The 143,079-nt window shown below is 40.4% G+C and overlaps 4 protein-coding genes across 6 annotated transcripts; 2 read left to right on the top strand and 2 right to left on the bottom strand.

The window, feature by feature from the left end:
- Positions 1–12,771: 12,771 nt before the first annotated feature.
- Positions 12,772–36,950, top strand: sema4d (semaphorin 4D). Of its 2 annotated transcripts, none has more exons than XM_022762871.1 (19): positions 12,772–12,824; positions 24,146–24,279; positions 25,769–25,914; positions 26,035–26,097; positions 26,235–26,333; positions 26,463–26,556; positions 26,730–26,846; positions 27,613–27,764; positions 28,248–28,423; positions 28,588–28,744; positions 28,891–29,113; positions 29,736–29,848; positions 30,162–30,334; positions 30,523–30,569; positions 30,770–31,147; positions 32,940–33,182; positions 34,361–34,573; positions 34,807–34,898; positions 36,077–36,950. In XM_022762871.1, the coding sequence occupies exons 2-19, from the start codon at positions 24,183–24,185 to the stop codon at positions 36,104–36,106; spliced, it is 2,613 nt and encodes an 870-aa protein (XP_022618592.1). In that variant the 5' UTR covers positions 12,772–12,824; positions 24,146–24,182; the 3' UTR covers positions 36,107–36,950. The 2 variants fall into 2 exon arrangements, with proteins under 2 accessions (XP_022618592.1, XP_022618594.1); XM_022762873.1 differs by having other exon boundaries at positions 30,770–31,141.
- An 8,401-nt stretch (positions 36,951–45,351) lies between these two features.
- On the top strand, positions 45,352–62,466 carry shc3 (SHC adaptor protein 3). 2 transcript variants are annotated; one of them, XM_022762829.1, is made up of 12 exons: positions 45,352–47,785; positions 51,061–51,131; positions 53,625–53,688; positions 55,062–55,181; positions 55,956–56,009; positions 56,656–56,707; positions 56,799–56,928; positions 57,020–57,173; positions 57,842–57,935; positions 58,043–58,234; positions 59,722–60,047; positions 60,183–62,466. In XM_022762829.1, the coding sequence occupies exons 1-12, from the start codon at positions 47,138–47,140 to the stop codon at positions 60,309–60,311; spliced, it is 2,034 nt and encodes a 677-aa protein (XP_022618550.1). In that variant the 5' UTR covers positions 45,352–47,137; the 3' UTR covers positions 60,312–62,466. The 2 variants fall into 2 exon arrangements, with proteins under 2 accessions (XP_022618550.1, XP_022618552.1); XM_022762831.1 differs by lacking the exon at positions 55,956–56,009.
- A 100-nt stretch (positions 62,467–62,566) lies between these two features.
- Positions 62,567–66,757, bottom strand: LOC111234684 (sphingosine 1-phosphate receptor 3-like). The gene is made up of 2 exons (XM_022762832.1): positions 66,618–66,757; positions 62,567–66,187 (listed from the first exon to the last, which is right to left on the bottom strand). Exon 2 carries the CDS (start codon positions 66,094–66,096, stop codon positions 64,951–64,953), a length of 1,146 nt encoding a protein of 381 aa, XP_022618553.1. The 5' UTR covers positions 66,097–66,187; positions 66,618–66,757; the 3' UTR covers positions 62,567–64,950.
- Positions 66,758–82,595: 15,838 nt separating this feature from the next.
- Positions 82,596–86,189, bottom strand: zbtb7c (zinc finger and BTB domain containing 7C). The gene is made up of 3 exons (XM_022762869.1): positions 85,458–86,189; positions 84,699–85,372; positions 82,596–84,204 (listed from the first exon to the last, which is right to left on the bottom strand). Exons 1-3 carry the CDS (start codon positions 86,187–86,189, stop codon positions 83,583–83,585), a joined length of 2,028 nt encoding a protein of 675 aa, XP_022618590.1. The 3' UTR covers positions 82,596–83,582.
- Between the last annotated feature and the right edge of the window lie 56,890 nt (positions 86,190–143,079).

The raw sequence follows: 143,079 nt of genomic DNA on the forward strand, positions 1-143,079 counted from the left end.
ATTTGGATGCCTTTTTGGGTTTCAGACCAAGCTCTGGCTGTTTGTCAGATTTCTCTCTTGTAAAAGCATTGGAATTGGTTCTCACTGGAGTGTGTCCAGTGTTGCATATAGGGAGCTTGCATTAAGCACACATACTGCATTTATGTGTTTCTCCTCAGATCTAAATGCAATTATTCGACCACCTCAAAGGAGACACCTGCCCCCCTCCTTTTAAGAGATGTCACGTTTCTTCACATGCTTACAGTGAGTAACTGTCAGGTAATTGAATAAACTCTTAATGGATTTGAGGGGGACCATTCACGAGCCATCAGAGGCTTTCTTCCAGTCCCCTCTGCTGAGTTTGGTCGTCAGCCAGCTCCTCTGGTACAAAAGGCTGGAATACCTGCAAATGGTCTGGGCAGTAGCACTCCACCTCCTGCTGTGGAGGTCACTGTAAAAGGTGCCATGTCTTTGACACAGACACACACGGCCCCTTATTGTTCCCTTCTGCTCATTAGCAATCTAATTATCAGTATTCTCCTGGCGGTCGAGTCAGCAAACTATACTCTTTCTTGAATTTCAAATCATGTGCACTGCATACTAAAGACATGGAAGAGTATCGACCTCTCATACAAGCCCATTAGATGTCATGCTTTTAGGAAATAATGCCGGTTGGAGTTTGATGTGTGACTTGCAGCTACATCATTGTTATGGTCCTGCAGGAGTTAAAGGGTAGAGGTCAGGGGCCAGTCTTTGGTGCTCTGATGTTGAGGTGGGCTGCACTGGCTCTATGAAACAGACATCTGGGACAACACCCCCACCTTCTTTTGAAACGCACAAACCTCCCCTGCCACACCCTAGTACCCCAACACCCTCAGGCTGGAATAATTTCCTATTGGAAAAACAGAGTAGCATCTGGCTCTGTATGAGCAGCAGAGAGTGGCATGTGTAGGCACTTTGTGTGTCTGTCTGTCTGTGTGTGTCTGTGTGTGTGTGTGTGTGTGTGTGTGTGTGTGTGTGTGTGTGTGTGTGTGTGTGCTTGTGTGTTACTGGGCATGCATAATGCATCGCTGCATTCCAGAGATGTCTCAGCAAAACTGTCTCATGATTGAATGGTGGTTCTACATCAGCTGATGCAAAGGTAAACAGTGGATGTGAAGCTTGGTTTCCTGTTTTTCTTCATTTTACAATGTAAGGTAACAATAAAAGTGAAGAATAGTCCACGCCCTGGTTTGTTGTTCATTGACTAAAACTAGTTATCGTATCAGCAAGCTCAGCACAGCAGTCGTTTATTTGTTTGAAATGCATAAATGAAAACTGAGTTCAGGAGTTTTTATTGTCATTTGCACAGTGAAACAGGGAATTACACTGTACAATGAACTGTGCATGAAATCCATGAAGATTCCCAAGATGCTGCACCCACAGCTACGGTATGAGTGATTATTGCTGAGAGTGCAGGAAGCTTACTGATGCGTTGCTGCAGCGCTATTGACAGCTAACTTGATGTTTTGAAAAGGTTCCCAGCGTTGTGTGTTGCTGAGAGCAGGGAGCTGGAAGGGAATGGGAGTGGGGAGAGCTAGTCTACATACAGTACATTCTGTGACCGTGGAGGATATTACTGTGTGACACAGCTGAACAGAGAAGGTGTTCTCTGTCCTTATCCATCTTTCATCTGTTGTGAAGCGGTTCAGCAGTTGCAAAGTCAGTAACATTTGTTTAGAGGTGATGTGGAAGATGTTGCATGACCGAAAAGTAACTTGAAGTCAGCAGATTTTAATCAGTTGTCCTTTTATCAGATTGTTGTCACTCATTTGATTTGTTTAGTGTGTCTATAGTGAGAAAGAAGTCCCAACATCAACGATCCATTGCCTGAGGATGCAAACTGTCCTTTACAGTTAGCATTTGTGTGTGTGTGTGTGTGTGTGTGTGTGTGTGTGTGTGTGTGTGTGTGTGTGTGTGTGGGTGTGTGCAGTTTAAATCACCTAGGGCTAAATCCATTGCTGAGAGAGAGCAGCAGCTGGACCTGCAGTCCCCTTTCATTCCTTAAAGAAGAGACAGAGAGAGAAAAAACATCCCCACAACAATAGACACACTCCCACAGACACACATACACACTACCCTAACCTCAACCCCCTCCCCCCTTCTTTCCTCCCCTCACCCGCCACCCCGAATTCCCCCTCCCCCTCCTCAGCAATTGTGTGCATTGACGCTTTCCAGAGGCGCGATCCTGTCGCTGTCGCTCTCCACTGGCGAGCAGCTCTTGACTGCTGTGACAGGGGAGAGAGGCAATCCTGGCCATTAGGTTATACACTCAGATGGAGGCAGACTCCGCTACTGACATGAGTTAAAGTGGAACAGCCCTTTTAATGCAAGCACTGTCTCTCCACCCTTTCCAGCCTCTTGTGCTCTCTCTCTTTTTTTTTTTTTTTCCCCACTGTTTATCGTGCAAGATAGAGAGAGGCAGACCGAAGGAGAGAGAGTGAGAGGAGCATGAGCAGGGAGCAGGGAGGGAGGAGGTGACAGTCTGCTGGACGATCACATTCTATTTTTTTTCTTTCTTTCCTCATCTGTCATGCAAACCACTGGTGACTTTCCCAGTAATGACAGTGTGACTGAGCCAGGTTGGAAGATGCTCTCCTACAGCGTTCTTCTCTCTCTCTCTCTCAGCCTGCAGGATCTTCCCACTCAGATTATGGTAAGATTCACATCGCAATCATCTTGTGCGGACACCCACAAGTGTGTTGACTGCTGTGATCTCACAATGTCAACACCTTTTTTCTTCTGCTATAGGAATCAGATATGTTAGTTTTTTTTGCTTACCCTGTACAGTGGAGAGAGTCTACAGTATAGTGCATGCTATTTTTACCCAAATCTCATCTGGTAGGTAAATAATTCAGTGTGGTGTAGGGCAGGTTGTCATGATGCAGTGAGTGGGACTCTGCTGTGCCGTATTTGAGGAAATACCCACACACTTCATATAGATTAGCTGCTTTTTGCTTCATCTTGGCTGTGTTTGAGTTTGAGAAGAGGATAGAGCAGTGTTTTCATTCTTTTCTTTTCACCAGTGTCTGCTGTTTTGTTTACAGCAAGATGTGGACAGAGTATGTATATCGTGGCAGGAGTTCATAAATCTCCTTTGAGAGGGGAGGGAGTGGCTTTACCCTCCCAGCGTGGACATTTCAGATTTTCCTTTACCATGCCACTGGTTGCTCCTCTTAACTGGACATCGAGACGCTTGGAGAGAGATGCTGGGTTTAATTGTTTGTGAGTGCTTGGTGCAGGTAGATCAAAGCTAGCTAACGTGTTTTCAAGTGCTATCGTATCACTTTAAAATGAAGCGTTCTTGCTCTGGGTAGGTTCCTATCGCCGCTGTGCATCGGTAGAAACCACACTATCTGGCAGTGTGACTTTTTTATGCACATGCACATGCACTTGCAGCACAGTTGCACAGTTCTTTGTTGTTCAGTGCATCCAGGGTTGTGTTGAGTATTGAACCAGGCAATGCATCATTGTTTGCGCATTGAGGAGAAGGCAGGAGTCTAATTTTGGGTTTTGGTTTAGGAACTCCTCACGTTGCAGGAAAACACCACACACATCAACACCACAGTGAGCTTGGGATGTTTTTCATATGAAGCTCTCATACTGGGGTTGGATTTGCACATTGTACAAAAGTAAAGCTTTTGCATATTTCAACAATTTAGTAATGTAAGGAAATGTCATTTTGTAATGGAGTTATTGTGCTTCTGGAGAGAAAGGCTGCGACATTTCAACCCTGAAATTCTGGCATGGTCTCTTTTATTTAACTCGACAAAGAATTCTAAAAATTAAGCTATGGAAGAGACATTCATCACCCCACTAATTCAGATTTGTCCCTCAAATGCATTCAATCAAGGTCACCCCTCGCTCCCTCATTTGTTAAAATATCTCTTAAAGTAACTGCGATGTTGGAGTCTGTCCTCTGTCTAAAATATTTCCTATAAACAGCCGTGTAGAGACCAGAGGAAATGGAGCTAAATTGATTGCCAGAGGTTACTTGGGTGTATACAGCGCAATGCCTGCTTCTACACTGAGGACAGACACATGGACAAAAGTTCATTGAGCTCTTAAGAGGCAGGAAAATGAAAGAGACAGACTGACAGGTAAGCAAATGCACTGGAGCAACAGCAAAGAAGAATGGTGGGACTCAAAGTTCAGATTCAGGGAAATGTAGTCTGGAAAAGGTCAAAGGAAAGCAGGGAAGAGGACGCACATGCACCCGTTTAGCCATGGTCCCTACACAGACAGACTGCCGGTGGCTGGCTGGCTGGCTGGCTGGCTCCAAGGCTGGTGGCTGTCTGTCTGGCTTTTGGGCTGATAGACTGGGTGGGGTTGAGACCTTACTCACTCCTCTGTCTCCCTCCAGTTGTAGCCCTATCAGCTGACAGTAAAAAAAACCAATAAGTCCTTTGTTTAATGAGTGTTGGATTATTAACTGAAAACGGTGTGTTTTTGAGATGAAACAAAGGATTTAAAAGCTGCTTCAGGTCTATTATTTATTCTAGACTGTCTGTGAATTGGTATCTAACCTTTTATCTGCTTAGGGAACCTAAAATCCAACTCTGGCAGGTCACAATCTGTGTTAACACATAACAGGGTATAATCTGTGAATTTAATGTGCTTCTGTCGTAATCTTTTATAGGTAGATAAGCTGAAGAGCTAATGCCAGGTTTTGGAAATTGCTCATCAGCCAGCAGGGCACAGGATGTGTCTTGTCTCATCGCCTCATTAAAATTTCAAAATCAGAAGGCTGGCAGTAAACATCTGCTGATTTATGTGCATTCAATAATATGCGCCATTAACAGAGGTGTGTTTTATGGATTTCTTTAAATGTAATGGCATTTGCTGCACTTGATCATTCAGATTTTTATGATGTTTTTATTAGTCATGATTGATGGTAATCAGCTGCACTGATTGCCAAAATTGCTCCTCAGTCACACAATGCATTCTTCATCTGTGACTGGATTCATATTGTCTGCTCACTACCCAGAGGATTTCTTGGTGCACTCTATTTATGCTAGCTAGCTGGCTGGTTGGCTGCCTAGGTAACTATGGTAACAGTATCCCCCAGAAAGTTGAAGAGACCAGGCCTTACTAGGCTAATTGTGAGCAAGTGAAGCATGTCTGCAAAGTTAGACGTTCTCCCAGGCTGGACCGTGGCCTGTTCAGTGGAAATTTTTTTTTGTCCTCATTGTCTTGTACAAACAGGAGCTGTCACAATAGTAGTGATTTGCTCAGACCTTTGCGTTTATTAGTATTTGTTTGAACTACTTGATTTACATACATGTAGCACAAAATAATGGACACAATTCATGGTAAAAATGACTCACAAGACACACCAATTATTAACCGGTATTTTTTGACCTGCTGTTTAAACTGTGACTACACAATGATTAGTTGGTTAATTGATTCGTCGCTGGACAGAAAAACCAAACTTTTCCTGGTTCCTGCTTGTCAAATGTGAAGATTTGTTGTTTTTCTTCCTAATAGTAAACTGACTATCTTTGGGTTTTAGGTTGTCAGTTAAATTAAACATTCATTATAAATTATCATTTTGGGCTGTGAGAGATATTTTTCACTATTTCCTGGCTTTGTTTCAGACAAAACAATGAATCGAGAATGAAAATAGCTGTCAGTTTCAGACAAAAATGATTTTACCATAAAGGTAAAGTAATTTACCATGAGGTGTTAATATTATCTGCCGACTATAGGTGTGAATAAATGATTAATTGTTCTGAACTAACATTGCTTTTTCCCCTTTCTTGTAGACCGCTGTTGTGACGTTGTGACGTCTCCTTCAACCATTTCCAACTGTGAGAAGAAAAGTGAAAAGAAGTTTTAATGTATCAATATTCGCTAGCCGACGCCATGACGGACAAGTAAGTGGTTTATCTTCCTCAAGAGTGTGTTTGTGTGCATTTGTGTAAAGAGCCTACTGTACTCTGGCCTTTTGTTTCAGTGTGAAGTAAGAACATGATGTTGTCTCTTGTGATTACACTTCTCTCGCACTGTGCAAGATTGTCTCCTGGAAGTGTTTGTGTGAGTGCGCTTCAGTACAGAGTTGGAGGAGAATTGGGGTGGGGCGGGGGTGGGGGGTTGATAGTACAGAGAGAAGTGTGTTGTGGTGGGGGGTTGGTATAAAGACAGTCTGTTGTGCCCCTGAAGACCTATGACATTTGCATCAGGGCTAATTTGCATTCTTGTTCACTGTGCTGGTATGTTGCTGCTGCTGCTGTTAGTCGGTCTTTATTTCCCTGACAAAACACAGTCATTTATAGGGGTTTGCGCCTTTGCCACATTACCTCCTCTTTGCTCCTTCTCTGTATTCTCCAGCTTTTTCTTCTTTTTTTTTTTTTTTTTTTTTTTTTTTTTTGTGGTTCCTTCTTCATCTTCTCCCTTCCCCCTTTTCATTTCGGACCAGTTCTCTGCCTATGCTATCCCTATCTTTTCTCTTTTTGTCCCTTTTGTAGACTTTGTCTTTGTCTCTTAGTCCCGTATTTGTTGGATTTGATCTATAGAGGATGGAGAATTTGGGTGCAGTAAGCAAAATAATCTGCTGTCAGCGTTCATAATAAGCGGAATAAGTGGTGCAGGCCAGTCAGCTGAAAGGGATAGGAGTGAACACGGAGAAGGCCAAACAAGGCCAGGCCTTTTATGTGCTTGAGTTACAGAAAATGAAAGAGGAAATTAAAAAAAGAGTAACAAAACCAGTGAAACAGGTTGTTTTCAGAATTCTTTGATGTGATTCATAAATTTTAGTAATAATGAACACTTGCGCAGGAATCATTAAATAGGCAAAGGAGATTTATATGTATAAAGTAAAGTTTCCAGGATAGTGGTGGTGGATGAAATGAGGTTGATGTGATTCAGTGTTTGTATGCACTCATCACTTACTGCTAATGCACCTGTTGACCCTTTCAGAGAGATGAGGAGAGGTCTGATGAGTCATTCAGGCCTTCTATGAAACAGCCCCCCCTGGCTAACACCAACAGACTACATAATGTCAGCAAAAAATATTGTGCATCAAGTTGCTCAGTAGAGCTGGATAAGGCTGTATTTTCCCAGAGGGGACTTTCTCTTGCAAATTAGAAGGTTCCACCACTTTAGGATGCATTGCAATTTTTGCAGAGCCAGACATTCAGGCGTGGAAGTTTTTAAGTGTTTTGGATGCAACATAAAAGTCAAACAAGAAAAAGATGTTCTTGGAAACAAGACACAGCAGTATTTTTATTTTTTATTTTTTAATAAGGCTCAGCTGGAGCAAATCAAAGTGAAGTGAAGTAAAGGTTGGGAGTTTCTAAGTAAGTGATGATGTTGTTGACAAGCTGTCCCACTGGATGAAAGGTATCCAAGCAACCTGAAAGGGGCGAAAGGGAGGGGGTGGTGGTGGTGGTGGTAGCTTATTGTGCGCTAGATGCTAGTCCGTGTTGTAGGATGATTGTTCGTGGGGGAAGAATGATAAATGTTATGCCAAAAGGAAGTGAGGGGAAAAGTTGGAGGACGTGCCCCCGACAGTGATGGCGAACAAAGCCTCCCTCAACATGGGACTACTTAAGATTCATACAAAGGCAGAAGAAGAAGGCTACTTATTTTCTCTCTGACACACACACACATACACACACACACACACACACACACACTAATGCCTCCTGTTTTTTTTCCAGTTCGATCACGAGCAAACATTTACACATAGCAGGATATCAGTGGACATTCCTGTAGATGTGTGCATTCCAGTTGGTATTCCCAGATACAAGCTGGCCTGCAGCTACATCCACAGCAAGTGGGGTATTTGGCATTTGCATGGTTTCTGACATTTTCCAGCAAAGTGTATGTGACCCCGAAGTGCACAATATTCACGCAGTTGTTTGGTAAAAGAGTTTTGCGTCTGTGTTTTCACTGCAGATGTTGCTGTTGATGCCAGGGCTGATCATCCATCTGCAAATGTGCCTTTGCATCTTCAAAAATGAACATGTTTAAACTGCAGGATTTTAAGTTCAGCCCCTCTATTGTACCAGGATGCTCTGGGATGAGGAAAGTTTCTAAAGCCAGATTTGCTCTGTAGTGCTTGTAGACAGGGGTTCTTTCTGTTGAAATTCAAGCCTGCATAATCCTCTTCAACACACTGCTTTGTGTATGTGTGTGTGTATGTGCGTGCATGTTCGCGAGTAAAAGTACAGTCCATGCACCCTCCATCCAGGATTTGAATGAGCAGGAATTTCACCTAGTTGTTCTGTATTTATTCTTTGAAAGAGATTTACACCAGCCTTCACTGTATTGCATCATATACGAGTGGGACAGAAAGACAGTGTCCCAAATCCACAGAGAGAATGTAGGTTATGTGGAAAATATGTCTTTGAAAACACTTTGCTAACTGTAATCTCTGGGTTGTGAATTGAACCTCGAACTGGATGCCTCCATTCTTTGAGGAAGAACACAAAAAAACAAGATGGAAAAATGTGTTGTTCCATTCCATACGCCCTCAAACCATACTATCGTATTTCTTTATGCAACGGTTTCCTTCTTGTTTTCCATAAGGAGAATCCTCCTCCTACTCACTTCTCCTTGTTCTTGTGCTTTGTCCTCCCTCTTTCTTCTCTTCAACCACTGTATGAATTTGCACGCTTGAATATCCTCCCTCATACTGAAGCCTGTTTTCTCTCTCTTCCTCTGTACCTCTCGTTTTCCCTCCCTCCCCCACCTATGGTGGTGCACACTGACAGCCCTGTCAGAGGCTTGGGATGTTTACAGATGGACAGTAAGGATGACTGCACTGATGAGAATGTGTGTGTACGGTGGTGGGATGGAGAGGGGTGGTGGGCTCTTACTGGAATGACCACACTATCATAGAGATGAATGGCCTTCCCCAGTCTGTGTGTCTTTGTGCTTTTCTGTATCCGTATCAGTCAAGGTCCCGTGTTTGGGTGTATCCATGTTGGTCTCATGGGAGCGAAAACCACCAACTGAAGCTGGTTAAGAGCTGTCTGTCACTTATCCAAAACTGCAGCACCCGCAGTTAGAAATCTGCTAAACACCCAAATGTTTGGTCCGTAAGGTTCATATGGCAATTTGACTGTATGTTTGTAGATGAATTATTGTGTTTTTTAAATTTCCCACCACCCTTTTCAATATATCAAGGAGCAGATTTAAAATGGTCCTTGCTTTTAACTGCATCGCCATGCAAAAAAATCATTGATTTTTAGGGATCTTGCTAGAGATGGCGGTGTGGGTCAGTCCACCACGTTGGTCCAGACTAAAAAATCTCAACCACTATCGGATGGATTGACGTGACTGTCAATTTCGTACAAACATTCATGGTCAGAGGATGAGGAGGATGAATTCAACTGCTAACATTTAACCTTTTCCTGTTTTGAGTGAAATGTTTTGACAACTGATGGATAGATAGACACGAAATTTGATACAGATGTTCATGGTGCCCAGAGCATGAATCCTAATGACACTGGTGGTCTCCTGACATTTATTTTGGCGCCACTAACAGGTCAGTATTTCCACATTTATCCAATGAAATAACATCTGCCAAATGCATTGACACAGGATTTTGCAGAGACCTTTATGGTTCTCCGAAGATGACATTTGTGGCTTTGAGGGAAACATCTCAACAACTGTTGGCCATAAAATTTGTTACAGTTATTGATTGCTTGACTTTTCATATAGTACCACCATCAGGTCAAAATTATAATTGAACCGGGGATACTGCAGTTGATGGTCTGAGGCTTAGGACCTCATCCACGAGGGGCATCCACAGGACTAAACGTTAAGGAAAATAAAAGTGCTGACAACATAATTGGCTGGAACAATTTGTGCTGAGAGAAAATAGTCCCACTGGCTTGTTGTCAACTTAAACTTTTACAGTGCTCTTTTCTGTTAACGGTGACAAGAGGGGATAGTAAAATTTCCTCTTAAAGTTTGTGTTGCGATGGACGATTCAGCTGGAGACTTTTTAACACATTATTTCAGGGGCCATATTAAGGAATTTGTTCAAAATACCTGAATAAAATGCAGCAGTGTTGTGTTGCGTAGGGTATTGGTGCGAGAGATGGAGTTGTGATGGTCAGACGATACTGACGAGAGCTCAAGCTGGGTCCTTTTTGTCATCTTGGAGAAAATCAGGTGTCACAGTGGAGTGAACTCAATAGCCCATCCTGTCAGTATGTTTACCATAGGCTGAGCTTCTGAAGTAGGGCCATTAATAAATTTGTTCTGGCTTGAAGAGTCTTCAAAAGACCAGCTTTGCCTGGTCCTCATTCAAGTCCACTCATCAATTTAAAAAAAAACCCAGACCCGTGACATCTCCACTTCCTCTCTGCCCCCTCTCCAGACCGCTGTGTCACCAAGGGCGTGGTTTAGGGCACGGCTGGCCTCGCACCCAGGCTCGACACCCACTAAGGACATCCTGAATTAAGACATGTGAAGGCGTGGTGTCACTGGTGTCATTGGGATTCGTGGGTGCTCTGTATCAGCTGTCACAGGGTTTTGTGGGAGTAGAGGGAAGCCAAATCAAAGTGCTTCCTAAGGATGTCGAGGGGGATGCCCCCTTTGGCCTCCAGCTCATCAATCTTATGCAACTGTCATCTTCTCCCAGTGCTCTATTGATGCTGTCAAGAGGAGGGTGAGAGACAGACTCGCTCGTTGTGAATTTGTGCTTACTTGCATACATGTTTGTTACTTTTGTTTGTGTGTCACTGAGAGAAAAAGTGACGAGAATGTGGAAAGTCTGGAGGAAGGAGAAACACAGGTATATTGAAGGACTTTACTGTCTATAAGTGGCTACACACTGCAACTATCAAACATGACTCTAGTCTTGACCTCTGTGATTAACCAGCCTCTGGCCCCCGGGAATCAGGTAACTGATAGTAACCATGAAACTGGTCTGCTAATTTACAGTCAGCTAAAATCTATACTTGATGACAGAAATGTAAAGGATTTCAGGACAGTGTGGTCATCAGTATAATGAAGGAAAGACGGTTTTATACAGTTAATGTTCATGCACATCCACAGCTTTTCAGCTTTTTTTTACGTGATCAGTTGTTAAGTGAACTACCCATGTTCATAGTCTGGTGTGCATCATCTCTGCTTAACATAATCTGATTATTCTTTTATACAGTAGAGCAGGGGGCCTGCATTACAGTAGCTTACCCCACCAAGCAAATGCTAATGAATCTGCATATTTGGGTTGATTTGGGTGACCTGAATTCAGTTGTCTGGAAGATTTGTCTCCTTAATTGTTCTGGGACAGTATTTGTTGCATTGCCAGCAGCATCCGTTCTGAAAGCCTTAGTTTGTTATGGTGGGAATTTAATGACTTATTTTATTGTTTAAAGATAAATTGAAGTTTTTTTTTTTTTTTTAAGGATGTAGTGATAATTAGGCATTGATTCTTTGTCAAACAATACAAGTGGAAACTGACCATGAGTTCCTATCATGGCAAAGTAAATATGTAAGCCCACATTTTGCACTCAAACAGAGTTGGATTGTAGTGGACTGTGGGAATAAAGCGTGTGCACTTCTGCAGGGAGAATGTATTCAGCCTTGTTGTAAGGGTTTTCATTTTGCTCAGGGAAGCAGTCTAAGGGAACAGACTGGAAAGTGTTGTGAATGGAGGCCCAACCATCTGTCACAATGGCAATAAGAAGATTTCTACTTTCCCTCCCTGTGACTTATAAAATCTTGTTTTCATGCACCAGAAAGAAAAGCAAAAGAGTTTTCCAGCTTACTGTTCTGTTACTGCTCCGATGCAGATTATGTCCTAATGTCTTTGTTCTCTTCCTTGTTTCATTAATGATGCACATTGATGCATGTCTAGTGCTGACACTGTACAAAATTATAAAGCTCCTGAAAACAAATTTTCTCAATCCACTTCTGTTTGTGAGCAGTGTGGTTTCTACATTTTCTTTTCTGTTTTAACTGAGAGGTCTTCTTTTCCATACTTGGACTTAGCTTGTTGCTTATTTACTCTTATGCTACTTAGCAAGTTTTCAGGGGCTTTAAAGACATATTGTGATTGACGAGAAGTGGTTTCACCCCTCCTGCAATGTAAAATAAAAACCAGTGGAATATTAAACAATTAAGCTTTTAACCTCATAGTGTTTCAGCTAATGCATAATTCAACATGTCTCTGCATTCCACTATCAAATTGATAAACCTATAAATTGTGCAACCTGTTCCCAGAATAGTGGTTTAAGGCTTGACCATGCCTGACCTCTCATGGGATTAGACCGAACGGAGCAGACATAATTCAACAGTGTTGAAGGGAGAGTGCTTTGACCTTGTTTATATTTGGTCGATGCACAGACGTGGCTACCCACAACCTTACAGTTGTGCTCACAGGCTGGAAAATGCCACAGTGAACAGTGAGTCATCAGTAGTCGACAGAGAACTAGAGGAAAAGAACCACAGCTTCCTCTGATGGCATTTACACAAGATAATGTTTGTCATTCATTTGTCCTTGGCTATAAAAAGTTAGCGCACATCATATCACCGGCTTAGTGGTCAGTAGACATGCAAGTCACTTATGTGTGTATGTGTGTTGTAAATTGTTCTATTGTGCTGTATGTGTTTGCATTGATTCATCATTATGTCTGTCTTACCATGGTCTAGACAACTAACCACACATACTCAGCATACACACACACAAATACACACACACACAAACTGCTTCCTCCCTCTTGTAGGCACACACACATGCTACATAACTGTCTTGTCTGATCTTTCTGTCTTCTCCCCCCTCCCTAGCTTGAGGATTTTATAATTCTCTCCGGAAGAAGAGCGTCGCATCTTGTAAGGAGCCACAGGTCAGAAACTCTACTCCTCTCCCTCCCCCCCTTTTTTTTTCTGTGCGGACCGACACTGAGCTGCTCTCAGGTCTGCATGCTTCAGCACGAATGCCGCATGCTTCTCCAACACTCCCTGTAACAACCCCGGGGCTTTACTGCTTTTTTTTTTTTATTACCCCTTGCATGACCACACCTGGGCAACCCAAGTTTGATTTGATTCCGCTTGGCTTTGGTGCTTTTGGAGTTTTTTCGCAGCGATACCTTCCTCTTTACCAATCATCATTTTGTTATTTGCCTCCTTTCTTCTTTAAGTTGTGATTTGCTTGTTTTATATCTGCGTTGCCTTAGTTATTTTGAAATGATTTTTTTTAGTGACATTGTGTTTGTGCACATGCAGCTGCCTGCTTCCAATGGCCTCTTTGACAGCCAACTTTGTTCTGTAGCTTTGCTCTGCAGTTGACTGTTTGCTAAACCCCTCCCTTGAACAGTGATTGTCCAGTCCTAGCTCAGCAACCGTAACTAGGCACAGCAGCTCTGTCAAGCTTTGAATTTCTCCAAATATCACTCTAGTAAAAGCAATGCTTTTTATCCCCTTTCTAAACCCTTAACAATAGAGCAAGAGTGTAAGAAATGGATTAAGCGGTGTGTTTGTCTGCTTTAATATAAGCTTCAAACTTTAGAATGTCTGGCTTAATGAGCTTCCTACCTACAGTAGTAATGTCACTTCAAAAGCCAAGGAGCACATCATTAGCTAACTGTCATTATGTGGGATTACAGTTTATGTTACAGAAACCTCTGTACAGGACCAACATATTCACTGTGCTGATGCTCCTATATCCAAGTTAGCATCACGGGCCATAACTCATCACCCCAGATAGAATTACGCTTCCCAAACTTACTGGTTAGTCCCCTTCATAAACGACTTTGCATAAAGCATAAAACTAAGCAGAAATCTAACCTCCATGTTGCTATCCAAGTGGTAAGTCTCATTATTTTAGAACAAAATGACATGTACTTTTTATTTATAATACTGTACTACACTACAGTACAAGAACGCTTTTTCTTTTTCTTTTTTTAATTTTAGTATTTATTTATTCTTTATTTACTTCTACATGGCTCATCAGTGTCCTTCAGCTATTTCAGAGTCTTCAACATTGACTTTGTGCCTGAGAATTGCAGGTTTAGTCTTTTAGTATGATTGTGTATGTAGCCATAAAGTCCATATTTAAAACCCTTGTACATGTTTCTTGTACAAGCGATTAGTCGATTAATCAATTAGTTGATCAACAGAAAACTAATTGGCCGCTACTTTGAACTGGTTAATAATCATTAACCAGAACCAAATGTAAAGGTTTGAGTCTATATCTTGAGTAGAACAAGCTATATGAAAACATCAGCTCAGGCTGTTAGAAATTCTAACAGGCTTTTTATCAACCAAACAATTAACTGTTTAATTGAGAAAATAATCAGCAGATTCATTGATAAAGGAAATAATAGTTGCAATCCTAAATGGAATAGGTAGCAACAGTCGACCAACACAATCACCTGTCATCTGCAGAAATAGGAAGCCTGCTTGTGCTTACATCTGCGTGAAACAGAGGAACCATTGTTTCAAGAATACAATTCTAGTGATAAATGTACCACTGTTATTCCAAATAGCACATATGCCGTGCTTGAATGGAGAACGTGACAGATGCAGCAACATTAACTATGGGTGGGAGTCAGCGCTAAGCAAAGGGTCAATTGATGCAAACACCTGTTTTCCAGGGATCAGTACTTTCTTAAGTGCTGCCCATTCATTTTTTCTTCCAGTACTCTGAGATGGATTCATATTTTTTCTTCTATATTTTGCTTATTCAGGTGTTTCAATTTTGAGTGACCTAATTTTTTTTAAATGCCTTCAATTATTTTCATTAGCATGAGGATGGAAGGGTGCCCAAAATCAGCCGGGCCGATCACGAGAAATCTGTGTGCTGTGTGCTGAAACTTTAAGGCTTGGCTTTGTGTTGTTTTTCCCTGTGTGTGCTGAGAAGGGAACGGTGAAATCAGTGTTTTATCTCCTGGTATGCCAAGTTCAGGAGGACACACTGTTAGTGTTGTGGCAGCCTGTGGGTGATGGGGTGAGCTTTCACACAACTCTCCAAAGGAGGTTTTTGTCTCTGTCGGCCAAAATTACCACCATGAAATCAGTGCCTGCTGAAGACTGCGCTGGGAGAAAAGCACAGGAGAAAGGAGTCCTCCTTAAAGGCAGAAAGGAGAGGAGAAAATATAGCAGGGTTTTAGTGATGTTTACAGCCCCTTCAAATGTCCCCTGACTGGTGGGAAAGATGGTTTGTTTTGTTTCTTTATTCTTTGACCGCTGCTTGAAATCTTGAATCTGTAAAATAAGTCAAAACGAGGGGGATCACATAGATATTTTTTATTCCATTTCAGTTGACCTAGAGATTTATTCCACTCTGGGAGCTGAAGTCACCTGCCCTTGGCTATTGCTGTTTAAACAACTACCACCAATGCGACAACCATTCACCAACTCAGGACCGCAAGGCCTTCAGCTGGGGACCACAAGACCTTCAACTGGGCTTTCGCAGCTTCCCAAAATAGTCCCACATTATACGCCCCAAGGCCTGGCTGGCATCACAGCAGCCTCAAGGAAACTACATCAAGTGAAAGCTTTATGACTTCACTGTGACTGGTGGCTTCCTTGTGACCTCAGGCTATTAAGATTACCAGTATTCACCCCATGATAAAGGACAGAATTTCAATGGTTCACAGGATTTTTCTGCCATATTTGAAGACCATTATCACTGGTGCATCATCCTCACAGCAGCTCAGATTTGGAAGTTTAGTAAGTTTAGTTCTCCCACCAGAAAATACCTTTTTTAAAAATGAAGCCCTTTTTTATTGTTTTTTGCCATTGCAGATGTCAATAGTAAAAACTCCTCGACTTTTTTTTCTTCCTTTTAATTAAAGGAACAGTGCATGGTGATTATGTTTTTCATGTTAGACTACAGAGACACACTCGGCACTTGGATGGGGAACACCACACAGCAGCCCGTGTTCCTCTAGTTAGCTTACTTCACTTGCTTGTATGTTTATAGGCAAGTTTTTCAAATCTTCCAGTACCATGTGACTCAGCGAAAGGGCGTGTTGTTTTTAAAAAGCTTGCCATCGACAGACTAAATATACCCTTTACTGGACCTGACCCCTCATTTGCCTTTGCTGTGGCCACTTTAGGTCGACATGCTAGCTCAGCAGGGGCCCTACAACTAGTAATTATATAGGAGGGTTTCCATTTTACATCCCCTGTATAGTGTTGCCTTCACACAAGCTCTTTTCCTCAATTTAGACATTTGGCTTGTCATTGGTGGTTTACCTACGTTTTAATTCTACCTACTTCTCAATATAACCTGAAATGCTGTAGTTTCTGCCTCCAGCCTCTTGTTCATCAGAAATTTGCACCATGTGAACCATGTCATCATTCAGCCTTAAATGTGCATGTGAATGTAGCAGATCGTGATGCTAATCCTCGATCTGGCCTTTTTTTAAAAGTTGAACTCTTCCTCCCATCTGTCATCCAGTGAGCTCACCGTGGATAATGTATGATGACTGCTGCATCATCTGTTGCAGTTTTTAGATGATTTTCTCCATATGACCAATAGTCAGCTGTGCGGCGGAGGTCATCCAGCTGTTCTCTGGGTTTCATATGACTTTGTTAACATGATGTGGCTTTGAAACGGTGGCTTTGCACTTCACAACTGAAGGCTGATGATCTATCTCCAGTGAATTCCAGATGGTTTGGACTAGAGCTGCAGATTCAACTGTAGTGTGTTATTTTATCCAGACTATTCAGGAAGTTCAGCAAATCAGACAGATCTCGAAAGTAAGGGGAACTAACCGATTTTACACATCAAAGTGTGTTTGCTGGTCTTGGGGAGCACTACTGCATATGTGAAAAACTTTGCATAAAGTTTTTCTGGCTCTGGAGGAATATAGCCTCAAGTGATATCAGCTGAGTCAGTGTTGGTTTGGGCTGAGGACCACAACTTTGAAGTGTTTTATAAAGAGTTAGAGAGTAGAAAAAAGTAAGCTTGCCCGCCCTCTCTATCCCGCTCCTCATCTCTGCTTGAGGCACGAGGCTACATTAGGTGCTATTAGCATAATGCACCCTTATCTCAGACCAAACTTTTTATGGTTGAGGTTCATCGTGGATAATGTAGGCACAAGGAAAAAGAGTGCATGGAATAAAAAAGACGATATCTCTGGCTCTAGTGCTGCATCATTTTTTCCGACTGCACCATAAATCGGTGGAGTACTCTGACTACTCTGAATTGCTGCCTGTGAGTCTCACAAAAACTAGAGACAGACTATAGCCTTGATCATCAGATCAGATGGAAGTGTAATAGTCAGCTGGAGTTGTAATGCCAGTAGCTTAGCCAATACTGAGACCATAAAGCCTTGGCTGTCTATACTCGAAATGTCAAAAATGGTTCATCAGCCTGTGGGGAAACACAACCCAAAACTCTGATGCAGCTGGCAGTATTTTAAGATGGGCCCTTGGTTCCTCTCTGGCCTTATAAGAGGGATTTGATGCCCACAGTTGGCATTATCATGCACACATGTGAGCGTGCTAGAGTCTCTGCCACATCTATAGCCAAACTCCATTAATCTGTAAATGACATTGGAGTAGACATCTGTCCCCATCAGTGTGTCATTTTCTGTGGTCTCAGTATTTTGTTTCAAGTGAAGACTCTCTCGCTCACTCACTTTCTCACACAGGCCTGGCTCCAAATAACCCATAATACCCCTGGAGAATGTAAGAGCGAGCTCTGAAGTACTTTGGGTCCTGATAACGCTGAAGCGCTCCTTTTTCCTAATGCGAAACGAACCTATTGATGTGTATTCTGTGTGTGTGCTTGATGACAAAGCATAGTCTAATCATTGGCCTAATTTTCATGGATGTAAATATGCATTATACTTAAATTTGTTGTGGGGGATATTTGAGGCCTTTTCTATCTAATTAACACAGACTATTTTCTCAATGTATTGATTAATTGCTTTGTTAATAGGTTGTGGGAATATGGCAACTAAAAAGACCGTGATAGATTCCCTATGCCAATAGTGACATTTTAAGATGTCTTGTTTTTGTTTTATAAGTATGATACTCAAAGATGTTCAATTTATCATCACAGAAGACTCAAGAAAACTAGAATATAGTGACATTTGAGAAGCTGGAATCAGTGATTTTGGCTATTCTTGCTATAAAATGGCTTAAAGCATGAATCGGTTATCAAAATAGTCGTCAATAATTTTTGGTTATTTGATTAATCGACTGATCTTTTCATCTCTTACAAAACACGTCCCAACCCTATTTTTGGGCACAAGCCTGAAAATAATTTAAAAAACTAAAAGGTTATTGTTCGTCAATGCTTTTGATTACAATCATAACCCTGGTCTCCCTGGAAAGGCAACTTTTTAAATTTACAACGAAAACCTTACAATTAGTATATGAGATACTGGACCAAGGTTAAAGAGGCACAAACATGGTAGAACTGCATGTTTGTTTTTTTGTTTTATTTGTTTTTTTTTGTCTTTTTTTTTTTTTTTTTTTTTTGCTATTTTTGGCATAAAAAGTGAATATAAGGCCTGCAGTAGAACCTTTTTACACTTTGGAGCCACACCTACGAGTCTGTAAACTATGTTTGAATCCCCATATAACTGTTTCAGGTTGTCTGAAGCTCGAGTCAGTTTCTTTTGCTTTCAATCAGCCACTTGACTCAGTTATGACATGTCTACTAGAACAGCATAAGTAAAGCAGCCTTATTATCATGGATATGCTGGTGCCATGTTGTCACCCTCCCAACAGCTGGGTGGGTACTGTCCAGATGGTCCTGGTGATTAAGTCAGCAGCCATACAACTAAGAAAACATGGTGTATATCGTACAGTGCTTGGCACAGGCTGTTACTCTTGGGGACATATCAGCACCCTTCAAGTAGTTACACAAAAGAACAGTTAGAGCTTCACTGGAGGAGTGAATGGTGACTTGACAACAGCAGAGGTTAGCTTCACTCAGAAGATGAACAGCTTAGAGCAAAGTTTTTGTGCAGCACAGGGTGGAAATATCATATTGAACTGCCAAAAGAGACATTCTTTCCACAAAATGAACTACTTAAAGCACATTTCCCATTACACTGTTTGTTTGTGCGTGGTTAGGCCCGTCGGTATTCTATAGCGAGAGACGAAGTGGAAAAAGCTTGGCTCTTGGCGTCCTGCAGAAAAAAGGAAGAAGAGCATCTCTGTGCACTGATGCTGATGATGAGTGAGTACATGGAAAAGAGAGCCAGTGAGGGGAAAAAAGAAGTGTGGGTTTGGAGATGTTGGCAGGCAGTGAATGTCCAAGTCCCTCACATCAACCTCCACCACACTCGCTGTATCCTCGCTGGGCTCTCAGCTCACAGGATGCGACGCTCCTTGTCTGAACTCTTCTGCATCGGAAAAGAAGTGACGAGTGGTGAAGTTGTTCCTGTGTGACAAGTCATCCTAGCGTTTCATTGGGGAATGAAACTCTCATTTTGGGTCTGTAGCCTCTAAATTTAGCGTTGGATGTTTTCTCTGTAGGGTTTTGATTATGGTCCTACAGATGTATTGTACACCTGTTGGCCTCTTATTATTTTGTGTTTTACAAGAGCTCTGATCTGCCTATTTTCCATTAAAACTGACCATATAATTTACAGAAATTATTAGGGAAGGCTTAATTGGAAGAGTGTAGTTGTTGCAGGTTGTCTCAGTAAATAAGCCGTCATTGTGGTCATGCTTGATTAGCTAACAGTGTGGGCTAAAGGGAAACACAATAATCATCAGGTATATAGCTGCAACTCCCCGACCCAGAGGTTAAATCTTATCATTCAGTGATTTATTATGATGATCGGTTCATTCAGAGTGAAATGGTTGGCAAATCCCTGATGACTTATTTGTGTTGCACAAAGACTTAAAGGCACTTTGCAGAAAGCGCTCCTTACACATCCAGAGTTCTAGTGCACAGATAGGCAGAGCTCCAGTTTCCCCCTTCTCTGTCCTCTGTCCTCAGTGGGCCGCCAGCCAATATCTGTGCCCAGTTAACAGCGCAGTGCTGGGAACCCCAAGGCCCCAAGCAGGTGTCAACCTCCCTGCCCAGCCAAAGGAGCTGAGAGGGGAACACAAAGGGCTCAAAGAGACCTGCCAGCATGGTAACCGTCTTAAATATCCCAGGCCCAGTATGGCCACTCCTCTAAATCTCTCAGCAGCATAGGGTAGCTGCCAGTAAGCTCTTTCTGCTACTGTAACACTGACTCTCAAAGGGGTTTGAAGCTTTTTTTTTTTTTAAGCTTTGCCCTAAATGGGGTTCAGAGTGGTGAGATTGATAGAGGGCATCAGGAGTGCACAGATAGAGGGATGAGCCTCATTTAAAGCTTTTATTTATACAGTGTGCCACCAGAGGATTTTTTTTTTTTTTTTTCAAAGGACAAAAAACAGAGAGAAATTTTGTCTGCCCAGGCAGTTTTCATCATGGATTCAGTATTGTTATCTCATCCATTCACGCTGTGTGGACGTCAGCCCCCTTTCTTTCTCTCTGCTTGTATTTAACAATCACAATTTATGCTACCATCGTTATTAGACAGTTTATGGATCATCTTTACAGGATGCTTCCAGATCCAGATCTCTTGGGCTTGTGTGATCTTTGAAAACACTGGTTTGGCTCAGGGCTTTCCTCACGGCTAAGCTGTCCTGGCATTTCCATTGGCAAGACTGTAAAAGAACTGGATGAGAGGGAGAAGTGATGCTCTCTCCTCTCTCCTTCGCTCTCTGTCCTCTCTCTCTCTCTCTCTCTCTCTCCCTCCCTCTCTGTTCATTGTAGACTACTCTGCAGTGATGATGTGATGGGGGGAGGAGTGGAGTGGAGTGGAGGCTCCCCTCATCTTCAGTAAACAATAGGTCCTTGTGTATTTGACCCCCTCTGTAGCAGAGTGGAGTCCATGGTTAGGGCTGAAGCCGGGATGGAATTCCATCTTTGCCTGATTCAGTTCGTGGAAACCGTCACCCACCCTACCCCCCCTCAACAAAAAACAAAACAACAACAAAAAAAAAAAAAAGACAACAATCCCAGTATAAGGAGGGTCATGCTACTGGGGCTATTTGTTCTCATTTACAACCAAATCAATAATCAATTATCGTTCTCCCCCTTTTTCTCTAGCTGTGGGGGTCCTCATTCATTATCTATACATGCTGTGCCACACGAGACATCTCCCCCTCAGCCGGGTAATTGATTGCTAACCTATATTTGAGTGGAATAAGCCACAATGGTGCTACTAGGTCATTAAAAAGTGGCTGACAATGATTTATCTGTTCTGTGACCTTATCATTTGTTCTTTAAGGTTGGTTAAAATGAGGACAAATGACTAAAACAGCTAAAACACTTTCCCTTGTGCAGACGGTATCGTGTAGGTCATTTTTATTCACTAGGTTTTTCCCTTCAGCTACTTGATTGTAACAGATTTATTTTCAGTAGCTTGGATGCTAATTAACTCCACGTTATTCGGACATGACGAGAAAGCGTTTTGGTTTCTGTGAGTGAAAAGTTTTATCTCGATCCTCATCTTACAAGACATCCGATAACCTTTTATCCCCTTCTTTGTGTGTCCGGCCCACCCATTTTGCGGAGGTGTGCTGCGGGTACTTCCAGCTTCTTATGAAAACCAGAATAACCTGTTTGGTGCCAGCTCACTTTACTCTCCCAGCAAAGTGAAGCAAGTCACCTGACCAGTCAAACCCACCTCCCATCTGCTTGTTACTATTTCATTGGCCTGCGGGCAGCAAATGTTTCCACCAGCAATCTACAGTCACAAACTAATGTTGTACAAGCCATGTTCATTGGTGTGACACATGAGTAAAGGCAGGGTACCCGGCTGGTGTACCACGCTGTTCCTTTCACATGATTGGATCAAGAGAAAGGAAGTCCATGAGCCTTACAATTGAATTATGTCAGTTAATCACTTTCTGACTTAATGCCATTTCATTGTTAATAATATTTACAGAGTAAAGAAGGTAATCAGTCCTCTGTTTATGTCAGAATGAATTTAGTTGACAATCATGGAAATTGACCTCAAGATTATTTTACATGTGCCCTTCATTGCCGTAAATTTAGCAAACATGGCATGTATTACAAGCAGGATTGAGAACAGATTTAGAGATTTATTTTAATATTTTACTTAAGCCTTAAAGCTTGTGCTTTCCCCCCCAGCTTTCCTGTTGACCTAAAACTGCTGACTTTAAACATGGTTTGTTTCGACCGTTAAAATATTAACCATTTTAGATAAAAATGGGTCCTAACAAAATGACTGAAAGCACCAAAATGCCATTAGTGTTAGTAAGTGAATCTATATTTGAGGCGCATTCCTCCCAAAAGTAGCATTTCAAGATAAAACCATATACTTGTCCTAAATTTTTATGTTATGAATTTGATATTGGTTTCTATTTTATAACATATCATTATTGTTTTGAGGCCATTAGTAACCAAGACTAGCATTTATTTTCTCCCTTCTCGGCATTTGGGAGTAATTAGTTTGATTTTACCAGTGTAATGAATGTGCAGTGACGTGCACTTTAAAGCTAAGTGCTAAAGAAAAATGCCTGGCTTTAAACATGACTTCTTAAGGTTTTATCGAATATGACAACATAAGCCTCCATAGGTGGGTCTGGATAAGTTGAATGCTCACACAGATGACACAGGACACCCTAATGGAGTCCTTATCAGGCACACACTGAGGTGAATGCACCGGGAGAGAACTGTTAAAAGGCAGGCGGATCACAGTGCTCTACAAATTGGCAAATGGAAAACAACACCTGCACCTGATAAGGGCTTATAGATACCAGATATGCTGTCATCATCCTGATCGTCACCGTCAGCATCAGCGTCATTGTCATCATCATCAGCCGAGGCAAACGGATACGCCATTCGCTGTTTCTTAACAATGGTGCTATGCAGAATAACAAGTTTTTAATAAAAGGGGGATTTTCCTAAGCCTCAGGTGTTAAATTGTTACATAACACAGTAAACTGAGGTGTCATGCAGTGGTCATAACACACATGTCAGAGTTTCACGACAGCTGTGTGTGTGTGTGTTTTTTTTTGGGGGGGGGGGGTTGATACAAACTAGAGTGAGTGGTTATCCGCTGCTCTAAGTCATGCAAGTTAGACCTCATCATGTGCTGCATCCTTCACTGCCCCCTCTCTGGGGCAAGAGTGGAACTCCACATCTGTTTTCCTGCCTTGTTGTTCAGCCCCACATTTCTGAAAGAGTCAGTTACAAGATGGCCTTTAGGTGAAAGTGTGAAAATTGCATTGGCTCTGTTGTTTCTCACCATTGGTGAGAGTTTACTTCCTTTGTTTTGCAGTGTGTTTAAAAAGAACTGCTGATTAATTACCATGAAGGAGAAACGACAAAGGAAGCTTTTAGTTCCTGATGTATATATGACCTTCTTTTAGAGAACAGCTGACTATTGAGTCCATTATTCCCTTAAAAACCAACACAAATAGCACATGAATTTAAAAAATGTGAAATGAAAAGTTTCACACACATGAAACAGACATTTCTTGTCTAATTAAAAACTTGCATGATATAGCACCAAAGGCTTTTGGATACTTCACATGTGAAATACTGTATTTCATATAGGCCTGCAACTAACTAATTTTCATTATTGAATAACCTGCATATTATTTTATTGACTAAGGGATTATTTAGTCTATAAAATGTCAGACAGTGAGAATGCTAATTACTGTTTCTCAGAGCCAAGTGACATCTTCAATTTGCTTGTTTTGTCTGACCAACAGTTCAGAACAATACAAAGATATTAGATCGTCATATCTGTCAAACAGAAACAGAATATCCCGACATTTGAGAAGCTGGAATTGATCAATTCATGATTGCAGCTCTAGTGTCATTACTGAAGTGGTCCAGAATGTTGTTTTTTTTTTCATAGGAGAAATATCTGTATTTCCCATGTGAAAACATAAATATGATATGTATTTTTATTTTAAGAGAAGTGTTTTTTGTTGTGCAGTTTCTGTCCAAACGATCATCTCTCATGCATGTGACGTGCTGCACTAACCTTCTGAGCGATACAAAAGAGGATGAATCAGTCCTGCCAGCTTTCAGTCTGAGGGAAGTGGATTTGATGCCTGCCCCCTTTTAGCGGCTGTGCTGCATGATAAGATCAGGCTGTGAGGAGCTCATTCATGCTTTTTCGGTGCGTCAGGTTTTACTGTGTCACTTTACTTTTGTCCGTCTGTGTGTCTGTTTTTGCAGAGGAAACTTCACAGTTCCGAAGTTATCAGAGTCTAATATGGGATTTGGCGTGCTGGGAGTGTTTCTGGGGCTGCTCCTGGAGGTCTCCACACATGGACCTCATGCTGTGCCCCGAACTTCCTGGAGACACCAAGGTAAGGTGTATTGTACTTTATAACATTGTATAAATGTAATATGTCTGAGTAATGGTTGTATAATATTTTCTGATATTGGTAGAAATCAGCCCATACTACTACAATAACATTTCAGAATCAGATTTATTTGTCACTACCATAATACGCATTTCAGCATACATGGAAGCGAAATACTGTACTCCACAGATCAGGGTCACATTTTAAAAACCACAAAAGACACATTATACACAAAACACATTATACATGTGACATTAAAACATGAAAAGAGAGCAGCATTAAAAACTTTGATAAGAGTAGTTTAATGCTAATGCAGCGGGTGTCCTTAATAAACAGCAATCAGTGGACACTTTAAGTGCTGGTGCATTTTTTTGCATCTGTCACCCTTTGGTGTTAGAGGTAGGGGTGGGGGGTAGCATTTGTAACTAAGTAAGCAATTTGAAGACATCAGTCTCGACTCTGATGACTTTTAATTGGTGTTAATCTTTTTAATTCCCCTATCACATGATTTTTACACGTGTCAGTCAGTGAAGTAGTCAGTGTATGTTTTGTTTGCAACATCCAATGTAAAGTTCACTTCCTCTACGGTCAATGCAGAGGGAACTGAACTTTCTTCATAGATGGATCCTAATCATATATCAAAGCTGTCTTTTGACTGAAGGTTGCAACACATGATGTGGTCAAACCTGTTTCCTTAATTCATCTCAACAGACGGCCCTCAGTCTCACCACAAGTTCTTGAATTAGATGATTTACTCTCGCAGAAGTTGTGCTTGTATAATGCAGTTCACATAAATAGCTCCAGCTAGCTAACTCTGTGAGAACCAGTGCAGCTCACCCTTTAACAACCCCTCACTGTGGAACAGTCATTGTTGCAGTCAGTCAGCCAGTCAGCCAGTCAGCCAGTCAGTCAGTCAGTCAGTCAGTCAGTCAGTCAGTCAGTCAGTGTATTTGCTTTCATCATTGTGGCACTCATGTCCAGGCACCTGCAACCCGAACCCACTTGCACCTGGCACAACCAAAGCCATCCAAACACAAACTCTGCACCATCACAACACACAGTACAGGAAGAGACACACTTACATAATGCCAATGTGTCTCAAACGTCTGTGTTTGAGGGTTCAGCCTCCACAGTGATCACAGTTGTGTTTTGGTGATAGAGGTACAACTTGACCCTGCTGCAACTGGAAACGACGCTGACGAGGATGATGAAAGTGAATCCAAACCCTGACAAAGTCGCATAAAACCAAAACAATGAGCTGAAAGACATTCAAGCACTTTGTAGAGAAGAGTGGTAATCATCTGTGTGTTCATAGCTACCGGCGACTTCTTTCACATAAATCAGTCATTTGATCTAAATATAAAAAATATTGATTATAGCAGCATTAAATTCTCATCACTGTTGTTCAGATTTTGATAGGTAAAAATGAGCATATTTAGTTTATGGTCGTTTCGGATGCTCAAGTAATGTGATCCAATCCTTTTGTGCTCAGATTTAGAGCTGATGGAGTTCTCAGAGCCCGGGATCTTCAACTACTCCACGTTGTTGCTGAGTGACAAAAGGGATGCTCTGTATGTGGGAGCCAGGGAGGCCATCTTTGAGCTCAGCAAGAAGAATGTGACAGTCAGAAACAACAAGGTATCAAAATACCAATAAGATTTGTGACAAACGGAGATTAAAAAATAAAATGAAATAAAAATATGATAATAATGTTCTTCACTCTTTTTTTCTTTTTTTTTTTTGTTAAACCATTTTAAGGTTCAGTGGACAGTTGCAGAAAACCCCATGCTGATGTGCACGCTTAAAGGAAAATCAAAAGAGGTTAGTTCAACAACTCATATTTTAATGGTGTTTTATCTTTCTTAACCTATATGGTGTCAGAGTAACTGTTTCTAGTGTTGGAAAGGAACAGTCTACAGTAAAATGTGTGCTTCAATGTGTTGAATGTTGCTTTCCAGAGGGATTGTCTAAACTACATCCGAGTGCTCCAAGTCGTAGATGACGAGCGGCTGTATGTCTGTGGCACACACGCTTTTCAACCGCAGTGTGATTACTTGGTGAGTTAATGTTCAACCCCCACCCCCCCACCCCCTTCACTGGGAACATCGCGCTGCACAAATAAACGTGTTTGGGCTCGTCAATCAGCGCAGCAACCTTTTTAACTGAAATTTAATCTCCTCTCTCAGAACCTCGCTGACTTTTCTTTGCATGGTCGACCTGAAGATGGCAGGGGAAAATGCTCCTTTGACCCCTCCCAAAGCTTCACCACGGTCATGGTTGGTGAGTAGAGGACAGTTTTTTATCTAATTTCACAAAAAGCCCTTGGTTGTCAGCCTCCTGTAAAATGCATAATAATCCTCAATAATCTCTCCTTTTTTTGGGGAGGATGCAAAATGGACTCTCTGGACAATAAAATGCTTTTTTTGTTGCTTCATTGTCTGCTTTTCTATCAGATGGAGAGCTGTACTCAGGAACAGCTTATAACTTCTTAGGCAGTGAACCGATTATTTCCAGATACTCTCCATACCAGTCCCTGCTGAGGACAGAGTACTCCACATCGTGGCTCAATGGTGAGTTGGAAAAACTGTGTGACACCTTGAATTGATTTAAAGATTGTTTGGCTGCGAGGAGAAGATTTTGTAAATTATTTTCCAAAGCATGAAAAAGATAATGTGTCTAGTAGAGATGTTCTGATCCATTCCTAAATATCGGTATTGGGGCCGATCTGGGTGTATTTTAATGGACGCACATCATCTGATGTAAATCTAAATCCAGTCTTTTCTTTACTCTGCTCTACTGTGTTTTGTCCATCTCAGCCTGCTGGTGTTGCTTTAAAACATCCAACTGTGCAAGCATTTTGCTCATATGTGCAAGTGAAATTTGGCAAATTGGCAAAATGCTCAGATGGTAACAAATCTGTTCCTGATTTGCAATGTACAAAACTTCCAGGTGAGGCAGGTTATCTTTTCTTGCTGGTGCTGACTGTCACCATCACTGGTTAAAATGACAAATGTCACTGGTGGCAGGTAACAACTTGTGTTTATTCTTTGAGTAACTTGATGGCGTGCCCAAATGAAACATGCCTGTAAAATATGTCACAATATACTATAAATGTTGTGTTTTGTCATTTTCTCCAGTGAAATGTTTTGGGGTTTTTTTTTTGCATATTGTTCAGTCCTACTCTGTGCAATTGTAAGTGGAGTGTTTTTGTAGTTCCACCCTTAGGAACAGGAATACAGCAAGGCTTTCATAATAACAGTAAAAGGCTCTATAGGGAAGGAATGCTAGGACAGATGATCTAACACCTTTCTCTCTTCCCCCTCCTCTCTCTTGCAGAGCCCAGTTTTGTTTTTGCCGACGTGATCAGAGAAGGGAGAAACCAAGCATATGGCGAGGATGATAAAATCTACTACTTCTTCACTGAGGTGTCAGTGGAGTATGAATTCTTTGGCAAGCTGCTCATCCCCAGGGTGGCGCGCGTCTGTAAGGTCAGCAACACGTCATGTACCATCTGTACATACCAGCAGCATCCATCTTTAGTCCTATTGTCTGTGTTTGTGTGTGTGTGTGCGCATGTCTTGCTCTGTGTAGAGTCTTCTCCTTCCTTTCTCTTGTACCTAACCTGAGTTAATATCATAGCATTAATTAGCTAGTTAGTCATCAAATTTCATTATTTATTGTTTAAAAACACTTACTGTTACAGTGGTAAAGCAAACAACATTACATTCCAAACGATAAGGATATCTTATGCCCTTAAATCAGCCCTGAAATCAATGAGTGCCCTTAAATGAACCGTGATGCCATTTGTATGTCCTCCAAAAAACCAGAACAGGACACATCAGTTCATTTTATTGTATTATTAGACATCAATTTCTGTTGTATGTATTATCAAACTAAGCATACACTCATACACATGCTTTCTCCTTTCATCTGTTTTCTTCAACCATAATGTCTTCAATATCCCACCACAGGGGGACCTCGGGGGGCAGCGCACTCTGCAGAAGAAATGGACGTCCTTCCTAAAAGCCAAGCTGGTGTGCTCCATGCCTGAGCTCAACTTTGTCTTCAACGTAGTTCATGACGTCTTCATTCTGAAGGAGTCGGACTGGAGGGACACAGTCATCTACGGCGTCTTCACCTCCCAGTGGTCAGTGATTGGAAGATGTTGAGCGGGGAATCAGTTGGGTCCAGGAAAGGGGAGGAAAAAAATGGGGTATCGCAATTTAACGCAGGTCCTTAAATTCACTTCTTTTCCCTCCCTCATTTCTCTCCCACCTCATCATCATCATCATCCTCATCCTCGTCCCCCAGGGGTAATGTGGGCTTGTCAGCTGTGTGTGCCTATAACATGACAGCTGTGGAGGATGTCTTCTCCAAGGGCAAGTACATGCAGAAGGCCACAGTGGAGCAGTCCCACACTAAGTGGGTGCGGTACAATGGCATCACTCCTTCTCCACGTCCTGGAGCAGTAAGTACCTCGAACACAACTTCACAGTTAAAAGCTTCTTCAGAGTTTAGTCCAGGACCAGTCTCAGTCCACAGAATAACGCGTCTTACATTTTACTGTGCATACAGTGGATGTGAAGATATAATGTGAACTTTCTCCTCCACCAGTGTATTAACAACCTGATGCGACAGCAGAACATCAGCAGCTCTCTCCACCTGCCAGACAAGACCCTTCAGTTTGTTAAGGACCACCCCCTGCTGGAGGATCCCGTCCTGCCCATCGGCAACGGGCCTCGCCTCATCACCAAAGACGTCAACTACACTCAGATCGTTGTAGAGAGGGTGCAAGCGCTTGATGGGAACATTTATGACGTAATCTTCACTGGAACAGGTTACAACACATCAGATAATACTTCTACAAATTTGAAATGGAAACTGTTGAAAAAGGGAAGTCCTTATATTAGCCGCTGATACCTATCGGAGTCATTTTAAGTATGTATGTGCTGGTTCAGTGTTTAGTGTCCCAATCTGACATTCATTTTAAAGAAAATCAGTACAGTTTACACATGGAAAATATGCTTGACAATTAAATAGCTCTGCATTAAGAAACTTTTATCCTGTATCACAAATTTCCAACATTTGTTTTGATTTTTTTTTTTTTTTTTGATTTCATTTTTCAAAAAAAACAAAGTGGACAACATGTTAAAATATACAACACTGACCATATCACATTATGGGTTGTTTAGTTTGCCTTGTTTGGATAATGTTTGTTTCCAACACAAATGACAATTACAATACATGGAGAATAATATGCTAAAATAAACAAAGTAAAGACCTCGTACTGTATAGCTGATATTCCCAAATTAAAGTATGCCTTGACTGGCTCTGTGTATTGATCATAGAGTGTGATCATTCAGTTCATCCAGAGTCTTGATCATTGAATTAAAAAGGCTCATCTATGGTCTCTGCTCTGGCTGAATGACTGACTGACATTTTACCATCTTCATTTTTAGATAAGGGAGTCCTGCACAAGTCGGTGGTGTTTGAAGGAGACGTTCATATTGTGGAGGAGATCCAGCTCCTGAAGAACTCTGAGCCCATCAAGAACTTACTGCTGTCCTCGGAGGTCAGTGTACTTTTGTGTGCAAGTGAGATGTGATTGCTCACAATGGGCTCACAATAGGAAGTTACCAAGAAGATCAAAACCAACAGTTCCTCTAAATCAGATGAGACTGCATGTTTAGTTTAACTGTAGCGTGTGTTGGAGGTCGTCTGGACCTTTTTGATGATTTACTTTTTAAAGTGATTTCTAGACTTATCGTGTGTGTGTTTAAGCATTGTGAAGTTCTTAATGAATTGTGTTTTTTAATAGTTTTTATTTGAAAGTTTGTTCTCCCTTTCTTTGGCATATTTATGTGAACAACCTCCTGCTTCCACAGACACGGTCCCTGTATGCTGGTTCAGACTCGGGCGTTGTCCAGTCCCCCACAGCGTTCTGTGGGAGGTATTCGTCCTGCGATGACTGCGTCCTGGCACGAGACCCCTACTGTGCCTGGAACCGTCATACTGCCGCCTGTGTCAGTATCTTTGATGCTCCCAGACAACAGCCCAGGTAACTCACCATCAAGCTAGATTTACGATCTTCGTTCTACATACCAGAACTCCACTCATGCATTATCATAGTGGTTAACGAAAGCGAAAACCAACATTGAGAGACATCTTTACTGATACTCCATCCAGTTTGACCTGCTTTAATAAGAACAAATAATATTTGTTTCTTGTTTGTTTTTTTTTTTTCAGGAATCTAATCCAGAGCCTGAATGGTGACGCAGACAAGTGTCCATCAGGTAAGCTGCAACATACTCACATACAGCCTGATATAGAAACTTTATAACATAGACAGAGAGAGTAAAACATGTACAGTATCACATGTTTGCAGTAAACTCTCATCAGCATCTTTATTTTTAAGCAGGATATCCAAAACCTATTACTAAACAAGACTTTAACCACCTATAAGTCATTATTCTCTCACTGTTTTGCCTTGTAGTGTCACGTCTGTCTCTGAAGGACTACCGACATGTGAGGGTGAAACCGGGAAGCTCTGTTGAGCTGCCGTGCCTGGTACCCTCCAATCTAGCCCAGGTGAATTGGAAATCCAACGGCTCGGTTCTCACTGAGGCCTCTCGCTTCCACCTCATTGGCGAAAACGGTCTCCTCATTTACAGCGTGGCTCCAGAGGATCAAGGTCATTACGAGTGCTGGTCCGTGGAGTGGGCCCCCGCTGCTGGAAAGAACTTCACCCGCCTCCTGGCCGGATACATCCTTACTCTGGATCTCCCGCCCAGACCCCCGCAGCAGGGGGGCCACGTCACCACCACCCTCGGCAGCCAGGAGACATCTAGCACACATGCCGCTGAAGGTAATGGTAAGACAGACAGAGCCCCACTAACTTCAGCCCTTGCCCCTCCCAGCTTCACAGCTTCAGTCACCTTCACCTCTCCACCCCAAACTGACTCATCACTAACCCCGCCCCCTAGCAGCACAATCAAGATCCAGCCAAAGCATCATCTTCCACCAAGCTCCAACGCTCCCCGCCCAGACAACCGGGACCCATCAGCTGAGTATTTGCAGCACAACAACAGCATCGCCCTCCTCTTCCTCTTCCTCCTGTTTTTCCTCCTCTTCCTGGCTGCATTGGCCTACAACTGCTACATGCAGTATCTTCCAGCTCCCTGCCTGCGTATGCGAGCGGCTCTGTTGGGGAGTCAAAAGAGTGCCCATCAGCCCGAGTATCGGGCCTGTGAAGCAGGTCTGATGGAAGCGACCGCGGCTGACAAAATTAACCTGACGGAGCAACCAACACAGAACGGCAGCCAAACCACCCAAAACCTCCGGGCGCTCCGTGACACCGGCTACGAGACTGAGCCAGAGTGTGGCAACGGTCGGATCCCCTCTCATAGTTTTGGAGAGGACAGTCCATCGCAGGAGAAACCCTTTGATGTGGACTGTGAATCTCAGCCCATCCAGTTTGCAGATGCAGATGAACCTTACTGCTAGCCAGAAGCCTCTGCTCTGCTTTCGTTTCTCTTAGCACAGAGACGATTTATAGGGGGTCACGCTCTTGCTGCATCTTCCCACGACTCGCACGTCTAAAGTGGCGTCCTCTATGTGGAAGTATGTTCAGTGTACAGCATCAAGTGAAGTTTAATCATTACAAGGCTTAAGTCAGGCGCCCCACTTGCCTGTAGAGATCTAACTCCTGCTGTCTGATTTAGGGCTTTTGATGATCAAACAAAACTGCCTTCATGGAAGCTGCACCCTCTCAGTTTAGTCCAGCAAGTAAAGCTATTTCTTAAATTCCAAATTGGAAACATTGTTTACCAAATTGGTAAGTTACTGTGATGTTTTCCAAATTGGAATCGTGTTTTTGTATAGCCTGGGTGAAAAGTAATCTCTTAAAAGCTTTTGCATCTTTTTTTTCTTTTTTTTTTCAAAGCAGTGTGTAGGCTATTGGACTTGGGCACATGCTTCAGCATTATAGTGTTTTCTCAGGGAAGATTTGCTCAGTATGTTGCAGCCTTGCTTTGTTGTACAGTGTTGCCATCTGCAGCACCTGGTATGTGGGCCTTAATCTCACCCGGTAAGGTGGTCATGAAGAGTTTGAAGGTCAGAAAAAGAGAAAAAAAGAAATAAATCAAGCCACTGTCTTGTGTAGAGTCATTCTGCGTGACAATGTTGAGTCTCTGTATTTTTTTTCCTCTGTGTGAAGTAGACATCCCTTCATGGATACAGCTGATGCTCCTGTGTATTAACCTCTACTAGTCATCTTCCCTTATGTGGTTTGTTAATAACATAAATATGTAGTGTGACATGATGCTTGGTGATATCAATCATCAGTTGTTCTTTTTCTGAACCAGCCCTGGAAACAATCTGAAGATATTTTTTATAATTATTTTTAATTAAACCTTCAGTTTTAGAGCATTTTCAGAGAATTATTATTTAAGATGAGTCTCATCTGTGGTAATATCATTTTGTTCCCTGTGCAAGTAGTTGTGATTTTACCCTTTTGCTTTTATTTTATTTATTGCAACAGATTTGTTTTTTAGATCCTAGCCTTCATTCATTAGTCTCCCTGTAATCTGTTTTGCATGTCCTCCCTTGTTTAGATTTCCTAGTTTCCTCAATACTCTCTTTTTGCATCACTCCCTCCCTCACAGCCTCCTCTCCTGTCGACACTTCATCTTCCCTGTCCTCCTCTGGAAGTAGCACTCCCTCTGCCCTCCCTTCCTCCTCCTCCTCTTCTTCCTCCTCTACTTCCACCTCCTCCTCTTCCTCCTCTGCCAAGCCCCACAGCGTGGAGGCTCGGGAGGCAGAGGTGAGACTTCTGCCTCCCTTGCTGAAGGATCAGGCCTGGGGGGTTCATGCCCAGGAGGCCTTCCTGCTCTTCTGCCTCGCCTTGGGTGAGTGGTGCCTCTGACAATGACTCAGCTCACACCCCAAAACCAAACTGTCCTGAGTTTGGAAATCTTCTCTCACTTTTTAACTCCCCTTTTTCTCTACGCTATTATTTTTCTTATTCTCTCTTGTTTCTACTTCTTGCATGCCACCATTTCCCAAAACATAAACTAACTGGAAGTGTGTGTGTGTGTGTGTTTCTGGATTTGCTTAAAACAAGCCTGCCCTTTTCTTTAAGGTGTCTGATTCACAGAAAAGAGTTCATCTCCAATTTAGGTGTCTCACAAGATAACTGTATCATGAGTGAATGTTTAAAAAGACAAAGCTGGGATTCACCTCTGTGATCTGGTCGTCTCACAGTTCTCACCTCCATGTGAAATTTTATGTATATTGTTGTTTAACAGCAGTCTGACATTAAACATGTAAAATCTAGAGGTGGATTTCTCTCAACCAGGGTGTGAGAATCTCCCCTCAGAACAAACTATTGTAGGCTTAGTTGTCTTACATCTCAAACTTTCAATTTTTGTGCCTGTAAACAAGTGTAAATATATTTGTATATATGGAAAAATACAATTGAAGATGTACATAAATCTAGGAGACATTTTGGGGCTGTGTCTCTTGCTAGGGAGGCTAAATAAATCTTGTCAAATGTTTTCAACACTGGCTTGTTTTTCTTAAGTCTTTGACTTCAGTCATTTCTTTTTTAAACATTGGGGATAATTGCAAAAAGTGCTACAAAATACTAAACTACTAAATGTGGCTATAAGATTGTGATCTTTTTACATATACTGAAAATATAATCAGAAATATTTTTAAAATACTAGTAGATCAACCTGAAAATTACTTATTGTAAATATGCAGCTCATTAAGTCCTGCTTCTTGCAGCCTGTTTCAGATGCGATCATTATCAGACCTGAGATCAGGTATTATGCACAACCTTTCACTTTCACATTCAACCTTTATTTACATGTATACAATGTGAACAGTTCACACTCTTGCATGGGCGTGTACAGTATGGGCTAAAGCTATATTCATTCAAACCTCTACAGCTGTTCAATGAAATTGAACACCACTAACGGACATGTCAAAGGCAAGTATTACCATTTCATGTAGAGTACGTCTATGTGGAGTGTCCGTGTCTTGACCGTCATGGGTCAATATGAAGTCCGATTCTGTCCCTCAGGTCCCAGTGATGTCCACATTCACTGGCTAATAAATGGACACACTCTGGACACCCCCATAATGGAGTACCGCCTGCCAGTGGGTCAGAGAGAGGTACTAGTGAGCAGCTGGCTCCGAGAGGGGCCGCTGATCAAAGACGCCCGTTACCACTGCGTTGCTGAGGCCAGCACAGGAAATGACATTTCTGAGGTGGACCTCCACCTCACTATTGGAGGTATTTAGTGTTGAGTGGCTGTAACAATGTCTGGTGTACAGATCATTATGCTTTCGCCTATTAAAACCTGTTATGTCTCCAAAATATGAGCAACATTGTGATTACAGTAATGCATGTAGAGTGGTAATGGAGTAAAGGGCCGGGTCCAGGCCCTGGGATTGGTTCTAAAGTAGTCCAGAGATGGATATTTTTAATGGTTTATGTCCATAAAAGATTATGATGTTATTTGACAGATGAGGAGAGCATTCCATCCAGGGATTTGAACCAATGGAGAGGTGCACTCACAGAGCATGAGCAACTGCTAAAAAGATGGGAAAAGGCCTGGGTAGGTCTAAGTTCTTGCATGTGAGTGTGTTTTCTCCTGATCTCATGAATGGTTTTGTGCAGTTGCCCAGGTTGACTTGCATCATACCAGTTTTAACCTGCTCTGCATGTTGGCTTCGGGGCAAGTGGTTTCAGCTCTGTCTTTGCGTTAGAGGAGTGTAAAGTCCAGATTTTTTGGGCCAGTGGCAGATAATCTGGAATGCAAAGCTACAGTAAACCAGTTGTTCTGCAAATGATCTTTATGCTACAGTGTTTTCCACAGTCTGAATAAGGTGTGGAAAGGCTTACGGTTACGTTTAGGGGGTTGGGATGAGGGATAGAAACCACCTCAAAGTGGGTTATTCTTGAATAACATTTTTTCTGAATGAGATAGAGACTTGCAAGCCTATTTCCACATTCAATGGTACCAAGCTGGAGTCTCTAAGGCCATCTGAAGTGGGTTTTCTGGACATGGGGTTTCCATTGTTGGGCTGTAACTCCGTGGCTGTTTGAGGCAGATACATGATACCATACAAGATACACTCTTGGTGTGGTGGATGATCTTGTGTCCCTCATGAAATATGTGTCTAAGTTATACCGTTCCCGAGATATGACAAGTGACCACTAGAGGGCGGGAGAGTGTGTTTCAAGCCATTTTGGACCATATTGACTTGCCCTGACTTCTGGGTGAAAAGTTGGAAAAAATGATCTAGTATGAAGTCAAAATTTTTCCCTGTCGAAGTTGCTTGGGAAGGTCAGGTTAAGGTTAGGGATATGATTAGGGATGGAAACCACCTCAAAGTCATAGTATGTTATTCTTGAATAACTTCAGAGTTAGGGTATGGGTTAGGCTTAGGGGTTAGGGTTTTCACTAAACTTCACTAAATTGTTGATCATTGCATTAATACAGATTGTACGTCACTTTTCTTTCTCTTATTTCTACTTTTTTTCGTACTTCAGATTTAGTTTGAATGCATTTGCACTTTTTGCATGGACCAGAAAAAAATGCAAGTTCCCTCATTGCAAACTAGTTTAATTTTACCTTGATAATCAGACTGAATAACTATTTTGTTTTCATTTAATTTCATTTTGGCTTAAGTGCATTTGGTGAGATTTTAGTAAACATCAGTCCCCAAATATTTCTTTCATGTTTGCATCCTCCTCTACTTTTCAGTTCAACTCTGTTTTTTCCCTCCACAGGAAAGCTGTGATGGCCACCGAGCTCTGTGAAGATGTCACAAGCTTCACTTGTGTTGGCTGAATCTAGGCGTGAACATGGTCCTCAGCCCAGGTGGACCACATTTTTGACATTAAAACGATCATAAACAGCTAGAATGTATAAAAAAAGTCCCAGTGTCACTTCTTTGACACTGCAGTTTGATGGACCGTGACGCGAAGCACTCACAACACCTGCCTTCTGCAGGGGCTCACCTGGTTGTGACGATGGACGGTGCTGGGACTCCTGCCAAACCTGACGAGGAGATGAACCTCATTGGTTGCCTCTGTCCGAGGACGCATGGGCTACCTTTTTACCAGGAATGCATTTATTTCTATTTTTACTGATGAAATGAACGTCCTGAAAGCAGTGCTTGTATGGAACAATAAAACATGCGGTATATGAGGAATGCTGATAAATGTTTGTAGATGATGCAGCATCTGTGACAGGTCAGGCCTGTTTATAGTGTGATTTATTTTTGCACGTTCCCTGCCTTCCAAATCCTCTTTTTGGTCCTTCACAGCTACCTTGTAGTTTGAAATCTTCCCTTGAGAAATCTTTATTGGGCATTCATTCTTTTTTTCTTTCAGAATCAAAGCTCAGCCTTATTCAAAGGATTTGATTCCAGGAATGGAGCAGGTTACTGTGGGAGGCCTTTTCAACAAAAGTATACCTCTCATGTCCGACATTTAGTAAGGTTATATCACCCAAAGTTAAATTCAGATAAAACCCCAGCATCCAAGAAGGACTTAAATCCAAGGATGGCAGTGGTGGATTAGTTAGACTGCACCTTCCTGCTTTCTGTCTGCAGTTAGTTTTTCTTTACTTTGAAACTGTGACTTCCTATTTGCCTTTGAAACAGAATTAAATGGACATTGTCTTATCTGTTGCTTACATTGATTTAAACATCAATGAAACACATTTTGTCTTGTTTGAATTAAGGACATGTATCACTTTTGATTTCAGATGGAAAACAAGTTATTACTCCTGCAGGATCAAACTAGAACGGCACAATGACACGTCAGCCTTTCCCAAAGGAACAGTTTCTACCATCTGAATTATTAACCAGCCTTCACCACGGACTTCTCCTTGGAAGCCAGTAATGACATTTACAGAGGATACAACAGCTTCCTTGACTGAAAACTAATTAATTGATTGTAGACTAAATCTGAGACACTTGTGCCTCAGATTTATAGACTAATGGGTGTTTAATAACAACATAACTAGGAATAATTCAATATCAGCTAGGCCTTAAATATGAAACATCTGCAAACTGTGAAACTTTGAGGAAAAGCTTAGAATACATTATATTTATAGGTCAAACCTCTATATCTCAGCATGGCACTGATGTTTTCAGCTTTCTTGTGGCGCCATCTACCACAACTGGAGCCATAGCACCCTCTTGTGCCCCAGTAAATGATCACAAGCAAAAAAAGAAAAAAACATGGTGTAGATAGTTCATTGTTTATCAAACGGGTCATTTGACTTTTGTGTCAACAGCAGCAAAGTTAAGCAAAGTTATTTATACTAGGTGAAAACTCAAGAAAATTAGAATATCGTGCAATAAAAGTTTCATTCAAGTCAGCAATTCAACTTCAAAATGTGTGAAAACTAACATGTGATATAAACTCAGTACATGCAAAAGTGAGATATGTCCAAGGCTTTAATTTGTTATAATCTTGATGACATGGCTACAGTTTTTTTGAAAAACGCCCAAAAATTCCAAATCTCAGAAAATTAGAAATATTTGGAAAAAGGTTCAATACTATAGGCTCAAAAGTTGTCACACCAGCTCATCAGCTAATTAATCCAAAACAACCTGTGAAGGGGTTCCTGAGTCTTTAAATGTCTCTCAGTCTGGTTCAGTAAATTCACAATCCAATGAAGGAAGACTGCTGACACTGACAGTTGTCAGAAAACCATCGTTGACACCCTCCACAAGGAGGGAAAAGCCTCAAAAAGGTATATGCAAAAGAAGTGGATGTTCCAAAGATGCGTTCAATAAGCACATTAATAAAAGTTAGCTGGAAAGGGATAAAGTGTGGAAGAAAAGGTGCACAAGCGGCCAGGAATGACCGGGAGTCCTTGGAGAGGATTGGTTAGGAAAGAGGCCATTTCAAAAGTGTAGGGGAACCCTTTCACAAGGAGTGTGACTGAGGCTGGATAGTACATCAAGAGCCACCACAGCAACAGACGGACCCTGCAAATGGCTATAATGTCGTATTCTCTTATCAAGCCGCTTCCTAACAACAAAACAACGTAGAGCACTTACCTGGCTATAAGACCACAAAAAGACTGGTCTGTTGCTCAGTGGTCCAAAGTCCTCTTTCCGATTGAGAGCAATTTGGCATCTCATTTGGAAACCAAGGAGATCCCAGATTCTGGAGGAAGAATGGAGAATGCACCAAATGCCAAAGATGCTTGAAGTCCATGTGTGAAGTTTTCCTCAGTCTGTTGTTGGTTTGGGAGCCATTGTCCATCTGCTGGTGTGGTCCACTGGGCTTATATGAGTCGCAGAGTCAACGCACAGCTGTCTACTCAGGGAGATTTTTAGAACACTTCATGTTGTTCTCAGCAGAAACAGCTTTATGGAGATGCTGACTTCAATCTTCCAACAGGATATGGCACCATCCCACACTGCCCAAAGACCAAACTGGGTTAAATAACCGATCAGATAACGGTGTGCTTGATTGGCCAGCAAACTCGCCAGACCTGAACCCCATACGAGATTTATGGGCGCATTGGCCAAGAGAAATATGAGAAAGACATGAGACGAACAAATGCAGCACGACTGAAAGGCCGCTATCAAATCATGCCTGGTCTTCCATAACACCTAGCAGTGCCACAGGCTGATAGCATCCATGCCACGCCGCATTGAGGCAAATTCATGCAAAAGGGGCCCAAAGCCAAGATACTAAGTTACATATGCAAGATTAAACCTTTCAGAGGGCCAATATTTCTCTGTTTAAAATCCACTTTCTATTAATTGTATGTGATATTCTAATTTTTTGAGATTTTCAATTTGAGGTTTTCATAAGTTGTAAGCCATAATCATCAAAATTATATCAAATGAAGGCTTGAAATATCTTGAGTTGCATGTTATAAACCTATGTCATACATTAGTTTCACCTTGTAAATCTAATTGCTGGAATAAACGAACCTTTGCACGATATTCTAATTTTTTGAGTTTCACCTGTATATTGTGATGTAAATCAAGTCATTTTTCAGAAGGCACGATCTGACAGTGGTTTGAGAGTCTCCAGCCACACAATAACAATAAATTCAATACAAGTATATTCTCAATTATCACATTTTGGAGACGTAAAAAAGCATGATTGTTGAAAGTATTTTCTATTTGCATCATCTACAAATAGAAGTCCACTAGCAACTTGCTGATTTTGGCACTCTTCCCCCTGACTGTATGAAATCGATGTTGTCAACTTAAAGTAACGCATACTCAGAAATCAGAAACCGAAATGTCATGCAGCTTATTTATGTAGTAAATATGATACTTTAAATCTAGTGTTGAACCACAGGACCAGTGCTGCACTGAGCAACAGACAAGGTCCACATCTCCATACAAACTGTGCTCTTTGGCTGAGAAATACAGCTAATGCACAGCAGACAATACCTAGCAAAGATAATACTCAATGAATTCTAAAATCACAGAAGGAATCTTCCAGATGAGTGCCAGTACCATCCTGATGCTAATTTTCTTCGTCTCATTGTGCGGCGCCCAACCGTTGTGAGCTCATTACTGCCCACTGAGGCCGGAGAGTAGAAAACACACACTGGTATTTGACGGTTGATGTGAACCTTAATTTTAGAGGGTGTCTTTTCCCCAACGGCCACAAAGGGCAATAACGAGCTAATTCCACAGTTGAAAACAAACACACCTGACCCAAATGTGAGATTTGCGCTTAAGAACTGGGACTTTCAGACATATTTTTCCTTTTTACAAACGAAAAGACGTCAAGGACGAAGACTAACTGGTTGTTTTGGCAAATGTACGTTAGGTTTAACGTACAGAAGTTAAAGAGGCTGACAGTTGGCTAGCTTGTAGGTTTGCAGTAGGTTAACAGTATAAGTGATGTTCCTCACTTGTACTTATAACGGTCGTCATTGTACTCGGCCAAATAATATATGTGGTTGCGAGACATATTTGCAGTTAAAGTATAATTATTTAGAAAACTTTTAACGCCAAGAAGTGACTATACCAACATCGTCCACATTTAGCGTTAGCTTTTAGCGTCTAAATTGCACTGAAGCTTTGATTGGGTGATTTAGGTCATGTGACCAGGATGGCGACAGGTAATCTTTCCATGGCGCCCATTCACCATGAAAACACAGGTGAGTAACTTTGTAAATGTTTCAAATTGATTCTTATTTGTCCTGATAAGCTGAATATCTATTGTTTGGGGGTATGACTTTCAATAGATCTATCTTCACATTTCTCTGGTGTTTTCTCTCCCCCTTGCCTGTCTGTGCTACTTTGATATGCGAATTTCCCCCCAAGGATTGATTATCTTATCTTATCTTATCTTATCTTATCTTATCTCCCCTCCCCCAGGTTGCGCAGCTCTTGTATTGTATTGTACTGTACCAATAACTAATTAATAACTCTATATACTTATATACTCTATATACCAATATATACCTCTATACCAATTGCAATTACTAATTTGTTGAATGTTGTCAATAGCTGCTCTTTGATTAGTTTTTGAATTTTACAGATGGCTTGAATGGCAAATACAGTATAAGATTAGTGGGTCTGTGGGGCTACAGACACAGACACACTCATGCATATATGATCTTCTTGTGCTTCTGCTGCGTCTTCCACTTTTTTTAATGAACCATTCACAGAAAGCTCAAACGATGCCCTAGACATGATTATGAAAATTAGCTCTCAAGGCTGTAGATGTTATTGCCCACACAGGAAATTCTTACATCACTCTGCTCTCTTCAAGTAGGATATCAATATAATTTCCTTTTGCTATTCATTTTATTGTGCTTCATGGAGCGCTTAAGAAACAGGACACACAATTGTACAACCGCAGGCAATGATGTTGTTGAAATATGGTCATAAACAGGTTCATATTAGGTCATGGATGTAGGACAGGAAAATAACTCTCCAGATATTCCATTTAGTGTGAAGATAATGGTAACCAAACGTTGTGTAACCTTTTTTTATGTTTTCATCAAATGTAGAGGTGTCCTTAACAGGGCCGGTGGACAATTAAATATGGAAGCCATATATGTTTTTCCCCCAGTATTATTTAATCAAAACTGTGTTTTTTTTGGTTTGTTTTTTTGGATGGGACAACTCATCAAAACCAAATTATTTGAAATGTCTTACCCTTATTTTAATATTACTCTAGCCAGTTGTTCTCATCAGTATTCCTCTCAGAGTGATTTTCGTCAACGCCTTCATCATTTCACATAGACTATGCCAAATGATAAAAAACTTAGTCAAAATGTTGTTCTGCATCACAAGATAATGTGCCTTACAGTCCACAGGCATAATCCCTTTGCTGATGCTTTGTTGGAGTTTTTCCCAATAGAAAAACCAGCAACCCTTTCCACACTGTCACATTGTTTCGACATTGTTATGTCGGCAGCCAGTATCAGATGTCCTGGTAGCAGGATCTGTTCAAAATAAGTTCAATCAATTTTGTAATTCATTTAAGTGAAAAAAAAGTTTTTTGATAGATTTGTGGTATGTTTTGGATTTAGCTTCTGTATTTAGTCAGATGCTAGATAATGCTGGGCAAAAGGCAAAGAAGTGAGATCTTGAGTATGGGGAAAATTTGGTGAGACTCCAGAGAACCAATTTCAGATGGCCTCAAAGAAAATACAAAAGTTCTTTAAAAACATATTTGATATGAAATTGCTGTAATGACATAAATTGAAAAATTACATCAGCCTATTCTCATTCGTACCTTATGTCCATATTTTATTGTGAATGTTGAAAGTCTCTTCAGACATTACAAACTTCAATTATGAGCCTAATCTCTGTAGCTTTTCATTGTTGTTGGTGAATAATGCATTTAAAAAAAAATAAGAAGAAAAAATTGTCACATTTTACCAGTTGCCTGTGTCTGCCCTTCCTGTAACATTGGTTATTTTGCTTCTAGCTAGTCTTAAAATAACTCTTGCTTTTTTGAATGTTTTTGGTAACCTGGCAACAGTAGTCAAGTGGAGAAGTGTCTGCTGCTTTCCTTGCCAATGGATGCTCTTTTCCTCTGTCTCTCCTTTTTCATTTGCGCCTAATGTATATCTAAAAATGAGAAAGAACACTGATATAAAATCACATTTAACTGCGATGAAACATATTTTTACTTACTACAAGAAGTTATTCTTACATCTTTTAAATGCTATGAACTCCACGTGAGTGTCTGAATGACTTATGTGTGTGTTCTTAGTTAATTCACATCATTTATGAATTACTGGAAGATATATTCATGTTTATGTTATTTTGAGAGCATTTCCTGTTAATGACCTACTATATATGGGTTGTTAAGATGTTACATGTAGCTCATTAGTTATTTTGGAAAAGAGGAGTCCAGGATCCTTTTTCCAATTTGTCTCTTTAGATCTTTAATATGAGCAAACAGGTCAGATCACTTTTTTGTTATTTGTTGGACGCTGTGGGACCTGTCCACATTTGGACCCCATCACACCATTACATTAGGCTGTCTGCCCCCAGTGACCAGTTGTCATCATCCTCCATTTCAGTAGCAACAGATATTCCAGATATTCCCACCCTTTCTTTTCCGCTCAGCCCCCTTGTGTTTCTCTCCACGGTGGCAGGGAAACGGTGGGTGGGCCCTCAGTGGCTCAGGATCTCTGCCTTATTGGACACCTGCTTACAGAGCACCACAATGCGTGAGTAGAGCCTCTGTCCCCATGGCTACACTGAAGCTATGAAGACAGGCTATGCAGCCCAGTTCATCTCTGCTTGTGGGGTATTCTGCAGACTTTTCTCACTTATATATTAAATGATAGAGCAACAGCGGATATACAATATATGTATATATATATATTGTACATATATATATATATATATATATATATATATACACGCACACATACACACACACACACATATACATTTATATATACATATATATATATAGGATGTGTATTGCATAAAAGGTTGGTCCAATAAGTGATACCTTCGGCCTAGACCTTTTTTGGACTGCAGAAATCTTATGTTGTATTATTGTGTTGTGCTGTTTTCAATTATGATATTTGAGTAATTGCCTTTTTTTGCCTTACTGTTTCTGTTACAAATTGCAGAATGAAAACAATCAATTTTATAAGCAAGATTCCTGCGCAGGATATTAACACCCATTCATTTTCTTCCTGTTTCCTGTTTCAGAACATATACAGTTGTCACTTATTGTAGTAGCTTCTTAATTGTTGATCCTGGACCTACTTCTGATGAATATGATTCAGGGAGATGTGTGCAGTACATTTATTTTCAAGTGACTAGTTACATGACAAAGCCTGAAGTCCCTTACGTTAGGCAGACATGGTATTCTTGGACAGAAACCCAAGCAGGAGAATAGTTTCCTGTGTGTAAGACAATTGATTTTTCCCTAATCCCGAACCCCCCTTATATACCATTTCTATTTCCGTTTGTTTCCTCTGTTTTTCTGTTTAGCCTTCCAATCTTGCATGTTGCCTAAGCCGTTTCCAGAGACATCAGTGGCAGATTTACCAGTCATTTAAAACAATTGGTTCTTGATTTCACAGAGACATTGTTAGAAGAGGAAGAGGAGACAAATCCATTCCTTACACGTGTGCATACTCACCCTTTGCATTTTAGGTTACAAAGGATTTTTTAATTGCAGGACCACAGTAAGTTCACTTATTTATTTATTTATTCACTTTGCAGTAGTGATCCATTTTCAAAAATTGAAAGTAAAATGAAACTGGCAAAGGAAAGTTCAATTTGATCAAATTATTTCATATTGATATTGGCATCTCAGACCTTCCATACAGTACTGACTCAGCTTGTATTTTTGCTACAGCTAATCATTTTGTCATGCACTCTGTTTGGTTTAAGAATGCTGAAAACCAGTTTGTGGCATCAGTGGTGTTTATTAAAGTTAATACAGAGAATAACTGCTTGACAAGGCCCTGGAAGACAGTGATGGCAATTTTAGTACTCCTGCAATATCAAACAGCAGCAAATATGCATTTCACAAAGACTAGTCTCACCTTGTTGAAGTGATTTTTATTTGGTCTAATAGAAAGGTAATATAGAATACTGATGCTTGCCCAGAAGCACCTGCTGATAAATTAACCAGTACATTTGCTGATAAATATCTTTGCTAGTGGCAAGAAAGATGTGCTTTAATGATCACTGTCTCTCAGATATGTGTCTCAGGCGGTTATAGATTTGCAAAAGGCAACAATCACAACTTTTATATGAATGAAGCTTGTAAGAAAATCATCCAAAATCATGAAATACTGTAACACTAGTGGTAAAATCAAAACCATAATGCTAATTATGCATTTTCTAAACACAAATGTTCCAATTATGTGTGTAACCATATTTGTCAGAGCAAAATACACTTGTTGTTCTTTTGCATTGGTACTATCTGCCCTCATACACATAAACAGTAAATTACTAATTAAATGTGTAGGTGGTAACTGTTCACATGAATGTGGAAAAAAAAAAAGCTGACAATGGTGACAATCAAAATCATGGGGGTGGCATTTTTACTTCAGTTTTCTGTGCAGGATATATCTTTTTGTTTCTTATCCTGTTAGCTGAACACGGTCTTTTTAAATTATGCAAACATCTCGTATCTGATGATGTACGTAGCATTTTTACATGGCGGTTAAGAGAAAACAAAATGTACACCTGCATTTGAAATGGTCTCTTCCACTATTCTGCAAGCCTCCCCTGAATGAGTCATCCAGCTGGCTCCTCATTGGATAAGACCATGCCATCCCTAGGGATTGCCTTGCAGAGGCAGAAAGGCCTTTGCTTCCATTCACAGAAACATTGGTATGCCGGCCTGCTATTTCATTCACATAAAAGACTAAATATTGCATGCTTTTTTTGTCCTCTGCTCTTTTTCTCCTTTGTCTTTTTGCCTCCTCTTTTGATTTGCGAGGGCCTGCCTTTTCTTCCTTGCCTTTGTGTTTGCCTTTGTTTCTGAGGAGAGAAGGCAGACGCGCTGTCTTTTTTTTTTTTTTTTTTTTTTTTTTTTTTTTTTTTTTCTATATTTGCCAGGCAGGAAAGAGAGATGTTGGGAGGGACTGCAGTGCGAAATCTGCAGCAGAGTGAGAGCGGAAGCTGCTTATGAATGAGTGTCAGTCTTTCAGCTTTGCTATATGCTCCTGAGGACATTTTACATGAATGGTGTCTGGCTGTGTTCTTTCCGCTACCGGGGAGACAAAGATGCTTCATTGGTGCTGCTGGGCTTTTTCTTTTATCCTTTCGGCTGTTTCATTCACTCATCTGCCTGAGAAACATGTCGTTCATTCTGTGTCTTTTCCAGTTGTATCATTCATGTAGGTCGACCAGGACCAGTTACTGGGTATTTTAGACAAGCTGTGAATCTGTATCTAGCTTCCTTGTAGTGGAACTGAATTTTTTGTTCCTTTGTTGCAGAATGCTGATAGAGAATTAGTGTTACACATTAGACAGTCACAATCAAAACGTTTTTATGTAAAAAGCAAAGATAGCTTTATTCCTTTTTGCATTAATGGCTGATTTATAAATATTTTAGGCAGGAATAAGTGTACAGTCTAGTCACAGATTTTTGAAAGTACAAACCTGAGAACCAGGAGTGATGTCTACCTATATTCTGCAGCTATTATAGATTAACATGGACAGTATATTAATGATGTTACTAATTCCCAGTTATGCTAAAATTGTACAGTTTTGTTTCTTTCAATGATTTGATATGATTTGGAAAATTACATTTTTATGATACATTTAAATAGTGATTTTATTCTTGAATCAGAGAAGTCTGCATTTTTTTGTTAGAGAAGATTTGGCTGGCACTGTGATTGTAGCTGTCATCTAAGTGGATGCTGATGATACTTATTTCACTTAATTTATTATCAATTCTGCGATTAATTAATTGTATCTGTCATCCTTCCATCACAACTTCTAACAGTTCATCCATCCCGACATTAATTGTTTAAAAGATCAATTCATGCAAACTATTATGAGTAATTATTTTACTAAGTTAAATAATCAAGCTACCTCTCATTCTTCATTTCCTTTTCTCAGAAAAACAAATAAGAGGGAAAGAATTACAGCAAATTAATATCAGACTAGGGAATTTAAAAATTGATTGGTTCCAGTGTGCTGTAAGTGGGAGGTTTTTTTTCTCTCCCTCCAACAGGAAGTGATTTGCAGTGTTCAGCAAGCCTTTTGTTGAGAAGGTTTTCTCAGATCAGTGAGTCATGCTTCAGCTCTGAGCCGGCAGGCAGGCAGGCAGGCAGGCAGGCAGGCAGGCAGGCAGGCAGGCAGGCAGGCAGCAGTCAGTAGAGAGTATTTGCTCTTCCCTCGCTGTATCTGTGATCATCGACAACATAGACCTTTCTCTGCTCTCTTACTTTTTGGAATTTTGAGACTAGAAATCAGCAGCAGTGGCAGCATCACCACTGGAAACCAAACAAGCTGCACCACAACACTGGCAGCCTTTTGGAGACCTTTTTTCTCTCCATCCCTTCTTCCTCTGCTTCAGTGTTGTGTTTTCATGGATTGTGTCTTTATGTTTCTCTCTTACGGACTGGATTGCAGCTCTGGATTTTACTGAGAGCAGATTGGACTTTGGCGACAGCAGCAGCAGCAGCAGCAGCCCAACACAACCACCACTGTAACCTCAGTAGAGAAAATTACAGTCAGGTGGCCTGTGATTGCTAAAAGGCGTTTGCTGCCTGTACTGCTGCTGCTATGTTACAGGAGAGGGTAATCAGCACGGCTCAGCCACGTCTGCCAGCACACTTGTGAAAGAGGCAGGCTGTGCGTGTCGGTTGGTGGAGAGAGGGGAGAGAGCAAGAGAGAGAAGGGTATGCTTCACCGTACCAAATACAACCGCTTCAGGAATGAGTCAGTAACGTCCGTCGATGAGCTTCTCCACGGCCTGTCCATGAACCCCAAGGTCTCGGCCACCCCCCAGTCTGCAGCCGAGACATCTTACACACCCCCGACTGAGGTCCAGCCCTCCTCGACCACCACTGCTTCCAGCACCCCCACCAGCCACGGCTCTGACCACCTGGAAGATGGAGGCACCACCCTCTGTACCCTTATCAACAAGGTGTCCAGCCTGAAATTCAGCAACTCAGGCAGCTTGCTGGGCATCAAGGGTCTGCCCTCAGCTGTCAAGGACCTGGCTGTGTCTAAGCTGCAGGGGGGTGGGGGATCGGGCTCAGGCAGCTCTAGTGGCCCGAGCCCCAGCGCGGCGACAGCAGCAGCAGCGGCGGCGGCAGCAGCCTCTGGTGTGGGCGGCTCTCTGTGCAGCTCGGCCTCCCATTCAACCCCCTGCTCACAGCTGGAGCCAGCTGTGAGCATGAGCAAGAAGAGCAGGCTGGATGAACTCCAGCCCAGTGGAGAGGACTGGAATGGAGGTGGAGGTGGTGGACTGCTGAGCAAACCCTCCAGAGGATGGCTACATTCGAGTGAGAAGATCTCTGGTCCAGGAGTGACATACATTGTGAAGGTTAGTTGTCTCTAATCCTCCCCCTTTCTAATTTTTGTTTTTTCTCCTCTCCCTCTTTTCTATTCTTTACCCATTCTCTCTTTTGTTTCAGTGACTCAAGCTTAGGTTCCTGCAAGTTTAGTAGAAAGAAGAGATAATGTAGTTTTCCTTGCACATCACAACATGCCCTTGAGTGGGTGTATGTAGGTTGGCTACAGCAGAAGGCTGAGCAAAGGGAGAACGACTAGAAAACAGACATTGAATAATTCAGAAAATACAGAAGGTCAGCATTGGAGAAAAGTAAAGGAAAACAGGTGATGGCAAAATAAAAACAGCAATTATCAGTGTCAATTAGAGCATGCTGTAAACATTTTCGTGTATACAGTATTTCTGTGTATGTGGAGCCACAGCGTTATGCTTTTGTAACCATGGTGATGTGTTATTTCTGTACATTGTGCATCTGTATGAGCTCTATGGCTGTTTTCGCTCAGCGATAGAGAGAAATGATGGAAGAGGAAAGAAGACACACGGTGCATGTTTGTCTCATCACATCCGTAACTTAACGTTAACGCTGTTCAGCCATCAAACATCATTTAAAGGATCACAAGTACGCACAACTACGAGAGCTGTGAATGTCATCATGCCGGCAATGAGTCACTAGCATGAGGAGTGATGATGCTGAGCCCTGGCTCTTCAAGGTGTGAAGTGAATGAAGAAAACGGAGCAAACCATATTCACTGAAGCCACAGCGTAGCAGTAAATTGAACATTTGCCTGAAGGTATAATCTTTTTTGTCTTCCTTTTATTCATGCAGCACATTAAACAAAAAGCAAAATTTAGCTTCGGGGGCTGAGTGAGCATGCTAAACCGCGATGCCAGGTGCAATGTGTTATATTCCAAATCAAGTTACACAGTATGATTGCCATCATATGACACCTTCTACAACTTGCCCGAACAAAGCCTACAGTATCTGTGACCAGTGTGACATTCCATTAACCGCATTAAGGCCGAGAGCGCTTATTTGTCCAGTCAATGCCGCTGAAAGCATCCACACTGTGAGAGGGGAAATGGGTCCAGTCTGCGCTCCCCCACCCTCTGCTTTTCCTGTGGTTTGAGTCCTGTGTGTATTGAGATCAACGTGGTGTTCTGCTCACAGCACTTTTAATTAGCGTCATGTGGTCACTCCTCGCACATCATGCGCCATTACTCTAACGGGACATTGATTGACAGCGACACTGTTTACACTCACACTTTTAGCCCATGGTAGCTTTGTGTTTATGATATGTGTTTAAGATTTTGAAGTACCTCTGTAGTAACAATTCTCCTAATGTGATTTTGTAACGTAATTACCTTGTTTTTGATCCCAGCATATTTGATAGGAAGAAGTTTTTTTTTCATTGAGGTCAGTGGTAACTTTGTCTGATTTTTTTTTTTGTTGTTGTTGCTGTAAACAGTCGCCATCTGCAGCTGAAAATGATGCCAAAACCAAAAAACGCTGAAACAAGGGCAACTGAACTTGATTGTAGATACTCGAAGACGTTTCACCTCTCTTCCAAGTTCAGAAGATTTTTGGATGAGAGGTGAAACGTCTTCAAGTATCTACAATCAAGTCCAATCACCCTTGATTCAACTTTTCTTGGATAACCATGACGATGATGATTGAGAACATTCACATACATCTTGCTGAGTATAGTAATAACCTTACTTTTTGCATTGGTCAGTATATTGTATTTATTGTCCGTCCCTGTTCATCTGTATTAGGTGCAGATTTTCTGTATGATCCAACATTTATAAATACTCATTTCATCAATAAAGTGTTTTACCATCTTGATCATATCATTACATGTCCTGTCTAGACTGTACATACATGAAATAGTAACTAGTTTTGTTTTATGTTTAAGTGGCATGCAACTTAATGATATGAAAGCCATTTTTTTTATTTTGGCAATAAACTAAATGTTTAGATTTATGGGCAAAAGATGTAAAAAGTGTAGCCAGAATGATATATGACTTCATGTTTTAGAATGTGTTTGCCTGTTACGAAGCCAGTACTGTTTATATATAGTGTGTCTGTATATATGTGTGTCTTAGTTTCGTTTGTTTTGTTGTTTACCAGGATCATTTAGAGGCTCTTCAGTGCTGTCCTCTCATTGATATTCATAATTAATCAAAAGTTCAGTTTTGCTGTGTGAATCATGTGCTCGTTTGTTGTACAGCATCAGAGAAGAAAAGTCTCCATGTTGTGCTCAGAATAGGTCTCTACCAATTTTATAACCGTTTGATATATTTTCGGCCCTGCTGAATTGTGCACTTTAAACTTACTGGTTTAAAAATAGAGAACGTTAAAAAATTGCAAACGTCATGTTGACAAAACGGTATTTGTTTGCTGGTCCTTGCAAAACGCTCGCTGGAGAGAAGTTATGAGTTTGATAACTTTATTTTTTTTCTGAAGAGGAGTGGAAATGGAAACGTTAGCATGTCTGTTTTGTTTACAACAAGATTATGAATGTGATTCTGATAATGATAGGAACTCATCAGCACAAAATGTTCCCAGTCTGTGCAGTATTAATTAGGTGAGGTGTTGTAATGTGAGTAGGTGGCTGGTATTGAAGATGGTTTTATGGGATAGGAGGACTGCAGTCACCTCATGTGGCATAGTAACACACTAATGCAGTTTTCAGATAATTTACGGTGAAAGAGCATTGACTAATTTTTTTTTTCTTTTCAACTTTATATCAACTTTGTGCCAGACTTTGCCTTTGTGAACTGCTGGATGTTTCTATTTTTAACTAGAAGTGAAAACGATACCAGCAAGTTTATGAAACCACATTTGCTGATGTAATACAGGTTGAAGTCTCCTCTCAACTCTTATTTATACAATGCAGCTGGGAATGAAAGGATGATAACCAACAATCACCAATTAAATCTTCCACATTCCTTACATATTAATTTATAATATCAGTGTGAAATAATTGTACTCAGTGTGCAGACTCAATATTAAACTCAGTGACCCCCCCCCCCCCCCCCAATCATTCATGTTTTCAACTTTAAACAACTGTGTCATGCTGATGTTAATCAATGAGTCCAGCCATTCGTGGTCTTCATCTATTGTGGTGATTTGGTACATGTTGAAGGACTGCAGTTATTTTGATTTAGTGAGTTTCGGTTGGAAACTCAAAACAAATCAGGCATGTTTTTCTGTACATTATGATGTGCTAGTCATGAAAACATTAATGTTACTTTTCACATTTTATTGAATATTTATTTCACACAGGCTTTTCATTCTTACTTTCCAGTATCTGGGCTGTATAGAAGTCCTTCGGTCGATGAGATCCCTGGATTTCACCACAAGGTCACAAATAACAAGGTATGTTCACACTTAATCTAGTTTTCCAACTGTTCAGTGTTTACTAAGGACAGGTGACAAACCAACATGAAGTGTTTTAGTTGTTGAGTTGGTTCACCAAAACATGCAACAAGAACAGCTTCATTGTGCTTTGGCATTGATTCTATGAATGAGTCTCTGAACTGTACTGGAGGGATGAACGCCATGTCAGTCAACAATCTCCCATAAGTTATCAATTGTGTTGTGATCTTGCCATATCATATATTTCACATCATTTTCATACTCATCAAACCATTCAGTGACCCCTTGTGCCCACTGGCTGGGGGCATTGTCATCCTATTTCTCCACTCATTCGCCAGTTGTCACCCACCTGTAGATTTCCTTTAAGACAAACCCACAAACAGAACACACCTCTAAGACTAGTAATATTTGAATATATAACGAATATATGATATTATAATATATAATATTTGAAGTGTTTTATTCATAATTAAAACTCAACCTCATGATTATATGATTCTTTACTGTTCTTACATGATTTGTGATGTTGATGTTGGACTTTTGTTTGGCAGGTTCTAAATCTGTGGCATCACATGAACTTCAAGGAAAACAAACGTATTTGCTGCTTAAGGAATAGGACACCTTAAATTAAATCCTGTCATTCTCTACTGACACAAAACAGTTTATATAACACTTACATGTTTGGGAACACATAGGTTAACAAATGTAGAGTATGCCATTTCAAATTATATTGAAATTGAATGTATCATGTTTAAAAGCTTAATGTAAATGTATCATGCTTAATAAAACAAACATTTCAAAAGTAGAAAAAAAGGATAACTCATGAGTCTTGATCTTGCATGTGTAGATCTAAAGATTTTAAAGAATTCAATTATTGAACTTAACTATTGAACTTTAAATAAAATTGTACTAATTTAAACTGAATCCACGAAGGTATCATTATACATGATAAGATATTTCAAGAAATTTGCCATTTCGTGAATTAACTTGGGGAATAGCTGATTTATACCATTAGCTACCACGCTAGATGGCTAACCAACTTGCTAAATAGCACAGATCATGCTAATGTCTGTCAGAAAGAATGTCATCATTATAAATACTGTAATATGCATATACATAGAGACAGCAGAAAATAAGTCCAAATTTGTATCTCTTGTATCTCATCTTTCTTTTCAAGTTAAAACCTGTCTACTGCAGCAGACACATGATGATGGCAACTCAGAGACTGACAATCACCCAATAGCTTGTTCTGAGAAAAAAAAGTTGAAGCAAATTGTGGAAAAGAAGAGCAATGAGTGTCAGCAGAAATTACTGGATTTTTTTTTTTTTTAGGATTTTGTTGTATTGCTTTGAATAACACCTCATATATTGTATTTTCACTTCAAATCTGTCTGAAAATCTCTAAAGTGACCAAATGTTTTACTACAAAAATTTTAAAAAAATGCTGTTGAATTGTTGACGGTGCCTGCGTATATTATATCACGACACCGTCCACTAATTAATACATGGTTTTTGTGTATTTAACACTTAGTTTCTGTCATGCCTCAGCAGGAATTGGGTTCTCTGTTTTAATAAGGTTATATCTGCCACCCAGTTCTTAGATAACCCCTTTTTAAAATGTGATGGGATTTTGATGTAATATGTACTATATCTGAGTATATTCAGGCTGCCTGTTATCACAATTTGTCTGCATGGAATTTTCTGTGGCTCCATGTGTATCTTTAAAATCATTGACCAATGTGCAGTGAGGCAAAGGCCAATAGTGAATCGGTTTGTGTCATGTCTACTTTTCTGCTTGACTTCCTGAAATCAGTCCAGTGTTAACGTTAGCTAGCAAGGCCACACAGTGGTAAGCCTTCTCTCTCGCTCTCTCTCTCCCTCTCACTGTGTGTATGTGTGTTTCTGCTTCTCTCTAATAAAGAGAGAGATAGTGAAAAAGAGATGGAGACAAACAGAGACAGAGAAATCTATATCTCATGCCGTTGCTATTATTAGATTTCTCCTTTTCTAAAAGAACTTCTGCTGTGAAAGATCTTTCCACCTAGAAAGGATACAGAAATTATCATTTCTGTTTCTGTCATGAAATCAGCATTCACTTTATCTCAGAGGCAAATTTGACTTTTTACATATAAAACACTCTACACTGCACATTCTGAATCTTGACTCAGGCCTTTTGGTCGAGGTGTATTGTAACAACAGGTAGAGTTCAGGCTTACTGTAAATATTTTTTGTTTGTTTTTTTTGTCTTTCCCCTATTTTAATTACAAATCGTATTTCATCCTATATTTGTAATACTATATTTATTTCAGATAGATAGATAGATAAATACTATTGATTATAAAGGAAGGAAATAACAAGTAAAGCCATGAGTCCTCATAACTGAATTGTGGGTCTCAAAAATCTTAATCTCTAATTTAATGGCAAAATAACCGTGAATCTGTGGCTGTCTGTGGTCACCATCTTGGCTTCACCGTCCTCTCTTCCTCCCTCTAGGGAAGCCATCAGCCTGGTGTGTGAGGCTGTTCCAGGGACCAAAGGAGCTCTGCGGAAGAGAAAGGTACATGGATGGACAGAGAAGGATGGAGGGAGGGAGGGATAGAGGAATGCAAGTGCTTGCCACTCTGAGAGAGCTGAGAAAATAAATGTTGGTGAAATGTACAGTAGATAGAAAAAGAGAAAACGGCATTAGATATTCATTTATCCTTCCGCGTTCTATATATAGCATTGCCTCAGTAAGTTTTTTTTTTTTTTCTCTCATCCATCCTTCATGTTAAAAGAGAGGGAAAACAGAGACAGATAGAGAGAGGGAGAAATGATGAGAGAGATTGTACTTAGACAAGAGAGAGAGTGAGGAGGAAGGAGAGAGATGAAGAGGTATGGGACTGTATGTGCGTGGGTGTAGTTCCAGCCCACGATGCATTGCACACCGCGCACAGTGCTTAGTGACTCATGTAGTGCACAATATCTGTGATCAGGAGGCTGAGCTAGTGTGTGTGTGTGTGTGTGTGTGTGTGCATGCATGTTTGCGTGAGCGTCTGTCTTCTGTGTGCATGTGCATGTACATGGTGTGTGTCCACAGCGTGTGAGGAGACTGTGTCTTAATGTGGGGTGTGAAATGAAGCATTACTCTGCTCTCTAGAGCTCGTTCAAATGTCAGTGAAGAGTATATAATGCAAAATCAGTGCTGACTAGTTTCTCTCTCAGAATAGATATGAGATATATGATAATGTTATTTTGGCAAAACACACACTGGTGACATCAGCTTGATGCTGAGATTTCTGAATGGGTTTGACTAATTTTATTTGGCCTCTTCTCGTTATTTAAATCATTATTCACAACAGTATTTTAAGTAACTTAACAATCTCATTATACATTATTAGATGAAATTTGCATGGCTCAGTCTGTAATCAATACAAACGGAACAATAATTTTTCCTTTGTATTCATTCATTAGTGGTGAAATGATTAAATGAATAATACTTCTTAAAGGCATAGTTTGACACTTTGGGAAGCAGGCTTATTCTTTGACAGTCAGATGAGAAGATCCATACCACTTCCATACACAGGAGACTACAGCCAGTAGTTGGTTAGCTTAGCTTAGCATAAAGACTGGAAACAAGGGGAAACAGTTAGCCTGGCTCTGTCCAAAGGTAATAAATCACACCTGCCAGCCCACCACACCTTAGGCGTTTTTACACTTTGCTAAGTTAATTGGCTTCTGGCAGGAACTTCATATCATACCATCATATCATTCATTTAGATTTAGAGACGTGAGATTGTTATTGATCTTTTCATTTAGCTCTCAGCGAGACGGTGAATAATTTCCAAAAATGTCTAATTATTATAAGATGAACTGTATCTTTGGTAAAAAGAGACTTTGCTTCAATTTGTTTTATTCATGTCTGTCTCTGTCGTCCTCTGATCCTCTCAGCCACCGTCCAAAGCGCTGTCTAGTATCCTGGGAAAGAGCAACCTGCAGTTCGCTGGCATGTCCATCAACCTAAATATCTCCACCAGTAGCCTCAACCTGATGACCCCTGACTGCAAACAGGTCAGCTGACGACCTTTGAGAACACATGCATGTGATGAATATTAATGATACTACTGTGATAGTACATTTAAGAAAATGGCAGCATTGTGTTCCAGAGTCTATCACAAACTTCTCAGCAACCACATTTACTGTGTATGTTAACTACTGCTGTGCACAAGCACTACTGGGTCAGGAAAAGGGGACATACCTAAAAAAGATTCACTGAAGAAGTGACAAGAAGACTTTTGTTTCCAAATTTAGGTTGTCACTATAGAGAAAATGTTATTTTTAGCTGTTGAAAAGGTGATTTTTTTTTTCTGGAATGAAGAATGTCTTTTTAAGGAGGTTTATGTAATAAAGGAGCAGTTAAAAGAGGAAGACAGGCAAGAGCACATGACCTCTACTGCTGTTACTAGAATTACCAGAGGAGGTTGGCATTGCACATTACTGTTTTTAGACAGTTTATTTGTATGATAAAATAGTGGATGGTTACTCAGTGGTAGTGTCGAGCATTGCCCTCTACTTTCATTCTTGATACGAACAGCAGATGGTGCCAAAGTAACAAAACAATCCAAATCCTGCACAGAGTAACTCACACGAGACAGAGTAGTATTTCTGGTATCATCTCAGTTTATCGAAATGTGGGATCTAAATGTTTATCTAAATGTGGGACATTTGACAAGTTAAAACTTTCTTTTGATAAACTAACTAGCTAATCAACTTATGATTGCGTGTGTGTAGAATCACAGAAATGTTGGTTAATTCATATGCACTGTATGATTTTGCTCATGACAGATCATAGCCAACCATCACATGCAGTCCATCTCCTTTGCATCAGGTGGAGACCCTGTAAGTAACTCAGTGGCCTGCATCAAATTCACTGATTTACTGATACAATTGAAATAACATTTTTGCCCATGGCAGATACTATTACGTATCATTAGTCATATTGATATATTATCTGTATTAATTGGGATTTTTTTAGAACACCAGTCAGTACATGTATTTAAAATGCAGAGGAATTGCTAGGCATCCAACAATTAAGTTCAACTGTTTTTTCAGCAATGTTCAGTGGGAGGCCAACATAGTTCTACAGGGAAGGTGATGATGCAGCCCTATGTGTTTTTTTTTTTTGTTTTTTTTTTAGTAGTAATTAGAAACCAAGTATCTAGTATTTTATTTGTGAGTATTTTTTGTTTCTTTTAAACATGAGACAGATTTATAAAATTGTCCTGTTCCCGTCAGCTAGTGAGTGCTAGCAAAGTTACAACAGCTTATGTTACAGTGAAATTAACTAATACGCACATGTATGCTTTGTGTTGCACTATGAGACTTAATATGCAATTGATGCTCAATGAAACTCAATAAACAGTGGCCTGTTCCATTTACAGTTGAGTGAAAATACTGTTGTTAATGTTGCCTTAAAAATATAACAGCACACCATGTCTATTGGACTAGCTGTAAAAAATGTGTCTTTTTGTCTTGTGTTTTTCAGGACACGACAGATTATGTTGCCTATGTAGCAAAGGACCCTGTTAACAGAAGAGGTAGGTGTTCATTCCGTTAACACTGTAGAGTGTCTTATGTCTCACATAAAACATGTTGCTCATTAAAATGCGTTTTTCTGACTCTGGTCAGCATGTCACATCCTGGAATGCTCTGATGGTCTGGCCCAGGACGTCATCAGTACCATCGGCCAGGCTTTTGACCTTCGCTTCCAGCAGTACCTGCAATGTCCATCAAGCAAGCTGTCCTCCACACATGACAGGTGAGGTGGTCAGGACACATTCATAAAACACACAAAAGATAACACATTGACTTGTTTTGAGTTTCATAATCAAACCATGTTTTTGCGCCAGGGTATTAAACATGGAGGAGTTACCATGGACAGAGGAAGAGGAGGAGTCAGCAGAACATCCTTACTATAACAACATCCCTGGCAAAATGCCACCCCCTGGAGGCTTCATCGACACTCGGCTGACCAATCAGAATGCAGGACCTGATGGGTGCCAGGTACAACTGAACAGAGTTACTTTTGTTTACGCATGGACTTGAGGTGCTTTGGCACCTGCAGTGTTTGTGGCTTGGTCCAGATCAAGAGAAAAATGTTTACACTGTTGCATTTCAGTTCTGTCCAGTTTGTGTTTACACTGGCTTTATTTTTCTGCTACGAACCAAGAGTTGTGAACTCAAAATTATACAGACTGACTGACTGTCAGAGCTACATGGATCCCCTAGGGGCAATTACATTCTGGTGCTTGACAAGTCATGCAACACTTAACTGCTTCTTTTATGTATATTTGTTGTATATATGTTCTCTGGTCACCAAAGAATTAACTGATTATGAGCATTATTGGTATGATTAGACTGAAAATTGACTGCACAAATGAACCACACAACAGTCCACTTACAGAGATCCTTCGTTTCAGGCCTCAGTCTGGTTGTTTAGTCCACAACAGAGTTTGATCGACAGCTTTCACACCAGCCCAAATGAAGTAAATAGACAAATGCACCAGAGTTCATTTTAATGAAACAAAACCAGTTAGGAGTGACAGGAGCCTTAATCTAAATTTTTGCACATTACATGATTAAAATTAGGGCCTTTTTTATGTCCACTCATGATATCTATTTCTTAATTCAGAAATATCTTTAATATCCACTGTGTGTCTGTTTGTTATCAGATGGGCCCAGGTTCAGTAGATCAGACATATTACCAAGGGCGGCACTGTGGAGAAAACTGGGGAGATGAAAGAAAGCCCATATTTATACAACAGGGTAAGAAAATCCATCCTTCCCACTACTTAAGTATATAGGTCATGTTTAATTTTGAGGAATTGCATCAGTTCATCACTGAGACTGTGATTGTTTCTCCAAATGTCTAGGTTCATTTGATATAAGCAGTCTGCCTGAGAGTAAAGGTCAGGCGCCAAAAACAGCAGAGATGCCCACGTATGTGAACACCCAGCAGATTGATGCCCAGGTGCTCGCAGCACTTCAGGCAGAAGCAGAGAATGTGACAAAAGGCATGGCAGCTGCAGCCAAAGAGAGCCCGCAGAAGGACCTGTTTGACATGAGTGAGTCTCTGTTGGCATGTATTAAAGTTTCTTTCTATTTTTCAGATGCTTTGAATAGTGGATTTAGATTTGCAATCACTGATATAAACTAATTTCAGTTTTCACATAGTTGAATGAATGAATTTGAGGCAAAGCGAATTTAAAACTCACCTGCTGAAGCATTACAAAGTAACCGAACAGTATCTGTGCCCTGATGTCAGAATAACATTGTAAGACAACTTTCTAATCACAGTTCTTAATTATAGCTGTTTCCTACCTTTTGTTTCCCATTGTCTTTGGTGTGGCATTATAATGACATCATGTCAGTATGAAGACAATAGAAGGACGTTGTTAATGTCAGTGTACAGCTTTATTCTTTCCTTCTTTCAACTTCCACCTTAACTTTGCTATTATTATACGTGAAAGATTAGTTACATAAAGATGTGTGTACTATGTATGAACAATCCATGACACAGATTACATGTGAGCAGTCAGCTATACTGTTCACAAGTGAGCTGTTATTATATGAAATTTAAGTTGTTATTTAAGGTGTTATTGTCCACCTGCTGTGGCTCTTTAACTGTTAACTTTGTTCCTGTACTAACAAACACCAGCACTTGTGCCACAAAAGAAAAACACGATTAAATCTAATTTGATACAGATACTTGCATAAATCGATTCAGAAACATTTTGTTAATTTGTTCTGAAAGTTATTCAATTAGAGGTTATATACAGTAATTGACCTATAATAGTCAGAGTGAGAGCTCATCAGAAAAAAGAGCCCTGACCTTGAGTCAATTGTCTGAGTAATATTTACTGTTTAAAAGCATCAGAGTAGATTTCATTAGTGGGTATTATTGTATCGTCAGTATAACAGAAAAATACTATGTACAAATTTTTTTTTTTTTTATTACTTAGTGGTGTGCAACACTGTCATCGGCATATCATTGCATCAGTTTACAAATTGTATGATTTATGATGTAAATATACAGGTGTATTTCCATACAGATTTATATACAAATGCATGGAGTAAAAATTTGAGAATACAATTTTAAAAATGACACGGATGACAGATCCGTTGTTCTCCAACTGGTAGTAAGTCTTTGAGTATAGTAATGTCATATTTTTGTGTAACTTTGAGGATATCAAGGTGTTTTGATGACATCAAATCGATATGTTCATCTGGATATGCTACTGCTAAATGCCCATAATCAAAGATAGACAAAAAAGCACAGAAATTCAATTGTCAGAAATTCCACAGGGGCCCTGTACACTACTTATTCAATTCCAATCTTTTACCATTATGAAGAAACTACAACACTTTACTCAAGCTAAAGCAATGATGACTTTGCACTTCTGGGAGACATGTTTAGGTTTTCATACCAACAATGAATTTATGGATTACCATACTTTATAAATCTTGACAGCTGTAGGATGTTAAGTTAAAAACTGTGCTAGAGAAATCCTTCCTCTCTTAATTATTTTGGCACTGCCCTCACCTATACCAGAGCCCTTCGAGGATGCTATTCAGTCTCAGTCCCATCCGCCGTCCCAGAGCCAAGCCCAGTCCCAGATGTCCAGTCTTCACAAGGCAGCATCCGTGGACAGCTCAAGCCCTCTTCTTGTGCGCTCACTGGCCTTCCGGGCACAGGAGGAGCTGGAGGGCCAGACATGGTACCATGGCAAAATGAGCCGCCGTGATGCTGAAAAGTTACTGAAAGAAGACGGGGACTTCCTAGTCCGCAAGAGCACTACCAACCCAGGGTCCTACGTACTAACGGGCATGCACAATGGACTTGCCAAACACCTACTGCTGGTGGACCCCGAGGGCACGGTAAGACAGGGTTTAAGGACATGTTAAGTGTGTTTGAAACGAGATACTGTAGATAGAGAGGAATGAATAAAATGAAGGATTTTTTTATTGTGCAAGAAAAAGACAAATTTATAACATTTCTTTTTCTTCTCAAAGGTACGGACAAAAGATCACGTGTTTGACAGCATTAGCCACCTTATTGGCCATCACCGTGACAACAATCTGCCGATTGTGTCAGCCGGGAGTGAACTGTGTCTCCTACAGCCCGTTGGAAGGAAACAGTGATGCTTGTAATGCCTGATGGGAAATCGGAAGCTCTGAACAGTCTCTCCTACCATCCTGAAACTTGAAGACGAAACACGAAGAGAAGATGCTTAAAGGCTCTGTGCGCTGACAGTGTTTTATGGAAAATTGGCCCACAGTTACTTTTCTGGAGGCACTGGAAGACACAAGATTTGTTTAAGATAAAAAAAAAAGAATATTTATAGAACTGTTATTATTTTGTTGTGATGACTGAAATGCTATATTTTTGAGAAGACATAGGTGCATTTGGACATACTATCTTGATTTGGTGTTTTAAAAGACTAAAAAAAAAAGACAGATGTTCTTGTAGTTTAGATGAAGTGCAAATCAAACCTCAAAGAGGTGTTAACAAGAGTATTTTAGAATAAAAACCTGAAATTTTAGTTTTGTCTGTCAAGCACAACCACATTTCTACAGGAACTGTTGGCTAAGAGGTCGGAAACAAAAACAGTTTGGACGACAAATGCTGTTTATAATGAATTACTTTAGGAAAAAATGTCCTTTAATCTCACCAATAGCGTGACAGCTCACTCAATTAGTCACTATATGAAATCTGCTTTTATTGGGGATTAGAACTGAATGTGTTTTGCTTTGCAGTAGTCACAAAGTGTTGGGGTGCAAACAGACATCCTTCATAGTGCTGTCAATGGCTTTAAAGATAACCTTTTTTTATAAAGTATTTTCTTGTGTCACAGTCGCATGACTTAAAATCAACTGTTCTTGTGGACATTGTTCGTAGACCTTGATACCCCTTTATTTGAAAGAGGTGCTTGTGTATGCTGACACTGTAAAATATTTATGCTTTTCAACCAGGGATTGTTTCTGAATTGGTTCTCTCTGGATTCTTTTAGGTGTGTAGTCAATGATTAGTTTTGGGGCTTGAGTCATGCAATGGATATTCTCACATTCTTAATTAACATTTTCGGCTTTTTGTGAACTTTTAAAAGATATTATCATTATTATTATTATTATTATTTTTTGAATGATCACAAATGAATAGCACAATCAGAAAGTTAGATCAGTTAGATCATCTGTGTCAGTTGTACCAAGATGAATTACCAATGTGTTGAGATGTAATTTACACTTTATACTTACAAGGCTTGATTAGACCAGTGTTGAGTACACACATTGTGCACCCAATACAGAATGTTCAATATTAGATCACCTTCACTTGTTGATGTTAAACAAAGAGATTTTATCTCTCAATGTGGCGATGTCTTATGGCAAGATTGCTTTATTGCCACTAGATGTCATCACAGAAATACTTGTTTACCCCAGTCAGTCACACTCACTTCACTTCCCTTATTTTATCACTTACTAGTAGTGAAGGATGCTATCTGACTGTGTGTTGCTTAAAGTACTACAGTACATGGGAAAATCCAACTCTTAAGAGTTTTCACCCATTATTGCTTGACAGTTAATAGTTCATTTGCATTTTGCAGTCCACTGTACACAATCGTTCCTCAGAACAGTTTGTGGTATTTAGGTTATACAGACTGTTTTTGTAGAGTGGGGAATCAAATTTTGAAAAGGCTTATAGAAATAGTACACAGCAGTTCTGGCAACAGACTTTTTAAATGCTCTCATCCTTACTATTGTCAGTACTCTGATGGATACCAAATGAATGGGGCATTGTATTTGATATGCACTGGACCACTTCAGTTGAACCAAAATCAGCATGTGTTCAATGAGTTTGACAAGACAGATGCAATGTAATATAATGTGCCTGTATTTTGCTGCAAGAGGGAGTGTACAGTACATGCATCTCACAACAACACATATTTAGCAAAGAGCAGTATTGGGATTGTTATGGAAAAAAAAAATCCACCGGATCCATTTTGGGTTAAAGCCGATTAAGACTTTCCTTGATTCCTTGTGTCCCATGACCCAGTTTGCTTCTCAGGATTCTTTTGAGGAGAGTGCATGAGAGAAAGAGCCAAATATATTGGTATTTTTGAGGGAAAGGTGAGAAGAAAGGACACAAAGAATCACTGAGTTTTATGTGTTGTTTGTTTTGGGTTTTTCTGACAATTATCCGACATCAACTTTTAATTTGTTCGATTCTTTGTGACATAATTTCATCAAATCTAATATCTTGGGAGATGGAATAATACGCAAAATTAAAAAAAAAAAAAAAGCACTACGCTAATGTCAAGAATTATTTTGAGATCAGTGTTTGTTTCTAAAAAGCAAATTTGTAGAATCACCTTGGCAAAATGTGCAATGTTTTGAACAAAGCGTATATACAGCAGGAACAACTCCATACTTGAATCTCTCTGATAACATGATGATTAGCTGTGTGGCATAAAGAAATTGTACAACCAAACAAGCTGGGATACAAATCAGAACATGGCTTCTCTCCAGATTTCTGTTGATGAAAATGTGCCTTTTATTTGTACAAATGGTGTTTTTATTTCTCTTTCTCTCTCTCTTCAAAGTGCAATAGCTGATCTTCAATGGGGCATGCCTGTTCACTAGAGGTTGTGTTTCGCCCTGCTGCGTGTTGCTGCTTGAGACTACTGTTTTCTCTCTCTATCTCTGTCTCTTTATCTCCCTCCCTCTCCCTCTCTATTATATATTATAAATGTATAATTTCCAGATTCTAAGTATAAATCTTTGTCAGAGGGAATCACACAGAAACTCACTATTTTGGAACAGGTACAGAAAAAAAATGGAAATAAAAACAAAGAGACAAGTCCAAATGATGTTTACAGATTTAATCTTTTGGTTGTATGGGTTTATCATTATTCTGTATGACTGTTGGCAATAAAACCGTGAATGTGTAGAATCTCTCTGTATATTCTGTAATAATCAATGACACATTTCGTTCTATGGCAGATGCTGCATTTAGACACACAATTTCCTCTAAAATCTTAAAAGTTTTAATAACCCTAATTATTTCTGTTTTGTTTTTATTTGTGTAGTTTTACTTTTAATTTTTAAGCACTGATTTTAAAAAATACATCCATAAACAGTGCTCGTTATTCAGGATAATCCACAGAACACACGAACAAAAGTTTTAATAAAGACTATTTCTTTTGTTCAAAAAAGTTCCTGTGAAAGTTGTTCACAGTGAAGTATTTGAATCATCCCACGTGGCAGAGGTGCTGCTTGTTGAAAGAGATGTTGCTGTTGAATTTTCCAGATGTTATTTTACTGCTGTGTGCACCACAAACCCTGGACATACAAAATCAAAACTATCTGCACGTCAAGATGCCACTATAAATAGGTGAAAAATGTGTTATTTTCTCAAATGTGTAAGGAAGGCACTACACATGAAACAAGGCAGAACTGTGCCCTCTACTGGCCACATGAGTTGATCAAGGTGAATCATCTTTATACAGTACTTTCTTACTTTACTCTTTATTTTTACTTTATTGTGCCAAAGCTAATATTTTTTTTTGCATCATATATAAACAGCTGCCTCTAGCCTATCTAGTTCTAGTTCACATGCAGCATCCACGTGCCTCTCAAGACTTGTTTCTTCAGTTTACCAGTTTCATGCTTTTAGAGATGATACAAAATGTTTCCACTTCTGGAATAATCAAGATAAAAAAACAAAGACAGACTATAATAACAATTCAAAATTTGTTACTAATATGAGGATTGAAGATATTCTGTACTGAACATGCAGTATATTGTAAAAAATATCACATCAGCATAGACGACTACCATTATCAACCAGCAGATGGAGCCTTGGTTCCACTAAAAAACTACTGCTGTTGAATGAACCGCATCAGTTACATTAATTCTCTGTAGAGTGGTAACAAATGCAGATCTTTCATTTTGACCATGATGCTACTGATATAATGAAAAAGGTGGCGAGTCTGACTCTTCAACATGTGTTTTTTTTCTCTCAAATATACTATTTACAAGGCAGTTTTCATTACAGTTAACGGTACAGCATTCTGTAGTATTACTGAGGGAATACAAATTTACAGAATAAACTGTATAGATTAATAAATAACTTCAGTTGTTTATCATTACACTAATAATTGTCTACAATCATTCTTCGTTACATTGTTTTTGCAGCACTATAATTGCACTTTTTTTATTAATTGCAGGTGATTTCTCACTTCTTCTTTGTCTTATTTGTCTTTGTCTGGTCACATCTGTAACCACAAAGGTAAATTTTTTCTGTCAAGGCTAAAAGCACCACTAATTCTCAAATCATCATTGTCCTGCAAAAAAAACATGTATCTCCAAAATGTCCAAGTTTTAATTAGCTCAGCAGTTTTTTTTTTATTGTTTGTTTTTTCAACCAATAAAGGATTTGTCTGCTAGTATGGTGTAAAATAACCACTTTTGGAGATACATGGTTCTAACGTAACAGTGATGTAATATGACCTGTGCTTGACAAAGAGGCAAAACCGAGAGAGTCATTGATCACATTGGCCTCGTACATCAATCTAATGTCAGATGTGAGTTCTCTGATTGTGGATGATGCTGTTGTATCAATATAAATCACAAAGGAGAAACAGCTGTCCTGCAGCCAGGCCTGAAGTCCACACTTCATTTAAGAAATCCTTTATTCTTGATCAGTCGAAACTCATCATCGTTTCTGTCCTCTGTGACGAGCATATATCAGGACCACCCTCACCTTCTTACTGGCTCCCTTCTTTCACTTTTTTGCGTCACTCTCAGAGACAGCCTGGGCGGCCCCTCCTGCCACCACTGAGACTTGGCCATGAGCAGTGTCCATCTCCTGCTCCTTCCCTAGCTCTGTTTGCCTGGAGCCCTGCTGGTTCTGGTTGGGGTTGTTCTGGCTGCTCCACGACTTGCTCCTGCTGCGGCTGGGCTCCAGAGACTGCTTGTTCCCACTGCCATTTACAGAAGCCTTCCCCCTGTAGCAAATGCCACACACCAGACCCAGGAAGGCCCGTCTCATCTCTCGGCTGGCCAGAGTGTAAATCACTGGATTCATGGCTGAGTTGAGCACAGCCACCGCAATGAACCAGTCAGCCTTGTAGAGGATGGGGCAATGCTTGCCACATGCCACATCCACAAGAAGCACGATGAAGATGGGCGTCCAGCAGGCGATGAAGACCCCAACTACAATGATGACAGTGCGCAGCAGGGACATGGCATGCTCAGAGTTGCTGTGCTTGCTCACTTTTCGGCTGCTGGACTTGACCAGGATGTAGATTCGGGCATAAAGGACTGACATGGCTAAGAGCAAAACCATAAAAACTGTGATACAGAAAGCGACATATTTCTTGGAGTAGAGAGGGAGGACTATGGAGCAATCTGGGAGGTTGTCCAGACAGTTCCAGCCCAGAATAGGCAAAGCTCCAAGAGATATGGCGATCAGCCAGCAGGTCCCTATGAGCAGAAACACTCTGTAGTTCTTGTTGGCATCATAAGGCCTCATTTTGATCATAGTCAGGTGTCTCTCTATAGCAATAGCCAAGAGACTGAAAATGGATGCACCAAGTGCCACAAACATGCTGCCCTCTCTGACAAACCAGAGAGCAGGTGAGAGCTGCAGGGTCTTTTCTCCTGACAATAGCAGGTTGACCAGGTAAGCGACTCCAGCCAGCAGGTCACACAGCGCCAGGTTGCCGATGAAGTAGTACATGCGGTTGTGGAACCTGTGGTTTCTCCATATGGCTACCAGCACGGTGAGGTTCTCCAGGACGATGAAGCAGCATATGATGAGGAACACGATGGTTTTGGGGTCCACGGAGCCATGGCTTGTGCCAACACCAGGCCGGTGGTCCAGCTTTCCTGTGTGGTTGTAGTGGCGGTATATCTGAGAATTGATCATCTTCAAAGCACCGGCTGCTGACACTGGATGTCAGAAGTGAGCAGGGAGTCCAGTGTCAGCAGATCCACCGTCTTCAAGTGCACGGGAAGATCTGAGTGTTGTGACAGAGAGTGTTATTGTTCACAGTGTTGTCATTTTCCAGTAATTCAGAAGTTCATGGTTTTGTTTAGTGGATTTAAACTAAATCTGGTTTACCTATTTTCTATGAAAACGTGAAAACAAAACGTCACTAAATCTAGCAAACAGTGCAGAAAACTGTATAAAACTAAAATACAGGAAACATATGGTCTACTTAAAATAAACTACGATGCTGTTTGTTTGTTTACACGCAATCTTGGACCAGTTCCCAAAAAAAATCAAAGAGTACCAAGAGACTTCTAAAGTATAAGTATTGGCTTTTCAGACATGACGTTAGTTTGATATTGAATCAATTATATACTGTAGTTAAATGGTGGATTTCACCTATTTGCGCCTACTTGAGCCGTCCCGTTTCCCCAAATGACAACATTAACACAACTTACCGTTGGATGCTCGCAGTTCAGGTTTACTTGGAAGTTAAACTCACTCCGAGGAACATGCATTTCATCGCTGAGTCGTCAATTCTCCGTATTTCAAGATTCGCTTTAGAGCTTTAATTCCTTCCCGCTCGCTCAGTGGAGGAGAGCAGCTCCTCATCTTTTGCTGATCTCTAAACTCCGGAGTTTTTCGACAGTTGGCTGGAAGTCACACCCCTCCCTCGCTGCTTTCACCCGGACAGGGGGAGCAGAGAGGCTGAGGCGGCTGCTGTCTTAAGGGTCAGTTCAATTCATGAAGCATATCAAAGCCAGGAGGTGCGTGGAAACGCATAACTTCTTTTAAAGATATTTTGCAATTATCCAGTGTAACTATATTTGTCCCCCTGGCACGAGTTTTAGTTGTAGGCATTATGCAGGTAGGTTTTTCTAATCAATTTTTAATTTCATTCATTTAGTTATTTGTTTTTGTAAACAAGAGTCAAAACAAGTTTAATTTATATTCATTTAAATATATATTGTGGAAATTGGAAACATTTGGTAGGCTATTAATTTTTATATCAAGTCTTGACATTTATCTGCATAAATATGAGTCAGAAATATGTTCATTAACGTAGTTTTGGTTCCTTTGCTTCAAAGGTTTTTGAGTCTGTGAATGAGAATAATTTAAGCTAGCTAGCTAGCTTTTATTGAACATTTCATTAATTTAATTCAAGTTAGCAAGGCTAAATTATCTTAGCTTGCTAGATAGCTGGCTAGAAAACAAGTGTGTGTGTGTGTGTGTGTGTGTGTGTGTGTGTGTGTGTGTGTGTGTGTGTGTGTGTGTGTGTGTGTGTGTGTGTGTGGGTGACAACTGAGAATTAGGAAATAAGCTAGCAGCTGAAATGAAAATAGGACCATAGACTTATACCTCTTTGTGCACAGTAGCATTAGGCTATGTCCAAAGTTCAAACAAATGTAATTTGAATACAATGCAACAAAAGCCTTTTCTCAGTAACTACACATCATAAATAGCTAACTTTAACAAAAGCCTGCAGTCTGTAGTAGCAGATTTCCCCTGCTGTGTGTCGACTTGACACAGGGACAAAAAAGAGAGTGTACATTATGCTGTAAGAGTTTAGGTTAAGATGACTGCAGCCCATCCTTTGTTCTGGTCCTTCTGTCATGACCTCATATCCAGGAAGGATGGGCAGGGCTGGCAGCAAGAAGAAGGACTCAGGGCGTCCAAGAGGCAGAAAGACTGATGATGACTCTTTAAAATAGATGTGACGAAGTTCAATCTAAACTGTGGCGATTTTAAGACTTCCCTCACTAAAACTAAAATGAACAAAATGTGACTAAAACAATAAACTTAAATTCCAAACAAAATCCAGAACTTCCACCAAGAATAACTGAGTCATGAGCACTGCGCACTGCATGTGTGCCACAATGACTCAAACGCTAAGAATCTTTTTGCCTTACTTTATACAGTGCCACACATGCTGCTTACAATTTTCCCCAAACGAAGCACATACTGTACTGTATTACAGACCAAATCATTAAATAGTAGATCTCTTCCAGTGTTTGTGGTTATTAACCCAGAGGAATGTTCTGTGTGGTTGAATAAACAGCTGTGGTCTGGCATTGGTCCATTAGCATTGTTATAGTCACAATTCTCAGTCATTTCCTGCAGGTCACACTGTGCCAGCAGCAATGGGAAAATCTCAGGGAAAAAGCTAAATAGTTACTCTGGACCCGCAGCAAATCTGGGACCAATCACAGAGTGGGTCTACGTAAAGGCAGCTGGATTAACAGACCGGGAACATGGTTGGAAAAACCTTGGGTTTTTCAGCAAACTACAGTGATGTGGGGCTCGCATCTGCATTTACATAAACTTTGGGCCAAATATGAAACCATCAGCAAGTACAAACCCATAATATGTGGTTAAAGTTGAGTCTATGTCTATGTGTATTCATAGACTACTGAAGAGGAGCATGGGTGGAGGGTTTTCACTTTTGCAGGACCACCCTCACTAAGATGTTACTTTGTAGGCATAACGCTTCTTTGGTTTAAGCGAGGCTGAATTTTCCTGTCATCTTTGTCAGCAGGGCGGTAATTAAAGTTCTCTATAGGTGTCATTTTCCAGCATCAGGAGCTGCATGTCTCCCCTAAATCATCAATGCACCATATGTGTGATCTCCTGCTATTACAATGCCATATCATTTAAGTATAAACCTATAAGCTGCAACCCCTCATTTGAAAGTACTGTACAATATAACCTTCCTTCCCTCAGAGTAGCTGGCCTCACAGCTGGTAAAACCATTCCTCAGGGAAAGTTTCCACTGCTCAACTACAGTCCTGGAACTTATACAGTATACAGTTTCTGTGTGACACTATTAGTGGTTGGATGAAGTATTCTACTTTCTTATAAGTAAAAGTCCTGCATTAATATTCTAGTACAAAGTATTATCAGCGAGATGCACTTAAGAATTAAAAGTAAAAGTAACAATTATGCGGCAATTTCCCCTGTCTGTAGTTTATTATTATATATTACTTTATATAATTATTATTACCATTATATTGACATGTAAAGTAGTAAGCCTGCTGCTATAACTAGTACTACTTTATATAGTGTTGGATATTTTAATATAAAACAAAAAGATTTTGTAATGTGCTTGTATTACTATAGTACAGGGCCATTTGATCTTTATCTGGCCATTCTCATTTAACCCTTAGTTCTCTGCTTTGAATGAGAAGCTATCATGTTACCAGTCAAATAAACTGCATTGTAATCAATTATGAATGTCCTTAGAATACTTTATACATGTAGACATTTGTAAGTGCGTTAAATGCTCTATATCTATATCTACAGGCAGCAAGCAGATCCTGTACAGAGCTATTTGAATAAGAAAAAAGGTCATATTTCTGAGTCAAATCACTTTCTCTTCAATCTTTACATAATATCTTATTGACTAATCATACATTTTGTATGGAAAACCTTACTGTCATCTGCAGGTAATGGATATTTACAGCTGTCAAGCAAATGTAGTGGAATGAAAAGTACTTTTTGCATAAAATTAAAGTATAAATACATCAAAATTTCAGTACAGTGCTCGATTAAAGGTACTTACAAGTTCACATTGTTTGACAAACAAAAAAAAAAATGAAACCATAGAGAATGAAGATAAGAGATTTGAGAGAGAAATATGGCCCTTTCATTTAAATAGGTTTGTACAGGATCTGCTTGCTGCCTGTGGATATAGATATAGAGCATTTAAGTAACAACTCTTGACTCAGGGCATAGACATATCAAAAGTATCCATTATTAATCATAAAAGCAGGACACATACAAATGCCTACAAGTATAAAATATCCTAAGGGCATTCATAATTTATTATGATGCAGTTTGATGCAGTTTATTTGACTGGTAACATAATAGCCTTTCATTCAAAGCAGAGAACTAATGGTTAAATGAGAATGGCCGGATAGAATAAAGATAAGGGCCCTGTGCTTTAGTACTATAAGCACATTACAAAATCTATTTGGCCGGCATCAGTATAGCCATTACTTTGCCAGGGTTTGCCTTGTTCAAGCTCTCAACCCTTCATTAGAGTGCAAGAGCTGGGGTCAAAGCCGTGGGCAGTGGGCACATCCATGTGCAATTACATGAAAACCCTGCCTTTAATTTCACCCTCGCCATTTTGAGGCAAAAACACACCCCGTGAGTCTGGGCTATAAATCTGAGGCGGAGTCCCCTCCTGCCCTGTGGCTTTGTGGCGGCAGTATTTCTAGACACGGCGGTCTCTTGCATTCAACTTAACAGAACAAGGCCTCCGAGACGTTTCTGAGGCATAATTTCATCCGTGGCACAGTTTAGTCTAGATCTGCCAACTTTAGAAGGCCACACAAACAGAAATAGGTCTTAAGTTCTGTCATTTCCTTTTGCTGCTGGGATATTTAGCGCTCTTACCTTTAGTTCTTTCAACGTTAAGTGCAGCGCTTTTAATTTTCCATTTCATTTGTTTCCAGCTGAGCGATTAATCAGATGGTTTTATTGACGTTCTGCCAATGAGTCTGACTTCAATAATACTGCAGTGGCTCTTCAACAGCCTATCCAGTGTAAAACTGGCCGACATTACCATACAAGCATAAATTTTATGGATTGAAATCACTTAACACTGAACATGGAAAAAAACCCAGAAGCCAGAGTTTTTGTGTAGTAGACTCATTTTGAGGGCTTCCGTGATAATTGCATGGTTCCCAGCCAAAGTTACAGCCTGGTCTGCTGCATGTGAGCACACATAATATTTTCCCAATGTCCACATACGTCCATACAGTTTAATATAATTGCATCCAATGCAACCACTCAGAAACTAAACACTTAAACTGTCAACTGTAGACTTTTTCTGCATCTAGTATAAGTCTATGTGGGACCCCTATCTAATAAGGCACCCTCTATGAAGCTTATATGTTGTAATTAATGGCTTTATTAATGCCTAATAACTTATTTACTAATGCTTTATAGATATGTTGCATATGTAGCTTCAAAGTGTTCAATATTAAAAATAATAATAATAAAAAGCCACACAGTCATCACTCTGATGCAGTTATCTCAACTTATAAAGATCAATAAATATCATAAAACTGTATCAAAACTGGTCTAACCAGCCAAATGGAATTTTCACAACCTGGCAACCCAGAAGTTGTTCTTATTAATGCCTTAGAACTGACCTATAACACATTATTAAATGACAAAATCCTGTATAAAGGATGCCTTATTAGAAAGAGGTATCATTTTTGTTTTGCTTGGTACAGTTGGTATTCATTCCATTCACTCTAGACTATGACAGTACATTTAGTCGTAGAAAATCCCCCATGAATCATGTTATCATCTTGAGTTATAAATAAAACATAGAGCACCATAAACACCAGCATCTTTCTACCTATATTTGGCTATAAACACCACTTCAGGGAAATTCAGTATGACTTGCAGTTTAACGCCCTTCCAATAACTCCAGTTCCCAATAAATTTTGAGATTCTCTTCTTAGAAATGTTCTATATTGTGAATGCAGCTCGTCATATTTATTTTAACACCATCTTAACCATATGATGCAAATTATTGTGGCTATAATAGGCTGGGTCAAGCCGGGTGAGGGCTATGCCTGTACTGCATTAAAGTTACAAGAAATGGCACTTTCTTCTCCTTTAGTTGAGTGCAGTTGCAGTGGCCTTGCAAACAGTTAATGTGAGTGTGCAGCAATAGTACATTTATCACGAGGTTGAGCAAAGCTTTTCTCTCTCAGGCCCATTAGTTCTACAGCACTCAGAGCTGGTTGTATTGATGTTCAGCGGACTCTGGTCATTGCCTGACTTACTGCTGAATGGATGGCTATTATATTGTTGTTAACCAGAGAGGAGTCAAGAGTCTGTGGACCACAAGGCAGAGTTCACAGAGGGCCCCTAATATCAGGATGGGTCATGTATTATATTTATTGATCTTTCACTCAGTTGCTTTCCCCTACTTATCCATTCCACAACTATGTCTTAAGAACAATATCCAATGTAATATAGTTAAAAGAGAGTCATTTGAAAAGAAATTTCAACTTCTTTTAATCCTGGTTTCTACTTTCAGAGTGACAATCATTCAAGCAGCTCAACTTTAACCGAATAATTTAAACATGTTAGCAAACCTAGACTACCTACATTTTCGTTGAACTCTTATTTTACCTCCTCTGTGGTCTTTGCTGACGCAGAGGAAACTCTACTGTCATTTCACTAAAAAGCTACTGCTGTGTGCATAGGTGTCATCACCAAAGTGTAACCAGGGTTAGAATATAAGAAATATTAAAAAAAAATAAAATCAGTTAACATACACTAACACTGAAATAAAAAGGTGGAAGTTTAAAGCATTCTGCATTTTGTATAGCAATAGCTTTTAAATCATATAGCTCTCATGACACCACCAGAACCAAGATTTTCAAAGTTCAGCTCTCAAATTGCAGACTAGGAAATACCAGAGAGCCACATGGAATTGTTTACTTAGCTGAAAATGCATTTCAAATCAATGTTTCTGTCATCCCTGCTGTTAGTTTTCATTAATTTCTTATAACCTAAGTGCTTGTACCATAAGAATGCATTAAAAACCATTGTTATGTCTACGATATACCACTTAAAGCCTCAGTTAACATGTTTATATTGCTTATTTGCACAAGTCAGACAACATTAGTTTGAAGATAATAAGATTGTCCGAAGATGTTCTGTTGGATCAATGTGCTTTATCTCCATTTACAACCACCATAAATCTAGGTGTTGTAACAGCCTCTTAGATGTTGCTTTCCAATACTATGCAATATTTCTATTTTCATTTTTCTGTGTCTGTGAGCACATCTGATAATGACACAGTTAAACCCAAAAAAATATATATTTTTATAAAAAAACAAAATATATGTTTGACACCAAACATATTACCAGTATGATTCTTCATGACCTTTCTGAAGAATCTTTGTTATCTCTTTGCCTCCTGTTGGTGAAATCGATAAGACTGCTCTTTAGCAAGCTAGGGACATACTAAGATGCATAGTAAAGTGAACAGGAAATCATTATAGCCTGCCAGGTTAAATGTAAGTGTACATAAGGTAATACCACCAATGCCAGTACAGTATACATACCTCACATATCCACAGGTTTTAAAGCATCGAATGGGCTCATACCTGAATCACCATATAGGTTGTTTGTCCCTAACCTCTCATGTGCCCTGTCTGTCGCATCTCCTGAAAGAGCAACATTGTCATTGTTGTCATGGTTACAATAATAGTCATGTGGTTAAGCTTATGGAACAGTCACAGTGTGGTGAAAAAAAACTACTTGGTTAGGTTTAGGTGGTTTGATTTCTCTAGCTGCATTTGCTGCATATAATCTAAATGAGGAAATGATGGCAATGATGATAAGATATTAGAGACATGCCATAACAACGCCCATGAACATTTCTGAAAGTTGTAGCTTGTTAATTTTGCACCAAGAGAAAGAAAGAAAAGGGTGGCGGGCCACATAACAACACATTCACTTGTCTATGCCTTACAACTCTGATTATCAAATGGTTACATAAAAAGTGATTAGTAAATTAGAAAATAGTCCTTACTTATTGTTTTGGCTCAGCTCGTTCATACTTCTTAAATTTCTTTCAGTAAATTCTGTTATTGCAATTGGACAGGTAGTGATTGAAGCCTGTTTATTTTTGCCATTCTGCTGCTGTATAACGCCACTCTTCCTCCACCCATCAGATGTCCTCAGACTTTCCTCCTGCAACCACCTGCTCACCTGTTTCTCATTCCTGATTCTCCCCAGTCTTGACTACCGCACCCACCTCACCTGTTTCCCAGAGCCCAATCAACTCACACAATGTGTATATTTATATATATATATATATATATATATATATGTACCATCCATCTTCCCTCAGTCATTTTACCAATCAGCTGCATGTTGCAGACTTTGTTATCACCATCCTGTGACCTGTTTTGTCCCAGTTATCTGTTCCTGTACCTGCCTGCTCGGCTGTATCACAATCTCTTCTGTTAAAACCACTCCACTGCTGCCGCCTGCCTGGTCTGTGCCTACATTTGGGTCCAGCTTCCTGTTCCTGCCTCGTACAAACTGTGACAACACCTGGAGATAGAAGGTGATGTTGTGTACGCACTTGCTTATCTGCCATTTCAGGTGTTTCTCTGAGGGCTTCAGCTGTGCGTGCGTGTGTGTGTGTGTGTGTGTTGGTGTGTGTGTCTAGTTTCCAGCAAAAGGTGGATCAAGAGGAGGATCAAAATGTCCAGTTGTGCTCTTTGAAAAATCCAATTTTAGCCATGCCATTAAGTTAGGCCTAGTTCCCTGAAGGATAACAATACCTCGCACAGTCTTGTCAGTTACTGTGGCACCTTCACATCACCGTTAAAAATAGATATGAATATAATATAAAAGCAGAATCAGTCCTCATGGAGACATTCACTTTACTGTCACATTTCCTTGGCTTTGTCTACACGAGACTGGTACGTTAAATGGAGGTTTGAACTGGCTGGTAACAACTGTGAAAATGCTCTGACCTTCCAGCATCGAATTCCTGTATACATATTTCATTAGAAGTCAAACGACTGGTGCCTCCCTGACCCTGGCCCTCTTTGAGTGCACACACACACACACACACACACACACACACACACACACACACACACACACACACTTCAGCTCAGTCTGCCAATGATGACTGTAGAAGGGTCTGAATGATTGTCTGGTGCCAATGAACAAAAGTCTGAGAGGACAGCTGATTAACTGCAGCTAATAAAGATGCTCATCATGTGTTAAGTGTGTAATGGTTTCACATACAGAAAAACAGCATTGTGTGTCCCTCCTGTTACTATAATCAGATACGTTGATGCAATGCCCTAACCCTAACCCCACATTAAACCATAAGTTAAAATGTACTTCTGCATTACCAAGAATCTGTACCTGCACTCTGCTGCAAAAAGAGATTACATATACTGTACACTTGCAACAATAATCTAAAACTCATCAATTTAAATTTCATACCACTTATTACACAATGAAGTTAATTCATTTTACCACCAATGGTTTTGATAGCTAGCCTCTTTAATATGTGAAAATCCATTTATTGCTCTTAAAGTTGCTATCTGTTTTGCCCATGAAGCCGACCAATACAACAGTATCAAGTACTCCACACTAATCCTATGAACAGTAGCTGTTAATTTCTAATCATGGCCATGACAACAATCATGGGAAAAGTACATTGAACAATTTAATGTCAGTCTCTCTCCTTCACACACATTTATGCTGTTGATGGAGAAAGAGAACTTCCCTGAAATGTCTTGCCAAACTTGTTTTAAGAAAATTTCAAGTTCTGTTTTCTATGTGCACTACTCCTACTCACTTACTCATTTCTCTTTCCTCATTCATATACATAGAGCCTGGCTCAGCAAAGAGTTTACTCATTTATTTCCTTATATAACTTCATATGATAAATAGAACTGAGACAAAATATATATTTGAAATTGACATGTGATAGAAAGGGGGCTTTAAAGTGGCTTAAACCAATATCGAGTTTGTGTCTTTGACTTCTTTTACCACTAAGGATTATAATTATAAAAGAAATTCTGTGAATAGTAATAATCTTGTGCTAGTCTTCTGTCATCACCCAAATAATTGGAGAAGTCAGTAAATTTGGAGCCACTGATGTGTATGTCAGTAAGTCACTCTCTGATGATGTCATACATATTGTTCTTTGTATTTGAGATCTTGTCACAGAAGAACTGTGGCTTTTTCAAGGCCCTTTGTTTTGAAGGTGTTTCCTCATTGGCTCCTCAGAAACCCCACAGAGAACATCAGACTGTGTTACCTTCACCAGTCCCTATGGTCTAACTTGTATTTGCATTGTTTTGCTGCATTGTCACACAGCTTCCTAAAAGGATGTCCCATCAGAAATGCTTTGTGTGTGCAGGCATAATACATGTACCCCCCACCCCCCACCCCTCACCCCCACACACAAACACAAAAACACACATTCTTGTACTTTTAGTCTACTTCTATTTTTGTGAGGACACTTATTAACATAATGGATTCTTTCTCTAGCCCTTTACCCTAACCTTAACCATCACAACTGAATGCCTAACCCCAAACTTTAATCTTGACCTCAACCTAATACTAACACTAACCCCTAAAACCTAGTCTTACCCCTCAAAGAAGTTGTGAGGAGCAGCCAAAATAACACTTCCTAAAAATGCCCTTTCTCTGTTGGAAAGTTTTCTTTTTTGGTTCTCTATAAAGTATTTTTAGGTACACACACACACACACACACGCACACGCACACGCACACGCACACGCACACACACACACACACACACACACACACACATAACCAGAGACAGCAACAACCACTCCACTGTGTGTACTAATGGTGGGCCCAGAGGTTCATCAGGGTGGTGTTAAGATCATAACACAGAGAGGAACCCAGAAAAGACTGCAGGTTAATGGATCAGGAAGTAACACATCTGGTTGCAGTTCACACACAGACACACAGACACACAGACACACACACACACACACACACTTTACACTTGGTGTTGTGGGAAACGTGAATAGAACAGAGCCATTGTTAATGTTGTTGGGCTTAAATGAGTTTCTTGTAATAGGCAAATATTAACTTTTTTGCCTGATCTCCAGTCCCACAGATGTTCCAGCTACCAAACTTAATTAGCAACATGACTTATTAACACAACTGTGTGCATACAAAATATGGTGGCCTAATTAAAAGGATGGATATTGGTGTGTGTGTGTGTGTGTGTGTGTGTGTGTGTGTGTGTGTGTGTGTGTGTGTGTGTGTGTTGGCAAGAGTGTTGTGAGAGTATGACTGAGGTCGGAAAGTGAGTGTGGTGAAGGTTAACAAGAGGACAGGTGAAACATAATGTGTAAGAATTTTACAAGTAACACCTCTGCTTTTCCCTCTGTAATATGTCAAAAATGTCTGCTTTAGAAAAGACCTATTGTTTATGTCTATCCTCACAGATACAGTATAGTCTGTGTTTATATTTGCCAACATTTAACATTTAAGCTTGCATTTGATTTTTTTTTCACTTTGGGGCAGTGCAACAAGCTAGTAGAAACATAATCTGGCTCCTTATCCGCTAATTGATTCACTCTGTTCACCAGCTAGCCTGTATAATTGACTGTCTGCTGTATGGTGCAGAGCAGGTGAGTTTAATCCAAGGTGCTACTGATGAGAGCAGAGAGAGTGAACAACTTACAACTTTAAGGGAAAAGACACTGACTGAATGAGCTCAAACTGCATAAAGGTCCTTTTTCATTGTTCCATCACAACAAATGGCGTGAGTCCCCTTTAAAATAACACTTTGCAAACATAAACCTTAACAGTAGCTGATGGCCCGCATCAAAGTTATCCATTACTGTAGGTGCACAGTTTATCACAATAATCATTCATCACAGCAATAAACTTTGTGCAAAGAAATATATGAAACCATCAGGAAGCAGCTGCTGCAGACCGTCTCTTCCACCGATGAAAGGATGTGGTTTGTGTTGTATGTGCATATCATAAAAAGCTCTGACCGCAGTCTCTTTATCTTTAACTTTATATTATCCAAACAGAACTTAATAAGAAAACAAAGGAACATTCCTACTGCAAATGATTGTTTTTGTGACTCATTCATGATGCTTCCTATTAATGAGTAGTTATTAATTACCTGTGAAATTATTTGTGTGTATGTATTTCACTGTGAAGGTCTGGAATCAAATGCATCTTTGACTTACCATTCTTACCAAACTTAAATCTTTAGCGCCCTCCAGAGGGATGAAGCTGTATCAGGATGATTTCAAACAGCCACTCAGACTGTGTATGAGGGACAAATAAAAGGAAAAGAAAACAAAGTGTGTTAGTAATGTGATGTTCCACCACCGGCCTCCAGAACATGAACAGTGTTCTACCAAAACACATTCCCTCATTTGGTGTTTTTCTGATCGACACTGTAAATCCCAAATGGCTCACTCATTTTAAACATTTATTGGAAGAGGCTTGCACACAAAACATAGTTTATAACAGTACAGTAACTTGAAAGTTATGAGTACACCAAACACAAAGTAACTGTATCACATGACCCTTGTCTGACGGAAATGTATGCCAGTTCAACAGCATTTAAAATCAAACAACAAAACAATTTTTGGGTCTTATTACTAACATTTGTGCTTTTCCTGTGGTAACAAGTCAAAATGTTGCTTTTAAAAATACCTATTGTTTATATAACTTTATAAAACTGCTAATGCTGGGGGAGGCGGCTAGCTTGTTCCTAGTGGGCCATGCGCCCAAGCTAGCTGGCGTAGGAATATGGTTTTTCAATGGTTAAAGAAAATGTAGTTCCATAGGAAAGGGCTGTGTGACAGCGACAGAAAGAGGTAAAAAAAAAATAAATAAATAAATAAATAAATAAAATAAAGCATACACTTAAATTGATATTAGCTTTTTTTTCTGTGGGCATGTTTTTAAGTGGCTAAAATAATTTTTTTCGTGTCCCCATCCACTTCAGAACATCACTCAGTGGCGGGATCCTTTGCTATCGCTGACCAATCAGCTATGTAGGAAGTCTTTAAACGCAGGTATCCGTGATTAGCTTCGGTTTTCTGCTGCCGCCGAGCACGCACCGCTTCCTGTCCAGCTGACTTTGGAGGTTGCTACAGGTAGCTAAGAGCGGTTTCTGCGTTTGTTTGTTTGTTTGTTTGTTTGTTTGCTTGCTTGCTTGTTTGTTTGTTTGTTTGTTTGTTTGTTTGTTTGTTCCCCGATTTATTTCTTATGATGTTGTTCATATTAGTCCCTTACAATTTTGTAGATCGTCCTACCGTGGATCCCCTCCATCCGAAGAGACTATACCAGCTCGCAAAATTGCATCGGTCCACGCTCGGCTTGACATGGGACGTATGAAACGACAGATTCTCAGCCGTGAGGTAGGCTATGTCCGCAGCGCAGGCCGATAGTTGTGGTCGGAGTCTGGGTCAAGAGATAAGGCTGAGGTTCTGTCCAACTTTTGGCCCGAGTCCAACAACCCACAACTAAGCCTCAGGTACACCACAAATAATTGCCTCAGCAGTTCTGGCGGTGGGCCAGAATTTCTTATTCTATTAATTTCCTGTCACTTCGCCCATGCCAGCCCTTCCCTCAGAAAAATTAAATTTTTAAAAAAAATTAAATTGACACATGATTTACCCAGCATGAGTACTCACATTCTCATTGACATACAGGAAGGAGTACGCCAGCAAACATTAGGGGCCCAGAAAAAATATAAAGTTAAAAAAAAAACAACAGTTCATTCATTTTAAAGCAATTTTGACTAAATAAAAGGCTTAAATGTCACATGTTATTCTGTGCCCATGGACAGTTCAGCCTGTCTTTGGAAACAGGCATCACTCTCTCCTAGAGCTAAGAATGAAAGAGAATCCTCAAAGCAGGCTATTCCACAGACAACACAAGGTGCACTGCCTGTGAAGTATCTGTATCATTAAAATATTGATTAGATGTCATCAGTGAAATTGTCAAATGCGGGAACTAAAAAAAAGTCAAAGGTTTACTTTTATCAGTCAGGCTCCTGAAGTTATATTAGCGAAATCACTTTGAGCCACTGGGGGAAATAAGTTACCTCGCTAACGACACCATAATCTACAGTAGCTGTGTACTATACAACCTCACAGGTCTCATCCAGATTAAGTTTGATATCACATTTAAGATTTCAAACCCTCGTTTTGATGCAAGACATTACACAAACACTTCATGGCCTCACAGCGTCAGAGCCCCATTCATTGTTATAGACCAACATCACACATTTTCACATGTTCCCTTGTCTACCTAGTGTCTAACTTTAGGAAACAGTGCCACATGTTCACAAATATTGACCAAACTGTTTGGGGGTACAGGAATAACAAATGAATCCTTAAAAAGGGATGGGTTTGCCTTTAAATAGAAAAGCCATGATTATAGTATAGTTTTCCATTCTCAAAGCAGACAAACAAACAGACTAACATTCTAGATATTAAAGCACCTCTGTAAGTTTGGAAGCCTGGAAAATGATAACTGGAAAATGAAAATGTAATTCCATGATAGCATTGTAATTTTTCACATGTATGTGTTATTTGAGTAATGACTCAATGACAAAGTAGTAGCAGCTGCATAAGGTCATAAACCAATTTGCATTTTACTTTTCACTCACTTGTGTGGGTGTTGTATTGATAAGTTGTTTGGTATTTGATTTTCAAAGAGTAACCCTGCCCTACAGTGGATAATATTCAAATGCAATAAGCAATTTCTGCCACTAGGGGTCTCTCAATCGAAACAATTACAAATAATGGAATTTAGTGACATAGTGACAACAATCATACAGTGGGCATCAGCTGTGTGATTGACATACATTGATAAATTGAGATCTGCGTTTTAGAGTTGCTTTATAAAATGCTAATGAAGGTCCATTAGGAACGTACTTAACTTGCCAGAATTCTCTGCAAAGTAAACATGGATCTGTTAAAACTCAGATGAGGGTAAGCAGATCTATATTAGGGCTATTTTGCCTTGTTTCCCTCACAGTGAAGTAATATAATACCAACCTTAGCCTTCTATCAGGACATCTTACTGTGATGAATCTTGACGAATTAGCGGAAGATTGTCTGTATCTACATCTTGGAGGTTCTTTTAATATTGGAGAAAGAAAACAGAGTCAGATACAGTGCCTCTTATTTCCCACTAGAGGTCAGGGCAAAGAAACAGACGAGTACTTTCCAGAACTGTATGAAGCACAGCCATTTAAACTAGCACTTACAGTCATGAAAAGGCTTTTGTGAGAGAATGAGTTGAGTGTTGAAACTAAATGCTGAGAAAAAAAACAACATGGCTGTGAATGATCTGGCTGTAAAAATTTGATTGATACAGCTATAAAATATGAAATCTACAAGTTCAATATGATCAGACTCAGCGGTATTGTTTAATCATGTATTGATCCATTAATCCATCTCTTTAAACCACACTACTGTACAGGGTTAATTGAAATATTGAAATATATTTGTGTGATGTGCACATTATGTGAAGGGAAAACATGACTTATCATGTTCTCCGAGTTGTGTAATTTCTCCATTGTATCAGTCATCTTAATTAACTTTGTAACTGAAAACAATCACATGTAGCTCACATATGATCTATTCTGATTAGCCTGAACCTTTTTTCTTTTTTTTCCCCAAAAAGATTACTGCTCACCTTTTAACAGTGATTTTTGTAACTTTTGTTGCTGAGTTTATGCTGAAAACTAAAGAGTGGACTGAATAATTAGTGATATTTTAGTTGACTCTGTGACACATTTAGCATAGCAAATATGTCTCATCCATCATAACTCCCTCTCTATCTCTCTCTCCCTCATCCTCAAACAGTCTACCTGCACTAGCTGTGTGTTATCAGTGATTATTAATGACCAATATGTATTTCATACTTATTCGTGATCACACAAAAGCAGAGGTGACCTCAGTGGGGATTTCAGCTTTTGTGCAACCAAATGTCACAGTAAATACCTCTTGGTATTTGTTTCCCACTGAGGGTGTGAGCAGTATACAGAAGTATATAAATAGTGCTATCAGAGTATCTACTAGTAAATGTACTACTAAAATACTTAGAAGCACTAGTTTTATGAAAAATACAAAGTTGCATGAATTCACTGGATTTTTTAAACTTAGAATTTTAAGGCAGAAAACTTAAAAAGCATACTTATTAGTAGAATCCTGAAGATTTTATTGTTGGTAACTAGTAGTGGTATATATATATTTATCTCTGAATCCTAACCATCTCAACAACATGCCAAACCCTTACCCTTATCTTAACCTTAAAACAAAGTCTTCACCTAATGCTACACCATGAAGAAGTGAGATGCAACCTAAATCTCCTCACTTTCCAAAAATGTCATCACAATCAAGGTTTAAATATCAAATTGATCCTCACAAAGAGGGATAAGAGTACACACACACACATGCACACACACGCACCTTGGTAGTTTTATGGTAATAATACTCCCAGACAAGAGCGAAGTTCAACATTTAGTGTCTTTATAAAACAGATTTGCAAAATATAGCCAAGGCTCATTCATTTAAATACGCATAAATAGCAAGAAAATACTTTCCCATTTCAATTCAAATAATTTTTGAACTTCTTTATACACAAATCAGAAATGAACATTATATGAAAAACGGGCCTTAAACCCTTTTGATTTGTTGCAGCAGAAAAAACACAAGCATACTGTATAGCTGAAGCGGCAGTTTGATTAGTCAGAAATATACATCCTCTGAAGACACATATTCATAAACATTAAAACAAAGTCTTATTCAAGTCTGTGAAATATCAAAGTACACATCTTTGGATGGATGCCTCAAAGTCTTTTAAGAACAATATATATATATATATATTTTACATCATCAGCAATGCGACCGTAATTAACACCACCATGGCCAAAAGTTTGTGTCTATGTACAATAGTGCAGACAAGGAACTTAAATCAGAACAAGGCAGTGGAAGAATAATAACGTGGTATCAAATATCCTGATTTGTTAGACTTCAAGTGGGTTTCCTTTGTTTTGGAATATGATTAAATAACCATGTTGGAATCAAATGTACTTGCAGGACATGTGCCAGACTACACGCTGCTGTAATCAAATCATTTTTAATGCTTTTTCAACAACACTGATCCCTTCTTAACACCTAGACACAGCTATCCAAAATAAAAGTCACTGGGAGTTGTTTGGACAAAGGCTTATTTATTGAATAAAATGTTATTTTATTTATTTACGTCTACTCCACTTCCCTACTTCATTACGAGAGAGAAATATTTCATTTATAAAAACCTTTTTCTACATTATGTGTTTGAATATGTTTGCACATGTAATCTTTTGTTTGACATTTACCATCACCAATTCATATTACAACAGATTCTGCTCTTGGTGTAGCATTACATTTTCTTGCATGTGAATACTTTCACTATAAAAGCCTCATCTTATCTTGCTTCAGAGGACATTGTAGAAATGTGGTAGTTTTTGAATTGATTGCCTCTCGGTTTAGACAACCTTGTAGATAAATAATGCAAATAAGATAAGTTTCCTGATATGTTTTCCTCATTGGCGGTGTCAAACTTTTTGCCTCTTTTTAAATGCTATGAAAGTATTTGTAAACATCCACAGGGCTGAAACAATTATTTAGCATGACATCTGTGAAATTATTTAAATTTCCAAAAAATAAAAATAAAAAAAGTCTTTGTTACCACTGCCACATCAGCAGGCTTCAAAAGGTTTACTGATCTCACTCTTTCACTTCTTTTTTTTTTATAAAGGTGCTTTAGCTTCCTGGAGCAGAACAGACACAGAGATTAAAGAGATATTCTTTCTTGTCTTTTGTCTTCCTTTACAGACCGGAGTTCATTTGGCCGGCTCAGAGATGGGTGGAGCGCGCTCCAGTCTCATGGTCCAGGGGTCAGAGGTCGCAGCATAAAATGGAGAGCGGGTAAGCACTTCTTCTCCAGCCAGAGCAAAGGCAAACACTCCCCTCTGCCTCCCTTCTCCTGTCTTCTCCTCCTCTGCGCGTTGCTTCCCCTCTGCTCGCCGTTCCTCCCTGCTCTCCCTGCCCGCACCATCCACACTCTTAAATCCCAGACCTCTATTGCTGAGGCCGAGCATCTCCCCAAGTCCGTGACTCTTGACTCCCTGGTAGGCAGGGCTTAACCCGTTCTCCTCAAACCTGTTGGTGGCAGCAGTGGGGGGGCACAGGAAGTTGCTGGTGGGTGTGGACCGCCAGGCAGCTGGCTTTCGTCCTCGCCGGGGGCGGGAGATTCGGCAGCTCTGCCTCTTGATGTGTCGATGTAGGTGGTCAGACCGTGTGAAACTTTTGTAGCAGTGCTCGCACTGGTATGGACGGACGCCCGTGTGGATTCGCAGGTGGTTCTTCAGGTCATAGTTGTGGACAAACTTGGAGTTGCAGTGGAGGCAGATGTACGGGCGCTCACCCGTGTGCTTCCTCATGTGGATCTTGAGTTTGTCTTGTCTGAGAAAAGATCAAAGCCACACGTGTTCATACAATATCTTGTGGGTTGAAAAGTTAACACATAAATTACATTTCCCTTTTAGATCTTGTGCCTTGAGTGACTGAGTTTAAAAGCCAGTATTTAAAGATAATTTGCTCTAGTATGATGTATTAGTTTCTTCACTGACAACACTGACAAAGTTCAGCTTTAAAATACAGGTGGAAAATATGCCAAAGAAGAAGGATGTAGGTGAGTGAGATATCACTAATGCAAAGAAACCAGCGGAGGGGGCTTTCCACTTTCAGCTCTTTGATATTCAGATGAGGTGAAAACAGATTAACCTCAGTCAAAAGAGCATGGGGTACTTTTCCGTTAACTGTGCTGTTTTACATAACCTTCGTCGTCAAAACAACCAGGAACATTAAGATCTAAACATGATCTCTATGTGGTGTGTTAATATGAAGTTCTTGTAGTGAAGAACTGATGATGTGATTAGATGTGCTACTTCACATACCTGGTGAATCGTACTTCACAGATGGTGCACATGTACGGTTTCTCCCCTGTATGCGTCCTCATGTGTCGAGGCAGTTTCCCAGCTCCTTGGATCACCTTGTTGCAGATGGGACACTGCTGTGACGCTTTAGGCTTCATCTTCCTCTCCTCCTCCAGCTGCCAGGGAGGGAAGAGCGCCCCGAGGTGGGAAGCGGAGCTCAAGAAGCTCAGGTACGACCGGAAGTCAGCTTCGTCCTTAATCTGACCCAGAGCGTGACTTTCTGACGGCACTGACCCAGCGTTCATGGTGCTGCCAAGGCCCGAGCTGACAAACTCTTTCAGGAAGTCACCGTGGAGCAGACTGGGTGGGACTTCCTCTTTCATCTCCTCCTTTATGATCTCTCTTTTCACAGCTAGATCAAGAGGCCTGGAGGCCTCAAGTGGGGCAGAGGTGGAGAAGGCGTGGGGGAGCCTGGTTTGCGGTGAGGCTCCTGCATGGGGATGCTGATGGTGGCTGGGATCCAGGAGCTGCTGGGTGAAGGCCGGGAACTCAGCAGCCCACATGGAGGGGTAGAAACCTGGGAGGAGAGGAGAAAAGTTGGTCCTCCGATCCAGTGTTGACATACGGGGATACAGCCCTTCCTGGAGGAGAGACTCGATGGAGAAATCCTTCAGAGCTCGACTCTCCATACTCTCCTGCCGCATAAAGACAGCATCGTGAGCCTTTCAAACTTAGGAACAATCAAGACAAGATTACTTACAAAATGTCCAGTGAACTCACCTGTTTTCCTCTCATGTTGTCTGGAGACTGTGACTGGGACGACTCCCTGCGCAGGTCAAACTGCTGATGGAATGTGGAGGTGCTCGGAGGCGGCAAATCGTCCGTCCCCGAAGGCGTCTGCTCCCCCCTGCTCTCTGACGACTGCAGTGACCTCTCGCTGACGTTGTCCTCCTCTTCTTCCTGCTCATCCTTCCTCGACCCCGCGTCCTCCTCTTCGTCCTCCTCCTCCTCTTCCTCCTCCTCGTCTTCCTCCGCATCCTCCTCTTCCTCCTCATCCTCTTCTCCCTCCACCACTCGCCTTCCCCCGCCTCCGCCCCCTCCACCCCCGCTGTCCATGATCTCCAGGCAAACGTTGATGATGCAGGGAATCTCCAACATCTGAGCCGCATTCAGGATCTCTTTAACGTTGGACGCCGTCACCGTCAGAGTAGAAGTATAGGCGAACTCCAGGATGGCTGTGAGACACTCCGGCGCCACAAAGTCGATTTCGTACACAGCCGCTGTGGGATGGTGATCTCTGGCATCAGTGGTGGCCACTGTGAACAGCTTCTTGAAGTACTGGCTGCAGGCGGCCAGAACGGAGCGGTGGGTGCGGTACTCCTGGTCACGGACGATGAGGATGACATCGCAGAGCAGCCCGTCACGACGCTGCTCGTTGAGGCTGCAGAGGACATCACTGCTGTGATTCGGGAAAGGGATTCCAATCAGGTCCTCCTCTCTGTGATGAACCATTCTCCTCTCTCCGTCACTGTTGGTTATCTAGATGGGAGACAGTAGCATTGAACTGTTTAGTGGCACTTGAATCACACTTGGTCAAACTGAAAAAAATAGTTTTGTGGAACCCACGTTTTCCTCTCAAAAACTCCATTAATCCTCAATCGTTTTATTTGCGCTTTTAAGTTCTGCCTCAGTTTGTGCCTTTGATGCATTGCGTCATTGAATCACAGAGCTAAGCATCTGTTTTTCTAAAAGATAAACCGTCTGGTAATGTTTCAAAAACCCACAAGGTTGTTCAACATTTAGAAGATATTTTGAGAATCCTTAAACTCTTGAAGGTCTGTCTGGACCAAAAAATATTGAGTCTGGCACACAACAAGGAAGATCTTTGAACATATATCCTGAGATGTGATTACAAACCCCCCCCCCCCACAAAAAAAAAAATAGAGAGGGGTTGAGACATACCTCTGTTCATTTTGTACAACACACAAAAAAAATATGAAGCCACTTTAATGTATGAAAATATAAAATCGTTTAAAATAACATATCTGATAATAAAACTTTAGAATTTTGCTTCATGTACAATTAGCTCTGTGGTCTCTCTTGTTGAAGAGATCTTGATCTCAATTAGACTTAACAAATTAACAAGGCAATCTGTCACGAGGCTACCATTGCAGTTTGGACTATAAAGTTAAAGCCGCAATTTGGAGATGACTTTAAAATAGCTCTTACTGTGCAGAGAGAAAAATAATTTCATTCCAGGTGGAAGGAAGACTGTTCTTTTAAAAAAAACGGTGATCAGTGTTGTTAAATTACCTTCTGTAATTTTGAAAGATCACCAGTGACTTATCTTTCAGTAAAACAGAGGCTCAGCGCTGAGACTTAAATATGTATGCATTGTGAGAGATGCAACTCGGGGTGATGTTAATCAGTGATTAATCTGAACATGCCCTGTTTGCATGTTAAGGCCAATAACGAAACAGGATCTGAGTTAGTGATTTAAAGAGTGCACTGAGAGCGACAAGTGGCCCACGGCTCGACTCACACCTGCACCTCAGTTTGAAATGGAGTGTCACTGACAACAATCACCATCCATTCATCAGATGAAGGGATTTTCAAAAAGCGTTGATATTTGAATAGCGGGGAGGCTCTTAACCCAAGCTGATATTGTTAACACAGTGAGTGACAGTCTAGCTTTATGAAATATACTGTAGGCATGCTTGTTTGTGTGCCATCTGTGCAGCAAACAACAAGTGGTAAATACAGCATGTCTCATTTTGAGCAAACATCGCATTGGTAATATTTATTCTTGAATGTGTTATCGCGATTTCTTGTAGAAGCGTGTTGCAACTGTGCGAGTTAGGGAAACCCATCATCTTGATAAGACGGTGTCTGGCTTTTTTTTTTTTTTTCCTATTTGACACTCAAACAAGCAATGAGGTTGTGATGATAGATGCGTGAGAGATTCTGTGATGATGGTAATGTCCACCACCACCACCCCCCCACCCCCACCCTTGTCTTCTTCCACCAGAAAGCAAGCTGATACCTTCATTTCAACAACACAGTGTGTGATTTGGATGTGGTGAGAAATGGAGAAAACAACAAAGGAGGTCAGATTGTACTCTAGATGCCGTATCCTGTCAGAATGCTTAGTTTGCAGTCACCTCGCTCATTTGTGTCACAGCACAGTTACGGCAGATACCGTATGAATGTACAGACAAAGCTGTTCTCGGCCTTAAAATCTCCGTCCCACAGCTGCCTGAGTTCCTACCTGTTGATTCACTCTGCTGTTGTTTACAGTTGCAGTGATAAAACTTCCTCTGGCAGAGTGCTCATTCATTCACTTCTATGAATAGAGCTTAAACTTAGCCGTCCACACTTGGTGGTCACTGGAGGCATGTGTAGATAAATACTTTGAAGCGGCCCCGCTCACCACAGCTGCATTGTTGACTGGCTCTAAATGGGCCAGGGCTGAAGCCACACACACACACACACACACACACACACACACACACACACACACACACACACACACACACACACACACATTCTCACTTTTTTGTTTCTTGTGCTGCAGTGGATCACACCACAGGAGAAAAAAAAAAAAACTATTTCAGAAAATCCCTTAGTTCACCTGCAGGCATACAACTTGGATACCAATCTTATTTGTAGTTTATTCTTGTCGATCTTGTTGCTAGGTAACTGTTGCTATGTTCATACCATTGATACAGTGTGGACATAATTAAAATGTCTATAGAGGGGGTGGTGGTATAGGATATAGGCCCGTAGACCTGTGCAACTTCATCGAGGGGAAACTGGAACAAAAAAGCGACAGAGAAAGTTACAGTGGCCAGAAAAACTGACAGGATCGTGTATTCAAAAATAATAATGAATGATGAAATGAAAAGAGATTATATCTGTATTGAATTTCATATAAATCCTTCTGTGAAGCGCAAATCCTGTACTATAAACTCAGGTAATACATTAAAACCTCTTTCACTGATTCTGCTGTTTCCTCCACAGATTAATGTTGCCTCTACAAAGAAACAGACAATATCTTTTTCTGTTACGTTTCACACCGCTCGTAATGTTCATAAAAGTGTTAGCCTGGGTAAAAGGTGAGAGAATCTCCAGTGAAACAGCAAAGGAAAGATCAGATGGCCCTAAAAGTTCCCTAACAGGTTGCACAAACACCAGCGGAGGGGCCCCTCCCTGTAACAGCCTGCCAAGGCAAACAATAGTGCAGAACTTGGAACAACACTGAGTGGATAAGAGGGAGAGAAAAAGAGTCTGACTGGGAGGGCTTGGCGAACTCACTGTCATTCGTTTGCTCTCGATCCATCCCACCCACTCCTGGAACTATGGGACACGTGCTGCTGTTGCTGTTTGTTCGCCTAGTGCCCCAGCGAGCACCACTCCCCTCTATTCCCACTGTTTGCCTGCCACTAGCTAGCGCTAGCTCTTAGTGGCCGGCCCCTAATTACAATGTGGAGAGGATCTAAGGAGGATGTGCCACATAGACAGGGAGGGGAGGAGGGCACAGCTTTCCCACCACAAGGTCCTGGAGTGCCATTTCATCAGCCGAACAGCCTTAACCCTTTATACACGCACACACCCCCACCCACCCGTCAGACCAGCCAGGGTGGAGACGTCTTGTGAAAGGGCTCTGATAATTACTGCTTAAGTCATTTGACACGACATCCATCTTACTCTTCTGGAAAAGTCATGGAAGGACAATCAAACTTTTTCTTTAGCAAAAAAACTGACACAGTAAATGGTTGTCAGCCTACATCAACCTGCCATTATAAGGTGAAACAATCTTTGAATAAAATAGTGAAAGTCGTATTTTGACACAATTGTCAGCTGCTGCACCTATTTCTGTTTATAACACAAGCATCACTGAATCAATATACTTAACAGGAATTTCAGTTGCATGTGTGATACTAGCTCAGAATCAACTTAATTATTGAATTGACCTGTAATGGACAGTCTCTCTCAGTTTCTGCCTGTCTCTCTTTCCTCCTGCCTGGACCGGCCACGTCTCCTCTCATGCCTCACTTAGTCACTAACACTTTCAACTCAGCACTCCCACCCCAAATTATGTGTCACCTCCATTCAGTGTCGTCTTTCTCCCAAGAACTTCATCTGCTTTCCGGGCTCTGACCACCACCACCACCGCCGCCGCCACCTCCTCCTCCTAATCATTCTCCTCTTCCTCCTCTCCTCCTCTCCCTCCTCCTCCTCCCCCTCACAGTCCCTGTTGCAGCTGTATCATCATTATGGCCAGAGTGGAGCGACAAACTTGTCCCCAGCCCTGACCGCTCAGGCCACAAATCAGCAGCTAATGTCCATCTCAACCCTTGTCACGGGCAGACACTCATTTGGCCTATAAGCTACACCCAAACACCCAAAGCCTAGTTTATCCCTGTCAGGCCATTGCATCCACCTGACCCACATGCTAAATCACCGGCAGCCAAAGTTTGCCCCTGTCACCAACTGCCCATAGCAAACACCTGCTAAACAACTGTCACAGATGGACAATTGCATGGCCAATAATTTGTAGTATTGACAGACAAAATTCACCCCCTTATTAGGAGAAGGCATTCGTTTGACCTACTGTGTAAGGTAGTCCATTATCACCAGTAATACACCAGTGCACCTGTTTTGCGAGGAGACTTTTCCTTCGTTGATGATTTAAGTGCCAATTGTTCGGAGCCTATGAGACCACATACGGACAGGTTTTAAATTTGATCTAAATTGCTGTCAATTACAGCAGATGAGCAGCATATAATGCCAATTACACAACATGGGTGGTGTATTTATCTTATACAGTGTCAGGTCAAATTTCAGCATTTAACTGCACAAGTTTCGCTTAAAAGTTGAGTATCACTTTATAATTTATACAAAATTTACACAGAGTTTGGCATGACTGGTACCACATTTACACTTTTACAGAACAAATGGCGATTAACAAAATTAGTGAGATGCCGTACATATTATTAATTTAAGTATAGACTGACAAAGTATAGACTGAAAAATTATTATTTTTGATGGGAAATCGGCCTGCAAGTTCAACAAATTTCCTAATATCCAGCAACATAAACCACATTATTCTTGGTCAAATGTTTCAACAGGTTAAACTATAAAATCACTCTTGTATTTCATTATTTGTCAGAATTACTTTAGCAAAAGATCATCAATTTATGCCTGTAATTGACACTTAATTTTTATTCATTAGAAGTGCGATAGAATGAAATAATTTGAAATAAACACCCGATCTGGTTTTAAGAGGTCTGGAGGCCAATTGAATTCACTCAGCTCCTTAAAGAGCCTGTTTGCACTAGGTGTCATCTCTCGAGCCTTCAGGGGGGCCCACAGCTACACGCCATTATCTCTCTCACCCCCAAAGTAAACAAAAGTTTATGGTTTGCTGCTGAATATCAGTTGTCTGATTAAGAATGTCACTTCTAGATTATTCACCATGAAAAGAAGGACAGTTTATTTTCACATTATGCTTTCTGTGTCTTTGTTTGATTTCAATTTAGACCCCGTAATGAACAGGAGAAGGTTGTATTCAATAGCTCAAGCAAGGATGAAACAATATTTTATTTTTTACAATTATTACAGTTTAGCCTTGGGTAAAAATGTAATGTCCTTTATTTGTATTTTTTGACACTCACAAATGTGGCCCAGAAAAACAGGTTCAGCTCATATAAACATTACCCCAAATTATTAAAACTAAAACAAAGGCTCAAGAAAAAATATGTATCACACAGTGGCAGGTTTTTGTTAAAAACTGACTGGAACTAATGAGACATAATCAGAGTTAGAATAGGTGATTAAGCAAACATATCCTTGGTATGACATTGATCTACATTAAATTTCCTGTCACAGTTTGTGAGCCTGTTGAGTAGGTGTGTAACCACATGAACTCTTTTACGGTGGCTTATTCTCATACACCTGCAACAACATTTTTATATGCAAAATAACTCTGTCTTTTATTTCCCACATACACTGAATTGTGTTCTGCATTTTTAGGTGCCAATTTTCATTTTTCTGCTCATTATTTGAGTAAAGAATTTAGTGCGCACCATCAAACCTTCACACCTGAATGAAAAACAACAGCTGGTAAACAGCTCTAATGGCATTACTGGCCGTTGCATTTTGTAACTACATGAGGTAAGAGGTCTATGAGCTGACTGGCTGTAAACAATAATTTGCAGCTCAGCGCGAAATCCATAACATGTTTTTTATTTTGGCCACACTCCCAAACATCTTCTTTAACTTTATGAATAACCTGACTACTTATTTTGGATTTAAAGGAGCATGTCGTATAGATATGGAATATCTAAAAGTGAACTGTATAATTACTGCTGGAGACAAAACACATACTTAAGTCCACTAAAACGTTTCAAAGACATGTTGTGATGCTATAAACACTCGGGCTATTTCCAGACTTTTATAGCACAATATTTACACTACAGCCTAAACAATTACACGAGTCATTAAGTGACTTTATTGAACTGTTTGCACCTTGTCAGGCCTTTATGATGTAGAGCAGAAGGCTGCAACACTCATATAAACTCTAAGTGATGCACGTGTGCACACTGTAGCATAACGCACAAGTGGAAGCTTGTTCACACACACACACACACACACACACACACACACACACACACACACACACACACTCTACAACAATGTGACAAATTATTACGGACATATACGCACAGATACACGCCCATGTGCACGTTCCAAAAGTCTGGCATCCACATAAATTCACACATGTCTTGATATGTTCTCCAGCATTCCACAGCTCTCAGCTGCCTTTCACCTACCGTACCTGCAGTTTCTCGATTCCCCTCACGTGTCTTTGTATTTCCAGACTACTAAGAGGCTCTGTGGCTCCTCGCGTGACCTCTCAGCATTGCCCTCTTTATTTGAAACACAGCTGCCCATCTTTTTTTTTTTTTTTTTTTTTTTTTTTTTTTTGCCAGTCTGTCAATCAGTCAGCCAGGCAGTCAGTCCATTCACAAGCTCCTCACACCGGCCACGGTTGCCCATTCACAAAAATTAAGAGGGAAAAAAAAATCACCCAGGGAAGAATATCCAATGGAGAAAAGCAAAAGCGGCGCAACAGAGGAGAGCAGAGTGTGATTCTTGGGTCTGTCTGTGAAGCAGCGTGGCTAGTGTGGAGTTTAGAGTCAGGCTCACTGTTGTGTGTGGCTCATGTAGGACGAGCGAGAGAGTGAGAGGAAGGGAGGGAGGGCAGCAGCACTGCGCTGTGGAGATGTCGCACCACTAGTTTTTATAGCAGGGTGGGTAGCTGGAAGATAATAATACCCCATCCTCCTCCACAACACAAGTTTAAGTGCACTGTGTAATAAGCCCATGGCGCAGACACCCTCTGATTTAGGTCAGACAAAATGAATTTTTAGTTGTGTTAGAGTGGATTTTTGGTATAAAGGGACCGGGGGAAAAGAAACTCGAAGGGGTTGTTTGGGGAGACCGAGGGAGGGTAAAAAAGGAAAGGAAAAAGAGAGAGAAAAGTTGGGAAACTATTTTGTGCACCTCTGTTGGTTAGTCTCGAGCTGAGATGAGATGTACAGAAGCAGAAACACAACTGCAACTTAAAGCCAGTTAGTTTCAGTTTTGCACCTGTTTTAACCCGAATCCTGCTATTCTCTCATTTCTACTAAATTAATTTCTATAGTAAAACAAACATCAGACAGCTCCTGAGACCTCTGTGCATGTGTTCAGGCACTGTAGGGTAACAGACAGGCGACACAAGGTGCACACTGGCACACGTAGACCCCCGTAAAGGCTTCATCACAACAGACTAATTACTGAAGACATTTTAGCCGTGTGCCGTTCAGAGCCCAATAAAACTCTCTGCTTCAGACAAAGCTGTTTGTTGTAGAGGAAATATCACTTAAAACCTGACTCTATCTGATACTAAATTAAACCACAAACGAAAAAATACCACAAGTAATTATGTACAGACTTATTTTTTTTGCCAACGTATTGAAACCCAGGTTTCAAAAACCAAGCTTAAGAGAGCAGAGGGCTAACGTTAGATTCCTGTTTTGAGTCAGAAAGCACTGAAGCAGGTTAACAGTTGGTGACTACACCACCGCCTCAGTCTGTGGAGAGGAGGAGGAAGTTTGTGCAGAAAGGTGTAGAAAAGACAAAGCACTGAAGAATGTATAGAGGACAAACCCTGTTTTAGCAGCAGTTTTGGGGCGATATATGACGGCAAGAAAATGTGGAGAGAAAATATTTCAAATGTTCATGGTATCAAAACTCAATGGCACTGAGAATGGCTGACAAAGCTGCTTCCTGTGTGTGTGTGTGTGTGTGTGTGTGTGTGTGTATGACAAAGTTAGAAAGAAAAAAGAAAACAGAGAAGAACAAGAGAGGAAGAGTATTTCCTTTGCTTTCACAGACGGACCGAATCTTTTACTATGACATAGCATATTCACAGGATCTGTAACAGCCATTGGGCTTTCCTGTGTGACATCATAAAACCACGCCTTTTGTAACACTTTTTTTTTTTCAATTAAGTTTCCAACAAAGCTTCACCAGCATGTTTTGCATTTTGAAAGTTTATTTCAAACAGACGTTTTTTTTTTTTTTCAGAAAAAATACCAAAAGTTGTGGTGCAGATACTAAAACAATCCAATCTTAGCTTAGTTTTTCATTCATAAAGGTGGACTATGCAGTGAGCCATTGTTTTCTTAGTGGTTACTGCACCTTCAAATCTCCTAAAATATTCCTAACCGTCCATAAATCATAGCCGACAATCATACTGTGAAAACAGTCAAATTATGTCGAGTTAACCTCCGCAAACAAGTAGACATCAGAGTGTACATCAGACTGCTATGCCCACTTCCCCTGGGGAAAACATGGACCAAAGCAAACCACAGCCCATGCCCTAGTGGTTTACACTGTTTTGTACAGGGTGAGAGCTGAGGCCAGCTCACATTGGCATCTAGTATATATAAACAGGGTTAGCCACTAACTGCTAGCAGGCCGGCCAGACGGCCAGAAAAACAACACTTGCCATGCTATAAGATCGGCTATCTATTCTAAACATGTCGCTGCTATCATAGCAACGCTCTGTGAATGGTACCTGCGAAGACTGCATTGTAACCCTGTGAAACTGCAGCCTGTCATGTCAGGCCATGACTGACACAAACCGGTGGTCTAATGGCGCAGACGTACACTGTGTAAATTACACAGATTTGCACTGCAGCTCATTTAGTGGTATAATTTCGGAAGTTTCTCAGCCTAATTAATGTGCCTGCAAAAGTTTCATATATTGTGATACAAGCATGAAATTGATTTTTGTGTAGCCTGAAGAACAAAAAAATTATCTTGGTGCTTCAGTGTTTTATATTTCTGTAGTATTATCATCAGGCTAAATATTGATTCTTTTCCTCCCTCCATCCTTCTCGAGTGTTCGGCTGCACCGAGATGTGGTGATTCTTGTTGCTCAGTCTGAGTGCTACCAGTCACAAGACTCAAGGATACAAGGGGCTGAGTAAGAGTCATCTGTTTTGTCTGTCTGTCTGTCTATATCACTCAGCGTACCTGTTTATTGCCACCCGCTGCACCCAGCAAGATACACGTACCAGGGCACCAGATTGGCACTTTGGAGGGGGAGGTGGGGTGTGAAGCATCATTACATAAAGTTGATATCATGGAGACTTTGATGCCGTACTTGTCTTGGCTTGCTGTACAGTACCACAAACACAGTACACAGACTTTGAACAGAAATACATCTTGAATCTGCACTTGACTAAAATTGGCCCTCAATCAAAATATCTCAAGACTGGAGAGTAGCAGCACTACAGCCACATACTGCACCATAGAGCACACACACATGCTTACACGCATTTTCACCTCCCCTCTTCACTCATTCAGTCACTCATTTTGATCTCCCCCCAGTGTTACCACACTCAAAACATCAGAACTTGCCGTTCAGTCAGTGTTCAATCACCTGATAACATAAATTATGTGTTCTTGTTAGTCGCACAGCATTCAGCCATAACATCATTTTGGTAGGTAAGTGTGCAGTAATTATGTCAGTGTCGCAGCATCACTCATAAAACTAGAAGTGTTCTCTTAATAAACAATATATTCTAACTGCTGTTCGCACCAGCAGAGCTCAAAAATAGTTTCCGTCAGTCCGTACTATTACAGTGGTGCACCAAAAACAAAGTGGGGGATAGTTCAGCCAAAGGTCAGGTTGCTTGAAAAGAACTAGTTTGTACTAAGTGTCGTCCAACCGTTTAAGAAGTGTTTATTGTTGCTGTTCAAAATGGCCAAACTTGAATGCGGGGTTGAAAAGTTGGCCGTCAGAAAGAGGTGATAATTGTTGAAATATGGGAATTAAGGAGACTGTAACTACCAAGAAAATGGACAGCATCAGTTGGTGCCCCAATACAACATATGTTTACGTCTATGTGACAAAGCCCTCCAGCGGATCTAGTAATTATGACGGAAGCAAAGCGGGAAGTCAAGTGGCATTGTTATAGAGCGACAAAATCCCCGTAGGGACGAGGTTGGGGGGGATGGATGGATCAACAAAATGTTGAACACGGGACACTGTTGTACTTCCTGTTTCCAACTGTAAATCAGCATTGTAGTTTTTTTTTTGTTTTGTTTTTTTTTAAAGTAGCACCCCAGTGAAGGCAAGATAGAGGAAAACATTTGGTGCATGGAGCTCTGGAGAAGCTTTAGCTACTGTGTTTTAATTTTGATGGGCTTTCATTGAAGCCCAAACCCTAACCTTGCTGTATGTGCATTCTTTAAAGTAAGAAATTGTTTTAAAGCGTGACCATGAGTGTGTCATAACCATAACTGCGTGTTTGTGGTGTTGTAACCATGACGATGAAGAACCCCTTAACCTTAACAAAGCAGTCATTCTAACCTAGACCATGATCTTTCTCTAAGTTACTTTTGTAATTTACTTTTCAACGCTGATTTGTAACAATGTTGGTCGGCACAGACAAATGATGTTGTTTTGCTAATAGGAGCATCAGATCTGAAAACGCGTCTAGTTGACGCTTCTGTCATTGTTCAATTGGAGGACTTGCTGGGAGAATAGCCCACTTTTTCACAGCATCTCTCCAGGCATTCATAGTCTTGCACTCAGTTGTTCACATCAAAAGTGACAAAGGTAGTTGTGTAAAGAACGGGGGAGTTCAAGCCTACAGCTGACCAATTGTGGGTGTGAATTTCAGGTTGACAGTTTCGGAAAGTTACACAACCACCATAATTCCAGCGTTAGAAAGGTGTAGGGGGAGGGGGTCTCAGAAACTATTCAACTAACACTTTTGATGAATTATACTGGCAGCTTAAAGCTACAATATGCAAGTTCTGTAAATCCGGTTAGCACTAGCATGAGACTCCACAGGCTCCCATCTTTGACCTTGGCCTTCTCTGATTGGTTAGAAGGGGAGGAGAATATCTATGCACTGCGGGCAGGCTGTTAAGTTTCAGCTAAAATAATATTAGAAAAAAGTTATATGAAGCTTTAGATTCCAGGTTGCTGCTGGTCAACTGTACACAACTAAAAAAGGCTTCCTTTAGATTAAAAACTGTAGAGAGATCAGTCTGACTTGTGGCCTTTACCCTGGTGTCTCGGAGGCCAGGTGTGGCCTGGTGTGGCAGAGAGGCAGGAATGGGAGGCATTCATCCCCTGACAGTCCACAGATAGAGCATCACAGCAGCCTCCCAGGTCGACATCCCCTGCCTCCAGAAGTCCAAGGACGGAGACACACGCACAGATGCAATGCTGCTCAAACACAAAGGGAGGCAGGCATGTGTGCAAACCCACTGTACACGCTGCCTCACTCAGTCACAGGCAAAGGCTCGCAGAGACACACACACACACCCATCTGTCATTGCACTGGGGTCATTAGAACTCACCTTGGAGCATGCCATTCGGGTGAGTGAGGTGAGGGCGTTTACTTACTGCTGACCTGTCTGTTTGCGCTTTAACTTTCTCCTGTTTTGTCTTTTTTTCAAACATCCTAATCGGTATTGGAAGCTTTGCCAGAAGGGAGGCAAAGTACACAAGCTGCATATTTAGAACTGCGAGTGCTGGGAGAGACAGAGTTACAGTGTTTCACAGGTGGCCGTAATGCGTCGTATGAACCCACTGCTGTGCGTGAAGATAACTTGAATGTCTGTGGTGATGTTTGCTGAAGACAAATATGATTATTGTTTATGTTGGAGGCCATTTTCGACCACTTTTATTTTATGTCGTTGCTAGAATATGGAAATGTATTCTGGACCTGAAACCTCCTGACCTCTACTACAATGTTGCTACTTCTGAATGCATTTCGGTACAGTGTGTTGTTGTGTTCATTTGATTGACTTTGTGAATATTTGTGTGTGAGCGTGTGTGTGTGTTGGGAGGGTCGTGGGGTGAATGAGGACAAGTCCGTACGGTGATAACGAGAAGGAGGCCAGCCTTGGTGGGACAGCCTCTGTCTGCCCTCAGGTAGTGTGTGTGTGGGTATGTTTGTGTGTGCGCATGTGTGTGTGTCAGCAGGAGAGCCCTCGGGCACTCTGGCACCTCCTAATTAAAACCAGTCAGGCTGCAGGGCAGGGGAGACAGATGCCTGTCATGGCACAAACACACACACACACACACACACACACACACACACACACACACACACACACATGCGAATGAGGTGGCAGAGCACATTCAACCGCATGCACACTCACAAATACACCAGTGTGTTGCGTGGGTCAGTTATTTTTGAACAATCTCATCCCACCCACTCAGGTATCACACAGGTAAGTAATCTGTATCTGACCCAGATGACAAAAAAGAAGCAGTGAAATCCACACAGCGGGAACATAATTCATGTTAATAGAGCTGCACATAATCGAAGACAAAGAAAATTTTAACATACGTGAATGTGTTTGTAACCTAATCTGTTTATATGCCAGTTTCATGATTGAATCCATTACTTATTTTTTAAGGTTAGCCTCAGGTTAAAACAAATTTGGCTAATTTGGTTTATAATTCATCAATGAACTCTCATTAGTTTTATTTCTACCTGAAAACCTGCTGGATTATGTCCAACTTGTTCACCACCGACACACACTGAGCGTGCCTCACACTCTCTCACATGCTGTCGTGACCCATAGCAGCTTTCAGATTGACACATCCCCCCCACCCCCAGCACAGAGTGAGACATAATTGTGCTGAATGTCTGTTACCTGCAGACTCTGTCACATTTTATCTCCGTTCCCCCATGTACGGCCCCGAGCTGCAGGCGACCACATATAGTACTGAGCAGGCTAACTGCTGTTTGTCTGGGGTGGGTGGGTGGATCAAGGCATGCTGCTCTCCTTTCTCTCCCAGTGATTAGATAGCATAAGCAGGCCAGCTAGCCTAACCCACACACTCATGTCTCTAAAACTGCCATCCAGCCCTGCTTTCTCTCTCGCTGCCTCTCACACACAGGTGGGTGGACCCACTTATTCAACCCAGATCTTTCTTTTAGACATTATGAAATCGTGCTCTTTTTTTCCCTTTCTTCTTTTTCTTCATCTAACTCCCTGATACTGAATGACATTCAACTCTGAATGTTTCCTGCGATGTCTTTGCAGCTCTGTTCTACAAAGTAGAGCCTTAATTTTCTAATTTACTAGGTGATCATTTTGCCTGACTGTCAAGCAGAGAATCATGTCTCTTTGTACTTGTCACTATAGACTGAGGCAAGGTGGGTTGCCAGTGGTTACAGGGGCCTATTTTCTATTATCTAGGTAACATTCAGGAAACACCCACAATTTGAATGTAAAATGCTTCATTGTGCAACCACATTACAAACTGTGGCTGGCACTGACATTTCAATGTTGAAATGTGTGACAAAAAAAAATCTTTCTCTGATAACTTTGACTCTGCTAGGAATACAAAAGCCACTGCAACACACACACACACACACACACCACAAACACACAGAGATTGCAGCTACAGTGTCATAAGCAATTCATAAAAGGTAAAATAAAAGTTATTTTAAATTGGAAAGTTATTGTGTTTCAGCAGCTGATGTCTTAAATTTAAGTAAGGCTAAATAAAATAAGATTTTATATAAAAAAATCTATACTTATTTCACATATATACTGATGCAAAGGGATTCCATGCAAATCAAAAATAATGAAAACAAATATAACAAAAGGCATGCTGTAGTTTTTCATAACCGTGCCAAGGTGGCAAGATGTGATGATCTACTGTTTAAACTATGTGAACATAATCTGTTACTTTAGTCAAAACAAAATACTGAAAAGTGATAAAAAGCATCAGCGCGTACAGAAGGATTAAGAAGGGGAGAATGGTGGAAATGGAGAAATTGTAAACGGAAAGAAAGTATATGGCTTGAAAAGCAGAGAGGGTGCAGTCGAGCCGACCTCTGGTGAGTGCGAGTGCCTGCCTCCCTGGCTGCTTTGTCGTTTGAGCCAGGTGCTGTGTTTCGTGAGGAGCGCAAAAGTACACAAATCCCACAGAAGGAGCTTTTTTGGCAGGGCTCGGGCCTCCCACCCACGGCAGCCTCTTCAAGCCTCCTCCCATCCTCTATTCATCTGTGAGGGGCGGCTTACTCACCCAGCCCAACTCCACACAACAAAACCTGGACCTCGATCCTACGGAGGAGGGCTGACGTGTGCGCACACACACACACACACACACACAAGCGGCTATACGGCATTTGTAGACATAGAAACACAAGTGTGCACGAGTTGCGGCGAGGCTGCACGCCTAATTGATCAGGTGACACTTTGTCACACGGATCAGAATCTGTCGCAGCTGACTGAGCAGGACTTGAAAACACTGTCTCTGGTTTTAGACAGCTGTGATAAGATGACATCTGTGTCACAGGAGTTTAAAATCAGATTGTGTATCCCTGTGTAAATGCTGTTACATGGGCATGCCCACACACTGTCAGTTGGGAAGAAGGCGTGTGGACTCATTCACTCAGTCAGGCTCATAATGAACACACTGCATCATTTTTTTTTGCAATTATGAAGCTACACCCTCATTCACTCGACAGACTGAAGTCTCTCTTTCTCTCAGTCAAGTGAGTTCACGCCCTCACATGCGTACACACACTCGCTCAGATACATTTTCATACAAATACAAGGCCACTGCCTTTATGGAGCCAGTTGGCTATTTGCTTGTCATATACAGTACACTATAGGTGAGATTGTACAAACATGAATGAAATCTGCCTCAGGAAATGTTTGTTAAACACACCGATGTAAGAGAAACCCTGTAACAAAAGACCTGTGTGGATCAGGTTAAATTCAGATAATCCTGGTGAGAGAGAGAGAGAGAGAGAGAGAGAGGCAAACAGAGCGCCTCTCTCTTTCTCACCTGAGAGTAGGTGTGGTGGTGTGTACTTGACTTTATCCCCATCTAACCCCCACCCCCACTGTGACTTTTTTTAAAATTATTGATGAAGGCTGATAACCATTACAGACTGCGATACATGTACACAATGCTTCAGAGTATTTTTACATGAAAGTACACTTTAAGGAAGCTACATTTTCTTTTACAACTTTTCATGAATTATCCATCATGCGTCTGATAACAGAAACAAACAGCGTCCCTATACGAAGAACTTGTCATTTATGAGGTTCACTAACTAAGAAGCTGCATTCTCCATTTTTACCTCGTTTTACACCACAACCTGGAACACTTAATTATTCTACTTATCATAATATCCCAGATAAAGACATGGAACAATGTAGTGCCTATATCTGATATATCAGCCAGTATACCATATTATCACCATTTAATGATGTGCTTAACGGTTAACAGTAACTCATGATTGGGGGGGTGGCACAGGCAGGAAGAGTGTAATAATTCTGAATGTCACACATCTGCCTCCACATCTGTTGCACAGAGAAAGTACAGAAAAAGTAAAAATCTAATCTGATGAGACTGATGAGAGGACACATCTTATTAGTGCCATATCAATTCAGAGATGTGTTTTAATTTAATCTTACAACCACTCAGGCAGCTTCTTGGTGGCAGAAATGTGAGGATGAGAAGGTAAAAGTATATAGAAATAGAAATCATGCACAATAATTAATTGTGTAGTTATGCTAGCTGCTGCTGCAATAACAAGCAAGAGTAAAAATGATATCAGTCTTTCAATCTGTTCCAGCTTTGTCATGCTTTCACTTGCTTCCTCCTCAGTGTGGCTGTTACAGTATGTGAAGGGGGAGGCTTTCATTGCACGCACAACTGTTGCAAGATATGCACAGGAAGGTTTCTGGAGAGCACTGACAATTAATGGACATCCCTTTTTTACTGTATGTCCTATTATTAAAAAAAAAAAAAGAAAAAGTTTGAGACATGGAGCCATTTGCAACACAGGGGAACCTGATACTGCTAAAGGTCAGCCATCCTTTAGTCTGATTCCGGCACTCAGTGGGTAGCAGACAGCTCTTGCATGCTTTGAAATTTTACCACAACACAGAAAATATGAACCTCTCATTATGACTTTTTTAGGACATGGGAAATAGTACTACGATGAAGAAAAAAAAGAAAAGAAAAGAGTGAAAGAGACAGCGAGATGTTACTGACCTTTGAAGAGGAAAAGTTTTGAGTTAAGTTCCTCTCTCATGCACTCAGTCCCTGTCAGGAAAGTCAACACTGTCTCAGCGCGGGCAGACGTGTGAAAGTGAGAGCGGGCGAGATAGAGTCTCAAATTTGCTCTGAAGGTGTGTCAGTGATTTGGGGGAGTGAAAAGGTACCGTTCCACGAAACGGTTATCTAAGAAACGCAACAAAACAAAAACTGCTACACCCACCAGCCTCAGCCAACACCCCTCCCTCCCTCTAAACCAAAAGTATTTGGCAGCATTCCCTACAAGTCCACCTGTGCTTAGGGGAGGGGAGTGACACACACTCACACTCACAGGCCAAGCCTAAAAACCTGCTTGCGAGCTTGGACTGGGTGGTATGGTTGTGGTTGGAAATAGGCATAGCTGAGCCTCGGGGGCCAGGGCTGGAGGGCAGAGGAGATGGAGGTTTGGAGCCAGAGACAAGCCTGGAGAGCTTGGGCAAAACCAGGAGCAAGGGCTGAAGCACTGAGATTGGAGCAGGTAATAAAACAGCCAAACTGATGCTGGATGACGGGGCAGAGGTTTCAAACAGGGTTGAGGTAAAAAAAAAAAAAAAATGGGGAAGAGGTAGTTCAAGTATAATGCAGGGTTGAACCAGTGGGTGGGTCTTTGCCTGTGCCAAACAGGAGCTAGAGGGGTTCATATCAGGTGTCGAACAAAAGACATATCAGGGGAGAAATGAAAAGATTTGAAGAAAGGGTAGTGTGAGTGTATTTGGGTGTGTACTTCAGTGTACCAGCTCGTACCTGGCAAGATGTAAGAACCATTGTGCTGCTCTGAAGCCCATAATGCAGTGTAATGGGAATATAATAAGAGGGTGTAATGAGTGATGTAAATGCTGAACGTGTCATATTGGGTGATACAGATGCAATAGACATCATGGGGTCTAAAGATTACCAAACAAGCTCCAGAGAAAATAGGGATTTTGTGACATCTAGGTGAATATTAAATAATGGTGAAAACATCTACCTTCTCCATTTTAAAACTGACTTATAGAAAATATGTGCTTGTGAAAAACAATCAAACTGAAACAGATATTTGAAAGGGGCTATTAGTAAGTTTTCTCTGCCACCGAATGTGATTTCTTTCCAGGAGCGGGCTGTGGTGATTATGGCTTGACAAGACCTTCGGCCATGTTTGCGTTTACAAGACAAGAGGTTATAATATGCCCTCTGAGCAGTGCTTTGTCTTCAGGGCAGATTGGAGGCTACAGTGGGTCGCTATCAGAAAGTGACGAGACGGGCCGGAGCTAGCTGGTTAGCGTGCTAACTTCAGTAGAAGAGAAGACGTGATAGAGACAAGAGTTCACGCTGGCGTTGCTTTCCACCCTTTGAGACAGCGGATAGTGCTTGGCGAGTAAGGGAATGAAATGTGATGCTGAACTTGCAACGTTCCCTCTATACTGGTAAGTAAACAGCTTTTCATGCTAACGTTGGCTGTGTAGCAATAGCAAAACTTACAAATAGCTCATTTAAACCAAAGTATCAGTTGATAATGTGAAAAAAATGTGACTTTTTCCTTTCTCCATGCACCTTGGAAGTAGGTGAAGCTGTGCCAGAAACCTCCACACTAACACGAGACACAACATGAAGATGCCACACAGTAAAGATCCAGGAGCAAGATCCCACATTTAACCTGCAGAGATGTCACCTGACACTAGAGAAGGTAAAATGTTTGTGCTTCCTGTGCAAACCATGTGATTAAGGCATCTCATGGAGGTTTCCCCTGTCTCAGATCTCATCAGGATGCAGGATACAACACAGGATACACGTACAATAATTCATTTGGCAGGTTTCTGATAGAAACATCTACTTTACCTTAAGCTTTGAGTTTCTGGATAGTAAATTCCAATTTCCTCATGTAATAATCACACAGTTCAACGTTTGAACTAGCTAAATTTATTTTTAGCACATACTAGTGTGAATAAAAATTAGAATAGCCCTGAACTGTTTTGTGGATTTATCGTTTGCGGAATCAAGCCTCTAGTCCACTGCATTTGTTTATAGATAAACACACCCAGCGTCCATTTTCTGTCCTGTCCTATGTAGTGTCTTGTGCTTTGGAGAGGCCTAATATTTAACTTCTCTTGTGGATTAAAAAAATTGCTTGAGCAAATTTGCTCAGCCAATATATTGTTTGAACCGAACCACACAAGGTTACAGTGGGGCACGGAAGCAAGTGTAAAACATGTAACATGGTGCTTTTCTTTCTGTGCAGCTACTGTTAAGATCCTCGTTTTTCATCTGAAACCTGAATAGTTCTTGACAAAGTCTGTTTAATGTGGGAAGACTTACTTGAGGTTGTGCATTGTTAAACCAAAGGTACAGTTCTTGCCTCTTGACAGCACAGATTCCTCATCTTATTACCCTTATCTTCATTTTTTATTATATACCTTCATTATGAAAAGGCTGCAAAGTGCAAAGCCAGACAAAAGCCAGACAAAAGCCATTTAACAGTATTACTGGGGGGGAAAGTACTTCAATATCAGTTTATGACAGTACATGAATACTTTAATACTCCCAAAGACATGTTCAGGTTGCTCAGCACTGCCTCACCCTGTCCAGAGTTATACCATGGAAAACCTTCTTCATACCAAGAAGGGTGTTCATTTCCTCTTCAGATTCGCTCCTTACAGGAATTTTTTGACATTTGTTAATTCGCTTTCTTGCCATGAGTTAAAAGATCAACACCACACTCATATCTGTCGATTCCATATGATTCTACATCCAGCAGCCAGTTAGCTTAGCTTAGCTTAGCATGAAGACTGAAAACAGGAAAACAGCTAACAAAAAGAAAGAAAGAACATAGCTAAACTCTGTGCAAAGGTAAAAACATCTGCCTAGATTAGCTCTAAAGATGTGTTCAGACAGAATCCAAGGCGAATTTTAGAGGCAGCACAATTGCATAGAAAGACAATAGATAAAGTATCTATCTATCTATGATGCGAAGACACGTCTATGCGAATTGAAAATGTTTCTGCTTGAGCGAGGAATTCTTGCTCTGCTTCACTTTCTGTCTCAACACACATTTAAGGTCATTGATAAATTTTTCATACATTGTTTGTTTAAAAAAAACAGATGTAAAAACAACAGGTTGTGGTAATAGAGGGAGTTACCTTGAATCTCTTCATCAGCATGAGGTGATTTTACTAGCAACTTTTAAACTTTTAAACTTTTACACTAACAAAATATAACGTGTTAATTAGTGAGCTTGAGAGATGCTGGGATTTTGTTACAGAGCCAGGCTAAGTGTGTTGTCATGATTCCAGCCTTTATGCTGAGCTACTATAACAGCTGTCGGTTGGTTTGGTAGCTCCTACTTGAACTTACCATGGATGCACACATCCACATAACTATAAGATGCATTATTTTCATAGGAGGCCCCCAGAGGTAACGATCTACAAGAGCTTTATGAGGATACACACAAATACAACGCCTTAAGACTTAAGCTTTAAATCAATATAAAGTTCATACAAAGTCCAATCATGAATCTTTGAGATTGTCCAAAACTTCTTCTCATAGCTGCTTAGAACAAACATGATGGGCTGGCTCACATTCATTAGCATAAATCCGTTGGCAAGGTTTACCACCCTGTTAATTACTGGGGCTTCTCAGAAACTTTAGCAGGAGGAGACACATCAAGGGCAGTGCAGCAGAGCAAAGGCAGAGTTTTGAGAATTTTTGAATTTCTTGCCAAATTAAAAGTGAATAATCTTGTGCAAATTCTGTTTTGGTATAAACAAGTTTTCTCAATGGCATGCATAAACTCACCTCCAACACTGATTAAAATCTGGATTTTTAATTATGTCTCTGCGTGTGTCTCCTAACCTGATGTGGGTTTTTTTTTTTTTTTGTACATGTCGCTGGGGTCCAGGGTACAGAACTACCCCCTTTGAATACAATAACGAAAAAGGCTTGCAGCACACAAAGCAACAACTCTTAGTTACACCCACATGCTGCTGTTGCTTTCATCCTGCCACCTGTGGAGTGGGTGTCACCATCCTATCCACCAAATCTGTCAGATAGACCTGTTTCTGCTCACGGGCCATGTTTTTGGGTGATGGAATCTGTTTTATGAATAGTTTTTGTGTTGTTTTGAGTTTTGTTATGCTGTAGGCTCTTCTCTCCCAACACGGTGAAAAGAAAAGTGGTAGTGATTAAGTGCTGTGCTTTGAGAGACGATAATGGTTAAGGTAGACTAATGATGCTTATAAATTAAAAGCAGAAGAAGTGGAGGATAAGGATAAGTGAAGTGCTGTCCTGGTCTTTAGACAGAAATTTCACTGTTTTATTTCCCAGAATACACTGATGTGGTCAGTTCCTCTGGCTTCCCACCAAAGGATAGAATAAGTCACGGTTCTTTCAGACACGTGCAGAGATCAGGTGGAAGCCAAAATGAAATAAATATGGTCAACAAAAAGGAGAATAGACTAAAAAAACACAGAAAAGAAAGAAAGAAATTGACACTATAATCATGTCATTTTACTGATAATGAGGGTGAATTACCTCAAAATATAGAATATATCTTGTTATTAACCATTGCTGTCATTACACTACCTTTTTCTACTATATAACTGCTGTAAAGTTGTAAAGCCACTGCTTTTATTCGCAGCTTGAATAAGAAAAGCAGTCAATGCCAATTTGAACAAAAATGTAGAAAACAACATAAAAGTAAGATCAATTCCAACTTGTGTAATTATTTTAAAGATCCCATGAAATGATGATGTATTCTCTTGTTTATTGCTCCTCTATCCGTTACATGCCAAATATACTGTGTCCACCCTTCTCTCTTAAATCCATCGAACTAACTACAACTAGAGGCAGTAACACGGGTCAGAGGTGTGTAGGTGTGTGTGGGAGATGTCAGTTTGCAACAACATCAACATTATCGGCAGCTCTCTTTGCTTTCGAAGGTTCAAACATATGTGGCCCGATGCCCGAGATGCAAACCACCTTTTTGTCCTCGTCCACCTCCTCCGTGACTGGGGTTGGAGCTGGAGGGTTACCGTCCATGTCCGGTTTGCTGGATTCATCCTGGATGATTTTGAGCCCTGAAGACCTTCTCAAAGTTACAGTAAGTCCCACCAACGCAACCGAGTCAGTGCACACATTTCATTTCACTTAAGCCCACAAATTTCAACCTCACGGTAGAGGAAAAGTCAGAGAATCACAAAGTCAGTCGGATGTATCCTCTGGGGACTATGAATGACTGCAAAATTTCATGTCATTCCATTGTTGAGATCGATTGTCATGTCACAAGCATGAATTAAAAAAAAAAAGAAAGAAAAAGAAAAACACAACAGTAACTCAACTCACAAGCAAGTTATTTCTGGCAGCCAATCTACATATAAGTCCATCAAAATTAAAACCACCTGTACAACTCTTATTTTGAGCTGTGCCGGCTTCATCAGGGTGATAATTAAGGTTCTGATGAGGGCGAGATAGCTGAAAAAATAGCATACATTAAAACTCATTCTAGTCTGCAACCTGCTGTGTGCATGTTCTTGAAGTTAGTGACTGATCAATGTACAGTGCGTTCCCCCTGCATGGCAGTGCTTAATTGAATTAACATCTCATCCATCACAAGTGTATCTTGGATATTTACAATATGTGGATAAAAGAAGGGTTGTTGAACCTTTGGTGTACAGGATGATACTCGTATATAGTCTCCAACTTGTTGGTGTGAGACCAGTGTACAGACAGCTTCCCTTGCTCTCTGTCAGCTCAGTGTCAGGGTGGTGCTATAATGTACTGACCTCAGATCAGCATTTTCAATTGCAGCCTGATATTGCCTGAGCTGTCCTCTGTTAGCATGAGCTGTGCTGTTTGAAAGTGAAACTCAGACGGAACAAAAGTTTGAAGAAGTTAGTCTAGGAGGTTTTTTACTTTCTTTTTTATTTGCTTAGTAGATGTACAACCCTGTAATTATTTATAGAATAAATGTGGCAGTATCAGGGAGGACCCCAGGAGATACGCACTGTGTGTTAAATGCATATAGGCTGAGGCATGGCTGGGTCATACTTGTGGTCGTGTGGTGAATTGTGGTCTTTTTGTTGGTTGCTGACATAAGCTGCTGTAGTATGGTCTTTGTTAGTATCCGTTGATAATGTTCTAAGTATCTAAACTAGACCAGAAAACCATGTTCAAGTCTTGAACATTTTTGGTATTAACAGGTGGCAGACACACGGACAGACCTATGAACACACCCAGGGGTGTGAATGTTCATGACAAGGTGGGATTGGGTAAGACAGGTATATGCTGTTATAGGTGCTAACACACCATTATTCATCAGCCATTCAAACCTTCCCATAGATGCAACTATAAATAGGCCACTATAATAATCATGAAACCAGTTTAACATGACTCACCACAACAGAAATAGGGACGAGGCCAACGTTACAATAAAGAAAGAGGTAAAGACGGAGAAAGTGAAAAATGAGGATGAGAGAGGGATGGCATGATACTTAAAGAGCTTAACTTGTCTTAACACAAGTTGTGATGGGCTGATTTATTTTGACATATATTAAGTTGCAGGAGTTTATACAGATTTTTAGATCTTATTCTCAGATTCTTACATTTTAGGAAACAATGGTTTTCTTGGAGAAAGAGATCATGGCACATACATTTGGCAACATAAAAAAGATGTGAACATGGATGGACCCCAGATGGCTTGAAGGATCATAACAGTGTGGCCAAAGTCATAGATGGCCAAAACTGGTGCTTCTGCATTATGATGTTTTTGTTATTATAGCACTGTTAAGGATTCTCCCTGTCCAAGTTCCAACCTTACAAGCTGATGCCTCTTCAATCTAATCTTCAAGACAAAGATTGCAACAGCGACAAAAACAGGGCATCTCACTCTGTCAGGTTATATACATTCCTATCAGCTCTGGCCGTAGATAGTGTTCATGTTCAGCTCACAGGGACTGTATCTGCGCTCTTAACATTTCTATTTATTTCATTTCTGACAGTGTAACACCAAACCAAACAACACTTAGAACAAAGACTAAGTCTACTATACATTAGCATGTCTGTAACAAAATAATGGCAGTCAAATATTTTGATTTGATTTGGATTTGTGGCTCTTTCGTCTTGCAGCTCACGGACTGAGAGTATAGGCCTCGTCTATCTTTGGCGTGGATTACCATTTGCTGCACCAAAGCCTTCATATAACATCTGACACTACACTGGCAACCCTCCACACAATGACTGCATATATCCTGCCAAGTGCACCAAATGTAGCAAATGCAGATATATTCCACAACAAAATACAGCAGTATTTAGACATTTAGTTATGGAAGAATTTGTATTCATCCGCATCTCAGGCAGGAATTGTGTCACTTCAAGAAATGTGACATGTATGTATGTAAAACACGACTCAGAGTCTAAGGCTATGCTAGCACTCTGTGAGGCTGTACTTCGCTGCACAGGAGTGCTAACATGCTCACAATGACAATGCTAACATGCTGATGTTCAGCATGTATCATATTTACCAGGTTCTCATGCTAACATTTGCTATTTTAGCTCTAAATACAAAGTACAGCTGAGGATGATAGAAATGTATTTAGGTTTGAAGGTAAGTGCTGGACTTACCTGATTGTGGTGCTCACCAAAGTTCTTCCTGATGTGGAAACATTTTTACTAAAAATTACAAATGTAAACATTGTGGTGGGGCTAGAGAAAATGTCAGGGCATCACTAGGATTCATCGTTTGCAAACCATTAATGTCTGTAACATGACAATCCATCCTATAGTTGTTGAGATATGATCAACCAACACTTAGCCACACCACTAATCTGGCAAAATGTATATTATGTATACTGTATATTTTTGATAAAGTTATGTACTATGTAAAGTTATATTTAGTCATCTGCAAGAAGTCCCTGCATATACTGAAGCACATACAGTGTATTAAGTGTTACCATAGTCACCACCACCAAAACAAAATTGACAAAATAGCATAATTGGAGTGATTTCTGCCAACTTGTAAGTGCTTGTCTGCTTGATATGTTTAAATTTGACTTCTTCTAAATTATCCAATTTATGTTCAGCTGTGAGAAAAAAAAAAGCAACTGAGGGGAAACAAGCGACAGAGAATGACAGAAAGGAAAAGAAAGGTGGAGAAGAGCTCATGTGAACCAGTCTTGCCACTTCAGGGGCGTAACACTGGTGCTGCTTTAGTGAGAACCGTCGGCACTGCCCATCTCTCAACCTCCTCCACCCGTCTTTCACCATGTCCCTTCCTACTTCCCCCCACCTCTCCCTCTCTCATTCTCTCGCTCTTTCTCTCTCCGTCTGTCTCTCCATCCCCTCCCTCTCTCCCAGCCGGTCCCACCACAAAGCCCCACCCACAGCCATGAGAAGACAGGGAGAGGAATATGATCTAACCACACTCCCAGAGATATTACCTCAGCAGCCACCCCCACCCCCTACACACACATGCACACACAAACATACACTCATACCTCCCCTCTGTCATATCCAAGCCCATGCACTCCACTCCACCACACAACCCCCACCCCCCCAGCACTCCCTTCCCTTGCTCCCCCTGATCTCCTCCTCGTCCTTCCCTCCCTAGAACACTGCTGCCAGGCCGTAATGTTTTTCTTAGCCTCTCCTACACAGTTTTCACACAGTTTCCCTCTCCCTCAACATACAGCAACATCCCACACACCCTGGGCCCAGCTGACCCACTGAGAGGAGGTGGGAGAGCTTTGGGTGGGCAATAACGCCATTATTGAGGGACAGGCAGTGTGACTGTTTCACTAAAAAGACAACTGCTGAAAAAAAAAAAAATTTAGCCAGCAAGAAGTGTGAACATGATTCCACGCTCGTCCTCTTTGCTTTCAACGAATAAAAAAAAAAGAAAAAAGAGGGCTTTCACAAAGCATCTTTTCCAGGTTTCGATCCTTCATCTGGCCCACATTTTTACTGTGCTTATTGCATACTGTGTTTGCAGCAGTCTCATTGAAGCTGTGATGATGTGGGGTTGACAGGATGTGGTGTAGGATTCATTGCTCTCCGCAGAGAGAGACAGCTTTAAAGGTTAAGGTGTCTGTTATCAGCAGGTCTCAATATCTGCCATCGGTTTGTTGTGGTTTTCACAGTAGGGCCCTTAAACAGAAACAGCATCCATCTGTGGGTCTCAGCAGATATGCTCTCCTGGTGTAGATGTGACAACAACTCTTGAAAAAGAGAGTGAGAGAGATAGTTGATAGTTACAGCCGTCTTCTTTTCGTCTCATATAACATAATAGTAGTCAGTCGGTTTAGCTTATCCCACATATATCATCATCTGAAATATAACAAAACAACTCCTGGTAACACATATAAAACAAAACAGAAAAATATCAATCATAACATTTTTTTATACATCAAAGAAAGAAAAGAAATGCTACAAGCTGAAAGTTTAACCTGCAGTCACTGACAAATCACCTTTTAAGTCAGCTGCTTATTTACACATCCAGCGGTTACGAACCAACATGATTCATTTGTGGTGAGTTGTGTTGCTAGCCATCTGGTGAATTTAGGAATATTCACAGGTTTTTTTTTAGCTCTGTTTTGGTCTCTACCAATTCCTGAGGGCAATATCTGGCTCGCTAAATGTGCCACTGCTCTCTAGCTAGTTGCTAACTGTTAGCTAAGTGACACCTTTCACATTGCTATTATAAAAATTATACCAGATTTAAGTAACTGGCTAATTTAAATATTTTATATGCAAGTCATTGTTCATGTTTGAATAAGGCCAAGAGTTTACAGCCATGCTAGCAGCTCTGTGAGGCTGTAATTAGATGCATGTTGATGTTTTACATGTATACTGCTGACCACCATCTAGTTTAACCAGGATTTGGTCATAAATAGAAGCAAAAAAGCAAATTAAATTTTGACCTGATGGTGGTGCTAGAGGGGGACATGAACGTCTGTACCAGATTTCATGGCCATCCATTTAATAGTTGATGAGACATTTCAGTCGAGACAAAAGTGTCGAACCAACCCACTGACAGACAGACAGACAGACATTGCCCAGTAACATCATTGAGATGCACAAATCTGAACAAATCTGTTTTTCTTCCTCTAGACTGACATACTGTATTTTATATAGTTCCAACATTGAGTGGTAAAATACCAGATCTCAGCTGGGGCACATAAAGAATCACTTACAGCTTCCTTTTTCTTTTCAACCCTCACTAAAAAATGTGTTGCAGCACTGAGGAGTAATGGATTAGAACATATTTTCATATTATGCAGCATACAGTGGCGGTTCATCAGAGTTCAGATTCCAACTCGTAGCTGTCTAATTAACCACTGGCCCAGAACTGCAGCCAAGAGTGGCTGTATTAAAAAATGTTTTATTTAGACTCAAAAAATGTGATGTTGTGCTCTCCAACCAAAAGTGCATGGTGTTGACCTCAGATCCACAGAGCAGCCAATTTGGGCGTCTGATTTTATTAACTCAGATGAGGTTTTTTTTTTTTTTTAAAACTGGGAGCATACCAAACAGAAAAATATATTCATAATTTTCTTTGCTGTTGACATTTTTAATGAATTTTCTGCATTTCCCAAAACTGTCCATCATATTGTTTGGATCATTTTAATGTGTTTTGGGCATTTTTGCTAATTATGATTGGGTGTTTCAGCTAAAATATTCTAAACGTGTGTATTGCAGGGCAACCTCAGGTCACAGGGCAATGAAACAAAAACACAGAAAGACAGACAGAGGTTGAAAGAAGGATACAGCGCTCCGTCATGATTACTTGTTTACTGTTTTCCAGATTGAGCCAGTCACATGCAAGACAATATAAAAGTATATTCAGTGAATGATAATAATCCCCCTGGTCTATCAATATCCACATAATCATTATGGCCAGCAGAGAGGAGAGGGCGCTGGTCAGTAGAGGATTGTGGGTTTTGCAGTTCAGAGCAGCTAAAATAGCCATGCGACTGGTGGGGCATGTGACTACAGGGACCAGCGGAGCTCGAGAGCGTCCTGGCAGGGTTGACGAAACCACACGCTGACACAAATGACTGGCCTCGATGCCTTTCATCTCAACAGGGAATCAGAGGCCCTTGTCAGACACAAGCCGGCAGTTATAGGCCACAAAAGCACAAGTTATGAGTGTCAGGCCATGCTAGTGAGAGGGAAAAACACACGGTGCTGAAAGGACAGGAAATGTTTTATTTAAACATCTTCATGGTAGTTTGATTGAGGATGATACTTGACTTTTATTGGGCAAGACAGAGCTCCATTTTACTGTCACTAAGTTAAATCGAAGTCCACATATGCAAATTATGTCATTCTAGATTGGTGTTTTAGAATTTTCAAAGGAATAGATCAACATTTTGGGAAATATGCTTATTTTTATTTTTTTGAAAGTTAGATGATACTGTGCTCATATCTTTGTTGCTTCAAGTATCAAAAACCAAATTCCTGAAGCAGAAACATAACCCTAATCCCTGTGAGTATTATACAAATAAAAATATACACATATATAATACTAATGCATTAATGTGTAGGTAGAATTTTACTGCTGCAGTTGGTTGAGGTGCAGCTGACTTCCCAACATTATTGGGTAGTTTCATCTGTAACAATGTAAACCGAGCATGTGATCACATGTAAAGTCTCAGTTTGTGAAGTAACTAGAAACTACAGTTTTCAAATAAATGTAAACAAAAAAAAACACAGAGTACATTATTTCCCTCTAGTGGAGTAGAAGTCTAAAGTAGCATGAAACAGAGATACTCAAGTATACTCAAGCACCTCAAATCTGTCCCTAAGTACAGTGCTTGAGTAGATGCACTGAGTTACATTCCACCACTGCCAGGAAGACACAGCAGCTGGCTAAGAAGTAGTCCCACTGATACCAGCCTGGTAATTTTTAAATTTCTGTTTGGATGGATTAAACAAATGTGATATCACATGTTAATTAGTTGGTTTTTGTTGCCTCTGGAGCCAGGCTAACTGTTTCCCCTTGTTCCCAATCTTTATGCTAAGCTAAGCTAACCAGCTGTTCATTGTAGCTTCATATTTACTGTGCAGACATGACAGAGGTGTCAATCTTCAAACCTAACTATCAACAAGAAAGCAAATAAGAGCTTTTCCCAAAATGCTGAACTGTTTGTTAAAGCGGCCCCTTCACACAGTTACAAGGTCGGGGTTTTAAGTTTTAAAATTCTTATTTTATTTTTCCCATTTTATTTTTCTCCAACCTATATGTGATGCATGTCACGTTAACTGTCTTTCACTACGCAAGCCATTGTTTATTGTATGACTGGTTTAAGTGCTGAATACAACAGGATAAAGAGGCGATTGTGTGTGTGCAGCATGGGAACGTTATTTGACTTTCATGCAATGGTTCAGAAGTGCGCACACCTGCAGGTGTTTGTGCCTCTGTGTACGAGCATGTGCTTTTGCATGTGCTCGCTGCCTTGTGCTGGAGCCCCCTCACTGGGCGGTAACAGGGCTGAGGTAACATCACACGATTTTTTTTTTTTTTTTGATAATATATATAGCTGGAAGTAAAAAGCTCTCATAACTACTGTGGTTTTTAGTGTTGCCAGGTCAACCTGCCCACTCTACACTCAACAGCACTGGGATGGGATGGGTTGAGCAGGGGAAGAGGTGAGAGAGGAGAAGTGGGAATGATAGAAAGTATTTGGGGAGGGGAAAATGATGGCAGGCAGGTGGTTGGAGGGAAAGAGGGATAGTAAAAAGAGAGGAACAGCTGAGGGGGGATGAAATAAGAGGAGATTAGAAAGGTTGGAAAACACTCAGACAGAAGAAAAGAATGAAAGAGGACAAATTAATGCATTGAGGAGATTACGATGATGAAGAGGATGATGAAGGCTAGTGTGAGATGGATGATAATTAACATTTTCAGCTCCACATTGGCTCCTTTTGTTCTTTAACCCCAGCACTTCCCCCTGCACTGTAACTGTCAGACAGCGCTGTCCTGGCATACCCTCTATCCAGTTATTTTACATGAGATAAAATGTGTGCCTGCGTGCATGCATTCATGCATGTCACTGTGCGTGCATGTGTGTGGGTATGTGTGTGTGCGCGCGCGCGTGTGTGTGTGTGTGTGTTTGCACTGCCCCGGCCTGCCAGCTGCCAGTGTGTAGCACTCAATCCAGCAAAGGCGAAGCCTAATTACAGACGCACGGCTACAGATTTAGCCGGCATGCTAACCATAACGGAGGAGGCAGCAGGGAGGGGATCGCTTGGAAAAGTCACGGCTGGACGGGAGCTTCACAAGGGCGTACCACAGGGACAAGGGAGGGGGGGTACTCTATTTCAGGATCTGCTGCTCTCATTATTTATCATAGTAGAAGTCTCGACAAGAAGAGGCAACCTACAATTGACTACAGGCATCAGCTCAAATGGGCCAAAACTGAGCAAACCCCCACCCCACCCACACCCTCCCACCCAAATTACGTATGTTGCCATCCACAAACTGTTCAAAACATCAGACAAAATAATCACACAGCTGCATTTTCCCCATTTTTATGCACCAACATTGGCATAAGTGTATTTATAATGCACTTGTCTCCAACCGTGTAACATCCAGTATGAGCAGGGTGACACAGAAAGCATACTACTCGTTGCAGGGATGGATTCCTCTTGTGTCTAGCATATACGAAGTGAGATGGAAAGTTTTCCAGGTTGTCAAGCTAAAACTCCACATGCAAGTGTGTATGTATGTGCAAGTGAGCATGCATGTGTGTGACTGACTGTGGTGTGTGTGTGTGTGTGTGTGTGTGTGTGTGTGTGTGTGTGTGTGTGTGTGTGACGGACAGTTTGTGAGACCAGGGAGGGTTGGCAGTTAAACTCTGAGCTCACCCACGACTCTACCACTTCCACCCACAGTGTCCTCTATACAGCTGCTCTCACTGAGCCAAACTCACACTTCATCCTCATCCCTCTCTCTTTTTCTCTCCGCGCTGCTCTCTATCACTATCTCCCTCCATCCATCCATCCATCCATCCATCCATCTATCTATCTATCCATCCATCCATCCATCTATCCATCATCCATCCATGCATATATCCATCCATCCATCTCCTCTTCTCTGTCTAATTTTTACTTCTCCTGTCCTCCATCTGTCTCTCTTTTTCTCAGTTGTTACCCTCTACCCACCTCTTTCACTGTGTTCATTTTTATGCAGTCTCTTACCACTGGCAAGTCTTTTGCTTACTATATCAAACTTTTGGACTTAAACACTGCATACCCCTGTGCATGGTCTTAGTGTAGGAAGAATTATTCCACATATGGATGAAGCATCAATTTGACAGTAGAGCAATCTACTTATACGTGTCAGTTTAAACTTACACGTGTCCAGACAGAGGTAGGGTCGCAATCACATTAAAATGCCATTGTCTTACTGTTAGAGTGCAAAGTCTCAGTATGTTAAAGGACTACTTCTTGTGTTCATTCAATTTCTGTATAAATAACCCATCAGCTATTTGTACTCAAAAATGACTCAGTGATGAAAAAGAAGAAGTCATCCACAAGAACAGAGGCGCTGACTCACAGAACAACAGCTCATCCTCAAAACCAACTCAGTGTTTGTCCTCTGTTCATCAGGGATTAGTTAACCACACAGTTGCACAGTTTTATCGTTATCGGTCTTTCATTGACGAAAAGATCGAGATTCAACACCTCCCATCAGCTTTGTAATAAATACCCATGAGGCCCTGCAGCTGATCTCCTGAAGCTGCCCAACAAAATTGACAAAATTGGTTCCTTTTTGGATATGGCAAGAACAATTGTGGTGATAGTGGTGGATGCCAATTTTGCTGTGTGCCCTTAAAGTAATTTTCGTCATTTAAAAATAGGCTTCACTCTCCGTCGACCAGCACACACAGGTACACACACTCATATACACACATGCAGACGCACTAAGGCCAATTAAATGTTTGCATTATATCTAATGGCTTTGTGCTTTTCACTCAGAGAACTGGAAAATGTTGTTCTACACATCATTCATAAAATAAGGATGGAACTGCTTTGTAGAGATTTTGCTGTTTTACATAAAAATATATATTTCATGATTTCTATCCAGAATTTTGAAAAGCAGAATAAATGCTGGTTTTAATAAACAGGCATTTGTATCTTATATAGTATACCTGCATGCGAAAGCATGCTTTGTGCATTCTCTGCTGTACTACATCTCACAGATAAGTATGCGCACTTCACAGTGGCGGAAGGGGATCTTTTAAGTAAAAGTACCAGCACAGCAAAATACTCATTTACAAGTTAAAGTACTGCAATCATAATCCTAAAGTAAAGTTACAGAAGAACTATCAGATATAAATATACTTTAAGTACTTGTTATGACCTTCATATATATATATATATATATATATATATATATATGCATGTATGTGTGCGTGTGTGTGTGTGTGTATGTATAACTGAAACTAATAACTTGCAGATAATGAAGATATGTCTCAACCCCAAACCTCACCTTGAAAAGCAACGCCTACCACTGGTTTGAGCTCTGCCATGTCAGCAGTGCAGTATGGGAAATGAGGAGTGGGTGGGTGTGTGACCTGACGACCTATCAGCAACTCGCTCAGGGCCCAGTACACCATCAACATCTCCCTGCACTCAGCTCCAGCTCAATCAATTGCCCTCATTTTCGCATGTACAGAAGGAAAACCAACTGTTTTACAGTTGTGTTGCAAGACGTGTGTGAACTGGGGGAGGTGAAAAGGAAACTGCATCGCAGATGGTTGTTGTATCTCTTGAACACTCAACAGTTTACTCACCTTCTGGGCTTGTTATCAGTTTTACATGGTAGTTTTATGATTGAGAGGACATGAGCTTATGGCTCGTTAAGGGATATTATATTTAACCTTATGGTGAACATGAGTGATGGTGTCTGAAAAGTACATTTCTGCATTTAAATTATGCAGTCATTTTTTTTTTACCTGATGGGCTTCACATTGGAATTCAATTTTAACATTCAACTTAGTACCAGAGTTTTATGACTATCTGACATCATCAGGGAGTTTCATCAACATCTCTATCAGAGAGTAATTACATGTCTACAGCAACAGATGTGGTTGTGTTCTTGCGCTTAATCTACTTGCAAACCACAATATAAAAGTTTATGCAGTGATAATACATAAGAGAGGAATTCTCCTGGGTATACTGTATGTGTGTGTGTCGGCCCAGTTTGACTAATCTTTATGTTTCTCTATAGTGGCATATGAGTTGAAATAATATGGAGTAAGTACAGTGAAAAGTAACATTTGCACTCAAAGCAGAGCAAAGTGAAACCTCAACTTTGCATCAAGGTTAGTGACATGATCAGACAACCATCCTTCACCGCTCAAGGCCACAGAAGCTGAATCCTCTCCCAGCACGCAGTAGACAAGAGGCAGGAAAACACCCGCACAGGTCATCAGTCCATCAAAGGTCTCAAACAAGTGTGTCATCGTCATCGTGTTTGACTGAGGAGCCCGAAGATGTCGGCCCACGATCACAGACGTCATTTGCTGACAGTCAGGTAGCTTGGCAATTGACAGATGGTACAGGTGTTTCACTCTTGCTAATCACAAACCTCGCACTCGGCAGGGTGGCTAAGTGTTCGGAGATGATCCTTCAACCAGAGCAAGCCTCAGTGGTACAGTTTTGTGACTGGGCCTGACCTTCCACTAAACCTGGAACATGGTAAGAAAAAAATATTTCCCTCAGCTTAAATTAGACACAGGGTGTTGTAATAGTAGCCTGAATTTGTGGCAGTAAATATTCAGAGCACATGTGTAGACTTTGCGTAATCTGTCAAACTCAATTTTTGTTGTGTAGGACAAGTTGGCAGATGTTAGACCCAGAGGTGACTGGGTGCTTTGGCTTGATACACATAGAAAAGGAAATGCTCAGAAATGTCACCTGAGAGTCATTGACTGATGAGATGCAGCAGGTAGAGTGTCTTTCTCACCTTCTCTTAAACTGCGTTAGCTCAAGAAAATGATTTTAAAAATCTTATTTAATTGTCAGTTTTGTTAAACACGATTCTATCTGTCTCTGAAGAAAAGCATTGTCGTGTAACTAATTCATTTTGATAGTATAGTCAGCGATAGATAGTCCCGTATAGTTTGAATTAAAAGGACAAAATAGTTGATCATTGTTGTGGTTACTTCAGTGTGAGCTGAGTTTTCAGAAGCTTATTTTGTATTTGTCACGGAGACAATAAGAAAGAGACAATAATATTTTCCCCGCTATGTTCAACACCTCACAGTAGACATTAGATTAGTAAAATCTGGACTTCCCCTACACAAGCTGAGGTTGGGCCTCATTCTTATCAGATGTCAGCATCTCCAATAACAAACTGAAAAAGAGAGGAATCCACGCTCTGTTCATGACTGTGACCTCGGACAGCTCTGATAATTGTCGTTATCACAGTGGGCTAAACGAGACGTGTCTACATTGATGAGATGAATCAGTGTTCTTTGAATTTTTGAGACTATTTCCTCTAATTAGGGTTCAAGATAGAAAAATGACAGTGACACATTTTCTGTCTTGTGTTCTCTGGCATCAAGATCTTTTTTACCGCGCCATTTTTTGTATTAGATTACATTAGTTTTAGCTAGATGTACTTAAAAAACAATGAACTGTATAATTTTAGAGGGAGCATTAATAAAACAAGTATTGAAATTCCATTTTTTAAAATGAAACAGCGGAGGATATATCTTGATTTCTTTTGATTTTTTTTAGAATGCTGGATCCTACAACTCTTTGCGTGTATGACTGAAGATGTAAACTGCTCCTAAATATACGGTTTCAAGTTTTTAAAAAGGAAAAAACAAGATCCTAAACAGTTGGGCACTGTAGTTTTTTAGCAAACATTCCTCAAACAGGAGGAATACCTGCATTTATTGGGGACTATTTTCAGCGTCAGATTGAGACACATTTGGTCTGATCTATTCAGTATGTCCAGCAGCAGGATGGTGTTCGTGGGATTTACTCATAGTGAACCACAGTGTCCATGTTCACGGTCATGAAGGAAATGTCACCCATTGTACAGGTGTGTTTTAATAGATTTTAGACTGAAATTGAGATCTGTGACACAGAGGAACGAGCTATATCAGGCTTTGGATACCCAGACAATACTTTAGCATGATCAATTCATTGTTGGTTTTGGTGTTTTCATGAGATTTATTGACACTAAGAAGAAATTAGATTAATACCAGACTCATCCTTTAAGAGAGAAAAGCAGGAATCGAATTAGATATAAAAGAGGCAGGCTGCACGCGCTCTGTGGGTGTGATTGTACCCTGAGTTTCATTAGAAAAATTAGCTCCCCTGTAATGGATGGCCAAAAAAGGAAAAACATAAATGAGTGATAATTTAGAATAGTAGTAAGAGTGATTAAATGAAGCATTAAGTGAGAAACACTGGTGTATAATATATGGAAGAGTTGGAATTGGACTTTTTTTTTTTTGGGTGTGCTTGTATGAGGGGAATGAAGAACAGGAGGAAGCTGAGGACAAAGGAAGGAGGGAAGGAAGGAAGGGGCATCATGGGAAAGAACTGTGTGTGTACAGCTGATGGGCTGCTCTTTGAGTCTTGGGGTTTAATGCCAGAGCCGAATAACGAACTCGAGGCAAGAAAACAAGTAAATGGGGAAACTGAGGCTGGCATGTGCAGCTCTGTCATAATAAAGACAATGTCATATTTACCCGGACAACTGAGGCTGCTGTATTTACTCTTGTTACTATCAGTGTTGGGGAAGTGTTGTGATTTGAAACAGTGAGCTGAAATACAAGTGGAGGCACCCCAAGGACAGTGGCCACGGCTGACAGATAGTGTGGAGCGAGGGAGAGATGGAGCCTGACTGAGTGGCAGTGAGAGCTGCCGTAATGAGGGGGAGGAGGGGGCAGTAACAATCTACATTCACTCAAGCACTGTAGATAAATATAATGTTGAGGTACCTGCACTTTATGTTACTTTACACTTATACTCCACCAGTTGATAAGATATGATGCATTGTTATAGAATACATTTTACAGCAATCGCATGCAATACATACAGTATGGATGCTGCTTACATACGAAACATTTAAGTTAGACAGTTAGTTGTCTGTGTTGTCTTTCCTCTGCTGTTCAGTTCACTGTTTATTTGAAATTTTACACATGAATGTGTTGTGGAAAGTACGGAGAAGTGTAATAAATGTCACACACTGGGTATATATAGAAAAGAAAAAGATTACATCCTTCCACCTTCTACCCACTCAGTGTGTATATATATATATATATATGTATGTGTATATATATATATATGTAACAGGTTAGAGACTTTTCCTCAGCTGGTCAAAGATTACCTTGAAATCAAACAGCAGAACAATAGTGACATAGTGCAGGGCTGTGTCTTCAATGAGCGTGATTTTTACTGCTGGGTCCTACTGATATACACAGAATTTAAAAGGTTTAAAGAGTTGTTGCGTAGAAATAAGTGCTAGTTATAACAAGTCATCTGAGATTACCAGCGGCAGGCAGCTATGGTTGTGGAATGGTAACAGTTTGGTTAGGTTTATGAAAAGATTGTGTTGGCTCCTGTCATAATTTTACTCCAGCTGCTAGAGGCCTGACAACAAAACGTGACAATGGGTCGTAGTAAGCTGCTTGCACAGACAACCTACACGCTCACAGGAGGACAGTTTATGGTAAACGAGTTCAATACATGTTAATAATTAAAATCTATTTGTATTTTAAATGTTATACCAGAGTTTTCCATACACTTTACTGGTACACACATTGCCGTTGTGCCTGCTCTGGTCATAGCTGCTATTGTGTGCACCACACAGGCTCTAATCATCTTACTTCCTTGGGCACCAGCCTCTGGCCGACGGCACAAAAGGCCACGCAGGGACCACCGAAATCCTTCCTGGGCCTCTCACTACCCCATTAAATACCACAATCACACCGACACTCACACGTGCATGCTCACACACACACACACACACACACACACACACACACACACACATACACACACACAAACAACTTCATACACACATACATTTTGGGATAGCATCTAGATTTTGGATTTGGACTTTTGCTTTAATTTTGACGGGTCAGGTCATAGTATTTGTTGAATTTTTTTTTTTGTTTGATTGTTTTGTGTTTTTGCTTTGTTTTTTTTTCTCTTTGCACGCGGTTAATCGTTCATAGTCTGTATTTCCCCCACGTAACATTTCCTTTTTTTTGCTGCCCCTATTAATCTAAATAAAGTAACTGCCTCCCCGCCAGACTGATCTTTGTTGGTGATGAGACCGCCAAGTGTTTCATTACCTCTCCTAAACTTTAACAGCATAATAGCTGAGGCACAACAAACAGAATACAGAGAGAAAGTCTGATAGGTATTGTACTTTCTATCCTGTACAAGTTTCTGTAGCTTTCATTGGAAAGTCCAAAAACCACCTGCAGATTCTGTTTTTTTATATATATATAACTGAGCCGGTGTTTCTTCCTTTTCGGAGAAGATCAGTAGACGACCCAGTGTGAGTTTTGCTATCTGTCGCGTTTTTGTAGATGAATAGAAAAGGGGCCTAAGTTTCTGGGTCAGTGCTGTGTGTAGGCCACGTAAGGCCAACATGAGGTTGGCCTTTCCACTTTGTGTCTGAGTCATACACTGATAGCAAAGATGAGAAGGATGTGTATGTACGATGACCCCTTTAGATTAGAAAAGATCTAATATGCATTGTGTGCTTGTATTTGCATGTATGTGCACTTTGCTGTTTTTGCTTGATTCCTCGTTTTTATATTTTAAAGTATTTTAAAGTAGTTATTTTAAAGCATGTACATCCTTAGCGTTTGACATATGTATTTATTCTAAAATTGCCAAAAACAAGAATTTAAATTTTTTTTCTTTTGTTTAACATGATAAGAGATTTTTGAGGGGAAGAAGGCTTAAATCGCTAACAGTTGATAGCCAGGGCTACAGTATCTGAGCTGGATGAAAAAGGGAGAACATGTCTTATGGAAGCTTTACACTACACGCTGCATCTCCAACTACCTATGTGCAATTTCAGTTTACACATTTTCACACAACCTGAGTGAATCAAATTTTTATTGCACATTAATTAGCATTTCTTTCGGCTACTTTCTGGAAGTTTGGTTAAGATTTGCACTATATTTGGATGGAAACTTGGCTTATGATGTTCTCCACTCAGTAGCACATCTCAGACATTTAAAGTATGTCTCCTAAAAATACCAGCTCTCAACTGTCAGTCAAAGACTATACAAAGGGAAACACCCACTCAAGTACTGTAGATTAATGTAGTTTCTTGAGGCTTAGAAACTGTTTCCACAAATATGTTCAAGAAACTCTTTCATGGAAAAAAAAATTTGCACATAGCAGCAGTATCACTTTTAGTTTAGAGAATTCAAGTTTCCGTTCAATTTTTAATAGTTTTGTCTGGTTTAGCTGATACAGATGCAACGTGTCCTACCCAATGTCCACCGCTCTCGATGACATCAGGCATAACGGGAGTGACTGATGTCTGTTGTGCAACCCTGTTACTACAGTTCACTACAAGTGGATATTGTATTACAGGACCAGATATTTTGGCAGAAAACAAATAAATTTTCTGTGAATATTTCACTGATACTTACCAATTACTTTAAAACGTATTTTCCCTTGCCATTTAGTTTTATAGAAACATAATTTATAGGAGACAGGGTTGTGTTGTGGCTGTGGGACATTTCACTGGTTGCCATGGTGTAGATGTAACTAAGATCTGATCAGGGTTATCGCCATGGTGACAAGTAAGCCCTTCGTCTTTGTGTCCTGTAGGATGGAACTTCGCAGCAGGCAACTGATATGTGTGTGCAGGTGTATCCAAGTGTGTGCGCAGCAGCCAGTATTCTCACACACTCTCACCAGTTTCCTTTTACTCTTTCCATGTCCTCATCCCTCCACCCCGGTGCCCACCCCTCCCCTTCCGATGCCTTTCCTGCCTGCCTGAGAGCAGAGGCACGGCCTGGTGGCGTTGACCTCACCCTTGGACCCCCAGGAGACAGTGACCATTACTGCGCTTCCGGCTGTCTCACAGTCCAGCCAGTTATCCCTGCTCAGACTAAAATAGCATCAGCCACTCACCCTCACATCCTCTGCCTATTAGCAGTCACATATGCCCTTACCTCTGTCCCTGTCATTGTTTTATAGCAGGATTGGTTATAGAGTGTTAATGGTACAGAACAGGCTGTACACAAAGCATTCGGGTAAAAACCAAACAGGAACAGGAAAGACAGAGGTGTGATGGAACTCAATTTTCTCAGGGTAAGCACATTGATTCTCTCGTATAATGTTGATCATCTGAATTTAGTTTTATTCTGATTTTGTATTTATCTCCATGAACCAATTCACACACTGAAGAACTAGTGGTGGAAAAAGTATTCAAATGCTTTACTCAAGTAAAAGTATAGATACAGCAAAGTAAAAGTACTCCCATCAAAAAGTAAAGTTCTGCATTCAAAATCATTTAAAAGTAAAAGTAAAAGTACATAAGTATAACTATCAACAGCAAATTTGACTTTATAGTGTCAAAGGCTCTGCAGGAACATGTCCTATGTGAGCGATGTATCATTATATATGACAATATTCGATTTTATAGATTGTATTGATGTGTGAGCAGCCAGCTGTTTTTATTTACTTTATATACACAAGGTAGTTCCTGTGAGATGATTAATGGGAGAGCAATGATTTGACCACAAATCTGTATTTATCTTTTGGACTTTTCTCAAATTTTTTTTTTTAAAGTTGAATACTTTTATCTAACTGATACCATCTGCAAAGTAAAAAAAAAAAGAAAAAAAAAGAACTGGAAACCACTCATGTTTCATCTCAGCTGTTACATGACAATGACAGTGTTTTTTAGTAAAGGGTCAAAAGCCAAAAAGGATGGTAAACACCAATTGAATCTTTAACAGTGTGGTATCATATTCTTCATGTAAAATCTTGACCTGAAATAGCAATCAGATAAATGTAGAAGGCTAGAGTCATTATTTCCCTCTGACATGTGGTGAAGTACAAAGTAGCAAACCATAATGGAACTACTCAAGTTAAGTAAAAGTACCTCAAAAGTGACCTTAAGTACTTGAATAATGTACTTAGTTATTTTCCACCACTGCATTTAAAACATCGGAAATGATGCATGACTGTGTGCAGACCTCTTACATCTTCAGCACTGACGCAGTGGAATGAGGTCACCTTTGAGTCTGAGTAGAGCTGGTCTATCGCTTCTGGACTGCGTTTGACGTATAGGACTATCTGGAGAGGGTGATGTTATGGAGTGACATGGGGAAGGAAAGGGAGGAGCTGGCACCAGAAGCCAATTTTCTATTTGTCTCCCAGGATATGACTATAGTGTAAAACAACAACAACAAACTAAACAAGAATCGACCTAACTGGCAAAGAAGTTGTAATTCAGGTGTTGGGGTATCTAGTGGGCTCCAGGCAGCAGGAAGTTGTTTTAAAATAGAGTCCAAGAGAAACAAAATGGTTGGAAAATGTTGTAAAGAGATAAAGATCTTTAGCATCAAGAAGCGGATGCTCTGACATCGTTGGTTGAGCGTCTTGAGTAGTCTTGTGGGGCCAGAGTTACGTGACTATGTGTGTGATTTTCAACCACAGTTTCAGGTTCAGGTTGTCTCCAGATGTGTATTCTTAGCAACAAGGTGACAGAATCAAATCTGGCTCAGTGAGACCTTGAAGAGCCACTTGTTATATGGAAGATTATGGAGCCGCAGGTGGTAAAGATACAGTAATACGAGCCTGACAGGGACTAGCGGTGTCCAGAGCTTCTTTACTGAATTGCCTTGTAAGGATTTAGCAGTGAATGAGGACAGGTTCACCCACAGATGCTTTACAGTCAGTCTGCTGTGAGAGTTAATTGTACAGATGTGAGTAAACTGTAATAGAAAAGACAATCCTACTTGAGTAAAAGCACAGCACAGTATTATCAGCAAAATGTTGATAAATAAGTGCAGAGTAAAATGATAAAGTAACATAAAATGAAAATACTAAAGTGAATTACAAGTACTTCTACGTAAAACTTGAACATGTAGGTCAATGTGTTTTAGTGTCAAGAGAATAAAGGTCAAACTTAAGATGTTAAAAAACGAGAAATGTGGGGCGTTGTGTGGCGTAGTGGTCTAAGCAGGCGCCCCATGTGTAGAGGCTACAGTCCTCGCTCCAGTTGGCCGCAGTTTGAGTCCCGCATCGGACGGCCTTTGCTGCATGTCATTCCCCCTCTCTCTGCCTCCCCATTTCCTGTCTCTCTCTACTGCACTATCAAATAAAAAAAATTTAAAAAAAAGCGAGAAATGACACACACAGACGCAAACACGTAACACATACTGCAGCTGTGATATGTTGCTCCACACATGCAGGAAACGACACCACTGTAAAGACATTTTTGTGAGTGACATTCAATCAGAGAATACGAAGATGAATATGGAAGAGCAGTTATTGTAAATCATTCACTCTTAGGGCTGAAAATTGATATGTTTCTTACCACATGCTGTTTCATAGCTTTCATGTTTCCACTAGCAAAACAACAAAATATTTTAGAGCAAACAAAATATGAACCTGGTAGAGAGAAACTGCCACCTACAGAAACTTCATCATAGGAAACGCTTGCATCAAATGTCCCCTCACTTTTGAAAGCAGTGCCCTTTGTTTTATAGGTTAAAAGAAGAATGGTTTCACTCATGATTCAGTGATTCATTAAGCATTGGTCATTTGAATTGGATATCAGATTGTTTAACATCATTGCTACAGCTATTTGACTCTGTTTTTGTACAGTTTAGATACAGAAACTCACCGTTACCCTTTGAGTGATGGACGGAGGAACTGACTGACTAACTGCATTAACACGCCGACTGGCTCTCTCATGGTAAAATATGACGAACACCTACTGAGACACACATGACGATTTGCGGTTAGCAGGCCGCTTAAATTCACCCTGAGCCCCACACCCCAAAAATGAATTGAACCAAAACTGTTTATGCATTCACTCCATATACTCTGTGGCACATTACATTCTGCATTGCAAATAGGGGTGCAGGTAATGAAGCTTATGCAGTGTGAAAAGGCCAATTACTCTGGTGTGTGGTGGCTTGGACTAGAGTGTGCTTGGGCTCCCTCCAGGCTAGAGACAGAACCTAGTAAACACCTCATCAGCTGATGAGACACACACACACACACACACACACACACACGCACAGTGCTGAAGATTTTCATAGTATGACTATTGCGAGACACACACAAAAACACATGCTCCAGTGAATAGTGTACATGTGGTTGTAGGTATTCATAGAGACACGTGTGTGCATGTAAACAGAAGTGCATGTGCGTCAGAGAAATATCAAACCCGGACATGCAGAGATCAGCATTGAAACATTGTTATATACAAATGGCAAAAAAAAAAAAAAAAAAATCCAACTGCCTGCATATTCACAATAGTAACCTTGCCAGTGGAAGAGTTGGGAGGAGAAGGAAGAAGAGGCGGAAAAATACATGAGTTGAAGATCTCTTCTTTGTGACTTGTAATACTTCAAATGTTTGCTGTTCATTTGTCATTTTGCCTTGCCATCCTGAATGAGGACCTGTTGTGTCTTGTTTTATGTAGGCTGCACATTCATCGCAGTAAGTTGTTCAGCTGAGGAAAGTACAAAATGGTGGAGATGAGAGCAAATTGAGGAGACAGGAATATGGGGCAGACGGGAGAGGAGAAAACAGGAGATACGTGCAGCAGGAGGCCACTTGTGTCACCAGTCGCAGAGGGTCATGGTGGGGGAGGTGAAAATTAAAGCGCGCGGGCAGCGTCTTGCACCTCAGCCCAGACTGAACCCCCTCCTTTGCCCTCAGTGGTGCTGTGTGTGTGTGTGTGTGTGTGTGTGTGTGTGTGTGTGTGTGTGTGTATGTGTGTGTGTGTGTGGAGGATGGGTTTGTGGGGCAGTGACAGGTGAGGGATATCTCAGGGGCACGGACATGCACAGGTGAGTCACAGGTGTAGCCGCTGTCACACACGCTGCATATTTGAGGAATATCATCATGGGGCGGAGGGGCATTTGAGCATGGGGTGCGCCATGTGCCTCCCTGCTCGTCAGACAAATTATTCTGATGTCTCATTGTGTAGAGCAGGGAGTGTAGACTTGAATTAAGCATAGATGAGAGACCTGTTGGTTGTGTTGGGAGACAAGCGTGCAGTAGAAATTAGCAGGGATCATGTTCTGAATGCTTTAAAAGAAGAAGACTGGTCTATCAGCAGCCACATTTACAGGCACGTGAAAAATTTTGTGTGTTGTCTTTAATCCCAGCGTTGATGTGAGGAAGTTGAAGGAAAGATGGCAGGCAAATCGAATTTTAAATGACATACTACGTATTACAGGATATGCATCACACTGCATGCAATGCATGTCTGTTAGTAGATGGACATATAAACTGTATATATATAAACTAGACCAAGAGTCTACAGCCATGCTAGCAACTCTGAGGCTGTACTCCAGCACTATGGTGCTTTGAGCTAAATGCTAATGTCGGCATGCTAACATGCACACAATGAAAAGCATGGTTATGTTATTTAGGTTTACCAGGTTTATCATCATAGTTTAGCATGTTAGCATGCTAATGTTTTTTTAATTATCTCTAAAAACCAAAGTACAGATGACGTTTGTGGGAATGTCATTAGTTTTTCAGGTATTTAGTTTAGTTATGTATTTAGGTACTTAGTTGGACTAATTGAAAAATCAACAAATTAATCACAATTCATCCTGTTGGTAATACGAATGTTGTTATAGCTGTCAGGGCATTTCATTAGAAAGAAGAATAAATTTAATCATGGTGGCTCGAGAGGATCAAAGTGGTGGACAAACTCACATTGCCATCACCGAATTTGAAAGCTTTATTGCATGTAATCAGCATAATTTGTATACGTATAACATATATTGCCCATGTGTTTTGATTTGCAATCGACTATTTGAATATGTATTATAGTTTAGTGCATATTAATATACAATCAGCTTGATTTAAAAACGTCATTAAGTACCATTTCACCGATAGAAGTGCATTCGTCTCTTATTATTTCTGAAAAAGTGTTTTTTAATCTGAAAGTTTAATTAAATTACATGTTATTGAAATTATATCTTTTGCTGCATAGCCAGACAGAAAAACTTATTTTTGTGTGTGACTGAAATTGGAAAAAAAGTTTAAAAAAACATAAAAAAATAAAATTAAAATAAAGTCACATACCTTGTAACAGAGCATACATTGTGTGTTTTGGATTCTACACTCTTTAATGCATTAACATTTTTTATGGTAATTTAGTATATCCTATGCTTTGGTACACGGTACATGAAAACAACATAGATACTTCCCCAGTGTAATATCAGGTATAATGTTCTATGAAATTACTAAAAAAAAGGCCCAAAACAAAAGTATACAAACATTGTATTTTATAATGCAAAATACAGATATTGTACATTTTACAAACTATGTGTCACTTATTTTACATTTGAGTGAGAAAGTTTTATTGGTAATGTGCACTTAAAGGCTTTAAACAGTGACATTATTTCTGATACCATACCTCTTGTCTTCCTATTTTTTTGTGATAAAACTTGCATGATTTCTAGCTCCAGTATTTTATCATATTGAGTCAACAAATTGCTTAACCAGACTATTACTCAGTGTGTGTTCATGGTAATGGACTTGCTAATAGCAAACATGAAAAATGGAAGCTTATATGTGAGTTAAATAATGCAAATAATGTAAAAAAAACCCAAATAATTTCACTCTGATCATGTGTGTGTGTGTGTTTGTTGCTGTCTGTGTATGTTTGTTTCCTTCACATCCTATCTTGACCTATGTGACTCAGCATGGGTTTTTGTGGTCATATAATCGGGATGCCCTAGCACAAAAACCATAATCATCTCCCTTTCCATTTCTCAACATTAAAGGCCACTCATTTTTTTTACCATGTAATAATAGGGAACTTCCAATTCATGCCTTACAACGGCTTGTAACTTTGTACAAATCACATGCCCATCAAAAAGCTGGCACTTCCCGCTGGTGTTTATTTCTCTTGCTGTGGAAGCTACAAAAACTCAAAAAAAAAAAAACCCTGTGTGTTTGGTTTGTTAAGGCAATGAGTTGCGTGGAATGTGAAATTGAGACAAATCAAGAAGAGGAACAGGTTGGAAGAGACACAGATAAAAACAAAGACGTTGAAGGTCAGTGTTGTAGACAGAAGGAGTGACAGGAGACGAATCTCTGAGAAACACTCCAAATAAAGCAGCGAGAGGGGAGGGAGGAGGGAGTAATCTCTGCCTCACCAGAGGAGAGGAGGGTGGGGAGAGTTTGGACCTCAGCGCACACACACACGCACACACACACATGCACAAAAACACACGCAGACGTGTTTCCATGCAAACAACTTGGCCATGCCGGGTGGTTAGGTGGGAGGATGCAAGGGAGAGGGCTACACCCTTGTGAGAAGCTTTGTTGTGTGACACATAGACAGCCCACCCTAGCATTCCCACCCCTATATTTGGCCTTGAATACAATTGCAGGTTAGAGAGTGACAAATCGGACTGGGGCAGGCAGGCGGGCAGACTCAGTTGAGGACAAGGGCAAAATTACATGAGTAGAAGGGGAAGCCGCTGTAGTGGAGCGGCTGTCTTGCAGCAATATTAAAGATAAGAAAGATATTGTGCAGCACACAGAGAACAAATTGATGTTTAAGTCATTTATCAAGTTTAAAAATGTAGTACAGTTAGTAGTACAGAGGTCTGGATGTAAATCTTGCTCCTGGTCATTCATGTGTGGATAGCGTTATCAATAGGTGTGAATGGGAAAGATTTTCTGTCTTTGTTCATCCAGTGATTTTTCTGTCCATTTAATTAACCTGCTATCAACCCAGTGCATGCTGGGAAACAGGCTGCTTTAATTCTCAGAAATATAGGATTTAAGAGCGTGAAGTTGATGTAAATGCATTTGTTCTGAATATTTCAAGACTTGTGGGTTTATGTTTTCACTTTTCACACCATTCACCTTTGTGGTTCCAATACAAATCAAGTTGTAATTTTCCTGATAGTAATGAGGTTATTTCCCTTATTTTGACTTTTTTTATTACTTCATTTCTGGGTCCTTGATAACCCCGTAGAAATTTCACATAAATCTTTGGTGTTAAGATTTAACCAATCCAATGTGAGCCACTTGATTTTCTGAGTTTTTTTTTTACTTTTAAATCTAAAAACAACTCAATCAGACAAATTGTGATACACTTTTCAACTATTTGATTTCTGTCTACATTTGGCAGACCTTTAAAAACAACTTTAAACAAAGTTTTAACATTATGCAATTTGAAATTACGTTCTGAAAATCTAAAAAAGGGGAATTCAGACCATCTAAATTCAGAGAGATAGACAGGTTTTTAAAATTAAATATTTCAACTGTATAAATTTAATTTCTGTTTTCCTTGAGCAAAGATCACCTTTCAGGTGTGAATATAAAACTAGACTATGTTATTGTGATGACATTTTTACAGCAGAGCTAGACCCAAAGAAACTCCAAAAATGTGAGATAATAAAATAATTTAGGTGTAATTTGATAACATGCAGACAAAAAAAACCCTCACAAACCAAGGATTCCATGTCAGTGTCGTGTCATGTTTGTCTGTGCATTGTTTTTTCTTTATTTGTCTGCGCTTGTGTTACACGTTTTATCAATGTGTGTACATGTGAGCGTACAGTAAGTGTGTGCTTGTGCTGCACGTGTAATTATGTGTGTGTGTGTGTGTGTGTGTGTGTGTGTGTGTGTGTGTATGTGTGTGTGAGAGAAATCTTGTGTCTATATGTATGTGTGTGTGTGTGTGTGTTAGGGTAATTATACAGTAGTGGACTGGTGGTGGGACAGTAAATCAACTGTAGAATGACTTGGATTGGTCCGCTTTGCCGGCAGCACTCCTCACCCTAACCGGTCATCAGGGAGGGATACACTCTTAGAATAAATACTGTGTGTGTGTGTGTGTGTGTGTGTGCGTGTGCGTGTATGTGCGCTCTGTTGCTGCTGGCATTTATGTTGCCTGTGTGTCTGTATACACCTATGCACACATTGGATTGGATTTAATGCATGTTTCCATCCACATGTACGCACACGTTGTATGTATGTGTTGTATGAGGTGGTGTGTCTGTGTGTGCGTCATGCTGTGTGTTTGTGTATATATGGTGTATATGTGCACATGCAGCATGGGCGTGTCTGTGCATGAGTGTATTCGTATGTGCATGGATGTTGGTGGTGTGTCAGCAGAGTTCCTCACCCAAACAGGTCATGAAAAAAGGACTTGACTGCTGCCTTTTTACCACAGTGGCCACTTGGCCTGCAGCCACACGGTTAGCTGCTATTAAAAACACTCTCCACAAACCCAAAGTGAAAGAAATATTTCAGTGCGTCACTCACAAAATAAAAGCATTTCTCAAATTTTATGAGATGGCCCTGCCTACAGAAGTGTAATCAGTTACAGTATATCTTTTTTATATAGTTTTGGTTGGTTCTGTGCAGGAGACATCTGTGTCCAATGATGGAAGTATTTAGGTCCTTTACTTAAATAAAAGTCACAATACCACAATATAAAAATAATCTATCGCAACTAAAGGCCCTGCATTCATAATTGAAGTTGAAGTACAGACGTATCGTAACAATGCAGACAAAGTAAAACTACTTAGTATTCAGAAAATGTATTCCCATGAGTCTTATGTCATTAAATATTCTATTATTGGTTAATTATTAATGACTCTTCAGTAGGTTGGTGTGCAGTTTGATCATTTGGTTTATAACAACATAACATATTTTATGATGATAAGATGATATTGAGTTGATCTTTGTAAATTAAGAGTAACTTTTATCTAAATCTGGTAAAAACATGGTGGTGTAAAAACTATCATGTTAATGTCTGAAATGTTGTTAAGTAGAAGTATAAAGTATATAATGGTAGTATAAATGGTAAAGTACAAATACTTTAAAAAATGGGCTTAAGTACAGTATTTGAGTATTTGCTGTGTACATTCATAAGTATGTATGTGGCCTTATTTAAACCTGATGACTATGTATGTGTTTGCGTGCGTGCGTGTGTGTGTTTGTGTGTGTGTTTGCATGTGCGTGTGTGTGTGTATGTATTTGTTATGATGATCAAACTGTCGCTTCTGCCAACGCACAGAACGTGACTGACTATAAAACTCCAAAAACTGAAACACAAGCATGTTCCAGCATGAGTCACACACACACACACACACACACACACACACACACACACACACACACACACACACACACACACACACACAAACAAACACGCTGTCCAAACTATTAGAACCAGCCATTATTGGCAATAAAATAAGCACCAATCAGCTTGCTTGTAAGTCGTCTCAGTGTGTGTGTACTTCTTCCTTTACAAGATACAAATATCCGTTACAATTGCCTAAACATCACCGTCCTCCTCCACATTCTGTGTGTTCTTGTACTGTTTGCTCAAGATGAAAAGAAACCCACACCCTGTCCCTGTTGCACACACAACCCATAAAGTGCCATGCGTTACTGTATGGGGGTGGTTGACTGAAGCCACTGCTACACACACACACACACACACACGCACACAAAAAACGTTGTGCTCTTGATCACGTCATGTAGCTGCAGCAGCCCCTCACCATGACGACCATGGGCTAACCTAAGTATGCAACCACACGACCACACACAAACACAAACATGCACACACATCTCCTGTCTCTACACTATCGTCATCAGGGGTCTGGATTTGCGGTGACGCCCCACAGGTGTTTCACTACTTACTGTGGTTAAGGCTTTGTCCAGACTTAGATAATAGCAGCCATGCCTCTTCTGTGGAAACCAAGTGTTTAGTATTATATAAATAAATAAGAAATTATTAAAACCCAACTCATTTTTGTAAATGTTACTTCATCATTCTTATTTTCAGATGACAGAAGTTTATAAGAGTTTATTTTATTTCATGGCATTTTCCACAATGACTTTAATTTCATGTCACTCTCCTCACCTTTCAGTGTACCATATGCCCACTTACCTCCTTAGCTAGAGCAACAACAATGTCAAAGTAATTCTGAATTTATTAACAAGCTGCTGCTGCTGTAAATAAAGACAGTACAAAGAACTTCATCAACTTTTATTTAGCTCAAGATGGCTGCAAATATGATCTGCTTAGTTGGCTAACTATCTAGGCATCAATGTGAAGAGCCAGTAGTAATGGCTGAAGCCAATGCTGTGTTCATGTCATGTGGGAGGGAAGAAAGATTCTCATGTTTACGACTTGCGATTGCTCACATCCTTGGACAACTCAAGATGGCAGCTGTCAGTCTTATTGTACTTTTTACTGCCAAGTCAGATGTAAGAAAAATTTGACCTTCCTAGTAGGGCTGCCAGCCGTCCTGTAAAATACAGAGTCATTCTGTAATTGGAAACTAAAAGAAGTGTTCCTGTTTGAAATTATATTTCCATATTTTTTTAGAATCAATTGAGCGGAAATGTATGGGAGACAAATATTATCAGTTAGACTATTAAATGCTATGTTATGTTCCACTACCCAGAGAATGCACTTCTCATTAGTCATGACCATAGGTGTAGTGCTGCCGATGCGCACCGAAACAGCGCTCTTTCTCCAAGTCAGGAAATAAGCTCTGTCTGAGTTCAGGGTTCACATCCTTTGAGGGACGCGATCTATGAAGGTGTGGCCTTTATAGCCATCGCTGACTATGAAGGCCAAACCGAAATGAGATGCTCCAGTCTACAGAGGATTTCCTATTTATACTCAGCCATTGTTTTATTTGCAGTGAACACCATATTCTTGTTTTGAAAGGTGATTCCATAGTGATTCATCATTGGCATGTATTGAATCTTGGGATAGGTTGGGCCGCGAAGGATCCACCCATAGGATCGGTGGTTTCAAATATGTGCTGGGCATTGTTGGAAGAGCTGGTTAATAAGGAATGGGAAGCCGGGGTCACAACAGTGAATGGGAGCCCTGCATGCGAGTTAAACTCCGGCTAAACACTGGCTAACGGTACTTTTTTACTTTGCTAGCATTGTCTTGTCAAACGCAATGTTGAATTGTTAAGGTAAAACAGACCATAACATGACATGAAATGTGTAACTTTTGTAGCGGTAGGTCACATTGGATGCGATTACTCTTGTGAAAGAGGAAAAAGTGTAACATTTATTGGGAAATTTTTTTTATTTCTATTTTTTTACTATTTCAGATAGGCCAATTTATTTGCAGTATTTAGTTATTATATGATATGAATTTTATGAGCATCTTATTCTTGCCAAATGCCAATATGAAATAAAAGCAGAATTATGAAACGTCAATGAAAATGAATGATGCAATAACATTTCATAATAATAAGTTAAGTTTTAATAACTTCTTCAATTATTTCACAAAATCAGTGCACATAAAGAAAATATCTTAAACTCAATTTCAAACCCAATACATTTAAATTGAATTGCCATTAAAGAGACATATGAGCTTGTATGTCTTACATTGACGCAGAGATGTTTTAAAAATAACTCTTCTCTAAGACTTCAGTAACTAAAGATATTTGCAAGTGAATACCATAGCAACTCTCTGCTTTAAGAGCTTACCTGAGAGTGTTCAGTGAACAAACTGAACACTCTGATGACAATGCTTTATCTATACCTTCTATTTTCTATAGTTAAAGAGTTCAGCCCACAATAAAACATCAAGTGCTATAAAACAGTTGACACAAAGACTAAACAAATAAAATATATTGCATTAAAAGATAATGTAATATCTAAGGCTTTGACTGACTAAATGAATAACAATTGACAGGATCTATTTAATTGAAGAAACTGAAGATACCAAATAAATAAATAAATAAAAATATACATTTTGATAAGTAAATATTTGTTCAAAAATATATTTGCATTTAATTTTCATTTAGTTTCAGTTCCGAGTTTAGTTCTATTTATTGTATTAATTAATGTGGCAGTAATGATGAAAAACAACAGAACAGCTGATCAAATAAACACAAATACTGTACTTTTGACTTTCGATTTATTTACTTATTTATCTTTTCATTAAAAATGAGGCGAATCGACTTCATTAACAGCTGCAATACAAATCTCAGTCACATGCCTATATTACAAAAGTCTGTAAAATAAATATACATAATATCCGTGACAAGTGGATGCATTAAAGTGATTGTAGCCATGACACATACACTACAAACACACACACACACATACAGAGGAAAGTGAGGAGTTTTAATTAAAAAAAAAGGTCCAGAGGAGCCCACAGTCTCTCAGCCTTGTGTGGGATGTAGTGTGGCTGGGGCTGGACACTGTATAACCAGACACACTCTTTTCATTTTCCCCCTCCCAGACAAGACATGAACCAGCATACGCGCACGCACGCACACACACACACACATACACACACAGATGTTATATTGGATAATTTTAACACCCTACTCTGACCTGAAGGTACCTCATGCTATCACTGTGCGCTCTGTGCAGTTCAGACAAGGTCAGTTAGTGGGCTGAGATTTCTGTTTTAACGCCCCTAGTTGGAGTCCTCCTGCTTAGCACACACACATACACACTGAGACACACAAGTGTCCTCACAGGCACACACACACACACACACACACACCCGAGGAAAGGAGTTAATGTGAAACCATGTAGCCACATCATGCAAAAAAATATGCATGGGAAAGCAAGTTATTGTAAGGCAGAAAAGATTCTGTGGTTAAAAAGCAACTTTTTATCAAAACATAGAGAAACATACCACCTCATTCATATCAGTAAAGATAGTGTGTATAGTAAGTGTTTATAAAGACTTGTTATGAGTTACAAGTTATTGCTGATCCATTTATAGAGTGAAAATTGTGGGAAATTGTAAAACTTAGGTTTAAGCAAAATGATGAAATAACAGCATGCTCTCCCAAAGGAGGCCAAATACGCATTTAAATTGGAGCATTGTAAGATGGGGCTGTAAATACAGTTCCTCACATTTTTAAACTGTCCTTTTATTTCCAAACAGCTGAGGTTATTCCAGCGCTGACTCATGTCCAGACAGCATAATGCCACTACATGGCTCGTAAATGAGAGAGAGACGAGACTAGATTGAACTGCCAGTGCATTGACACGGGGGAGATGGGATAATGAAAAATCCCTGAAGACTGACGTAAACCAACAGGAAGCATGTCATGGACATCTGTCATGAACATTCAGACTAAAAGTTAGTTTAATGGATTTAAACAAACAAATGACATCGTATTGGGCAGTGTCTGTTTTTGAAAAGTGGTTACATGAGAACACAAATCTGGGATGTTGTTTTCTTACGGCTAACATGAACTTGTACTGTTCTTGACACTGAGTGTGTAGCAGGGTTGGGGTCTACTGTGCAATTTCATCAAAGACCCACTTCACTCAAAATGGGTTTTAAATATTATTACTTCACTTTAAGCTTCACAATGATATTTGTACATAGTTTGACAGGAGAAGACTGTTCCCATTCACCTGCATTCCTCTGCTGGAGTCTAAAGCATGTATGTAAAAACATGATTTTGTGACACTACAACGTCTTTGGAAGCCAATTTTCAACTTAAAAACTCTAGTGCACATATCCCGAGAATTAACTTTTCAGTGAAATAGGAGATTCTTGAATTTTCAATGAGGGAGAAGTAGATGAAATTTTGAGCTTTTTTTTTTTTCAAGCTAATGAAACTTTTTCTGTATGAAAAACACAAAATTTTTTAATCATTTTATGTTTATGTCTAAAAACATGTCTGGAGAACATAATGTAGTGTAAACTGAAGTGCAACTTTTATAATGTACTGCTAATAGAGATAATTTTTCTTTTTTTGATTTTCAATAAGTCATTTATTATTTATATATTTATAATGCAAAAATGGCTCTTGGGCTTTTATGCTGATTTATTTTGACCTTTAGTAACAAATAATGTTCTTTTTTCTAACTTTACTTTTATTGCATCAACTCAGGACACAACACAGATGAGACGACCTTGTCAACGAGAAGGAATAGATAATAAGATAAATAAGAAGAAGGGAAAAGGTAGTTTTACTCTTTAATACATGCTGTAGTTATGCCATAGTCGGTACAAGTGGCTGTGTCTTTGTAAATGCCTTTGTTTTTGGTTGCAGCTTTTCAACCAACTTAATCCTTTCTTTCCACTATACACTGTTTGGAAGCTGCAGCTTAAACCAGAGTCTATAGTTGTTGCTGTTAAAAGAAAAAAAGCCTTTCAGCTTATATTATCATTCAGTATGTTCTCAGAACTGACACCAGGAATAAAAAGTGCTGGGTTCAAACTTAAAACCAAACATTAAGCTTGATCTATTTTTGAAACCTTTTGCCAAGGAGTTTTGGGCACTTCCAAATTGTTAAAGTGCCCCGCCAACACAACCCCTCCAGTGTAATCAGATGAATTATTACAAGTGCAAATAACTTTTTGTGAGAGAATATTTCAATTTCTTCTTTTGCTCACATCCAACTATCAACCTATTGTTGAAGGTCAGAAGTCTCTTCCTCCCTCCCTCCCTTCTGTCCTTGCACCAGCCACCCATCTCGCTACCCTCCTGCACCTGATATCATTATCACCCCCCCCAAACCCCAACTCCTCCACCCTCCATCCCTACCTGTCACCCTCCCTCCTCCTACCCCTGCTGCTCGTCACCTCTCCCTCTGCTACCTGACACGTCTCACCTCTCCTGCTCCCCTCTCCATCCTTTACTCTACCCTCGCTCTCCCTCATCCTTATCCCACCCGCCACCCTTCCACCCCTTTCTCTCTGCATATCCGTCCCCTCATTCTCTCACTTTTGCCTCCTCTACCTATCACTGTCCCTGTGGCTCTCGCTGAACCCCTCCCTCTCGGTCCCTCTCTACTTTCTGACACTCTATGTGTCGCTGGTGAACTTCCTTCTGTGTTCCATCTGCCCCTTTCCCACCTCTCCCACTCCCTTCCAGCAGACCCACCTACTCAACGGGTGCTCACCATACATGCAGGCGGGCACACACACGGCCCGGAGCTGTCAACTCACTCCTCGGACGGTCCACGCTCTACCGCAGTTCAACAGCAGGGGGAGTGTCGGGCTGCCAGGGACAGGAGGGAATGGGGGGAGGGATTTAGGGAGCAGAGAGGCCCCTAAGTCTCTGAACCTGGAGACGGAGACTGAAGAACAAAGTAATACTAAGCAATACTGGTGTTTGATCTGTTTTTCTTGTTTGAGATTTTCGAAACGAACTATGGTGCAGCTTGAATAATAATAATCCCTGTTTTTATGTTTGATCCAGGGAAGGGTTGAGTTCACTCCTCTGCACTTCATCTTTCAAGTGCTCCATTCTCTGCTCACAAATCTGGAAATGATATACCAAAATAAAACAATATTTCTTGTTTGTGTAGACCTGTAACAAAAGGGGTTTTTTTCCAAGCAAAAATGCCAAACATTTGATGAAAGATATTAAAAGGATGATGCTTTTCTTGGTCTTACATTACAGTAAATAGTTTGGGGTTTAGAACTGTTGCTCAGACAACTGGTTACCTTTTTCTGACCTTTTATAGACCAAATAATTAATCAGTTAATCGAGACAATAACAGACAGATGAATCAAGCGCCACATTTATGATTGTGATCTATTCTAAAAGGTAGTAGTTTCTAACAAAAAGTCATAATTATTGAACCTACAGGATCAACAAATATGGCAAATAATTTTTTTTCTTTCACTTATTTCTTAATGTATTGTTCTGTTTGGTGTGTCCTTCTGTTTGTCCACCAAAACAATCGACTCTAGCCACTGTGGCACTGTGATCTGCAGACAGAATGATGAGGCTTTGTGCCTTCAAACGATCTATAGTTCGTCAAGGATGAGTATGAGTGCGGATTCCTCTCATCTGTATTCAAGGGGAACAGATATTTATGTTGCTGCTTTATCATTTTTGCCACAGAGTTGAATAAGTCTCAACAAAAAACACATTTCAGAGAAGCACATACTTACCTCCAATGTAGGGGTTGTAGTTGATCTATTACTTAGAGCACATTATAATAGCACTGCTCAGTACACAACACTCCTATGATCTGTCAACTGCCCCCACCTGCTGGTTAGAAAGATCTCATGTTTTTGTTACTCAACAAATTGAACCGTGGCCAACCTCAGTGTGTTTATTTGTCTGAGTGTTAATGTGTGTGTGTATGTGTGTGTGTGTGTGCGCGCCTGTGTGTGCGTTTTACACAAAGATATGTTCAGTCACTTCCACCCACTTAGTTTCTCTCTATCTGGTTCACAGTGATCTCTCTCCCACACCTATCTCCTGCACCCATTCGACCTAACAATAAAAGAGCAGAGCTGCAGCAGTCTGCCACATCAGGGCCACTGGCCTAATGAACTTCACATACTGACAAGCACAAAATAATCAGGCGCCCTGTTAGAAAACCTGAACGTACAGTAATAACAGTTTGCTGGCCAGTGTTGTTTATACCACACCGTTGCTCTCACAAGCCGCAGGAGGGGAGAGTCTGTGACCTTAAGAGCTGTGGGGCCTGTACTGTCTAATTCCATGTTTATGGTTTTGCCTTTTATAACACACACAGACGGAGTTGCCCAGGCCACAAGCACACGGAAATATCATCATGCGCCCTCTCCACTGCTAATTGGTGCCTTGGTACCATCCCTCTGGTGAGGATTCAGCTTTGTGCAGGGCGACCTGAGCAGTAACGCCAATTTCAGCCTTTGCTTCGCTTCCTATTGCTCCACAGAGTTTATTGTCAGAACATCAAACCAGCATTAAAATAGATATTAACAGTAAAGTTCACTTGAAAAAAAAAAGAAAAGTGAAAAAATACACTTGATGTATGTTTATATGTAAATTCATATACATTCAGGAACTGTTGGCACTGCCTAGAAAGAACTGTGACTAAGATTATTATACTTTAAGATTAAAATGACTTTGCTTGGTCACATCCTATACATTTCTGACTTAACACATTAAAACAATTACATTTCCGTAGTAATGATTTATCCCCTCTGTGGGTGTGTTTAATATTATTAAATACACATTACTGAGACACATACAGGGGGAATAAAGAATTTAAAAAAGTAATTTAATAGAATAGCATTTTCAAGGATTGCGTGCCATGCAACAAGACTTGACATTTTTAGAACATTGAAATTATACAGCAATTCAACATTATAGTTTCCTTGGCAACAGTGCAAATGACTTTGAATCTTACCAACTTTTACAACTTTGCTCCAGACAAGCCTTAAATCTGCAGTTTCATAGACTCCTTGATTTAAAAATGATACAAGATTTACAAGACAGCGAGAGGATTGTGAATTCAATGCACTAAAAGCAGTGACATTACATTTTCTGTCCTCTTCTTCAGCTCACAATTCGGTTCACAAACAGCCAGGATGGCACATCAATGGTTTTACCAGAGGACTTTGGTTTTACTTTTTCAAGGCACACATGTCGAAAGAAAAAAGGTGAGTACATGTGAGAGGAGGTTATATAAAGGGAGCATCTGCACAGAGACGATGCAGTATGGGAGGGAAATGGAGGGCTGCATGGCTTGTGGTGCTGTGGGTGATGTGAAGAGGACAACAAAGTAATTATGGGACGACTAAGGATAGACATAGAGCTGGGTGAGGGAGTGAGAACGAAAGGGAGACTAAAAGGAAGGAGACGAATCGGGGGTGGGGGGGGTGTAGTGACCTGCTGGAGTCTCCATCACGGCGTGGTGGTTAATTAGCCTCTGACTGCGGTGGCAAATAAATTCTGCACCCATCTGGAGCAGAGGAGGGAACCTTCCACTCAACTGCCTGCCTACCTGTCCATGCACTTTCAGATTTATCAAACCCATCTTTAAACCCAGACTTTAGTTCATCTGTCTGTCTGTTTTCTGTGCCAAAAACACTATCAACAGCTCTGTCTCATATTCATATGCAGGCCTGTCTATCACTCAGTCTGTTTGAGCACTATGTTCCAGCTGTCTGCCATATTGACTAACAACCCTGATAAATCCTTGCGGTATGCATATTCATAATATACAAATCCACACATCTTCATCTACAGACAGACACACACACACTGGGGAAGATTCCTCTTCCTGCACTTTTCTCATTTTCCACAAGGGGTCATAATTACATTGTAAAGATTTTATCAGCAGGTTTTAACTGCGATCTGCAGCCATTTGTGTTTGGTTTTCAAGGTGGGCCTATGATTTAGGGAGAGAAGAGGACTTGGATTATTAGCACCATTAAATCTGTTATGACTACTTGAGCAATCATCAGTGGTGGAGGAAGTATTCAGATCTTTTACTTGAGTAAAAGTAGCAACACCACAGCATAGAAATATACTGTGTTACAAGTAAAAGCCAAAAATTTTACTTGAGTAAAAGAATAAAAGTATTATTATCAAAATAAACTCATTATTTAAGGGTTCTTTGCAGAATAATATATATTTTATTTTTGGATTATAAATGATTTGTCTTTAATGTTGTGGCTAGTACAAGTGGGGCAAATTTTAATTACTTTATATACTGCTAGGTAATCTGATCTATGATAATACATCATACTTTGTTTATTGATTATATTTTGTATTAGTAATGTGAATGTGCACAGTTATAAATGTAATGGAGTAAAAATGACAATATTTGCCGCTGAAGTGAAAGTGGAAGCATAAAATA

Source organism: Seriola dumerili, unplaced genomic scaffold, assembly GCF_002260705.1.
Source record: "Seriola dumerili isolate Sdu_G_001 unplaced genomic scaffold, Sdu_1.0 BDQW01000450.1, whole genome shotgun sequence".
In the NCBI taxonomy this organism is placed as follows: Eukaryota; Metazoa; Chordata; class Actinopteri; order Carangiformes; family Carangidae; genus Seriola; species Seriola dumerili.

Excerpts from the sequence above, each read along its gene's own strand:
- shc3 (XM_022762829.1), top strand. The coding sequence starts at position 47,138 with ATGCTTCACCGTACCAAATACAACCGCTTCAGGAATGAGTCAGTAACG. Across the intron at positions 51,132-53,624 it reads ACAAGGTCACAAATAACAAG|GGAAGCCATCAGCCTGGTGT; the intron begins GTATGTTCACAC and ends TCCTCCCTCTAG. Across the intron at positions 53,689-55,061 it reads GAGCTCTGCGGAAGAGAAAG|CCACCGTCCAAAGCGCTGTC; the intron begins GTACATGGATGG and ends TGATCCTCTCAG.
- zbtb7c (XM_022762869.1), bottom strand. The coding sequence starts at position 86,189 with ATGGTTCATCACAGAGAGGAGGACCTGATTGGAATCCCTTTCCCGAAT. Across the intron at positions 85,373-85,457 it reads ACAACATGAGAGGAAAACAG|GAGAGTATGGAGAGTCGAGC; the intron begins GTGAGTTCACTG and ends TTTATGCGGCAG. Across the intron at positions 84,205-84,698 it reads TGTGAAGTACGATTCACCAG|ACAAGACAAACTCAAGATCC; the intron begins GTATGTGAAGTA and ends ATCTTTTCTCAG.
- sema4d (XM_022762871.1), top strand. The coding sequence starts at position 24,183 with ATGGGATTTGGCGTGCTGGGAGTGTTTCTGGGGCTGCTCCTGGAGGTC. Across the intron at positions 26,557-26,729 it reads CTTCACCACGGTCATGGTTG|ATGGAGAGCTGTACTCAGGA; the intron begins GTGAGTAGAGGA and ends CTTTTCTATCAG. Across the intron at positions 27,765-28,247 it reads GGGTGGCGCGCGTCTGTAAG|GGGGACCTCGGGGGGCAGCG; the intron begins GTCAGCAACACG and ends ATCCCACCACAG.
- LOC111234684 (XM_022762832.1), bottom strand. The coding sequence starts at position 66,096 with ATGATCAATTCTCAGATATACCGCCACTACAACCACACAGGAAAGCTG.